Genomic DNA, 144,179 nt, shown 5'->3' with positions numbered 1-144,179 from the left:
AAATGTTTAGACAGTGTTTTATCCTGGGCTCCCAGAAGATAGAGCTTGAGGCAGAAAGTGCATGCTAATATTTATGAGAAAACGCAATCCCCAGGTGGCAGAAACAGAGGCAAGGGAGGGAGGAGGGAAGGAAGGGTCACTGAGCTCGGGGGATATTCTTTCAAGAGGTCTTATAAACGACTGAAACTCAGCATGGTCTGCTATCTGGGAGCAAAAGGCATTAAGAATGTATTGCTTCTCCATTTCCATTACTCCTTGGCCAAACTTTACCTGTCAGGTTTGCATTAACTCCTGCAACTGGCAGGTTGTGCCTGCCTGAGCCGTCTAAGCATCTCTCACTGAGCATCAAAGAAGCCTGGGCTGGGCTAATGCTGTCAGATTGGACCTGTGTGAAGTGTGCCTGCAGCAGCCTCCGAGGCCAAACAAGTGACCCAAGGCCCCATGGAAGGCCAGGCTGCAAGGATCTTAAGTGGTGCTGAGGAGGTGGCAGCTCAGAACATACTTAGTATCTACCTCAGGGATTATTTTACTTTGCACAAATGTAACACAACTGCATTTATTTTCTCTGTCATGTTTCATAAGGATATAATCAACAAGCAATCCATGAAAATGGTTCACTTATGAATTCTCGTAAGTCCTGTGGACATAGAACACTCAAAAAAAACTACACAGCTTCTGAAATATCCAGAAATATTGCAGAACCTCATAGAAATGCTTTTTGCCCCCTCCCCCTTATTTGAAAACTGAGTTTTCCCTACCCTATGCTCTGCATCCACAGGTTTTGTGTGCCCTTGATCAAGAGAGGTGACCTGTTAGAGAGTGCTAACTAGGTGATGTCAAGGATTTCTTAATAAGTCAACATCTAGTACAGATTCTAAGGCAAAACCATGGGCGTGGCCTTTCCTTTTTCACTTCAAACGTTTGTTTTCTTGAGACCAAATCCCCAACCTGCCCAATCAGCCAGGCCTACAGACTCCCATAGTTCTCATGTGACTCCATGACGAGGCTCAGTTCCCATCCAGCTTTGACCTCCTAATGCTGTGCGTATGTTTGTGGACAGCAGCACTTCTGTCTCATTCATTCATTCATTCCATCAATCTACTCCTGAACATCTACTTTATGCCAGGCACTCTTTTAGGCTCTAGAGATACAGTGATGAACATAGAAAATTCCGTAAGTCTTGTGGCTCTACATACTAATGGAGAAGGCAGTTAGTAAACAGGTAAGCTAATAAAAAAATAATTTCAGATGGTGATAAAGGACACAAAAGAAATAAAATAGGGTGATGAAAAGGTATTTTAGGCCCTGAGACTCTCTAAGTCTTATTCATGGCTGGCCATTGGTTTTAATGTCTTGCTAGAACTACAGGAGTATTCCCCATGAATTTCTTTAGGCATCCAGGGTATCTTTTATTTGCATCCTCAGTGTCTTCCTAAATGCCCATTGAGCACCAGATGTCACTAAGAGGCAAGGTCCTGGTCCAACAAATATGTCTTCTTAAAGAACGGTAGGATGACCATTAGAGGTACAAGAAGTCTTCTTCTAACACCCTCTCCCCACATCTCATGATGCCTGGAGTTTCTGCTCTAGGAGGTGTTCTGAAGTGAAAGTTCAATGGCTCTGAAGGAAGAACTTGGGCTGGCCACTTCAACCAGGAGTTTCTTCTTCATTATTAAACCCAGATCAACATATTTGGAATAAAGACTATCAAAACCAGATTTCAAATTAACTCAGTTTGACACTCTCAAAAAAAAAGAAAAAAGAGATGGCAAAGCAATACAAACAAAGTAGGGTTTTAGACACCTTCCTGCTTTTATTATATCCACACATTATTGGTAAGAATAGGCGAGCCTTTGCTGCAGTAACAAATCATCTAAAAATCTCAGTATACTGTTTAACATAACAGAGGTTTCTTTCTTGCTCACAGAATGTCTGTTGTGGGTCCAGATAACTCTTTAGGGCAACTTTCCTCCATGTGTGTGACTCAACAACCCAAGTACGCATCTCGACAGGAGTACAAATCAGGCGCTATGGCCGCTTGTGTCTGCCTAGGCTTTGAAGATGTCATTCTCAACCACCCACAGCCCATTAGCCAGAACCAATCATGCCTATCTTCCTACCTGCCTACCTGTATGGATGCTGGAAAATGCAGGAAACCAACTGGAATATTTTCAGAATACCACAGTGTCTCCCATACTGGTCGCTAAAGGAAAGAACACACAAAGGACGAGGTGTTCATAGACCTGACCAATGCCAACATAGGCAGTCCAAGGAGATTCTTACACAATTTTAGACAATGGGCAGAATTAGTTAGAAAAGACACCCAGAAATATATCTCACTTTCCATAATGTTCTGCCACCACCCCACTCCCATCCATTGCTAGGGTTATTATAATTTCTCCTTGAAGTTGTAGTTTCCAAAAGACAGCTTACTCAAACTATTAATGTTCCCTAAAAACAGTTTAAAATACTTCCATGACAAATTCTGGAAATAGGACCAAACACATTTGCAAACAACCTGTTTCAATCATTTTGGGAGATGGTTGAAACATCTTTTATTTTACATTTTCTCAAATTCTGAGGAGTAGAAAGTCATTCTTCAATATTCACCTTGGAAAACAGGAGCCTGGCATCTCCCCAGTTTTCTGCAGATTCTGCTGTGACAGGAGTAAACTCTGCAAACTATAGGCCCTGTTCTGTGACTGACAGGAGAGAAATATGTGCCTGTGCATGTCTGTGTGCATGTGTGTACGTGTGTTTGAGAATGCAGACAATTAACAACACAGTCTTCTTTTGACAATTTTCCCAACAACATACCTCCAAACTAAGCTAATAAGCCTTAATTGGAAGCTTCTGGAAAAGGAATTGGATTGAAGTAAGGGAAGAGATAGAGAGGAGAAGAGTATGCCCATTCTCAAGCTCAGGCTTTCCAAAACATAGTGGATCGTTTTTTTCCTCCATTCTTGGGAACCCTTGGATATTTTTCATTCATTTATTCATTTATTCATTCAATAAATATTAACAACCAGTGTTATTCCCTATGAAAAAAACTAAGGAGTCAATAGTCAGTAAAATTAACACAGCCCTTGTTCAAGGAGCTCAGTCTAATGTGGGAAACAATTGGTATACAAATAACCACATAAACAAATACAGAGCTTGCTAGTCATGGTCCCGTACTTGCTGGTTCTCAGAGGTACTGCCTGCTCTTCTCCTGACCTGCTGCATTTCCTTTGCCGTCTGGTTTAAGGCACTGTCCAGACTGGAGGGTGGGAGGAGGGAAAAGCCACAGGATATTTCTCCTCCCTCACTATGTCTTCTTCGGGCAGCCCTGGCTCTGGCACTATCTCCCACTGTGTGGCTTCTCCTCCAAGTTGCCAGCACCCACCAAGTCTCCCCAGCTCTTGGGCCCTGCTAATACTCCCTCTCTTGGTCATCTCTCCAGCCCCAGGGGTGGCAGTGGCTTTCAACGGTTGCTTCCTACATGTCCAGTACTGCTGTTAACCAGCCCCTTTCATTAAGTTCCCTCTAGCAGGAGTTTCCTTCCCAGGGAAATCACACAACGGTAAACACTGAGATGACAGCTGAGTAAGGAAAGTTACTGGGCCAAGGGTATGTGATAGTCTTCCTTGTCAGAGGAGGCGTTTCTGAGGAAGGGACATTTGAGTTGAATATGAGGGCTGATGAAGTTAAATAGGCAAAGCATGTGGGTAAGAGGCTCCCTAGGAGAGCAAACAGCACAGACAAAGACCCTGAGTCAGAGTGGCTGAGTGCTGTCAGGTCATGGAAATAAGGGTAGTGGCACCTGAGGAAAGGCGGCCAGGAAGGAGAGTATCACAGAATGGGGCAGCAGAGCTAGGAACAGGTGGGATCATGCAGGCCCTACAGGACGTGTTAAGGACTTTGGCAGGTCTCATGAAGACACTGGGAAACAACTGAAGGGTTTTAAGCAAATGAGTGAGATGATATGCATTTTAAATGATCAGTCTATCTATAGAGCAAAGGATACAATAGAAGAGGCTAAATGTCTTTGAAGAGACTAGTTAGGACCTACTGCAGTACATCAGGCAAAAGATGGTGGTAGCTTTGGCAAAGGATAGTAATAGAAGGGGAGAAAAGTGGAGGGACTCGAGATATATAGGAGATAAATCAATAGGCCTTGGTGACTGTTTAGTTTGGGCCGGGCTGGGGAGAGAGGGATGCCAAGGGTGATTTCTGGGGTTTGGCTTACGTAGCCAGGTAGATGGACGATGGTGCCATTCACCAAGAAAGGAAACCCTAGAGAAGGAATGGGTTTGTGTGCATGTATGGTGTAAGGTGGAGATGGATCATAGGTTCAGTTTTGTTCATGACTTTAAAGTGCCTTAGCAGAATCCACATTGTCTCTAGTAGGCAGTAGACAGATGTGGCTCAAGCTCTGTGACAGGTCAGATTATTGTCCCCAAGTCCTCACCCTCCTATAATAGGATTTTACACCAAGCCACATCCTTTGCCATGTAACTTTGCACTGGCTCTCAGCAGCAGGAACAGAATATTTCTCCTTTTGATATTGGCCTTGGCCATGGAGCTTTTTTTGGTTAGTATAATTTTAGGGAATGAGATGTAGACAGAAACTTTAAATATGCTTTCATGTTTGGCTTGATCTCTTGTGCTCTTTTGATTTTCTGTGAGAAGAGTGTGTTTCAAGTAATCACTGGACCCCCCAGCCTAAGCTCCAGAATGAAGACATGCAATGCAGACCTTAAAGCACCCTGAAGCCCTGTCCAGCCTGGGCCAGCTGAGCAATGCCCTGCTTAGTCGATCTTAAGATCTGTGGACATTGTTGTAAACCACTGAACTTTTGGAGTTGTTATGAATCAAAAATCAAGGACAAGATAAGAGACAACTTTGTAAGTCACTGACATACAGATAGTAACTATAACCATGGCATACTTGACAGCTCCCACGGATCATGTCCATTAAGGAATTTTTGGACACATCCACTTAGGATAAAGCTGAACAAAGTTTTCTTGGCCCATCCCTCTGTCTTCTAGCCCAAGTAGTTCATCTTATCTGAGTATCTTTAGGCCCCTCTATTGCACTCTAACCAGGCCTGGTAATCAGGTAATTGGGCTCCAAAACCTTTGGCACTACATTCACCCCCAACCGTTTCATTCTCTATCCATTTCTTGACTCATACATGGATAGTGCATTCTGACTTGCTGTCTTTGAGGGGCAATGGCTTATGCCTCTTAAACATTTGCTATTTTAATAGGCCCATCAATTCCTTGGGCTGGAGTCAACTAGTGTATCAGGCGACATGGAGTTGACATCTTTGCCAAGGGAAGCCTCCATCTATATCACAAAGGTGACTGCCTATAACCATCAATGCAGAGCCCCATTTCACTTTCTCCAAATGCTGGTGGGAGGACTTGAAACAAGATCCTTTTTTAAGGCTGACTATAGATTTCTTGGCAGGTGAAGAAGACAGGTGAATGTTATGCATGTTACCTCATGGTCTGTCAGAGGTTTCTCCAGCTTAGAGAGATGTCATATTCTCATCTTTCTTTCTCTTTCTCATTTCTTTTCTCTCTTTCTCTACCTGTGCCCCATTCATTAATCAAAGAAATCTTTATTTAGGCTTGAATTAAAAAACATAAAAATATTTAGGAAAGTTCTTGTCCCATGCTGTGCTAATTCCTTAACTTATTCACTACTGTGACAGAAGTTTATACTCATTTCCCTCCATTCCTCTGCTTCTCTTTTGAGAATTTTCTCATATTCATTGCATTTGGGAATCTAACTCTCTCTATTCTACAAATAACTTCCTTCTTCTTTGAAAGGATTGTTTCTAATGAATATTTTACTTTCTCTATTTTAAGGCAAACTGCAATGACATTTAAGCCCTACATAATGGTATTATTGCAAAAACCAGGAAAGACCCTATGGCATTCACAGCTCTTTCACTGAATGGTTTTTTTTTTTTTTAGTCGAAGTGTAGTTGATTTACAGTATTATATTGGTCATGGGGATTAAGGTACAGCACAGAGAATATCATCAATAAAACTGAATATCTCTTCAGGTAGATAGTAACTACACCAGTTAGGGTGAGCATTTAATTATGTAGGTACCTGTTGAATCTCTATGGTGTATGTATACTTCACTGAGTGTTTTAAAGAACAAGATAGTCATTGGAAAGCTTGGGTTCCAGCTCCAGCTCTTGCCCTGGGTAGTTGTGTCACTCTAGCTAGTGTTCTCATTTTTAAAATGGAGATATATCATGTTATTTACTTCTGTGATTGTTGACCTAATTAAACTGAATAAGAAAAAGTTTTAATATGGTTGAATATTGGGAACTATAGCTGTTACAAAAGAAATAAACAACTGACCTCACAGTAACTTTAAGAACTGGGTTTGTTTCCTTATAGAACAACTAGTCAACACAGAGTAGGCAATTACTGGGATTGGTCAAAAATCAAGTCTCTTTTTGTCCCTTTACTGAGAGAGCAAACTTTCCCAGGATGTACTCCCAACATACACTTACTTCTCATGGGCTAGAAGTAGGTCATACAGCCTCACAGTCAAGGAATACTGGAAAACCCAGTATTTGTTAGCAAGTGGCAAGAAAAGAGTTGGGAATATTTGAGGTGGAAGAGAGATCATTTAGAGTTATCTGCCTCAGAAAGCTTTGAATTAAAGTCACATTAATCAATATACCTACAATTTGGGTACTAATTCCAATGTGCAGGTTTTTTCCCCATATCAAGCAATTCTCCAATGCCATCTGGGCTTTCTACAATTCAACTCAATTCTGTCATTATCTACCTGGGGAAATAGCATCAGATCCCACAGGTTAAGGGCTCAGTCCTACAAGCCTGCCCCCTTCCCACTTCAGGTGCCAATCACAAGTCCAGGTCTCCAACTGTGCTTCTGTCCAGTTGGCTATAGATTGAAGGTTCCAACGGTCCCCACTTTGGGTTTGAGTGGTTTTCTAGAGCAGCTCACAGAACTCAGAGAAACATCTTCCTTACTAGATTACTGGTTTTTATAGAAGGATGTAATTCAGGAACAAGCAGGTGGGAGAGATGTATGGGGCAAGGTGTGTGGGAAGGAGCACAGGGCTTCCAGCTCTCTCCAAAAGCACTGCTCTCCCCAAATCTTCACGTGCTCTCCAGCCTGGAACCTCTCTGAACCTAATCCCTTTGGGTTTTCCAGAGGCTTCATTACATACATGACTGATTAAATCAGACATTTGGTGATTGATTCAACCTCTAGCCCTTCAACTTACCTACCCTCGAGGTAAGGGGAGGGTGGGACTGAAGTTCTGATTCTGTAATCACATGGTTGGCTCCTCTGGCAACCAGCCTCCATCTTTACATGCTTTCTAAAAGTCATCTTATTCACATAAATTCAGGTGTGGATGAAAGGTATTTGTTATGAATATTAAGATGCCTTTATTTCTCTTATCACTTTGGAAATTCCAAGGATTTTAGAAGTTTGGTGTCAGAAATGGGAAAGAAGACCAAATACATATGTTTTATTCTAAATCACAATATCACATACCTGAAACCTACCTTTCAAAAAGGTGCAGTGCTTCTGTAGGAACATTTTGTCTGTTTGTTCAGAAAGAATAAAAGCAGAAAAGAGAAGTTACATCAATCCTGAGAGCCTAGTGCATATTGTGCCTCTTCCTCAAGGCTGTGTCTTTCCCTAGATGTAGATTATGGGCCTAATGGAATCAGGTGACCAGCTGGTTTCATAAATAGAAATTTTCAATAGAGAATGCTCTTTTCTGGCTCTGAAATATTTCACCCAGTGACTAGAAAGTGCAGGCTCTTGAGTCAGATGGGTATAAGTTGACTTTCAACTTTGTCCTTTTCTAGCTGTTGATCTTAGGCAAGTTAATGCTTAAAACCTTCATGTTTTATTTGAAAATGGGAATAACAATATTACTTATTTCCTTTTATCACTATAAGGAGTAAATGGAGAGCACTAAATACAGTGGCTGCCATTTAGTAACCACTCAGCAAATGGTCAACCATTATTAACCTTAGTAGTATTAGTAAAACTTTTCAAATTTACAAATCTCCGAACTTTATAGCAAAGATTCAAGTTAACAGTACATTGAAACAGTGCGTTAGTTAAAAGTTATGTTGACTAATGATCTCCTTCCATCAGAATTTGAAATTAAACCATATGACCTCTTGCTGAAATCCCCCCTCTTTTCTCTGTAACTGTTAATGTTCAAATGACAAACTCCCCCATACATTTACTAAGGCCTGTAAAGAAAACTACTCCATTCCAGTTTGGTGATCAGTCCTGATAATATATCTAGTAAGCTCATTAGCTGCCTGTGGTAGCATTTTGCCAAATTCAATTTGCAAAGACAATTGCTTTACAGTCATTTATTTTAATCTTGTTTGTAATATTGCCTATTAAATGGAAGATATATGATGCTAGATCATGTTCATTTTCAAGCAAATTATAGGAGGTGACTAAACTGTGGACCAAGAGAAAGAGTCCAATGTTTCACCAACAGAGCCACAAAATCAGACATCTGCTTTGTGACAAGCTAATGGATTGAAAGAATTGAAACTTGATGATTCTTAATGCTGTCTGTCATATACCACAATGTTCTTCAATTATTTCTTTCTGAAAGAATGACTAATGATAATTCCTACTAGAGGATTATTTGCATATTCAAGCTCAAGTGTTTCATGGAGAAAAGAATGTCAATTTGTTGAGAGGGCAAACTCTTTCCCTCCAGATTAAGATGCTTCTTTTTACACACTGCTACATTAGGCTTGCTATTGAAACCCGGGGAGAGATAAAATATTCAGGAGCTGAGTCCAAATCTATTTTCTTATTTCCAAGAAAAAGAAAAACAGTATCCTTTCCTCATATTTTAGACTAGCTTTTCTGAAAGTGTGCTCTGCAACTGCCATTGTTCATAGGGGAGAAATGATCTGGATACAATTGGCCTAATCAACTCTTAATCTGAGCACCTGAGTGGATGATTATACAAAGTATTACCCCCACAAGCAGCTGCTGACACCAGGGTCCTTTTGAAAAAGCTACTGCTGATATAAATGCCAGGTTGGTGGCACTGGAGACTTTACACTGTGGGGCTCAGACAGAAGCTGAGCCATTGCATCTGGTGGATCCATCCACAGAGCCAAAAGGCTGTTCTACTGCCCAGATGAATGAGTGTTGAGATAGCTGCCCTTCCTACAGCATGAGCAGCTGCTGGCCAAGGTTGCCACCATCCACAAGGGTGGAGTTGGATGGAATCAAGCATGCTTCACTAGTCTAATTTGTTAGACAGTTTGATACCGAGAGCATATCAGGAGGACCTGCTGCTGCCATGAGATTGCACATGGCTGTTCCCAGCTGCAGGGGAAATGAGAATCTGATGCAAGGTTAGAAGAAACCACATGCCCTCTCCTTGGCCACTTTCTACTTTGAGCCTACTCCCCCTGAGAGCATAAAACCTGCCCTGGGCTCTCGACAACATCCACTTGGAAGCAGGGAGTGTTACATGAAGAATGAATGGGAAATGTCCAGGGGAATAAAGAAGAAAGGGTATTTCTGGTAGAATCTCATGAGTCAGACCCCGGGGCCTGAAACACCATGATGCTTGTGTCAGTCTCTCAGAGCGGCAGACCGCATGGCTGAAATAGAAATTCATTCTGTCACAGTTCTGGAGGCTACAAGGCTGAAATCAAGGTGCAGTCAGGACCATGCTCCTTCTGAAGCCTGTTGGGAAGAGCCCTTCCTTGCCTCTTCCAGCATCTAGTGGTTCCTGTAAGTCCCTGGCTTCTGGCAGCATCTCTGCCATCACATGGCCTTCCTTCTTCACCCTGTCTGTCTGTGTCTCCCGTAGTCTTCTGAGGATAGCAGTCATTGGGTTTAGGGCCTGCCCTAACTCAGTATGACATTCTCTGACCTTATTTCCAAATAAGGTCATATTCGCACAACCGGGGGTTAGGACCGCAGCATATGTTTTGGCAGAACACAATTCAGCCCACAACATTGGTACATGTAGAATGAATAGGAAGCGTCTAGGTGTATATAGAGGAGAAGGTATTTCTGGTTGTAAAAATCTCACGAGTCAGGGGCAAGGGCTTGAAACAACCAAGATGCTTGTGCAAAAAAACAAGCAACGCAGGAGCCTGGGTTCCCTTCTTCCCTCTTCACTCCCATCAGGCCCCTTCCTTCCCCTGTGCTAAGACCTGGAGCACATGATCGATTGCTTGTTCATCGCACATCTAGCGGGGTCACTAATGCAATTATAACGCACAAGCCCACTGCTTGTAGCACTCACAATAAGATAAAATGGAGACACACATAGTCTGCAACTAATTATTTCAAAGTTATAGTTCATGCTACAAATTGTAAAATAAAATGTCTTATGTTCTCCTGTCTTGACAAATATACCTTTATTAACACAAAATTTAAAAAGAAATTGGAAAACTATGACTTTGATTTAACTGAAAGTTGGCAATATATCAAAGATGATCCGCTTGGGTGTTCTGTTGAAGGACTGGTGATGTTAGCAAGAGTAATAAAATAAAAACATACATAATCCATAAATTATCATATATTTATTCCATAGAATTTTTCTTACCTTAATTTTAGAAAATGTACTAATTATGTTGTTATCAAGCCTTTCACATAATTTGTGTTTTATTGACAGTATTGCCAAATTAGATGAAACTTCTTAGTGATTATTGCTCTTAGATAGTTTTTATGAATTTTAATCTTGAGAAACTTTGCTTTGCTGAGGCAGGAACAACTGGTATTTTCAACAACGTACTTCAAGCAAAGCCTAGATTCAGATATGAACCATGAATTTTAAGGATCATGTTCAAACACAATTCATTTACATATGAAAATTTATCATTATTACAGAAAAGGTTAAAATATATTTCATTTTAACATAAAAATTGCTGTTACTTTTATCGTGGTTTTAGCCACTATTTAAAGCAATGCCTAGAACTATTGCACAGTTCTTAAGTTCTTATTTCAAATATGCTAACACTGGGATGTTTACAAAGAAAACTGAAAATAGCAGCATGCTGCAAGATTTACCAAAATCTCTCTTCAAACAGTACTATATCTTAATCTTTAATAGCCCGAAAAGTCTTTTTAAAAATTAGTTGAATTATTTGCATGTATTATTTGCTTCTCCATAAAGTAATTTTGTTTCTAACTTACAATTAACTTTCTTATATTTTATCAACACGTCACTTTTGTTATGTAACTCCTGTATAGTTTCTTTTCCTTTGATGATAAACATACATTCTATAGTTTAAATACATATGCATGTATATATGCACATGTCTGCTTAAAGGAGTTGGATTATTTTATAATACAAAATGTTCCTCTGCCACCGTGTGAGCTGTGGTGGAATCAGTGCTGATTCCTGGGTCCCTCCTGAACCATAGACCGCAACACTAAGAGAAACAAGAAGATGAATGATTGATACTACTAGGAAAAGACACATTGTTAAGCAAAAATCTCATGCATTCATGCTAGCAGTGGGGGAAGATAGGACAAATTAATTTTTTTGCCTTTTCTAAGTACTCCTCAAATTCAAGTCCTCCTCAAACTCCAAATTAGCGTCTTTTTCCAAGATTGGGAGTGACTCAACCTCCAAATTTTCACAACAACTATTCTTTCAAGGATATAGTAGCATAAGAAACGTGGTGTCTCAGAGACCTGATATGTAGGCCCTCTAACATAGAAGGTTCAGAGCAGAGACCCCTCTTGCCCAGGTATTAGGGTGAATGGTGGGTGCCCAGCTCCCTGGCCTCTGCTCAGGACAGCTCATGGGCTCACTGGCTCAGTACTGTAGGAACCTGACAGATAAGTTTCCATTAGAATCACATTTATAAAATAGGGCCTCTAAACACCCAAGCACACAGATGTACATATTCACACTGGTATGGAGGTCTTAAATAGCCTGTGTGTGTACCTTGATTAAAATTATTTTGTGATGATGATAATGATATTAATAATAATAAACAGGAGAAAGGGAAGAAAGACAGCTACTATTTATCAAAGAGTTCCTATGCACCAAACATTGTTCTGTTTGTCTTATGCGTATTACTTCATTTAGATATTATTATCCTCATTTTACAGATGAAAAAATGGAGATTCAGAGAAGTTACATAACATATAAAAATCATAACTGGTAAGTATGTGACTTCTCAGCTTCTTCCTGGCTTGAACGTTACCTCCAGGGCTTGTGTTTTTTTCATGATGGTCTACCCTTAGTTTTGCACTATTTGACATTTAGAAGCCAAGTAAATAAAAAGGCCTGGTTCAAACTTTCCTTTGGTAGCATAGGAAACAGTCCTGGGGAGTATGAGGTCCTTACCCACGCACATGGAGCTTACTAATGGCAGATTCAGAAATCTTAGCAGCTAAAATTATAACACAGATAGGACATAGTGCGGTGTCTTCTGTTTACACACAACTCTGGTATCATGTGAAAATTTCACCCATGACTGAAACTTGTCTTGAGGGTCAATTATCTAGTTCTGAAACCTGACTCTCTGAGTATATTTTTCACTTGTACCCTGTGTGCTGAATTATAAAGTTGCTTTTCGATCCAGCGTTTTTTTTCTAACTTACAACCAAAGGCATCTACGAAAATAGGTAGAGAAAATAGACAAGCTGTCAGCATCCACTTGTTTTTCACTGCAGAACCACTTAGAAGACTTCATCCTTCCACCTAGCTTCCCATCTTACCCCAGTGCTTTAAATTTTCCTTTTAGCATTTTATGCAAATTAGAGATTGGTGGGAAGGACCATACACATCAACCTGAAATTCATTGTTTCTTTAACTGAGGAGCCTGACATTAAGGGAAGCCAGGTAGGAATATGGAGCAGGAGCTGCTGCACTGTGCAGACAGGACACAGCAGCTCCCGACACCCTCTGACCAGGCTGGGTCTCCTGAGCAGACAAAACTCTGACTAGGTGCCTCTCCATTGTCTTTTAAGCTCTGGGCTTCCACTGCCAGTGCACAAGAATTTAATGTTTCAGACTCAGCCAGTTCTAGAGCCAAAAGCAGCATCCAACAGGCCACATCCTTCTCTGGGAGGAAAGCAGCGTTGGAGGCTGGACGCCCTCACACGTCTCTACTCATCCTCCAGAGATCCAGATGGTTTAACCACTGCACTAAAGCAGTAGGCCCGGCACAGGGACACCTACAAAGGTGGTTAAGGTATGGCTCCACTCCCTGGGAGAAACATTTTCTTAGTCCAAGTAGGTTGTGTCTCTAAATAATAGTGCAAACCAACATCCTAAGAGAGAAACTCTAAGCATTCTAAGAGGGAAGACTTAATTTAGCCAGGGTGGCTCAAGACATTTTTAAAAAGCCAGAGCAAAATATTTGCCAGCCACTAACCACCACATGCCTCACATCCTCTCCTGAGCAGCCAGCACCACCTATCCACACCACTTCTCTGAGAGCAGGGCTTTCTGCTCACTGTTACCCTGTGAGGGAGGCACCAAGTTAAAAAAGACAAATTCTTCCAAGGGAGCGTGCCACAACTTAATACTTAAATTAAAGGAAGATTCTAGCTCCCCAAATAGTATTATTTTCAGGAGCTTAGAAACAACATCAGCAACTCAAACCAATTCAAATTACTTGATATAAGCTGAGTATTTGTTTAGTATAAGTCATGATTTCTCTAAAAGTGCACAGTCCCTGACAACTATTTTTTAGTGATTTGTGGCATAGCCAGTTTATGCTGGAAAGATTTTAAGCATTGCTCTAAACATATGTAGCCATTTTATATTTAAGATACATATAAATAAATAAATAAATATATGTGTATATATATATATACACACATACATACACATATGTATATATATAAAGTAGAATAGATAGAATATAGCATGTACAAAATATAGAATATATAGGCTGGGATATTGTCTAGAGGCAAAGTGGAAGTATTATAGTGTTCATGAATTACATCTATTCAGAAAACATGCTTCCAGTGAATAACTGTTTATGTCAGTTCTCATATTAGGTAATTGTGTACTTAACATCAGAAGTAACATAGAAGTCATCATTAGTCACTGACATGTAAAAGTGGCATTTCAAATCAACTGAGAAGACTATTAAAACAATTGGATATACAGTTGAGAAAAATGAGATCCTTACCTCTTCCCATACACAAAATAAAATGTTAAAGTATTCTGTATCTAAGGAATAGACTGTTAAAATATCTAAGGTAGGCCAAGATGGAGTTGCTCATGCTAAGCCCCAAGTCAGCAAATCTAAACTTGACTAAGTTTCTATGGTCAGCTCTCCCAGAAAAGGAAGGTCTGGGTCAACCCATCACTGCTTGCCTGCTCAGCAGAAGCCTCCAAGACTTCCCTTTGCTCCATAATGAGGAAAGTTATCCTGCTTTAACCAATCAGCAAATGCTCAGGATAGCTTCCTTGTCTGCTCATTGTGGTCTATACCAATCTCTACCTTAGGCAGCTCTTCGGAGCTCCTTGCTTTGCTAGACTGGATGCTGTCTGATTCATGAACATCTGAATAAAAGCTTACTAGCAAATTGCCTGTGTGAAATTTTCAACAACACCAGCTTGACATTTTGTTTTATTGAATATTACACCCAACATAGAATACTACACTCAACAATTGCAGGGCAGATGTATAACATTCATCAAGATAGAAAGAACATGTGCTGGGATACTAAACAAGTCCTGGTAAATTTCAAATGAAATAACACAGAGTATGTTCACTGACCACAATGGCAGTAAATTAGAAACCAGTAATGGTAAGAGATCTAGAAAAATCTTTAAATACTTCATAATTAACACATTTCTAAATAACCCATGATTCAAAGAATAAATTATAAAGGATATTACAAAGTATTTCAAATTAAATGATAATAAAAACAGCTCATCAGATCCTCTGTGAAGCAACTAAAATAATGCTTGGAGAGAGATTTATAATGTTAAGTGCTTATATCTGAAAATAAGTACAAAATCAATGTTCTATGCTTCCACCTTAAGAAGCTATGAACAGAAGAGAAAATCAAATCTAAAGTAAATAGAAGAAGAAAATAATATGGATAAATTAAAATCAATGAAACAGAAAACAAACAATAAGAAAAAATCAAGAAAACTTCATACCCAGTGGAATAGTGTAATAAGAAAGACAAATAGTATGAGATGTTGACAAGGCTGTGAAATAACTGTAAGTCTCATATTTTGTTCTGTAAGTTTAAAAAAAAGCACAACCATTTTGGAAAGCTGTAGGATAGCATCTTATAACGTTAAGCATACATACATCCCATGATCCAGTAATTCCACTCATAAGTATTTATCCAAAAGAAATGAAAATATCTAAAACTCGCAAGAAAAAAAATTGTACAACACTATTCATAGCAGTTTAATAAAAGCTTTCCAATGGAAATAATTCAAAGGTGCATCAATAGGAAAATTAATAAACAAACTGTGATACAAACATAGAGTACAGCTCAGAAATAAAGTTAACCACTGATATGTACAAAATGTTTATAAATCGCAGCATTATGTTGAGTGAAAGAAGTCAGACAAAAAGTACACACTGTATGAATAACTTGAAAACTACTACAGCAGGAAGAGAATTCAATAAGGTAGGAGAATAGAAAATTAGTATACTCAAATAAGTAGACTTCATATATACCAGAAACAAGTTACACAATGTAATAGAAGAAAAAAAATTCCCATTTCTAATTGCAATAAAAAAGATAAAATTTCTAGGGGTGAAAATATCAAGACGTTAATTCTTCCTAATTTTGAAGTATAATGTAATTTCAAAAATACTTTTAAAAAGCTAAAAATAAATAAATAAAAATAAAAAAGGTGATTCAAAAGCGTATATGTGGAAAAATGAACAGGAAAATAGTTTGGAAAATTCTGAACAAGAGTAGCATTGAAAACGGTCTGAACTATCACATGTTAGAACAGATAATTTCTTCATAATGAAATCAGTGAGGTGTAAGTGGACAATGGCAGAAAATAAATATCCAGTGATAGACTGCCTCTGAAATGACTAGGGACAAGATGGACTTTTCAATAAATGATGTTGGAAGAAAGCCTAAAAAATAATGTTGGTTCAAATCTTACATTCTAATACGATAAATCCAATATGGATCAGATAATTAAAATTTTTAAAAACATAAAGGTATTAGAAGAAAACTTGAGCAAAATTCTTTACAATCTTGGAGTAAGGCCTTTCTAAATAAGATTCAAAATCTAGAAACTATTAAAGAAAAGATGGATACATACATGCATTCACTTCCATAAAAATAAACACCTTTACTAAGAGCAAAAATAAAAGCAAAGTCAAAATATAAGTGATAAACTGGGAGAAGTATTTACTATTTATATTAGAAGTACAGTGTTTAATCCTCTTAATAAACAAAGCACTTCTAGAAAATGGTAACATTAACATCTACAACTTAACAATAAAGGGAGAAAAGTGATGAATAGGTTCTTTATGGGGGACAAATACTGTTCTTGGAATGAAAGAATGCTAAGCTTTATTCATAATAATTGAAACCATACTAAAATACTACTTTCCTTCTTTCACATGGGCAAAAGTTCCCACCATTTTACAAGTCGTAGAGAAACAACATTTTCAGTCACTGTTTGGCAGGAGCACAAACTGCCCTTGTAGAGGCAATATGGCGGTAACCAGAAAAAATGCAAATGCATTTACCATTTGACTCAGCTACTCCAGTTCTTAATCATACATTTGCACACATAGGACATAATGTCACTGTTATTCATTACCACACTATTTATAATAGCAAATAATTTGCCTGATGGATATCAATAGTCATCTTAAAAATATCATCAACCTGAAAAATCCATCAGTTGGAGCTGATAAAATAAGTCACATTATATTTTTTACAATGCAATACTTACCTGTTTTAAAAAAGACTATTGAGGGGATGGAAAGTTACCAATATATAAAATGTTATTTTTTTTTAAAAAAAGCAAGGCACATAACAGTGAATATGATATAATCTTTTGTGCAAGAAAAGTAAAAAAAATATATATATATATATTTATATATATATATATTTTTTTAATTTGCTTATACTGACATAACAATATCCTAGAAGGATATATAATAAACCATTAAAGGAACAATAGGTTTGGATGGAGATGGGGTGGGAGCAATTGCTCATTATCTTAATCTTAACCCCAGAGCACAGGGTTATCCAGTGAGAAATTGTCAGTATTTCACTTTTTTGACAAACAAAAATGGCAAGTTACTATTACTTTTGTCACTTTTCAGATTTTGAATATATGAGGGTGTTGGGAATATGGGAGATGCTGGTATTATTGGACACTTGTAATTGATAAATTGCATTAAAAAGTCAAAATTTGTTAAGATGTCATCTGAGAAATTGATGTTTCTTTTATAAGATGTTAATTCATCAGTTTTCCCTTTTTGCCCTAGTTAGCTGGAATCTCAAAAAATATACTGACATTCAATGGTTGCTGTTATCTTTTGCTTTTATACTAATTTCTGTGTGCGCTTAAAAAGTGTTCGTGTAAATTTATTCATAAAAGGTGCAGTATAAAAATAATTGTAGAAACTATAGTTGGTGATCTTCCCTATCTAGGGGAAATAGAAGACCCAAATAGTAGTGGATGTACCCTGCTAAATTAAAGCCCTGAGTTCAGATAGTCACATAAGAGGTATTGGAAGTCACTGAGCATATGATAATCAGAATCAAGATAAACACAACATTTTTGGTTGCCACTAGGACCTCTGAATATGTCTCCCTGGTGGTTGGAATAAGGACAGGTAGATGTCAGAGACAAATTATTAAGGAGAACCCTGGGGACTAAGTGAGGAATGCAGATTAAATATAAAAATACAAGTTGGACCTCAGGTTCAAGGGGCTGGTGAGACACATCATCTAATCCAAGTGTTTTCAAGGTTTTCTATACATTAAGCGAAGTTTCTCAAAATACCATCTTGAGCAGGGTTGGGGCCATGGTTCTTCCAGAAGCAGAAAGATAAAACTCCATAGTTCTGAGAATTGCTTCCCTTTCTCTAGGTTCACACTCATTTCTATTGCTGCCTCACAGTCTCATTTCCTTATTGGATGTTCTAGTGTCACCACTGGTTGCAGCCCAGCATGTAACCCCAACAGTCTCCAGGCAGAAGCTGTCCTGATATGGTCAGTACTCATCTCAGCAAGGTGCTCCACATTGCCTTCAGGTCCCAGTAAAGAGTATGAGAACAAGCAAGCAACATCTCACTTCGCCTATTTCCTGAATGGCACTGAAATCAAAGGGAAGGAGCCACAGAGAAGAAAGGAGAGAGAAGTGAAAGGAAAGGAATAGGGGAGGATCAGCTCGAAAATATCGGTCTGAAAACTAATTAGGTCCATTAATCTAAAAACAGCATCCTTTACACAAAACAAATTCAAAATCCTAAGAGATACATTGAGTAAGAAGATAGGAAATCACTAAACTTAAATGCAGATGACATATTTTATTACACCAGGAGCTACATAAGGAATAAATATATTCCTTAAAGCCCTGTCTACAAATCTGAAAATAAACATTTTGGAGAGGATGGGAAGGAATAAAGCTGCCTGATTGGGAAATGCAAACAAAGAGATGTCTGACTCAGGCAGAAGAAATCTGGACCATGTGAGGAACGTTTTAATTTACAGGTTATCAAGATGCTGCAGCACCATCCATTTACTCTGCTGGCTTCTTATTCCCATGCCTTCCAGCTCAGGAAGTTGGTTCAACACACTTTCTTCAGTTGAGAAATCAGAACATAGATCTTCTTATTAACAAGACCAATTGTTTTAGCCTTGATAAAGATGAAAGTCAAATGTAAAATTAGATCTTCCTGAAATTGACCTAATCCTGTCCACCTACCTGTCCACCTACTTTTTCTTTATTGTCTATAGTATTGAAAGTCATTTTCTCTCAGGAAACACCAAGGAATTTGCCCATAGGAAGTCAGAGGTTGATAACTACAAAACTAAATGAAGATCACAGGGAACTATACAACGTGGGATGATTAACTGTCCCTTAAATGAGAAGTGATCCTACTGTAATCAATCTATTGGGCTGGCTCACTCTTTACAAGTTGGTGAAAAAAGACCACAGTGGAAACTTGGTTTTCTCCTTACTTTCAATTTTCAATGTGTAATTAATAACAAGACTTATAGAGGTTTACAGAGATTCTTGATTTAGTAACACAGAATGTGTAATTAATAACAAGACCTATAGAAGTTTACAGAGATTCTTGATTAGTAGCTGTTTGCATTTGAAACATTACATTGTGAATATCCATACTATCAATATTTCATTTGTAATCTCTGCAACAAAGAGTGCCTGGTTTTACCTCAGAAATTATTCGAGTGCAATTTCTGATACGAAAGACATAAAGAGGATTTCTTACATTAACCCTCTATTTTTAAAAATTAAGAGAAATTCTTTAATTAAAGTAATAACAGAAAGAACATCACAAACTTTTGGTATCTCAAAATCTTGTGTCCTGGCTGCCCCATTTTGCTGGGAAGAAACAAGGCTTGAGGGGGCTCATGCTAATTTGAAAGAGAAAATCATTAAGCACAAAGATACCCAAAGGCTTTGGCCAACATCTGTTCCAGGATGAGACTGATCCATTCTGGAGAATAAGAGTCTGTAGCTGGGTACTAAAAGAAAAGACAATTTCTGACAGTAGCCCCATCTATAGAATGATTCATTTGAGTTTAGTGATTAACCAGGCACTCTCAGCAGCATTAAAAGTGAACGAATGTCCCTTTCTAGAAAAACTGTTCTATCCTGTATTATCTTGCTGTCTGGGGCAGTGTCAGGTTTTGTAAGGTTTGATGGAGCAGGGGGTCCTCTTCAGGGAACAATTACACAATTTAAGGGGCCTCTTTAGGGAAAAAAAACTAAGTTATTAATATAAAATTTATTAGAAAAGTATTTATTTTGAATGAGATATTACAATGTCACAAACTTTTCAAAGCTGATATGACATCACAAAATTAATATAAACATGTTTCTATTAATTTCCTGACACACACTCTACTTTTTCCTACAATTTGCATAAGCTTTGACCACTTCTTCATACTGACAATTTTGCAATATATTTTCTCTAAAAGGGTAACAGAAACATAATTCAGCCTGAAACATGGCTGATAAAAAGCTGTTATTGTAATGTTAGTGTTTTAAAAAATGTTCAGCTTCACAACTTGTTATTGGTAAAGAGATGCAGTAGGCTGGGATGCATAAAACATGACTTCGCACTCCGTTGTGCTGCATCTGTAATACTGCTACAGGTTTTGTGCTCTGCATGCACAGAAATTTTGATAAATTTCACACAAATGCCATCAAGAAAGAAAAAAATATCATGTATTAATAATTATATATGGTGTATTATATACTCTTACAGCACACAACTTCCATTGTTGTAGGTATTAATAAAAACTGAATTCATCTCTTGAAAATTTACACATCTGAGATGGAAGACTTTTCTAGAAGCCATTTGGCTCCAGATATTTCAAGTACTGTTTCTCTTTCATTACTTATATACTTCAAGACCAGGTACAGTAGGACATGTTTATATCATGACACAACATGTAGCCCTATACCTTTTTCACATGTTAGTGTGGTGGGTAGTAGAATTATTCCTGGAAGCCATTCCTACACCAGACCAGAAAGCATTAATTTAACTATACATGAATGTTTGTGAGCCACATAGATAGATCCCACAAAACTCAAACTAAATATATATATTTCCAACTCATCTCTCCTTAGTTGGAGGCTCAAAATTTCTGTGGCCACGCCAATACTCATCCCCGCCAGTATGAGGGGAAGAGTGACAGAGAAAGTTGAAGTTTAAAGAGGCAACAATCTTAAACCAATTGCAGTCAAAACACTTTATTTGGCAAATTTTGTGAAAACACATGAATATCTAATCACATTACCAGAATCTCTCCCAGAGCCTTGGAAGGAGCTCATTCATCTGTGCATGTGAGGTCTGTTGCTTAAACTTTATTAGTTTCATGGTAAACCCACTCTTACACACTGGCCACATTAACAGTTTGGAAATAGTGGGTCTACCTGTATATCCATGCTCATGGCCAGAAACCAGAGCAAGGACTTCAGCATCAATGACTCATTAAAAGGTGAAAACTCTTGATTCTGTAAAGAGCAAGTTTCCTTATATTTAGAAGAACTGGTGTTTAGTTAATGCTTGATTGCTCAGTTGATGGAGGTGGTGAGTGATGAGAGCTACTATGTCCTGTAGCCATTATGTGCCTGTATGTATGTCAATTGTGATATATGGCATTTACATCCACTCTGTCATTCAATCCTCACAACATTCCTATAAGGTGATAAAGTTGGCAACATTTAAAAAAATGAGGCAATATACTCAGAGTTTTAAGTAATTTGCCCATGAACACAAAGCTAGTAAGTAGTGGAGGATTCAACTGCAGTGGTACCAACTCTCAGTTGCTTAATTAAATCTGCATGTGCAAGAGCAGGAAAATACAGCTGGTTGGCGGACCCATATTCTAATCACATGGCTTCTTTTGGACCCATATTCTAATCACATGGCTTCTTTTGAGTGTCCCTTCAATGTCTATGCAGCTCTTTGTAGTCACTAGTATAAGGTACACTAAATCCTTCCTCTAGGCCCAAAGCATATCTATCTGGCTCTGAAAGAGAGAAAGTTATGCATAGGAAACTGTTCTAAATCTCCATTTGATTTTAAGCTTCTTTAGCATCTTGACAATACACTATCTAAAGCACAGAAGTTCAGAAATGTTAGGGATGACATAGCATTTTTAATTTTTCTTCAGATGTCAACAGCCCTGAGATATGCACAAATAAAGCTTATTTTGGTCATTCAGAGAACAGGAAAAAAAAACACATTTTCAAAGGACTACAAAAGTCTTTTTGGGGATGTAAGCCTATAACTAAGCAGAAGAAAATTAGAAATTACAAAAGGAAACATACATAAAATAAATTAAGAAGTATCAGGTTATTAGTATGAACAAGGCAACAAAAATAACCAAAAGAAAATTATTGGAAATTTTTTTTAATGATTTAAAAAATCCTGTCATCTTCATCACTGTTAGGCCTCAAGGAAGAGCAGTGACACTTCGTGCTTCCATTTTACTTTCATCTTGACTTCTTCAGAGAGAATATAATAGAGCCAGAACACTTCAGTTTTCTACCATCAAACATACAATGCTACCATCACCTGCTCTGATCCTATTATCCATGCCTCTTGTTAAACACACCAGAGCAACTATCTTTTCTTCTATTTAAGGTCACTTGCTTTATTGAATTACATTCCAATGTGTGTATTCAGAAATCTTACACAATTCATTAGACTTTTTCTTATACACACAATTTTCCTTCTCACTGGGATATTTCCACTAGCTTAACAACTGTTTTTGTTATCAGAGTAGATCATGGACATAATACAAAGGTCCAACAGCAAAACTAAACCTGTTCTGAGAAGGAACATCCAACAACCTGTTTTCCTGCCACTTCTGCTTCCCAGAAGCAAACTCTGCCAACTCTCAATTTCTCCCTCTTGAATTTACCTTCATCTTTCCAAATTCCAAACTCACTGTTATGGTTATTTATTTTTATTTAATTTTTTTATCTTTTAGTTTTAGACATTATCTATTGATTTCCCACAAAGAAAGATAAGGATGTAAAATTCTAATTTTTGGTTATGGCAATGTTCAATGTTTATATTATCATGCTAGATGAAAACATTGTTCCTAGCTGAGCCAGGTACTATACCCTGATTGCATTTCCTCTCTGTAGAACGATTTTGTTTGCTGGAGTTAACAAATGGTTTTGTTTGTATATTTGCCTAGCTTCAGTTATCAATCATTGACTTATCCACAAACTCTCTCTAGAGCTCCCTAAATAAATGCAAAAACAATAGATGGAAACTGAGATTCTATGGGAATAAGTTAAGCATTGAAATGGTAAATATATGGGTAAACAGAAAATACTTTCATTTTTCTTAATTTCTTAAAAGGGTACACACTGTTTAGAATAATAACAAAAACATATTGTAGGGCTTAAAATGTATGTAGAAATAAAATGTATGACAAGAATGGTACACAAATAGAGAAAGTGATAAATGAGATTAAATAGTTGTACATTTTTTTATAATTTATAAGAAATGATGCAATTACAAGTAGGCTGTGATAACTTAGGGATACAGTTTAGACCAACTGCTAAAATGTGCTAATAGTATAGTAAAAACTAAAGAGAAGAATAAAATAGAACATTAAAAAGTTTTTTTAAACACATAAGGAGCAGGAAAGGAGTAACAGAGAAACAAAAACCAGAAGGGAAATACAGAAAAGAAATATCAAGACAGTAGATACAAATTCAAATATATATCAGTAATCAAATAATATAATTCATGTAATGTATTTGTAGTTTATACACACCTGTTGAAAGGCAAAACAGAGTGGATAAAAAAGTAAGACACAACTATACGTTGTCTGCAAAATACTCAGTTTATATATAAAAACACAGGTTGAAAGTGAAAGAGTTGCAGTATATACACCATGTAAATGTAAGCTTATAAAAGCTGGGTGTAGCTATACTAAGATTCCTAAAGTAGACTTTAAGGCAAAGATTACTGTCAGAGATAAAGAAAATTATTTTATTATATGAAAAGATTTAGTCATTAGACAAACATATAATCCTAAATGTAAGTATCTAATAAAAAGAGCCTCAAGAGGATTAAAGATGGCATGAGAGGTAAGACACAGGCTTCCTCCTAAAACCACATATACTATGAAAATATAATTAATACAACTAACCCTGAGAGAGTAATAGGAAAGAGGACTGCACCAGACTGCATACACCTGGAGAAAAGAGCAGACCTCACGGAACAGGGTAACATACCAAAGCTGTGGCCCAGCAAGACCCAAGCCCTTCCCCCACCCCAGCTCACCAGTGGGAGGAAGAGAAACGGAACTGGGGAGTGGAGGCCTGGGACTGGTGAATACCTAACTCTGGAGATCTGCTCTGGGTGCACAGGCAGAATTCCTGGAGAGACTGAGATTCCAGCCATGTGTGGAAAGCAGGGATCCATATCCGGCTGCTCTGGGACAAAAGCTTATACCTGTGTGATCGGCCCACTGGTTCAGGCAGTGGAGACAGGTATAGCAGCCGGGAAGCAGGGAACAGCTCTTCCCTCACACCAGGCACCAATACCACTCGCCTGCAACCCCCGACATTGCTTCAGGGGCTGAGCAGCACCAGAGAGTAGAGCTTCTGGACACTAGAGGGCACCATATACAAACATGAAATGCCAAAGGAACCTGGTCGAGAGTAAAATTAATACAACTCCTGAGAAAGATTTAAATGACATGGACCTCATGACTCTTCCTGAAAGGTAGTTCAAAATAAAAATCATCAATATGCTCATGGAGGTACGGAAAGATATTCAAGAACTCTGGAATGAATTCCAGTCAGAGATCCAATCGTTGAAGAGAACAATGGAGGGTATTAAGTAGAGATGATAAATGAAATAGAAACTAGAGAAGAGGAATACAAAGAAGCTGAGGCACAGAGAGAAAAAAGGATCTCTAAGAATGAAAGAATATTGAGAGAACTGTGTGACCAATCCAAATGGAACAATATTTGCATTATAGGGATACCAGAAAAAGAAGAGAGAGAGAAAGGGATAGAAAGTGTCTTTGGGGAGGTAATTGCTGAACACTTCCCCAATCTGGGAAAGGAGATAGTCTCTCAGGCCATGGAGATCCACAGATCTCCCAACACAACGGACCCAAGACAACACCAAGACATATAGTAATTAAAATGGCAAAGATCAAGAATAAGGACAGACTATTAAAAGCAGCCAGAGAGAGAAATAAGATCACATACAAAGGAAATCCCATCAGGCTAACATAAGACTTCTCAGCAGAAACATTACAGGCCAGATGGAGTGGCATGATGTATTTAATGCAATGAAGCAGAAGGGCCTGGAACCAAGATTACTTTATCCAGCAAAATTATCATTTAAATTTGAAGGAGGGACTAAACAATTTCCAGATAAGCAAAAGCTGACAGAATTTACCTCCCACAAACTATCTCTACAGTGTATTTTGGAGGGGCTGCTATAGATGGAAGTGTTCCTAAGGTTTAATAGCTGTTACCAGAGGTAATAAAACCACAGAAAAGAAAGTAGAATAGCTAATTACTAAGCAAATGCAAAATTAAATTAACTATCCCCAAAGTTAATTGAGGGATAGACAAACAGAACAGAATATGATACCTAATATATAAAGAATGGAGGAGGAAGAAAAAGGAGAAAAAGAAAAGAACCTTTAGATTGTGTTTGTAATAGCATATTAAGTGAGTTAAGTTAGACTCTTAGATGTAAGTAAATTAACCTTGAACCTTTGGTAACCATGAATCTAAAGCCTGCAATGGCAATAAGTACATACCTATCAATAATCACCCTAAATGTAAATGGACCGAATGCACCAATCAAAAGACATAGAGTCACTGAATGAATAAAGAAGTAAGACCCATCTATATGCTGTCTGCAAGAGACTCACTTTAAAACCAAAGACATACACAGACTACAAGTGAAGGGATGGAAAAAGATATTTCATGCAACTAATGGAGAGAAAAAAGCAGGAGTTGCAGTACTTGTTTCAGACAAAATAGACTTCAAAACAAAGAAAGTCATAAGAGACAAAGAAGGACATTACATAATGATGAAGGGGTCAATCCAACAAGAAGATATAACCATTATAAATAACTATGCTCCCAACACAGGAGCACCTACATATGTGAAACAAATACTAACTGAATTAAAAGGGGCAATAGAATTCAATGCATTCAATCTAGGAGACTTCAACACTCCACTCACTTGAAGGACAGATCAACCAGACAGAAAATAAGTAAGGACACAGAGGCACTGAACAACATATTAGAACAGATGGACCTAACACACATCTACAGAACTCTACACCCAAAAGCAGAAGAATACACATTCTTTTCAAGTGCACATGGAACATTTTCAAGAATAGATCATATACTAGGCCAAAAAAAAGCCTCAGTAAACTCAAAAAGATTGAAATTCTATCAACCAACTTTTCAGACAACAAAGGTATGAAACTAGAAACAAATTACACAAAGAAAATGAAACATCCCACAAACGCATGGAGGCTTCACAGCATGCTCCTAAATAACCAAAGGATCAATGACCAAACAAAAACATATCAAGCAATATATGGAGACAAATGACAACAATAATTAAACATTGCAAAATCTGTGGGACACAGCCAAGGCTGTGCTACGAGGAAAGTATACTGCAATACAGGCCTACCTCAGGAAAGAAGAACAATCCCATATAAGCAGTCTAAAGTTACAATTAATGAAAGTAGAAAAAGAACAAATGAGGCCCAAAGTCAGTAGAAGGAGGGACATAATAAAGACTAGAACAGAAATAAATAAAATTGAGAAGAATAAAACAATAGAAAAAATCAATGAAAGCAAGAGCTGGTTCTTCGAGAAAATAAAGAGTAGATAAACCCCTAGCCAGACTTATCAAGAAAAAAAAAGAGTCTACACACACAAACAGAATCAGCAATGAGAAAGGAAAAAATTACAACAGACACCACAGAAATACAAATAATTATTAGAGAATACTATGAAAAATTATATGCTAACAAACTGGATAAACTAGAAGAAATGGACAACTTTCAAGAAAAATACAACCTTCCAAGGCTGACCAAAGAAGAAACAGAAAATCTGAACAATTACCAGCAACAAAATTGAACTGGTAATCAAAAAACTACCTAAGAACAAAACCCCCTGACCAGATGGCGTGAAGCCAATCATCAAACATTTAGGTAAGAACTAATACCCATTATTCTTAAAGTCTTCCAGAGTAGAAGAAGAGGGAATACTTCCAAACTCATTCCATGAGGCCAGGATCACTCGAATACCAAAACAAGGCAAACCGAATTCAAAAATACATCAAAAAGATCATCCATCATGATCAAGTAGAATTTACTCCAGAGATGCAAGCATGGTACAACATTCGAAAATCCATCAACATCATCCACCACATCAACAAAAAGGAGGACAAAAACCACATGTACATCTCTATAGATGCTGAAAAAGCATTTGAAAAAATTCAACATTCATTCATGATAAAGACTCTAAACAAAATGGGTACAGAGGGCAAGTACCTCAACATGATAAAGGCCACATATGACAAACCCACAGCCAACATCATACTTAACAGCGAGAAGCTGAAAGCTTTTCCTTGTCTCGGGAACAAGACAAGGATGCCCACTTTCTCCAATTCTATTCAATATAGTACTGGAGGTCCTAGCATGGCAATCAGACAATACAAAGAAATAAAAAGGCATCCAGATTGGCAAGGAAGAAGTTAAACTGTCCCTATTTGCAGATGACATGATATTGTATATAAAAAACCCTAAAGAATCCAGTCCAAAACTACTAGATCTAATATCTGAATTCAGCAAAGTTGCAGGATACAAAATTAATACACAGAAATCTGTGGCATTCGTTTACACTAACAACTAGCAGAGAGAGAAATCAGGAAAACAATTCCATTCAAAATTGTATCAAAAAGAATAAAATACCTAGGAATAAACCTAACCAAAGAAGTGAAAAACCTATACCCTGAAAACCACAAGACACTCTTAAGAGAAATTAAAGAAGATACCAATAAATGGAAACACATCCCATGCTCATGGATAGGAAGAATTAATATTGCTAAAATGGCCATCCTGCCTCAAGCAACATCTATAGATTCAATGCAATTCCTATCAAAATACCAACAGCATTCTTCAATGAACTAGAGAAAATCATTCTAAAATTCATATGGAACCACAAAAGACCTCGTATAGCCAAAGCAATTCTGAGAAGGAAGAATAAAGCTGGAGGCATTATGCTCCCCAACTTCAAGCTCTACTACAAAGCGACAGTAATCAAGACAATTTGGTACTGGCACAAGAACAGACCCATAGACCAATGGAACAGACTAGACAGCCCTGATATCAACCCAACCATATATGGTTAATTAATATATGATAAAGGAGCCATGGATATACAATGGGGAAATGACAGCCTCTTCAACAACTGGTGTTGGCAAAATCAGACAGCTACATGGAAGAGAATGACACTGGATTATTGTTTAACCCCATACACAAAAGTAAACTTGAAATGGATCAAAGACTTGAAGTCATGAAACTATAAAACTCTTAGAAGACAACATAGTTAAACATCTCCTGAATATAAGCATGAACAACTTCTTCCTGAATGCATCTCCTCGATCAAGGGAAACAAAAGCAAAAATGAACTCTTAGGACTACATCAAACTAAAAAGTTTCTGTACGGTGAAGGACACCATCAACAGAACAAAAAGGCATCCTACAGTATGGGAGAATATATTTGTAAATGACATATCCAACAAGAGGGTAAAATCCAAAATATATAATGAACTTACACACCTCAACACCCAAAAAGCAAATAACCTGATTAAAAAATGGGCAGAGGATATGAAGAGACAGTTCTCCAAAGAAGAAATTCAGATGGCCAACAGATACATGAAAAGATGCTCCTCATCACTAATCATCAGGGAAATGCAAATTAAAACCACAATGAGATACCACCTCACACCAATAAGGATGGCCAGCATCAAAAAGACTAAGAACAACAAATGTGTCAAGGATGCGGGAAAAGCAGAACCCTCCTACACTGCTGGTGGGAATGTAAGCTAGTTCAACCATTGTGGAAAGCGATATGAGGTTCCTCAAAAAACTAAAAATAGAAATACCATTCGACCCTGGAATCCCACTCCTTGGAATTTACCCAATACAACTTCTCAGATTCAAAAAGACATATGCACCCCTATGTTTATCGCAGCACTTTTTATAATAGCCAAGATATGGAAGCAACCTAAGTGTTCATCAGTATATGAATGGATCAAGAAGATGTGGTACATATACACCATGGAATACTATTCGGCCATAAGAAAGAAACAAATCCTACAATTTACAACAACATGGATGGAGCTGGAGGACATTACGCTCAGTGAAATACGCCAGGCAGAGAAAGACAAATGCCAAATGATTTCCCTCATTTGTGGAGTATAACAATGAAGCAAAACTGAAGGAACAAAATAGCAGCAGACTCAGAGACTCCAAGAAGGGTCTAGTGATTACCAAAGGGGAGGGATGTGGGAGGGCAGGTGGGGAAGGAGGGAGAAGGGAATTGAGGTGTATCATGTTTAGTACACATGGTGTGGGGGGTCACGGGGAAGACAGTGTAGCACAGAGAAGGCACATAGTGGATCTGTGGCATCTTGCTGCACTGATGGACAGTGACTGCATTGGGTTATGGGTGGGGACTTGATAATATGGGTAAATGTAGTAACCACATTGTTTTTTCATGTGTATATCAATCATAGATTAATAAAAAATTCTAAAAAAAAGAGCCTCAAGGACAATAAATAAACATTGATAGGACTGAGAGAAGAAATAAACAAATCTACAATTATACTTGGTAAGATTAACATCCCACTTTCAGTAACTTCCCTCAGTTAACATCTCAGTAATTTTTTTATCTAAAAAATAGACAAAATTAGTAAAGTCAGGAAGATCTGAATAGCATTACCAACCAATTTAGTCTAACAGATTTATAGATTACAAAACCACACAAATGAAGAATACAAATTCTTTCCCAAGCACATGAAACAATTTACCAAATTACACTATATGCTGAGCGATAATACAAGTATCAATAAACATCAGTGTTATCCTCTGGACACAAGAGAATCAATTAAAGATAAAAAATATAAGATATCTGGAAAAATTCATAGTTATACGGATATTAAGATAGAAGACTTCAAAATAACTCATTGGTCAAAGAAAAAAAACCACAAGTTCAAATGGTACAATAATGAAAGATAACGAAAAGCAATTTGTAAGATTCAGTTACAAGATTTTTTAAGAAGACAAGTTACAGCTTTAAATGCTTTTGACAGGAAAGGAAAGAATAAAGGTGCAAATCCCATAAGCTAAATTTCTACTTTAAAAGATTTGAAAAAGATGAGTAAATTAAACTTACAGTAACTAAAAAGGAGCTAATTAGACAAGTTGGAAATCAATGAAGATAAATGACAACAGAAAAAGAAAATTCAAAAGGAAATTTAAAAAAGCAAAATTTGACCTTTAGAAAGATTAATTAAAGCTGATAAACTCCTATTAAGACTAATCTATAAAATAAAAGAAAAAAAATACCAACATCAGGAGCAAAAAAAGGCTAACACTATAGATCCTATAAAAGTATAAAAAGGGAAATGTTATGAACAAATTCATGACATTTATAGTTTGAGAACATACATAAAATGGTCATAAGTGGAAAACACAACTTATCAAAATGGATATGAAAATTAGTATGAAATCTTAATAGCCTTATGTCATTAAAGAAATTGTGAAAAACATCCTTATAGAGAAAATTTCTGGCCTGGATAACGTAAGTGATGAATTCTTTCAAACAATTAAAGAGCAATAATGTCATATTACACAGTCTCTTTCAGGAAACAGAGGACAAGAGAACATTACCCAACCCATCTTAGGATAATTTAGCTAGAATAATTTTAATAGCACAACCTAATTACAGCTATTACAAAAAAAATAACACACACACACACACACACACGCATACATACACACACACATAGATCAATATCATTCCTGAACATACACACAAAATTCCATAAACATATATACAAATTAAATCCATAGAAAAAGAGTAATACCTCATGGCCGAGAAATTTAAGGTTGGTTTAAAGTTTTAAAATTATTCAATGTAATTCATCACATTAAAAGAATAAAAGAAAAACATGTAATCAACTCAACAGAATAAAAAGAGCATTTGACTAAATTAAACACCTATTCATGAAAAAACTGAGTAAAGCAGGGATAAAAGGGAAAACCGTCAGTCTGCTAAAGGCATCTGTGATGAACTCTAGGTAACATTACACTGAAAGGAAAAAGGAGGAGTAAACATTTTCCTCTTTACTTCAGCAACAAGGGAATGATCCCCACTCTCATCGCTTCTATTCAACATTTATATAGAGGTCCTACACAGTGAAATAAGGCCAAAAAAAAAAAAATAAAAGTTAAAGGCATAAAGAATAGAAAGGAAGAAACAGAAGTTTCTTTTGTCACAGAGGACATAGAAAATTATACAGCAACTATAAAAAACAAACAAAATAACAAACCCTAGTAGAGTTAATAAGTGAATGCAGAAGGCTATTAGTAGGAGATAAGACGAACATTGTATCTCAGTATCATAGATGTAAACAAGGGAGAATAAAATTTTAAAAATACTAAGTTTTCCACTTTCAGTTAGTATTTAGATGGTCAGAAGAGCCTATCACTTCCACCCTAACAACCAAAATAAGCCAGAAAAGGTTTAGCACCAAACCCCTCAGAGAACTGAGGATGAAAAAAAAAAAAAATCTCCAGAAATTGACTACTTCTTCATAAGTGAGAAGAAACCATGGCTGTTCTCATCTCTGGGAAACAGCAGGGCAAAGCAGAATCTACCATGGATAGAAAGTGAAACTAGCCAATTTTTTTAAAACCACCTAATGGCTGTATGTGGATTGGTACAACAAATTAGAATACTGAAAAACCAGAGTCACAGAACAAATCAGGCACTAACCTGACAAATCCTTCCTATGGGACTTTATAGAATACAAGGGATAGTATAACAAATCTGAGGGCAGAGCAGGAATGGAAAGACACCATCAGGCTTGCAGAGTTTCTCCCTAGTGTAAGGCAGTCATCCACTGAATTGGATGGGCAGAGCAAAGGGAATGAGAGCAATCAATTCAGGATGTTAGGGTCAGAGTGAAGAACTGAGAGAGTACTTCTATCCCTGTCTACTGCAGGTATTCTAGGCCCTCAGCTTCCAAGGTATGCAGGTGAAGTAAAAGATAGTTCCCCAATGCATTCCAGGTAGAAAAGGATCTCCCAAGGAATTGAATGCCCAGAAAAAGACAAAAGAGCAAATGAAACTTCTCAGCTAGGCCTACAGTACGGGAGACTATATTCATAAATTTATTTATCTCATGAGGAGTTAACATTTAACATATATAAAGAACTCATATATGTCAATACCAAAAAAATAAAATAACCCAATTAAAAAGTGGGTGAAGGACCTAAACAGGCATTTTTCCAAAGAAATACAGATGGCCAAAAGATAACATGAAATGATGCTCCATATCGTTAATCATCACGGAAATGCAAATCAAAACCACAATGAGATATCACCTCACACCAGTTAGAATGGCCACTATCCAAAAGACAAGAAATAACAAGAGTTGGTGAGGACATATAAAAAAAGAAACCCTTCAAACACTGTTGATGGGAATGTAAATTGATACAATTGCTGTAGAAAATAGTACTGAAGTTCCTCAAAAAACTAAAAACAGAAATACCATGCAACCCAGTAACTCAACTTACAGGATTTTACCCAAAGAAAATAAAATCCCTGATTCAAAAAGATATATGCACCCCATGTTTATTGCCACATTGTTTACAATAGCTAAGATATGGAAGCAACCGAAATGTTCAATAGATGAATGCATAAAGAAGATGTAGTACATATATGCAATGGAATATTATTCAGCCATAAAAAGAAAGCTACCCTGTCATTTTTGACAACGTGGATGGGCCTAGAGGGTAGTATGCTAAGTGAAATAAGCTAGGTGGAGAAAGGCAAATACCATATGATTTCACTTATTTGTGGAATCTAAAAACAAAACAAACAAAATGAATAAAATAGCAGTAGAGTTTAGACACTAAGATGTGACTGGTGGTTACCATGAGGGTGGGTGGGGTTGAGATGAGGAGGGTGAGAAAGGAGAGGGGGATAAAGGGGCACAAAAATTCTCAATTGTAATATAAGTTGGTCATGGGGGAAAAAAATGAAATAAAGTAAAATAGAGAAACTTCTCAGCTAGCAGCATGGATAAAAAACGAGACATTTCTAGAATATTGCCAGTTCTCAGAAGGTAAAATACTGATCCTGTTTCAAAGTTTTTGAAGCCAGTGATGAAATGAATTAATCCAAAGCCACAACAAAGTCGAGAATAAAATCACCACAGATCATATTGACTCAGTCTCATTTTAGGGATATGACAGAAAAAAGAGCCTGCACTTTTTTGGAAAGTAAATATTACTTTAGTTTCTCTTTTTCTTGTTGTTGTTCATGTGTGACATAACATCAAATATTACAAGAAAACTTAAGAAGAAAGAAAATGTGATGCACGGTCAATAAAAGCAGACCTGGGTATAGCCCAGAAATTGAAATTAACAGACAGTGACTTGAAACTAATAAAAATGCTGAAGGAAATGGAAAGCTGAACAATATACATGAAGAGAATAAGAAACTTCAGGAAAGACACTGAAAGACTGAAAGAATCAAACAGAAATTTTCTAAGTGAAAATTTTATTATTAGATGAAATTAACAGCAGACTAGACTCCATTTAGGAAAGAAATCTGTGTACATGAAATCAAATTACTAGATAATACCCAAACTAAACAACAAATAGGATAAAGAATGGAAAAAGAAAACCAAACAGAACATCTGTTCTGTGAGGCAATATTAAATGATCTAACATACACAATAGGAGTCACAAAAAGAGAAGAAAAATAATGGGAAAGAAGAAATATTTAAAGAAATAATGATTGAGATCTTTCCAAATTGACAAAAGACATCGACTTATATATAAAAAAGGTCAAGGATCCCCAAAGAAAGTCAATTCAGATAAAAACATACCTAGACATTTTACAGTCGAACTGCTGAACATACAGGGGAACAAGAATACCAATCACGAAAAACAACAGAGGCCAGGTGCAATGCAGAACATCTCTAAGGGGCTGAAAGAAAACAAGAAGTCAACTGAACATTCTATATGCCGTGAAATGGTAATTTAGAAATGGAGGAGAAATAGAAACCATTTTCAGGCAGACAAAAGCTGAGTTTGTCTCCACCATAACTATATAGAAGATATGCTAACAGAAGTTGTTCAGACTAAACAGAAATGATCCTAGTAGGAAACACAGATCTAAAGATGGAACAAAGGACACAAAAGAATATATACTAGGTAAATGAACTTTTTTTGTTGTTAAAATGTTCACACACACATATGCAATATTTAAAATGTATTTACAAGACTATTGCCTGCTTAAAATTAAAAAAAACAATGTATTGTAGGGTTTGTGGCATGTGTAGAATTAAAAAATAAAGATCACAAAAGGTGGGACTAAATTATGAGCTTTATGTTAATTACTATATTAGTTGAAGGTAGACTGTGATAAAGATGCAAGTTGTAATCTCCAGAGAAATAACAATACATTAAAGGAATTAAAATACATTAAAGGAATTAACATTTTCAATAAGGAAAGTATAATGAAATATTAAAAAAAAAACCATATATACACATATACGATTCTCTGCATAGAAAGTAGGGAAGAGGAAGAGGTACAAATAGATGGGATAAAAACTAGATATCAAGATGAAAGAGTTAAATCCAAATGTATCAATAATTACATTAACTGGAAGTGGATGGAAGACTCCAAGTAAACTGTGGGGGATTTTCACATTGAATGAAAAGCAAAAACTAATTATATGCTATTTATAGAAATACATTTTAAATATAAAGAGGCAGACTGAAAATAAAAGAATGAGAAAAGATACACCTTGAAAACAGTAGTCATACCTTGGAGATATTACATGTCAGTTTCAAACCACCACAATAAGGCAAATATTGCAGTAAAGTGAGTCAAGTAAAGCTTTTGGTCTCCCAGTGCATACAAAAGTTATGTTTACACCATACTGTAGTCTATTAAGTTTTTAATAGTATTATGTCTTTAAATAAGTACATAACTTAAAAATACTTTATTGCTAAATAATGCTAACCATCATCTGAGCTTTAAGGAGTTATAATCACTGATCATCATCAACAAAAATAATAACAAAGTATTTGAAATACTGCAAAAGTTACCAAAATGTGACACAGAGACACCTAATGTGATACAGAGACATCAAACATTGGAAAAATGACAGGCAGGCTTGCTTAATGCAGGGTGGCCACAAACCTTCAATTTGTGAAGAACATAATACCTGCAAAGCACAATAATGCAAACTGCAATAAAACGAAGTATGCTTGCATAAGAAAGTTGATGTGACCATATCAATCAAACTGACCTCAAAATGAAGAGTATTACTAGAGGGAAAGATTTTTTATGAAGACAAAAGGATCAACTTATCAAGAAGACATAACAGCTCTGAACATGTGTGTCCTTAAAGTTTCAAATACACATAAGAACAAAAATTATCAGAGAAGGGAGGTGCAAATCAATCTACAGATAAAGTTGGAGATTTTAATACCCATTGTCCAGTGATTGCTAGAAAAAAGTAGACAAAAGTTAGTGAGCATCTACGAGATTTGAACAGCATGAACTGTCATTTAGCACATGAAACTCAACTGCAGAAAACATTCTTTTCAAGTGCTTCTTAGAACCTTCACCAAGACACATCATATTCTGTGCCATAAAATAAGTATCAACAAATAACTGATTGAAATCATAATTTTCTCTGACGATCATAGATTTAAGTTAGAAATCAATAAAAATATGGTATCTAGAAAAATCATCCGAATACAGAAAGTAAACCCATGGGCCAAAGAATAGATCCCAAGGGATATTTTGAATTGGTGATAATGAACATACAACATACAAAAAACTGTCGAATATGCTTAAGGCAGTCCTTGGAGAAAAATTAGTAGCTTTACATTATTATTAGAAAAGAAGAAATATATAAAAATAATGTTACCATTTTTTAAGAAGCTAAGAAATGGTAAGTAATAAAGCTAAGTGGGGACATTAGTGAAAATAGAAAATGGGCGAATAAAAGAAAATCAACCAAGTCAGAAGTTTGCTTTTGATATATATCAAGCAAGATTGATCATTATTAATGACAATTCCTCTACAGTCTATGAGCAAGGTGCATGAGAGTAAGGGGCCTGTTTACTTGTATTTGTTTTGTTTGTATGCAATAAGAGCTCAGCTGTAAAACTGACTGAAGGAAATACTCCTCCATTCAGCCTGAAACCTTAAATCCCAAGAATGACGGTTCAGATCAAGACTTCAATGTGCTAAATTATCCTATGCTTGAGCCTTATCAGTTCTCATCAACATTTAATGATCATTTATTTTACAGAAAATGCAAAAGAAATCATTTTATGGAAAACATCTTTATAAAATAAGAAACACATTATTCTAGTAATTATGTGTCACTATGATCATAAACATTATAAACAATTGATTACATTATAAATGATTATAAACAATCTCATCAGTAATGATAGTCTGTATGAGAGTTAAGAACAAACCAGCAAATTAATCACATGACTTGCAACATTACCTTCCCCGAGCTTAGTAGTTCATTAGTTTCACTATATAGGTCTCGATTTTACCACCTTCACTATTCTGGACAGCCTTTTAAATAATCAATTTACTGTTATTTCCAGACTATACATTTTTTAAAAACGGTTAATCCTTTTTCTCATTAATAGTATAATATGTATTTTTATGGAAATTTTGGAAAATGCACTCCAGTGGTACAAGAGATTCCCAGTACATAATCCAAGATCGATACAAATACTTTTATTGTTCCTTTATTTCCCTCAAGTACATTCTTATTAAATATTAGATAGATAATACGGTTTTTTTCCTACAATTCTTTTCCTTTATTTTGTAGGATATTTTCTCCCTTGGTAGTGTTTACATATTTTTCCCTAAGATCATTCCTAGGCCTTTTCTATTTTATTTTCTGCCACTGTGACTGGGATGTTACTTTTCATAAATGGTTTCTGCCTAGTACATGTATCTTGTGTATTAGCTATAGATTTTCTTAGCCATTTTACTAAACTAGCACTATATTTTTATTTTCCTTCCTCTTTTTCCATACTTACATTGCTTATTGTTTCATATGTATTTCATAGATCAAAATTTCTAGAATTCTAAATTATAAACATATTGCCAAGTTATGCGTTTTGGTCCTGGTTTGAATGGGAACAATTCTTCTGTGTCATCATTATGCTAGCTAATGGTGTGAGAGTAATATTCTTCATGGTGCTGGAAGAATTATCTCCCGTACTTAGTTTATAAAACTATGTTATGCAAAATGGATGTGGGATTTTGTAGAATTCAACTAGATGATCATGGCTTTTAGTTTACATTTTGATATGGTGCAGAACTGATATCCTCATACTGAACCATCTTCAGAGTCTTAGGCTAACTTAAGGTGACTTAGTTTTTTTTCACTATTCAATTCCAGCCTTTAGGATTTTCTTTAAGATTCTATCACTCATTTATAATACATATGAGTGTCTAAGTCTCACTTTTTGGGGTATTCACTTTGGAAAAGTAAGAAAGGAACTGGGAATGAACATTTATTAGGTTACTGCTACCTCTAGGTCATCACATTAGTGTCCCACTTACACAATTACATTTGTTTTTTGCAATTTTATAAGATTACCTTGTTTATACTAGCTTGATTAAAAGTACTTGCGTACATTCATTTTTCAGTATTTACTTCAATACACATATCACGGGATTTATCAATTCCTAGGAAATTTGAAATGATTTCCATATAAATACTTTATATATATCTATAACTATAAATAACATACATACTATTTAATAATAAACAACTTCCATATAAAGTCAACCTAAAAGCCAAGCCTTTTGTGGAGGTATTTATTTTAAAGCTGTTTCCAACTTTCCTTTGATTTAGTCAATTTGGGCAATAATGAACTTAAAAGGGCTTGCCTGATTTGGTCTTACCAGAGTTCTCACTTGGATTCCTATTCCACAAAGAGAGAGAGGTACACACACAGATGCACTCCCCATTGACAAAATACACTACCTTTCAGTTCTACTAAATTTCAGGAAAATCATCATCCTCTCTAAAACCTGAACCTAACACTTGTCCCTTACAAAAAAACATTCTTTCTCCTCTATGCTTGGCCCATTACGCACTGTTGGGATATACTATACAATACCCTCTACTTTCCCTTACACAAGGCTTAGGTTTTGTTACTGATTTTATTAAATTTCATCATACCAGGGCATCCCTATTACATACCCAGCTGGCACAATCTGATGAATGAGATCATTGTTGACTAAGTTTTTCTTACAGTAAGTGCATTTACCTATTTTATTTGTCATGTAGTGCTGGATCTTTGTAATGCTATTTTTGCCTCCTCCTTTTTTGGTTTCCTAATGGGTATTTTCCCCTTACCTTTGCCACACATACAATGTTTTATTTGTGCTTTGAAGGATATAAAATCTATTCAAAATTTTACCAGTGGGTAAAGCTTATTTTAAGAAATCCTTAAATGTTTATAATTGAAATTTTAATAATCAGGAACTTTAATTCCCTTTTATGAAAGAGGAAGAATTTTGTACTTTCATTTCTCAATTTCAGTTCCTCATTGTCCTCGTTTCCTTATTTACAACAGATGATCACTTTTGCATTTATATTTGTAACATTTATATTTTTACATTTTATATTTCATATTTCTAAACCAGCCAGGGCTCATCAGTGAAGCAAGTTCTACCACAAGGAGGACATTAGCTGTCTGCGTTATGAAATCCGGAAGGGTGGGAGGAGGTGCAGGCAGTCTGGAGGTGCAGGAGCTTTTAGGGCGAGGACATTGTGATCAACTTCTATATTTACATTTGTAAACATTATTATAGTAAGTCAGCCTTCTAATAATTTAATACTTGTTGCCAGTCCTTTTAAGCCTCAACTTCTTATGCTTAGATTCATTTTGATCAATATTTGGCATTCCCTATGCTTTGGGTTGTATGTTAATATATTATTTCTATATGATTAAAATGTTAAGTTTAGAAATAAATCACTAAACAGTTGAGTTTTTAAAATTTGTTACACTTGTCAGAGAAATATGACTTCTAACTTTTTATTTATTGCTTGGATGCTCACATCACTTACCTTTCCAATTTACAAGTCACTCAGTATGTCTAGGTTTGGCTATCTGTTCATGAGTTTCACCTGGAGCACTATTAATTTTCTCATTTCTAAAATTGATTTTTTAATAAAAATGATTAATATCTTTAATCACTGCTTCTATTCCAACTATTTATTTGGCAATATCAATTGTACAAATACTTGCCACACACATGGTGGGTTTCCTCAACTCATCCTCTGAAAAGTCATGGCCTCCAATCTCAAGTAGGACATCTGTTTTTCTTCACATCAGTTTTTCTAAAATACTTCTACTTGTCTCAGATCTTTGTACTACGCGAACTATAGCACAAGGGTCTAATTGAGCCGACTGTCTTTGTAAATAGTTCTAATGAATTACAGCCAAACTTAGTTGTTTATATACTCTATGGCTGCTTTCACACTCTAATAGAAGGCTGAGTAGGTACTTATTATCTGAATCCTTTGCAAAGTTAAGTCTGCAGATTCCTGCTATAAACCCATCATCCAATCCCTTTACTCTGAACAGATGACTTCCTAAGGAATAAAAAACATAAAATGCGTATATCAGCTTTGAGGCCAAAAAAAACCCCAACTACAAACTGACTAAATCTATGTATTTCTCCCTCGCACATGTTAGAGGCAATCTTAGAATCTGATTCCAATCGTCTTGAGTAGGACTTTAGTAATCCCATCTGTATTCTATTTTCTGACTCCTTATCATTACCTGAATATACTGACACTTTTCCCACCATAAAGGAAAACCAAAATAAGAAACTGATGCTAAATCCCATCCTCCAGGTCACCTTTGCTTAACATTCCATGTTTCAAACTTACAGCATCTATTGTCTCACTCCAATCCTCTCTCCCCACTCAAGACTCCTGGTCCTTTCCTCAAATACTGTATTTCTATTTTAGCTTCCTATTTGACTACTTAGCATTTGCCACTGTTATCCATTCCTTCTCTTCAAATACTCTCTTCTCCAAATTCTGGGATGGACACTCTTCCAGTTTTATTTTTGTCATCATTCATTCCCTTTTGCAAGTTGCTCTCTGTCCATGTTCTGCCTTTGTGGCTGGCTTGTCTTTGCTGGCCTAGATAAACCAATCATCACTTGTCCAATGAGGACTCCTGACTTTATGACCTAGATGATTTTTATGTTTAAGATTGAATCATCCAACTGAATTGCCCCATAGGAAACTTAAAAATAGTCAGGATTTCTCCCCAAACTGCTGCTACTCTTAGTGATTACTCTATCAGTGAATAGGTACTATCTTCCACCTGATCGCTAAATATAAATCCTAAGAGTTACTTGACTCCTCTTCCTTCTGCCATATGCACTTACTTCTAAGCCCCCTTGGTATTTCCTCTTAAATCTCTCCCTTTTTATCCATCCCAGTGCTCCTAGCCTAGCACAGAACACCAGCATTACTCACCTCTTAAGAGGGTCTCCCTAACCTCTCTTCTAACCCCCTCCAATCCATCAGCAGATTGGCTGTTAATGATGTAACCACCGTTAAAATACCTCAACACTCATAGGTTAAATTCAACTCCTGTAATGAGTCTTTTAAAAAAATCATGGCCTTTGCTTTCTGGCTTAGTCTTCTCTTCCCTTTCACACTAGGATATAGCTATGTTCATTTTTGTTTCCATACATGTTCTATATGACCAAGGTCAACCCCTGGAATTTCACATATTGGGTTGGGTGACACTCCAACTAAACTGCCTAATTTCTACTCAATCTTAATTTAGATGTTACTTCCTAAAAGAACCTAGGATCTCCACACCTTCCCCAGAGTAGATAGCCTTCTTGTAATCCTATCACAACAATCACTATTGTATAATTGTGCTTTCTTCAAGAACACGGACTTGATGAGAATATGGACCATTTCTACCTTACTATGAAAAACTAAACTAGTTCAGCACAGTGCCTGGCACTACATTTAATTGTTGACAGAAATTAAACTGAATCATCTTTCTCTCTCTTCTTGTCCTTGTGTTCTGGGAGCATTTCTGAACTTTGTCTTCTACTGATTGAAATTTCTGCTTTATGACTTCTGCTATTTATCAAGTTTAATGCACCTAATTTTGCTACTTTTTCAACTCCATGCCATTTGCATTTTTCCTCATTTTTGTAAGGACCTACACGTTTTTGCATTTATAATGTACAAAGTGTACATTCTAAAACCTTCTGCTATGGCATTAAATCTATTTTAGCACAAAGTTGGTATCAGAGTCACAGGAATACTGGTTGCTCTTTTTTTGGTGCTACAATTGTTATTTCTAAATCCCACAATTTTTCTTTCTTTGCTGTTATCTATTAAGGCCTGGGTTGAATCTTGGCAGAAGGGAAGATTAGGTACTACAAGAATTGCTGGGCTGTTATGTCACAAACTGGTACAGAACTACACCTGAATCTTTTACAAAAGGTGGAGGGTAAGAGACAAAAGCATAGGTAGGAAGGAAGCACTCAAAATGAGGATGACAAAACAGTTTTGCCTCTATCCGTTGTGGATGCATGCTAACCTTCCTAGTACTATCCAACCCCCACCAAAAAAGTCACAACAATATATTATATGAAATATTTCTACCAAATATGTCTTCTATTTAGAAACTGTGATCAAAGCAAATGCCACTCTCAGCCTTCTCTTAGAAACAAATAATGCTGAGGTGGTAGAATGAAGGAAACAACATTCCAGTGTTCTAAAATAGAGTATTAAGGGTGCTTGCTGCTGTAGAGTAGAAGGGGAAAGGTTTATATAGTTCATTTAAAACTTTAGAATATGGCCACTTGTCCTATTTTATTATAATTACATAGACAATATTCTTCTAAGGTGAATTCATTGTATGTGTACATATATGTGTGTGTTCAGTATATGGAAGGTTTTTCACTGTACATTCCTATTGCCACTTGAGCCACAATGCTTAAGAACTAATTGCGTCACTGTTACTAAGCTGGTACAGAAAAGCACTTTGACCCAGATCTGCTCTTATTGATAGCAAAAGATTATTCTCAGATTAAATTAAGAAAGGATAGGAAGACTAGGGAAAGCTGATCTTTAAGCCCATTAAAGTTACATGACATGAGCGAAAATCATTCAATATTGACAGTATGACTATATTAAAGTGAACATAGGTGTATTATCTCACAGTTAAAGAATAAGTCTTTAGCAGGCTCAAAAATAATACTATCTTTCCTATGTAGAAAAAACTACTATGCATTATTTTAAAATTTACCATATTGAATACATGACTCTTTTGCAAAGCATCATAGTCATCCTGGAAAAGAAGAGTTCTTGTTCTCAAATAAACACAAAATAAACCAACTGATTCTGAATAAGTAGTAACAACTTTATTTTAACTCAACGTGCTGAAATGCAAAAAATATTTTCAGCAACAAGATACAAAAAGTATGTATCTCATCATTAACATCAGCTGATTAAAAATGAGGCTGAAAAGTTCAATATAAGTCTTTACACATTTGAATATTGAAAAATCAATTTCCCCCAGAACTAATTTTTTAAATAATCAGAATTTTATTTTCAAAAATGGGACTCACTTAAGTTATAGCTTCACTCTAAAAAACTGAATGCAAAATTAACTGGTTACAGTATACAATGATAAATTCTAACAGAAAGATTTAAATATAAGATTTCCTCAAACATAAAGTCCATAAACTGCAAACAGAAGACACAGTGTGGTGATTTTTTTCCTAGTGATGAGGAAGTCTTGCATATGGTAGGCACTCAATATTCATTCAACTGGACCTAAAATTGACATCATTCCATGAACACTTAAAGTAGAGCTCATATCTGTATAAAAGAAGTTTGCAAAATACTCTGTGCGCTCAAAGTGCTGTCTTTATAATCTGAAAACACTAAAACCCACCCACTCACTTTATTTTGCAAGAATACACTGAATATTTTTATTTTACCCATCCAAGAGCATGAACATCCAACTCAGAATAATTCACCTCTTTAAGTATGCCTGGCTGAGTTCGATTTTAACAAGACAACTTACCAAAGTCCCTAGTGTTTTATATTAGTAACACTGGGTAGCATCTATGATCCACCTTTTCATAAAGAAATCTACTCAGATTTTAAATTTATGCACAAAACTTAAATGGGTAAATAAATTAGTAATTTTACTTTTGTAAACTTAAGCTCTAACTTAGGTCTAGTTTAAGAATAAGCCAATAATGTTCATAAATTTTTAAGAGAATTTTGTTAATATTTTAAAACTTAATTTAAAGATTTATGTCCTAAGAAGGCACTGTTTTCACATTTTGTCATGCAGTAAATTGGTAACATTTTTGAAAATTGTAATTTCCACTGTCAACCAACTGTCCCTCATTATAAAACACATTTAAATGAAATATTTCAACTAACCTAAACATTCAACATTTAACTAAGTCCTATTTTCAGAAATTTACTTTTTTGAACATACTGCACACAAGACCAAGTGAATACAAGTTCATGTACACACACACACACACACATACACACACACACCCAAGGACCATGTAATACGTGCAAGGTTCTCCAATTACTATTTCAAGACAATGATACATGAGTATTCAAATTCAAGGAGGTAACAATGGCAAGCCATAATATGGCACCTTCATATTTGTGCTCCAAATACCAATACACATTAAAATTAAAAACAAAAAGGCACAAATATAGTGTTTCTGTACTCAATCCAAAGAACAGTTCTCCAATGGTTACTTTTATAATATGTAATATTTAAAATCAGTTACTACTTTTCTAAGGAAAAGCTTCACATGATGAAAGGAAAACAGGAGCAGTGGGAGATAGTTCAAAAGATTAGACTGCTCAGGACACAGTCTATGCCTATTTGAAAACAGCATGTGTAGTTTAAAAATGAAAAAAAATGCTATTAGAGCACTCACATCAGAATACACTAACAATTTTTAACATTGCCTCAAGAACCCAGAATACAAAAAAAAACCCCACAATAAATAAAAAAAATAATAAATCAACTACCATATGATTCTGTTAGTATAATGGTAGGCATTATATTATCTGAAAAGTGGACATTTCTACACACATGGGTATTCTTTCAGCACAGTGTTTGACATTTTTTGGTACAAAATGTGCTACCAAACCCAAAATAACCCCAACTTTATAATAAATTCCTTAAGATTTGCTATAAACACTAAAGTAAATAAGGGCTAGCTGCTGAAATGTTCATTACATGGTGTTATTACTGATGTCACTATGACTAGAAATGTAGATTCAATGAGTTAATTCACAATGTGCCTGTGTGCATTTGATGTAAATGGATATAACAGTATATATATAATATATATATATATATATACACACACACACAACAGTATATATATATATATATATATATATATATGACAACAAAAAAATAGCCTGAGGATTATTTTCTTACAAGACCCTGGCAAAATCTTGAAGTATATATGTATATATGTGTATTTTCTTTAAAATTGTACATTGTAATTATAACAGACTCAATCTTGCTGTGAAGTGAAGGGGTTTCTGCTCCCTATAGTACTCTTACAGAGATAGGATGACGCCCATTAACATGTAAGCATTTTTCTTCTATCCCAAGGTACTCCTCTTCCCACTTCAAATTTAATACAACGAAGACCCAATTCAACTACGGAGAAAGAAAGATATCTGAAAATATGATATTTTCAACCTCCAGTTTGTTGTAGATAACACTTATTTGATAGTGTTTGTTCAAGGTAAATATGAACATTACTGATATATTAGGATGCAGTGAAAACCTAACAAAGAGGTAACCAAAATAAAATACATTTTAAAACCTCAGGCTTCATTGTTGTCCTAAATTCAAAACCTAAATAAACAAATTATAGAAATTTGAATCTGGAGAATAAAGTAATATATGAAAATATATAGGTACATGAATTTTTTTTTTTCCAGTAACACAGTTTTTTCTTGTGGTCAAATATAAATCTTGCCTAAGAAGCATACTGTCACTATAAAGGAAATCAGATGCTGTAACTTGACACTGACCACTTGTACTTCTCTGGGACAATACACCAAAACAGACCTCCACTGTGAACAGAGCTATCAAACACTGAACATGTGTATATGTTTAAAGCTAAAATTCATTTATAATAAAGAACTGGCCCATGAAAAGCAGTTTATAAATAGTTTATCCTGTTCACATTATGCAGAATTTCAGTATCGTCCACAATGTTAGTACAGTAACTGAAACAGAAAGGAGAAAGCTGGGGGGTGGGGGGTGGGGGGTGGTGGAAGGTTCAAAGTGTGGCCTGACATATTTCTAAGGGTTCTCTCCTTTAGTCTGCAAAAAATACTTCATTATTTTTAGGAGAGTAGACTGCCCAGGATTCATTTACTGTTCAGACACCTTCTTCAAATTATGACAGGAGTAAATTCAATAATGAATATCTGAAATTCAAACCCATTTAACTACAATCAAGGATATCTTTCTTATCTGTTACGACAAACATCTCAGTTGCCTCAATCTGTCTTAAAAAATTTCTTTCAAAAGTTAAGACACAATTAATTATAACTTATTAATTTCCTCAAAAGCAAAGAATATATGTACCATTCAGCATACAAAAGTTACACATTAAAAGTGCATTATATATCTTTCTTAATTGGCCCACTCATTAAATTTACATTTGGTCACCCTTACTTTTAACACATACAGAATTCTTCATATAAATGTAGGTCACTATAAATTAAATTAATTCAGCACAAAACATTCTTTTTCTAAACTGAAATTTTAACCTCAATCAATTCTCATTCATTGTAAACTTGGAGAAACCCACAAAAAGCACAAGCAAAGGTTCATTATGCCTCTCTCAGTTTGTTGGACAGTTAACATATAAGCAAACAACATTTGGGCCAACTCATTGCATATCTGCCCCCTGAAATGAAAAATAAATTAGAATTGAAGCAGTGTATTGCCATAACTTACCTTGAAGGTAAGTAGGTTCTCTTGTATTTATACAACTTACACTGGAGATATTACCAGTAATCTCCAATACAAGTGCTCTTCAGGAGAATCTAGTTTTAAACTTTGAGATAGCACAGGACAAACCCTATAAAATTGACTTTGTTTTTCTCAAACTGATGGAAGATCCTTTTGAAACTCAGTATCTTCAGTTATCAATATTACTGCATTATGGAGCTAGTGCAATCCTGCATAGCCTTGGTCAAAATGACAAGGCACAATAAAAAAATGAAAGTATTACATGAACAAGAGAAGTCATTGAAGATAATTTAAGGCCTTGAAGTGAATTAGAGTATAATCAGTCTAATTTAAAGCTGAAGAATAAACCATAAATTATCCACCTGAAATACAAGCAATATGCTTTTTTAGCTTCTGTTCTGTGGACAAGACAACAGAAACAACTCTTGCTTATGGTTTGTGTATTAGAATCCTTCTGGACCTGGAGGAGTAAAAGTCAATTCCATTTTTCTACAGTTCATGGAAGATTCAAGACTGTTTTAGCCGTTTGCGTGGAATGCCAAACTGCGGACACTGTGCAGATGCTAGCGCTCGGAAGGCTTCTGCTACTAAATGAGGGTGAGACTGAATCATGGACTTCCAACCTGATGTTTCCATTATGTCTGCTGATTGGCTGAAAAATAAAATTGAGAGATATTAAAGAGTACTTTTCAGAATGTATTGTCAATTTTTAAAAAATGTACAGATTTCAAAATATTTTCAACACTTTGCCATTCTATGTAGTCAAACCATTTTAATTCATTAAAATATTATCTTTACCTTACTGGTATTTTCTCTTGTGATTGAAGCTTATTTTTCTGGAAGTTCTTTTCTCTTGGAAGTATGTGACACTTGTCTCCACAGTCCTATTCCCATCATTACCATTTCTGTACTAGCTCTCTCCAGAGCTCTTTCCCCTGGCTCTTACATGCAGGTTTTCTTCAGACAACTTTAGTCCTCTACTCTTCTCCTTTAACATTCATTATTTATCCTATCTCATGCACTTCACAATTTTAACTATCATAATGAATGATGGTAACTATTGATTTGCTCAATTCTAGCCTCCACGCACTCCCCACTCAAGGTCCAATCAGCTGTTCTCTTTACTTGGATGTGCCTCAGGATCCATAAATTCAATACTGTCAGATAAGAACTCAATGTGTCTCTTTCCAAGCCCCAAATTCTTCCTCCCTCATTTCCAGTCATCTAATGATTCCACCATCACCAGAGATTCAAGTCAGAAACCTGAGTGTCATCCTAGACCCTGTCATTTCCAATCAATCATTAAAGGCCTATTTTAATTTCCAAAGATACTTAAAATCCCTAGTTAATACCCACATCATCTTGTTTTGATTATCACAACAGTCCCCTAATTTCTCTTCTGGTCTACTTACTATTTTGCTCCTCTTGAAACAGCTTCCTTCCACGTGCTGCTTTAGTAACATATGGGACTATCATGTCATGTTCTACTGTTCCCCATGGCCAGGATTCAAATTCTTTAGGAAGAGAAATAAGGTCTCCTTCTTCCTCTCTCTAGTGTTCCACTTGCCACTTCCATGTTCTGGCATTTTGTGTACTGATACCAAATGGCTTATTGTAGCAGTATGTTCTCACTCAGCAATCAGAATATTAATATAGCTCAAACAGCAAATTCAGTTACCCTTTCTTGTCTCCTGTCAGGACTCTCCCTTTCTTGTCTTCTGTCTTCTCTCACCCACAATCCAAATAATATCCAATTATTATATATTTTCCCTTCAAAACAGTATATCCTTTCATTTCCAGCTAGTCCCCTTGTCTATAATCAAGTCTAATTTCATCTTTCATCTCTTGCTTTAACTACTCCAATAACTTTCCAATTGGTTTACCTGTTTTTAACACTGTTCCTCAACCACCACTACCACCTCAAAACCTCCTCAATTTATTCCCTACCTGGCATACAGACAAATTGCTAAAGACACAAACTGACGATTCCCTACCCTAGTTTAAAGGGTGAATGAATTTGGATGGCCTTCCAGGATCTGATCTCTGTCTGCTTTTTCCAGCTTCTTCTTATAACCTCTCTTTCTCACCCTCTGCTCTTCTTCCTTCACCAAAACTTGCACACCTGATTCCTTTTTCTAATATGAACTTTCTCACTTCTTCACCAGGGTAACTCCTACTAATACTTCAGATCTTTATACAACAATTCCTCAAGAAGTCTTCTGACTCCTAGATTAGGTTAGGTTCCTTTCATATATGTTCAGATAGGTTACTACCTGTCACCACACTATATTGCCAAAGGGTATCAGCCCCGGGCAAGTTCGCTATGGATTTAGTGTGACCAAAGAAAATGACAGCAAAATGTACTTGGGGTGAAAGAGTTATACCCAACTTTATTTCCAGGTGGCAGATCAGTCACCAAAATCCAGTTCACTCAGAGCGAGTCTGCATGCAGCAAGCCGGTCTCTGCCCCTGGGCCCCTCTGTCCACACAGCCGTTCTGCACAGCTGTCCTCCGGACCGCTCTGCATAGTCATCCCGCACAGCCGTCCTCTGGACCTGTGTCCTCGGTGCTGCCACGACTCCAGCCTCTGCTCTGCTCTCCTGCAGCCTTGCAGCCCTGTCACTGTGTCGTGTACAGAGCACTGGGCGGAGCTCTTTTTATAGAGTCAACAGCCATGTATTGCCCACAGGTGTGCAATGAGCTAGTCAACTACAGCCAAGTGAGAATCCTGGCCAGAGAAACTCTCAATTTATCCACACTCCAGCCCTCCAGGATTCTCTCCTCTCAATCTATGTGCCCTTAGTCCTCTGCAATGGTCCATGCGCAAGGAAGCTCGAACATTGTTCTCCAGCCTTTCCAGCAAAAAGTCTTGCAGACACACAGGCCGGACTCGCGGCTCTGTCTTTGACCTCTGCCTCTTTGGTCTTAATAGCTGGAACTGCTGCTCTGGTTTCAGTTGTTGCCATAGCTTCAGTAAAATCCTATTTGCTTCCCGTCTAATTAACTTCCATCTACTGCCCATATCAAATTGTCTTGCCAATGGGCTTCAGCCCCAGGCAAGTTCTCCATGGATTCAATGTGACCAAAGAATATTGACAGCAGAACGCTCTTTGGGGTGAAAGGGGTTATACCCAACTTTATTTCCAGGTGGCAGGTCAGTCACTAGAATCCCATTCACTCAGAGCGAATTTGTATGCAGCGAGCCAGTCTCTGCCTCTGGGCCCTTCTGTCCACACAGCTGTCCTCTGGGCTTCTCTGCACAGTCATCCTCTGGTCCTCTGTCCTTGGCACTGCCACCACTCCAGCATCTGCTCTGCTCTCCTGCACCCTTGCAGCCCTACCACCATGTGGCACCCAGAGCACTGGGAAGAGCTCTTTTTAGAGAGTCAAATTGCCCACAGGTGTACAGTGGGCTAGTCAACCAGGGCTAGGTGAGAATCCTGGCCACAGGAACTCTCATTTTATCCACACAAATCAACCCACATCTGGGTCCTTGTAACCTTCATGAGGCCCCTCAAATTCCTCCTGTGAGTAATAGGTCTTATTTCTTTCCGGGTTCTCGTTGCTTCATCTACTGTATGTGTTACCTTGCATTTTGTAATCGCTGCCTCAAGGTGGGCTGCACTGTCAGGGAAGACAGCTTTCCCATCTCTGATCCCGACAGAACAATTCCATTCACCCGTAAGTCCCACAGCCACCAGCTCAGCCTGAGTATAGGGGTGGACCATAGCATGCTCCACGACCTGGGGAGGGGCTGCTCCTCTCCTTGGGGAACTTTCAGCTGCTGGGTCTTTTATTTGCTTTACAAATACTGGGTGTACTTTCAATACAGGAGGCGCCAGTGTCTCTTGCACCATTTCTTCATCCTTCCCCAACTCCTCCATTTCTGGGACTGATGGCACCTTTCTCTCCACTCCCCGAGTGCCTCCTCTGCTACAGTCTTTACCTTTTCTACTGTGCCTAGCAGCAATGCTACCTCTGTCTTCAGAAAGTCTCTTATCTTCAGTTCAATGCTTCACAGATGATGTTCTCGTGCCACCTCCGCCTGTGCTTCCTTCAGGAGTGCGTCCTTTTCCTTGATGGCCTCTTCCTCCTTCAGAACACCTGGCAGCGCTGCCGTCTCGTCTCCAATAGCACCTTGCTGCCAGCGCTCTTGTGCTGCCTCCTCCCGCATCAAGGTCATCTCCTTCCTCAGGGAATCCACAGACGTTTGCAGCTCATGTTCTTGTGCAGCCTCCTCCTGCATCAATACCATTTCCCTCCTCAGGGCATCCACATAAGTCTGCAGCTCTCATTCTCATGCCACCTCTTGCAACAATGCCACTTCCCTCCTCGGAGAATCTGTTGAAGTTTGCAGCTCATGTTCTCGCACCGCCATTTCTTGGGTCTCCTCTGTACACCTTTTTAAGACTGTGAGGAGCAGCCAACCCACAGTCCCCGCTGCCTCACAGGCACTCTGCTTCTCAAAGGATCCACTCACTCTACCAAGAGCTTCCCCTACTGCCTCAGGTGTCACCTCCAATTGCCTCCAGTCCTGGGGTGAGGCCCAGTCCTCTAGGAGGCAAGCCACCTCAGACCACATACCCACTGGGGGACGATCCACTATTTCCCCATTCACAGGGGCAGCCTGCTGAAGCACCCCTCCCATAAGGGCAGCCTGTCTTTTTCCTTGGTCAACAGTGAACCCTGCAGACTTTTCGCCAATTGTCTTGCCAATGGGTTTCAGCCCCAGGCAAGTTTGCTAAGAATTCAGTGTGACCAAAGAAAATGACAGCAAAACGTTCTTGGGGTGAAAGGGTTATACCCAACTTTATTTCCAGGTGGCAGAGCAGTCACCAAAATCCAGTTCACTCAGAGTGAGTCTGCATGCAGCAAGCCGGTCTCTGCCCCTGGGCCCCTCTGTCTGCACAGCCATCCTCTGGGCCCCTGTCTGCACAGCCATCTTCTGGGCCTCTCTGTCCACGCAGCCATCCTGCACAGCCGTCCTCTGGGCCCCTCTGTCTGCATAGACATCCTCTGGACCTCTCTGTCCACAGAGCCATCCTGCACAGCTGTCCTCCGGGACTCTCTGCATAGTCGTCCCACACAGCCACCCTCTGGATCTGTGTCCTTGGTGCTACCACGACTCCAGCCTCTGCTCTGCTCTCCTGCAGCCTTGCAGCCCTGCCACCGTGTCGTGTCCAGAGCACTGGGCAGAGCTCTTTTTATAGTCAACAGCCATGTATTGCCCACAGGTGTGCAGTGAGCTAGCCGACCATGGCCAGGTGAGAATCCTGGCCAGAGAAATTCTCATTTTATCCACAACGCCTTTTTCAATTATTTGTTTAATTCCTTTTTATTTTCTGCTAAACCATAAATTCCATGAAGGCAGGGGAATCATCTGTTGTGTTCATTGTTATATTCTTTGTACTGAGTACAGTAAATTATTATTTACTGAATAATAAATATAAATTATCTGTCAAATGAATAATCAAGTGTCAGTGCTTTAATTCAAACTATTCTTTCTGTCTTCAATTCCTGTTATTTCCTTCTTAGCTCTGCTAATTCCTATTCATGTTTTAAGACAGCTTGGTCATCCCCAGGAAGCCATCCCTAAACCTTTAGCCTCTGTTAAGTGCCCTGCACATACCATCCTTTCTGTCATTACTTACCAGATTATGATGAAAATGCATATTTTTATGTTATTTTTTCATTAAATAAATTTCTCAAGAACAAAAATTTTTCCTCACAAGCATTTTTATGTGCAGCACCCTAGCATGGTGCTTGAGACACAACAGATGCTAGTTGTTGAACTAAACAGTAACTAATAACAACTTTTTTTATTTGCCTGATATTAAATTACCACTGTGTCATTATGTTTATAATTTGAACTAGTCACTTAGAATCACCTAGATACCTCTTAATATATCTGACATTTTCATTTATTTAATTTAACAAATACCTACTGAAGGTCTGTACATACAACAGCTTATCTAGGGGATATAAAAATAAGCTGATATTTTGGCATTGAAAAAGCTACAATGCAAAATGTTTTCTTAACAGAAAAAAAACTATAGCTTAAAAGTATCTAATTATGAAGGATCATAAAATTGTCATTTACTGCTAATACATTATATTTTAAATTCAAATTCATTTTTCTAGGATCCTGTACCATGATAATAACAATACCACACACTAACCCATATACAAACCAATCAATAACTTAAAAGTAGTCATTAATTTTCACTCTGAGAAAACAAAATTCACAGACTGATAGGAATTCAGTTAACCAACTTCACATATATTAAAACAGATTAAAACAATGTGAATTAACTAAGTCAACCAACATCCCTTCTATTTAAAGTCTGTAATACTGCCTTTTTTCACTGTCTATCAACTTGTCTTTTCTCACATCAACTTCTGGTAATTTGAAAATATGGAATTTAAGGGCTTACAGTAATCAAAAATAGATGCAAATTCTTCAACCTATTGATTTTAACCTTTTTTATTTTGATTATTACAAAGAGTAGAAAAATCATTCTAAACATTAGGAAAAAAGAAAAGTTCTCTTAGTTCTTGTGCAGAAGGTACAAGCTTAAAGATGTAACAAATAGCCCACCTCTCATAGTTTGATCAGGGAAAGGAAAGATCAAAGAGCTATCATTTTTGGAATATTAGGCAGTTACCCTAAAAAAGCATATGATGTAGAGCACTTGGCTAACTTAAGAAGCAGTAGGTCAGCATTCAAATGTAAAGACTTCTAAGGCAAATCTGGAGGGTACATTCCTTATAGGATAAAATGAGTATCTCCCACATTTTTAGAAATGCTTTCTGAAAGGGCAGGGGAAAAATCTCTAGTAACCATTGAAATACTTGGACTCAACTATATACTGTGTGAGTATATGTGCTTAAGAAATAAAAGCAACAATATTAGTTCACATTAGAAGCTAATCTAATCTACAAGGGGGCATAGCCTCAAGAATCCACTAAGTAGTCAAGTTATTTTTTTTAAATAACTGGCAGTTTGCTTCATATAACTAATATTTGGATTCATACTTATTGTAGATGACTAAAAGGCTAGGCAAACACTTAATTTCATGTGTGCAGATCAACTTTAAGTCAGAAACTGATGTCATCTTACTTGCTGTTCCAGTTTTTCCCATCTTTACACCCAAGCTGTCGAAGTACACTGCACCTGCATTGAAGATTTAAACACACTTAAAAAAAGTCCAGTGAAAAAATATGGAAGGTGTCATGCCCAGTAAAATACAAGCATAGCTTACCTATTAATAAAATCTATGGCTTGTGCTTTCAACTGTTCTGCACTGTGCAAATCTGCAAGGACAAGGGTATCAGCAACATTTTCTACTGAGAGGTTACTACACAAAGCTTCTTCACACATGACCTTCAGTCGTTCCAGTGCATACTATCCAAAAAGAAAACAGCACCATTAAACATTTACTCAAACTATGAAGTTTTAATACATATTATTTGTAACTTAGAAAATGAAGTTAAAGCACAGTATACTTTGATTTGAGGGTTAAAAGTCTTTAAATTATTTTAACCTAATACGAAGAAAATATGAATGAATTCATACAAGACTAATTTTTTTAAGGAAATTTTATTCTTAGAAAATCCCTTATTACTCAATACTCTTAATGAGCATATTTCTGTTAGCTATTTTTAAAAACCAGAGTGTATCAGCTAGCACATCGCATTCTTTAGGCCAAACAAATCAATATGCATAACCACTAAAATTCTTGCAGTCATTAGTGTATATTTCATTGTAACATGTTTAGCAGCTTTACTGAAGCATAACTGATATACAATAAACTGCACATATTTAACGTTTAAATTTTAATAAGTCCATACAGCCATATAACCATCATTAAATCAAGACAGTGAACACACTCATCATCCCCAAAAGTTTCCTCCTTCCTCTTTGTAATCCTTTCCCCTTGTCCCACCCCAGGTAAAACCTCTGATATGCTTTCTCCTGCCATAATTCACCGTTTTTGTAGTCTTCTGTAAGTAGAATCAGACAATTTGTATTAATTTTTGTGTACAAAAATGAGTTGTACTTCATTTTGTGGCTTTTTCCACTCAGTATCATTACTTTGAGATTCATGCATGTCATTGTCTGTATATAGATAGTTCAATGCTTTTAATTGCTGAGTAGTATTCCACTGTATATAGACATACTACAGTGAGTTTTTCCACTCATTTGTTGGTGAATATTTGGGTGTTACCAGCTTTTTTAGGTATGACAAATAAAGCCTCTATAAACATGTATACACAAGTCATTATATAGATATATGCTTTCTTTCCTCTTGAGTAAAAACCTAAAAGTGGACTCACTGGGTCATAGAGTAAGTGTAAAACTTTTTAAGGAACTACCATTTAAAGTATTTTTATCATTTTATATCCCCATCAGCAGTGTATGAGAGTACTAATTGTTCCACAACCTTGATCAGACTTAGTATGGTATCTGTAATGTTAGTTGACATAAAACATGTACAGAAGTATCTCATGATAGTTTTAATTTATATTTCCCTAATGACCAATGATGTTGAGTATCCTTTGATATACTTGATTATTTCAGGAGGTATCTATTCAAATATTTTCTCTATTTTTGAAATAACACTATTTTGTCATAACTGAGTTTTGAGGGCTCTTTATATAGTCCGAATACAAAAGTTCTTTATCATATATATTCTGGATAAAAGTCATTTATCAGATACAGGCTTTACATTATTTTCTCCTGTTTTTTGAAGAGAAGTTTAAATTGTATTGATGTTCAATTTATTAGTTTATTTTCTTTTATATATTATGTTTTTGGTGTTATAGCTTAGAAGTTTTTGCCTAGCATAAGACTATGAAGACTTTCATTTTCTTTTAGAAGTTTTAGATTTTTAGGTTCATAATCCATTTAGTATTACTTTTGGTCTATGGCAAGAAGTTCACATAGAAAGTTCACTGCTTTAAATTAGTTAAAGTTCACTTTTTTGGGCATATGGATATCTGTTTCAGCACCAACTTTTTGTTGGAAAGACTATCCCTTTTTCATTGAACTGTCTTTGAACTTCTATAATTAGATATCCACATATGTGAGTCTATTTCTGTCTATTCTGTTCCAATGAGTTACGTGTCAATCTTGTGACCATTACAACACACAGTCTTAAATACTGAAGCTTTATAATAAATCTTTGTTATCAGGCAGTTAGTCCTCTACTTTAGTTTTCCTTTTCAAAGCTGCTTGACTATTTCAGGTTCTTGCACTTGTATATCAATTTCTAAATCAGCTTGTCAATTTCAGGGAGGAAAGAAGAAAAAAAACCTGCTAGACACACATTGGTTCTACCAATCAATTTTAAGGAGAATTTAAATTTTAACAATATTGAGACTTTCAGTACATGAAGAGCATTCTCTCTCCATTCATCTAGGTCTACCTGATTTTCACTTGGCAATATATTATAATTTTCAGCATACAGGTCTTGAACATCTTTTGTCAGATTTATGCATTTATAATATTTCTGTAGCTACTGCAAATGGCATTTTTAATTTAAGTTTCTATTTGAGATAGTGTAGATTTATGTGTAGTTTTAAGAAATAACAGATTCTGTATACATTTGGCCCAGTTTTCCCCAATGGTATCACACATATGCATAAACAAACACACATGAAAGTGACGTGGACAATACTTCTGGAAAAAGCTCCCAATGTACTTTCAAGATTGAGTACTAATGGCTTTGAGATTTTCTGGCATTTTTGCACTGTTTCCCTACCTTCAAAAAATCACCATTATAGAACAGCATTAAAAAATTAAGTTTTTTCTTTCTATGCTATATTTACAAATCTCTGAATACAGAGAAATAGACGAAATTCCGAGTATTTTCTCCTTTTTAAAAAAGTCATGCACTGTATCTTAATTAAGACTATCTGAACATTGCAATAATTTGTTCTTACAAAACAGTAAAGATATACTCAAAACAACTGAGTTATGGAAAAATTCACTTCCTTCCACAGACTCTAGCTGGGTCAAGATATTTTTATGTCTTAGATTAAAAAAATATATCACTTCCATATTATACCACTGTATGTTATTCACAACAGTCTCAAGAGCCATCTAAGATGGTATAAATTAATTCAATATTTCAAGTTATTTGGGGTTTTAATTTGATGATAGCTTTCTAGAAATACCAAGCTTAAGGACATTTTTCAGCTCTTTAAGACCTAATTACTTACTTTGTCTGCAGCTGCCAACAAGTTGTCAGCCATTTTGTCAAGGTTTGGTGCTTTCCCTGTGTAAATGAATCTCATCAGTTCTTTAAAAACCTCAGGGTCTACATCATTTATTTCCACTCGATTCTGATATTGAAAACAACACAAAAAAGTTATACTTAAAAAACATACTAACATATAAATGAAACAAAGTGAAACTTTGATAGTAATGTAAAAGTCTCAAACCTGTACTCAAGTACTGTATAATTCAAATATGCATCAAACCATTTTAAAATTGAGGTAAGTACATCTTTAATATGCTAAGGCAGCAAAGGGAAGCAGGCAGGTCTAATAGGAGAAGTATACCCAGCCAAGCACTACCATATAGATAAATAAACACTAATTTCTCAATTAAAGAGTAAAAAGAAACAAAAACAAAAACAAAAAACCCACAGGTCAAACAAAATACATCTGTGCTCAGTTTCTAACCTCTGTCTTAAGAGGAAGATGGCTATTAGCTTTTTCTTTGTTGAATTACTATGAATTCCATTCATAATACAATGCCTCAGACCTATAACCAACATTTCTATTCCCAGCTTTTAAGGAAAAGTAGGGCCAGGTATTTGAGATAATTAATTCCAGGGTCTACTACCTCAGAACTTTCCCTTTTGCAAAAGCGGCATGTAATATTATCTACTGACACCTCACCTGTTTGTCTGAGACATAGTTCAAGGAGGACTAACTTCTTTTTCATTCCTGTACCTTGGTATTTGGTTTCTCTCCTAAGGTCAGTGAAGTTAAATATCTAATACTAAACAATACCAAATGTTTCTATTTTCTGATAATAACATTTGATACCATTGATGTCTCCTTACTTGAAAGTGATAAGAAAGCTGATCTTAGTATCTCCCCAGGACAATAATCAAAGAAAAGAAAACAGCTATTTTGTTGCAGCCTCTATTTCTACAGAAGTAATAAAGCTGACTCATATAAACTCTAGTTGTCTAGTCAGAGCACTAAGGCTTACATGCAATGCAACCGTCACAGAATCAATCTCTAATCTTTACAGACTACATTTCAAGATGACTAGGTAAAAGTTCTGAAACATCTAGGAAAACCAAAAAGGTAGTATCTTGATTATAGCAAATGTACAATAACATTGATGTATTTCATGTATTTGTTAAATCTAATAAACATTCTCTTATTTCAGTGGTAAAAAGAATATAGGCATTATTTTTGTTCTAGAAAACAAATTGCAAAATCAACTCATAGTCTAGAAAGGAGGAATATACATCTTAACCAGACCACTCTCGTATAGTTATAGAATAGAACAGTCCTTTTGGATAACAACTAACCATTTTTCTGCTACCAGATGAGAATCAAAACAGCTGTTATTTGAAATATTCCCCCATATTAGGCTACATCAATTGTTTTACCATAGTACACATACACATTTTTTCACATCTTTCTATTTCTTTGTAAAATAATAGCATAATAATGAGAATGTGAACTGTTACTCTTAAAATATATATTCCACTATTCAACACTTGCAGAAATTAAATATTAACCTTCAAACCATTTACCTTTTTGCTTTCTTCCATTTCATGCTCAAACATTGCATTAAAAACTGGGGATCGAGCTGTAACAAGATTAAGCATCATTATTTATTGCACAAATGTATGAAAGAATTGTACAATATTACTCAAAAGTAGAAAGTACCTGCAAGTACAGATTTATGGGCTTTAAATTCTTGTCCTCTCACAAAAACACTGCAATCTGTAAATCTTGTGTTTTCCCAGAGATTACCTAAATCTTCTGCTAGTCGACATTCAGGTACCTTCAAAGTATTTGTATTGGTATGTCCTGATATATTTACTGAATCTTGGACCACACTCACCTAATAATTAAGGGACAGCAAGAAAATCACTTTTACAAATTAGTATCAGTAATTAATTACTAAGTTTATACTTAAATTTGTCATTAAAATAATTTGGATAACTCAGTGCACCCCTGGATCAAATACCTGGAATTGAATTTAAGGATACAATTTAAAGAAAAGAATACAGAAAAATTTGAAACAAACTAGATTGAGTGTAATTTTTAAAATTAAATGGCTTACTGATTAGCGAGATGCTTGGTTATTAATTACAAAAACAATTCCTTAAGATAAAAGTCATAACAAGAAGACATTCTTTTGAGGTAGAGGAAGAATTTTAATTTCCTTATATACACTACAAAGCTACCAATATTTATTATACATACAATAACACAGCATCACACTCATAATACTTTTCACAATATTAAAAGAGGATATAAAACTGGAATCTTAAAATACACAATTTTTAAGGTATTTTAAGTGTTATTCTTACATGCTTCGATTCCAGTAAAATTGATTTAAATTTTAAAATGCAAGAATTCTCACAAAAGCAATTACAATTATTAAAGTTCATGGAAATCTTTTCTAAAAATCAACAGCAAGAACAATACAAATAGGTCATCACGAGGCACAGAGAAGGGAAGCAGGAAAGCGCAGAGTCTTCTGAGCCATTATGGCAGTCAAGTGGACTGGTCGACATTCTTCTCCTATTCTCTGCCTGAATGTAAGTCAAGAAGGGCTAGCTAGTGGCTTCTGGAGCAGAGGGTGGAGATCTAATGGCTCAGGGTGAAGATGGGACTCCATTAGGACACACGCCCTTCCAAGGGGCTAATGATGTTACTAGTGTCTTATTCTCACCCTCCTGCCCCACCAAACTTTATGCCTCACATGGAGAAACCATTAGCATACTGGATGTAAGGTCCCTCAAAGGTTCCCTGGACCCCTTTCATGTGAATGAAGAAGAAATCAATTGCCTTTCATTGAAGGAAGACCTGCTGGCTTCTGCTGATGATTCTGGTGCAATCAAAATCCTAGACTTGGAAAATAAGGAAGTTAGCAGATCACTGAAGAAATATGCCAATATTTGTTCCTCTGTGGCTTTTCAGCCTCAATAGCCTCAGAGCTTCGTGTCATGTGGACTGGATATGCAGGTCATGCTGTGGAACCTTCAGAAAGCCTGGCCACTTTGGATTACAAATTTACAGGAAGATGAAACAGAAGAAATAGAAAGCTAATAGTTGGTCACCTGGTCAGCATTTAAATCCTGCTCTAGCCTACTCTGTGTCTGTGGCATTGTGTGGCAATATTTTCAGTTGTGGTGCAGAAGATGGTAAGATTCGAGTCTTTAGGGTGATGGGAATCAAGTGTGAACAGAAACTCGGATTTAAGGGCCACACTTCAGGGGTATCCCAGGTCTGCTTTCTGTTAGAATCCTATTTGCTGCTTACTGGAGGGAATGATGGGAAAATAATATTGTGGAATATAAGCAGCGAAGTTGAGAAAAAATAGAAAAGTCCTACAAAACACCCACAAAAGGAAAACTAAAAGAGCAACTTATACCAAGTAGGGTGGAAACACTCATGCTTCAGTAACAGATGAAGAACATGGCAAAATTTTACCAAAGTTAAACACTGAACATGGAGATAAAGTGAACTGGCTCTTAAGGGCAAAAACAAAGGAATACCTTAATATATTAGTAGCTGATCAAACTAGTTGTATATCTGCATATACCTTAAAGGAATTTTAAAGCCAATAAAAACATTTGAAAAACTGCAAAAAGAAGAACAATACAAATATAATTTAGTTCACTTTGTAGACCTTTTATTTGCCTATGAAATAATCAATCAATAAAAATTGGTATTATTACACTTTTATATCAATTTCAATATAATACAGATTAAATTATCTCTCATTACATATAGCTATGTACTGAGTAGTAGCTTAAAACACTACTGAGTAAGTCTTGCACAACCACTTTTAAGAAAAGGTATGCTATTATTAGAAATTTCACATTACATTTAATAAACTGAAGATACCTCAATAAGTAAAGCAGATGTTTCAGAGTAATCGAATCATCTTTTACAAAAAGTCCTATCTTAGTTATATTTTTAGCTTCTGAATTAAATAGTCACTTGTTATGCAGGAAAAAGTAACCGCATTCATTTTAAAACATATTTTGTAAGGTATTTATTAAATAAAAATATATATAAATAAGAAGCATAAATATAGTAAACTGTAGAATATGTAAATTGGAAATGAATAATTTGGACTGAACTACTAACATGCCAACACAGAAAGTATCATAATGGTGCAGTATTATAAAATCTTTGGAGAGCGTAAAATCTCAGAAATCCTTATTTACCCAGATGTATAAACTTGTATCTCACATCAATCAATGGATATTTCTAAATAAAAACTTTATTTTATGAAGATATTTTAATTGACCATTTTGTTTTTCCAACTTGCATTAACTTTGGGAATCATTTGTCATAGAAATCTTATCCAATCATTTTATAAAAAGATTTCAAAGTGAGACCAAGGTAAGTACTGTGTCCTAAATCACGCTGCTAGTCAGTATCAGAGGAAGACTAGACCTTTATCCTCAGATTCCTTTTTTAGCATTAAAGTACACATTATTTCTTCGGAGATTTAACAATCAGTAGTACTCTTTAATTCAATCATGGTTCAGAAATGATTGATCACAACACACTTGTGAGATGTCTTTCCTAAATATAAGAGCCAAATATTTATAAATAAATCCTATAAAAGTTCTATTAAGTTTTTAATTATTCAAATTGTTTTTAGAATTTTAATAACTACAAAATAAAAAAAAAGCTTTATTAATCCTTACTTAATTGCCCTGTTATACCATACATTATAACTTAATGATACATAAATAAAAAATGTTGGTGTTAATATTCAGGGTTGAGTTAGAGATTAGATTTCCCCTATATTTTTTATTTGTATCAAGCACTGCTCTTGAAATTTCTAGATGGGAGGAACTAGATCAATTCAATTATTTGCATAAACTATACAGCAGTGTTATAAAACTGTGATGATATATTTAATTTAGGAAAGGACTTTTTGAATTCTATTTATCGTCTATAATCCAACCTCAAACAATATATTTACTGATAAATTTGGTAAAAATCACAAGACAAAGGAAACAAAAAGATAACAAAATAAAGCCATTGTTATTAGGCATGGATATATATGATGATGTATTTTTATTTGTATATATAATCACAATTCATAAGAATTTATATTGAAATACATGTCTACATAGTATTACCACAGCAACCATAAATTTTAACTAAGACATAATTAACATATATTTCAAAAAGTACTCCAGGGACTATTTATAGAACAGAAATTAATGACCTAATTAAAAATTGATATGCAATGAATCTGATCAGTATTTTCCTGATACCTATAATAAAGAAATTGGTAAAATTTTAGTTTTTCTAGTGCATACTCAAATACAGATAATTCTTACTGAGTGGAACCTAGAGTAAAAAATTCAGAAAAAAGGCTGAGATTCTTCCCTGAAGTTATAAATTGTTCTTTGAATATACTAAGGCAAAAGCATCATAGTCAAAAGTGACAAATGCTACAAAGAAAACTTTAAACTCACTTTACCATTCTTTTTCAAATTAACTTCTGGCTCAACTTTGAGAATATAATTTAGACTGAAAATGAACATATGCAGACGCTAATCAACTATGACAACCTGAAAATTTGGGTCTCCTTGAATGTGGAATTAAGGTGACTAGTGGTTCCAATTTCTAAAAATCACCATTCTCCAAACTAATTCTGAAAGCTAGAGATCTACACAGGTGCGTAGTACTGCAAGTTTTGCCATCCCTAACATTGGCTCCAAAGTGAGAAACTTCTAATAGTCCAACTTTACAACATCTAGAATAGTGGGTCTTAGATTTTTTGGCTTTTACTGATTGGTATCCCTTTTTAAAAACTGGGTGACAGGAACAGGCAGAATTTTCACTTGGCTATGAAAGAGTTTTTTTAGAGAATAATTCAACTTCCTTCTATTATCACAAGTATTTTGAAACAGAAAGGCTATCTTAAACATAAGAAAAACAGGACTGGAGAAAATACGTATCTTTCTAAATAATTCATTTAATTTTATTAAAGCTCACATATAGTTTATTTGTACAAGTATATTCTGTGTATCATGAAATGGCATGGGGCTATGAGATTATTTAAAATCTTTGGGAACTTCAAAAGATGAACTAATTAACAAGTTTTCTATTTTTTCTACTTATTCCTCAATTCTTATCTTCTACATCACTCTGGGAAAGAAGTGGCAAAGCTGTTTATACTGCTAGAAATCTCTACCTCTGGCTACTTGATTCACAGTATGGAACTTGCAAGATTAAGTTATGTCTTGCACAAAAAAGGTAGCACCAAACTGTCTTACCTGTCTACAGCACCACTTGCAGGGGAGGGGAAGGAGGCAGTTCTTTAGGTAGGGCAGTGCAATGCTTCCTCCTCTTCTGCAAGCAGTGCTGAAGGGGCTGTAGAAGGAAGGGCATCAATGAGAGGTATGGAAGAAACAGTGGAGGGCATGAGGAAGGTTTTTTCAAAGTGCTTTTTGCCCACCTATGTCAAATATGGTGTCCAAGGTATAAACGTCCACATCAGTAAAAAGGTACACATTAGAGTAATTTCCAAAACTGAATCTAGGGTCAAAGCCAACTTAAAATGTAAGTCATGGGGGGGGTTCTATTTCTAGGAAGTCATTAGCATGGAAATACAAGGTATACTTTAAAAATATATATTGAAAACAAATCGTCATTTCAGCTTTCATTCTGAATTTCTTGGTTGGCTAGGTTCCAATACAATATGCTTAAGAAAGGATCTGTAAACAATTACTTCAGTTCTAAAAAAATAAGTATTTTCTTTAAAATTTTTCACAGAAAGACTTATAGCTACAGTAGTTTTTTTTTTTAATTGGATTACAAAGCTTTTAAGGTCTTTAAATGCTAAGATTACATGATTCTTAAAAATTAACATACTGAAACTGAAGGTAAGTGGTAAAATTCTGGAAGATTCTACAATAAAGATGCTAATTTTATAATACCACTTAGAATATCTGATTTTTTTGGCAACAAATGCTTTAGTATTTGTTTTTCAAATTATTTAATGATTATCTCTGCTCAAGACACTTGTGGTGTGTGCTTTATCAACCAAATAATTGCATTCATAACAAATTCATCCTACAGTTCATTTAACTTGTCTAAGTGAAAATAAGATGCACTATATTTGCACTATGTAGTCTCTGGGGCCATACTTCAATTATTCTTCTGACACAGCATAATGACATAGTTTATAATCTTGCTGAGAAATTTCACACATTTTATATAAAGAAATCATGCTAACTTAGTAGCAGTTAACAAAGTATTGTGTTTCCAAGATACTCATTTGTTTACAATAATAGATTTAACATAGAATTTAGTTGATCTTAGTATTTTCAACTGACTTTTATATGAAATTTATCAACTACCTTGAACATTTCATTAAACCTTATTACTGATGTATGTTCTCTATCAACTATATTGGTAACTTAATATAACCCTTGAATTCTCTCCAGAGATGAATCTCAACAATTCATATAGTTAAAACTGTATAACGACAACAATGACAGAAGTAAATCCAAACCTCAAATTAAGACAAATCATAAGTGTAAATTATTGGGAGGGGTAGTACTGGTAACTTTCAAAATATGACATTTTATGTATATACATATCCATATCCATTGTTAAGTTTATCAAAATACATGTGCATATCTTAAAATTTTGAGATGCTATTATTTATAATGATAACATCTATCTGATTAAATGAACCTATGTGCTTGAATGAATAAAAAGCTTCCCGATCTTTTTCAGGCACTTTTACCACTATTTTAAGTACAGATTCAAATCAATAAAACCACTAATAATGTTTAATATAATCAATCTGAATACGACAAAAAATATTGACCATCCATGTCAGAATTACACAGAATGAAGAAGATATTCAGAAAATTTCATATGAAGATATACATATCTGTAGCTTCCTAAGAGGAAGAAGTTTAATATATGGAAATACAGCTGCATACGTAATTTATAGCCAGAGCTATGACAGACTTCTTTCAGATTATGCTACCATACTGATTTCTAAGACAATCCGGTCTGCTTTTGCTGGTAGATGTTTACAAATGAAATCTTATCAATATACCAACTACTTAATTTTAAAATTAAGTTGTGCTCTACATTGCTTTTTTTTAATCACTAAATATAGTCATAGAGTTCTTTGAAGTAAAAAATGTACCCACCTCACAAAATAATGTAAGCTTGTCATCTGGCAAAAGACCATTAGCTTCATCAAGCAAAAAATCCCTTCGAATGAATTTTTTAAAACCCCAGTCTTTTCCTTGCACAAATCGGTATGCTCTTTGGCTTTCTGGTGGAAAACAGAATAGAAGTTTAAATAAAACAAATACGCAAGAAAAATTTTTGTTAATGACAACAGTTACATGAATGTGTAAATATGTAATAGTTGGCCAATACATCCATAATAATTACAGACATGTGCGTTCATAAATAATGTGTCATGAGAGTTTTATCAAGTAGAACCAGATCATTCTACATTACTCAAAATTTGGTCATCATAATGAGCTCACTTTCAGATTTTTGGATCTCTATGTACAAGAAAAGCATGATTGAATTTCATGGTGAAGGAAGTATCTTTCTAACAATGCAGGCCCTTTAATGAAAATGGGATCAAAATACATTGGCACTAACATAATACTCATCTAATATTACAATCCAATTAAAAATATACCTCCCATTTCCTGCTTCTCTCTTTAAAAATGGATTCTCTAAATCACCAGGGTATCATTTATACTTTCCTGGGATATCCATCCTACTGTTTTTACTAAACTAGAGAAAAATCCATTAACTGGTGAAATCACTAAAGTCCCTTATCATTCCTAGGTCTTTAAACATAATCTCATCCCTAAAAACAACTTTCATAAAAGTACAAAAGATGGTTTCAATATAATTTGTAAAAGATTTAATCATCTTAAGTAAATGTTTCAAATGCCTAACATACTATGTAACAACTGTATATTATGAAATAAACAAGATCCTCTACAGATAGTATTCACTATTTGTTATACAAATTAATAAAGTGGAGATGGAAAACCAGTAATAAATTTAATTGAGTACTCCATGCTATGGACTATTTGTATTCCCTCCAAATTCTTATTCTGAAACCCTACCCACTCAATATGTTGGTATTAGGGGGTTGGTAATTGGGATTACATGAGGTCATGAGCATAGAGCCCTCATGAATGGGATCAGTGTTCTTAAAAATGAGACCAAACAAAGTTCCCTAGCCCCTTCCACCATGTGAAGACATAGCAAGAAGCTGTCTACAACCCGGAAAAGGGCCTGCATCAGAATCTGACTATCCTGGCACCCTGATGTTGGACTTCTCAGACTCTAGATTTGTAAGGAATAAATGTCTGTTTGTAAGCCACCCAGTCATGGTACTTTGCTACAAGAATCAGAACTGACTAAAACACTCCACTATCTGAAACATCAAACAGAAAAAGTATGTGAAACTATGTATTTCTTTGGCAATGAAAGGTACTATTTAAAACTCTGGAGTTTTCTTTTTTTATAATGGTGTTACTTGCTACTGTAATTCAGTTATAGAAATTACTTAAAATTTAATGTGATAGTTCACAACATATTTCTCTACTATGCATATTGTCCATTTAATCAAAATGTTCTATTATGAAACTCTAGGCTACATGGTTTCAATTGGCTATATATGTAAAGCCTATGCTGAATTTAGTAGGTCCTGAGAATTAAAAAAAAAAATTCCTTTAAGTTAGCATTCAGTCCACTTTTCAAGCAATTCTAGTGACAAATATCAAGACATTCACTCTCCTTTCATATTGTTCTTCAGATTTTATTATCTGGCAAAAAAAAAAAAAAAATTGGCAAGGGAAAAAGAGAAATAGTTCCCTAACACTTGTTTATACATGCCAGGCAATGAGCCAGGCACCTTGCCCTAACAGCAATTATTTTTCTAAGTGACAAGTGAGTCGTCATTTTAGGACACAAAAAAATTAAACGTTAATATTATTTAACTAATTTTACATGTCTTATGAAGTCTAAGACTTGGCTAAACAACTGCAACTCTATATAAACATTTAAAATTAAGTAATTGCCAAAATAAGTATTTCAGGTTAAGCAGACTTTAGTGGAAAAAAAAATAGCCTAAGTTTTTCTAGATAAAAGTACAGAAGTCACAGTATATAGTTACACAGAGACTTCTTCACAGTTTGAAAATCACTTACCCATTGCTTTTGTTTCTTCCCTTTCAGCATTAAGAAGGGAAAATTTGAATTTTGCTCGAACTTCACTTTTTGGGCAGCTGACTAAAAGTAAATATAAGGACAAGTAGTCTTTACTTTCATCATCTAATCCTTTTGGATTTACCCTCAGGCACCTAAAATAAAACAATAAGCTCACATGGAGGAATAATACTTTTAAACATTCAAAAAAGAGAAGCAATAGTGAAATCATTTGTTAAATAATACTGCAAACAGCACTCCATCAATATAGCCACAGTTCTTTATATTACTAGGAACTTATTACAAATCTAATATAAAATTAGACTAATATATCCATTCAGAAACAACAAAAATATAAAATAGCAATGATAACATCAAAAACAAAAATCCACTATGTTTTATACCTGAAACTAATACATTATGTCAACTGTAATTCAATTTAAAAAAAAACACTAAAATCCAAAACAAAAAAAAAATCTTACCATTTCATTTTATCACTGGGGCTAGATGAGAATGTTGAACTTTTTAACACTTCACCCATTTCCTCTCGACAAAAACTGAAGTTATTAATGGTCCACATGTAGGAAAATTTTACTACTTTAACCTATGAGATTCAGAAAACCACTTTTATAATGATGACTTTTATGCTTTTAACTTGTCATGTTAAAACATCCTATACCATACTCTTCTACCACTTCTGTAACTATGCCAAAGTGCTTCAACAATATTCTCAAAATATATATTTGTGACATAAAGTAAGGCATTTTAAATACAATGTACCTGTGTATAACACCAGCTTTCTGCTATAGGACCAGTAGACATATCTCCAGGGAGAGGTGGGGTGGGTTCCCGAGACATTGCCACTTTATTGCAGTCTTCCAAGAATTATGCAATATCCCACACAGTTGAGTACTTTAATACAAAGAAAAGAGATTTCATTTACTGATCAAAACTTGAGCTGAATGAATCATGAGGGAAGAAGTACTTTAAAAGTCATAAAATACTTTCCTAAATTAGACTATGAGGGAACATGATTCTATTGTTTTAATAATATTTTAAAAATGAAATCATAAATCTGTGTGACATAAGCTGAAATCTAAACAAACTTAATACTTACTTATAGATGACACATTACTTTATAAAGGCCTACCTTCCAAAATAGCACAAATAAAAAAATAAACATGTTTTAAGTAAGATCATGAACATAAAATGGCAAAATAATATGAAAACTTACAGTAATTAGTATGTGATTCACCTCCTTTCATCTTTTCATTGACATATTCATAAGAATAAAAAGGGTTGCAATATTAGGACAGCCTTGGAAACCATAAATATTAGTCACTCATCTGTCAGACTCCTAAATTTTGAACTAAAACTCAGAATGCGATCTAACAGGTAATTCTATGTAAGAAGAACTATACAGATTTCCACATATGTCTACTTGAATCTCAAACAAATAAGTTCTCAAATAAGACTTCCTATCGAGTACTCTCTACCAGATACCATTTTCTTTTTTTTTTTTCTTTATTTTTTTTTCTTATTTTTTTTTATTTTTTCTATCTTTTTTTTTTTTTTTTTATTTATTTTTTATTTATTTTCTTTTTATCTTTTTTTTCTTTTTATTTTTTTTTTTTTTCTTTTTTTTTTTCTTTTTTTCTATTTTTTATTTTTTTTTTATTTTTTTCTTTTATTTTTATTTCTATTTTTTTTTTCTTTCTTTTTTATCTTATTTTTCTTTTTTATTTTTTTTTTTTTCTTTTCTTTTTTTTTTTTTTTTCTTTTCTTTTTTTTTTTTTATCTTTTTTTTTTTTTATTTTTTTTTCTTTTTTATTATTTTTCTTTTTTTTTATTTTTATTTTTTCTTTATTTATTTTTTTTTTATTTATTTTTCTTTATTTTTTCTTTTTTTTTTTTTTTCCTTCCTTTTTTTCCTTTTTTTTTTTTTTTTTTCTTTTTTTTTTTTATTCTTTTTTTTTTTATTTTTTCTCTTTCTTTTTTTTTTTCTTCTTTTTTTTTTATTTTTATTTATAATTTTTCTTATTTTTTTTTTTTATTTTTTTTTTTATTTTTTCTTTTTTTCTTTTTCTTTTTTTTTTCTTTTTTTCTTTTATATTTCTTTTTTTTTTTTTCTTTATTTTTTTTTTTTTTCTTTTTTATTTTTTTCTTTTTTTTATTTTAATTGTTTTTTTTTTTATTTTTATTTATTTCCATTCTTTTTTTTTATATTTTCTTTTTTTTTTTTTTTTCTTTTTTTCTTCTTTTTTCTTTCTTTTTTTTCTTCCTTTTTTCTTTCTTTTTCTTTTTTTTTTATTTTTTTTTTTTCGTCTTTTTTCTCTTTTTTTCTTTCTTTTTTTTAATTTTATTTTTTTTTTTTTTTTTTTTTTTTTATTATCTCTATATATATATCTACAGCCAGATATCTGGTTAGCTGTTCTCATAGTGTATCCATGTGGATACCTAATCAATTCATCATAACCTAACCAGGATATTAGTGACTAGATGCTGCTGCTTTGCAACTCAAGTCTATAGAAGAAAGAGGCAAACTAGAAGAGCTATTTAAGTAGTGTGTTCTATAGGGGGGTGGGTGGAGGATGCTTCAAGATTACATTCCAACACAGGGACTTAAAAAGTCTAGGGAACCTTCTTTCTATTTAAGAATAATAAATGAGGGAAGGAAACAAATGAATCTTATGGAAAGAAACTACTAGAGGAAAAAGGAAGGGCTTCAACCAAAATGCAGAAGAAAATATTTGCTCTGCGTCTATCCCAATAAAACAACAGTATGAAATAAAACAAGATTAAAAACAGCTACCTGAAAGATATACAGAAACAAAAGACCTCAAAAAGTATGAAAACAATTAAACTTAAATATGAAGAAGCTATTAAAAATCTGCACTAGAAATAACCAATCACAATAAGAAACCACTACTGAGATTTATTTCTGTGAAATTCAAAATGAGAGAAAAACATTACAAGAATACATATACCTTTAAAGGAACAAAAATCAGTATGGCCCCATTTTTCTCATTGTCAAATGCCTGAGGAAAACAAGAGTCCTAAGGGGAAACGGGGAGTATAGCACAAGGAATCTATACTATGTCATAATTTTATTCATGTTTAAAGCAGTAAAAATTCATTTTCAGCTGTCTAGAATTATACTATCTCAATAGCTATTTGGTGGAGTAACAAATTCACACAAGATATTCCAGCCAAAGATAGATGAATCAAAAAGAAAAACAAAGAGTAAAAACCTCCACCTTAATGGAATAGTGATTTTTATAGGTCTGAATGTATATAATAAATCCATGTTTAATAACACTATAGACTTATTAAAAAAATTCTTAAAACATTCTGACAAAATAAGTAAACCAGATCAAATATTAAGTGAAATTATAAAATTAACAGAGTTTAAGGCACAATATCAGTGGACACAGGATTTAGTTTTAGAAATACATAAACAAAAGGGTGTTATTCATTTGATTCCTAGAATAAAGAAATAGCTGATTCAAATCAGATGCTAGGTGTGTGGGGAAACCCACCAACTTAAATGATTTAGTTCAAAGGAAGAAATTCATTTTGATTCATTCATCCACCAATATTTATTTACTTAATAATAATTTAGAAGCTACTGTTTAGAACATATTATTCAAGCTCAGGAAACATGGGGGGAAATATGAAACAAACAGGTGAACAAATAGCTAAGCAAGCAATAAATGAAACTAAAAGAAAAGAAATAAGACACAGTAATTTAGTATGAAATAGCTGAAAATTCTTCATCAGATACAGAGGAGGCTACTTTAAATATGGGTAGATCAATTCGGATTTCTCTGAAGAGTTGAAAATTAAGTTGAGAATTAAAAGATAAGAAAAACAGCAGACAGAAATCTTATAGACACAAGTCAAGAGAAAGTGTCTGTAGGAGAGGAGAAAGAATAGCCACTGCAAGAGACTGGGAAAAAGATGGCCAAGTAGGAAGGCAAGGTGGAAACCTCCTCCCCCACACACACACCATGAAAGCAACTAAACCTGAAAATGACCAGAAGGCTACAGAATAAACCTACACCTGGTGAAGAAGAGAAAATCACACAGAGAAGTGTGGCAGATCCGTGATATAGCAGGACCCAAGCCCTCTCTCCATCCAAGCCCACTGGCAGGAGGAAGAGTAATGGAGCGGGATGTGGAGTGAAGGAGATAGGCATTTAGGGACTCTGCACACCTGGCTGTGGAGTCCTACTCTGGGCACACCAGTCCACACTGTATTTAGTTTGGTGATTATCAGAGCTGGAAACAAGGGAGAATGGGAGCACTATGGGAGGCTAAGATGCCAGCTGCTCATGGAGAACAGGCAATCTCTGCCAGTCCCACTGCATCTCAAAACAGATTATCTACAGGTCATTCCAAACAAACTCAGCAGGATACATGTTTTTCTCAAGTGTACATGGAACATCCTCAAGAACAGATCATATACTAGGCCACAAAAAGAGCTTCAATAATTTTAAAAAGAAAGAACTATAGCAAGCAACTTCACAGACCACAACAGCATGAAACTAGAAAAAAATTACACAAGGAAAACAAAGAAGCCCATAAACACATGTAGGCTAAACAAGATGCTTTTAAATAATCAATGGATGCAATGAACAAATTAAATCAGAAATCAAGCAATAAATGGAGACAAATGAAAACAAAAATACAACAGTACAAAATTTGTGGGATGCTGCAAAAGCAGTTTTAAGAGAGAAGTACACAGCAATAAATGCCTACTTCAAGAAACAAGAACAATCCCAAAAGAACAGTAAAAACTCACAATTAAAGAAACTAGAAAAAGAGCTAAAATCCAAAGTTAGCAGAATGGACATAAAAATACCTCACAAAAAATAAAATTAGAGAATAAAACAATAGAAAAAAATAACTGAAAGCAAGAGAAAGTTCTTTGAGAAAATAAACAAAATAGACAACCTCCTAGCCAAACTTGTCAAGTAAAAAGTGCACAAATAAACAAAATCAGAAATGAAAAAGCAATAGTCAAAATGGCTAAAACAGATATACAAAGAATTATTAGAGAATTCTATGAAATATTATGTCAATAAATAGGACAACCTAAAAGAAATGGACAACTTCCTAGAAAAATACAATCTTCCAAGACTGAGGAAGAAAAAGAAACTCTGAACAGACCAATTAACCATAATGAAATTGAACTGGTAATCTTAAAACTTCCAACAAACAAAAGTCTAGGAATAGATGCTTCACAGCTGAATTCTACTAAACATTTAAAGAGCTAATACCAACCCTTCTCAAAGTATTACAAAAGGTAGAAGAGGAAGGAATATTCCCAAACACATTCTATGAGGCCAGAATCATTCTAATACCAAAACCAGGCACAGATACCACAAAAAATGAAATTTACAGACATAGATGCAAAAATACTCAACAAAGTATTAACAAACTGAATTCAAACATAGAGGAAAATGATAATCCATCATGATCAAGTAGAATTTATTCCAGAGATGCATGAATGGTACAACATGCGAAAATCAATCAACATCATCCACCACACATCAACAAAATGAAGGACAAAAACCACATATTATCTTCATAGATGCTGAAAAAGCATTTAACAAAATTCAACATCCATTCATGATAAAAATTCTTGACAAAATGGGTATAGAGGGCAAGTACCTCAATATAATAAAGGCCATATACAAACAACCTACAGCCAACATTATACTTAACAGTGAGAAGCTGAAAGCTTTTCCTTTAAAATAGGAAACAAAACAAAGAATGCCCACTCTCCCCATTTTTATTCAACAGAGTTCAGAGGTCCTAGCCATGGCAGCCAGACAACACAAAGAAATATAAGGCATCCAGATTGGCAAGGAAGAAGTTAAACTGTCCCTGTTTGCAGATGACATGATATTGTACATAAAAAAAGCTAAAGAATCACCTCCAAATTACTAGATCTAGTAACTGAATTCAGCATAGTTGTGGGATACAAAATTCATACACAGAAATCTGTTATATTCCTATACATTAACGATGAACTAGCAGAAAGAGAAATCAGGAAAACAATTCTATTCACATATGCATCCCAAAGAATGAAATAACTATGAATAAACTGAACCAAGGAAGTGAAAGACCTATACTCTAAAAACTACAAGACACTCTTAAGAGAAATTAAAGAGGACACTAACAAATGGAAATTCATCCCATGCTCTTGTCTAGGAAAAATTAATATTGTCAAAATGTGACTCTGCCTAAAGCAATCTACAGATTCCATATGGAACCATAAAAGACTCCAAATAGCCAAAACAACTCTGAGAAGGAAGAATAAAGCTGGGGGGATTATGTGCCCCAACTTCAAGCTCTACTACAAAGCCACAGTAATCAAGACAATCTGGTACTGGCACAAGAACAGACCCATAGACCAATGGAACAGACTAGACAGCCCTGATATCAACCCAACCATATATGGTCAATTAATATATGATATAGGTGCCATGTAAATACAATGGGGAAATGACAGCCTCTTCAACAACTAGTATTAGCAAAACTGGACAGCTAAATGGAAGAGAATGACACTGGACTATTGTTTAACTCCATACACAAAAGTTAACTCAAAATGGATCAAAGACCTGAATGTAAGTCATGAAACTGTAAAACTCTTAGAAGACAACATAGGCAAAAACCTTCTGAATATAAGCATGAGCAACTTTTTCCTGAATGCACCTCCTCGAGCAAGGGAAACAAAAGCAAAAATGAACTCATGGGACTACATCAAACTAAAAAGTTCTGTATGGCAAAGGACACCATCAACAGAAAAAAATGGCATCATATAGTATGGAATAATATATTTGTAAATGACATATCTGACAAGGGGTTAACATTCAAAATATATAAAGAACTTAGACACCTCAAAACCCAAAAAGCAAATAACCCAATTAACAAATGGGAAGAGGATAAGAAGAGATGGTTTTCCAAGGAAGAAATTCAGATGGCCAACAGACACATGAAAAAATGCTCCTCATGACTAATCATTGGGGAAATGCAAATTAAACCACAATGCAGTATCACCTCACACCAGTATGGATGGCCAGCATTGAAAAAACTGAGAACAACAAATGCTGGTGAGGATGAGGAAAAAGGGGAACCCTCTTACATTGCTGGTGACATTGTAAGCTAGTTCAACCATTGTGGAAAGCAATATGGAGGTTCCTCAAAAAACTAAAAATAGAAATACCATTTGACCCTGGAATCCCACTCCTTGGAATTTACCCAAAGAATACAACTTCTCAGATTCAAAAAGATATATGCAAACCTGTGTTTATCACAGCACTTTTTACAATGGCCAAGATATGAAAGCAACCTAAGTGTCCATCAGTAGATGAGTGGATAAAGAAGATGTGTACATATACACAATGGAATACTATTCTGCCATAAGAAAGAAACAAATCCTACCATTTGCAACAACATGGATGGAGCTGGAGGACATTATGCACAGTGAAATAAGCCAGGTGAAGAAAGACAAATGCCAAATGATTTCCCTCATTTGTGGAGTATAACAACGAAGCAAAACTGAAGGAACAGAATAGCAGCAGACTGAGAGAACTCCAAGAAGGAACTAGTGGTTATCCAAAGGAGAGGGGTGTGGGAGGGCGGGTGGAGAGGGAGGGAGAAGGGGATTGATTTAGTACACATGGCGTGGGGGATCATGGGGAAAACAGTGTAGCATAGACAAGGCAAATAGTGAATCTGTGACATCTTACTATGCTGATGGACAGTGACTGCAATGGTGTATGGGTGGGGACTTGATAATATGGGTAAATGTAGTAACCACATTGTTTTTTTTATGTGAAACCTTCAAAAGAGTGTATTTCAATAAGACCTTAATAAAAAATTAAAAACAAAAGAAAAAGAAAACTGGGTATAGAGGGTATGTAGCTCAACATTAACAAGGCAACATTTGAGAAACCACAGTTAACATCATACTCAATGAAAGCTGAAAACTTTTCCTCTAAAATCAGGAACAAGACAAGGGCATCCACTCTCACCACTATTATTTCAACAAGGTACTGGAGGTCCTAACCATCCAAATTGGTAACAAGTTAAACTTACACTGTTTGCGATGACATATTATAGAAAGAATACCCTAAAGACTCCACCAAAAAAACTATCAGAATAACTGGATTCAGCAAAGTTACAGGATATAAAATTAATACACAGAAATCTGCTACATTCCTATAGACTGAAAACAAGCAAGCAGAAAGACAAATGAGGAAAACAATTCACTTGCAATTGCACCCCAAAAAATAAAATACCTGGGAATAAACCTAACCAATGAAATGAAAGACCTGTATGTACTCTGAAAACTCTGAGACATTCACGAGAGAAACTAAGACATAAATAGAAATCTATACCATGTTCATGAATAGGAAGAATTAAGATAGTCAAAATGGCCATCCTGCCCAAAGCAATCTATAGATAAAATGTACCATCTATCAAAATATCAATGGCATTTTTCAGTGAACTAGAACAAATAATCCTAAAATTCATATGAAGCCACAAAAGACCCCAAATAGTCAAAGCAATCCTGAGAGAAAAGAACAAAGCTGGGGGTATGATGCTCCCTGACTCCAAGCTAAACCACATAGCTACAGTAATCAAAACATTATGGAACTGGCACAAGAACAGACCCATGGATCAACAGGCCAGAAAAGAGAGCCCGGATATAAACCCAAACATATGGTCAATTAATGTAAGATAAAAGCCATAAATATACAATAGGAAATAGACAGTCTCTTCAATAACTGGTGTTGGGAAAACTAGACAGCTACATGAAAAAAATGAAACTGGATTACTGTCTAACTCTATACACATGGAAACTCAAACTGTTTCAAAGACCTGAATTTAAAACGAGAAACTATAAAACTCTTAGAAAAAAAACACAGGCAAAAATCTCTTTGACATACCCCGAGTCACTTTTTCCTGGACACATCTCCTCATGCAAGGGAAACAAAACATAAAATGAACGAGTGGGACTATATCAAACTAAAAAGCTTCTGTACAGCAAAGAAAACCATCAGCAGAACAAAAGCAATTTTGGGGGAGGGACAGTATCAGAAAATACATTCATAAAAAATTTATTTGTAATGTGTTAATGTCTGAAATATATAAAGAACTCATATACCTCAACATCAAAAAAGCAAATAATTCAATTAAAAAATGGTCAGAGGACCTGAATAGATATTTTTCCAAAGAAGAAATAGAGATGGCTAATAGCAACATGAAAAGATGCTCCATATCACTAATTATCAGGTAAAAGCAAATCAAAACCACAATGAGGTATCACCTCACACCAGTCAAATGCCACTATTCAATGACAAGAAACAACAACTGTTGGTGAGGATGTGAAGAAAAGGGAACTCTCCTACAATGTTGGTGGGAATATAAATTGGTGCAGCAATTGTGGAAAGTAGTACGGAGGTTCCTCAAAAAGCTAAAATACAAATACCATAGGGCCCAGTTATTTAACTTATAGTAATGTACCCAAAGAAAACAAAGTCCCTGATTCAAAAAGATATGCACCTCTCTTTTTGTCACCACATTTAAAATAGCCAAGATACGAAAGCAACTTAAGTGTCCATCAGTACATGAATGGATGAAGAAGATGTGTGGTACACGGCAGACTAGGGGATTAACTGAGAGGCCACTCCCTGCACGTGGTTGACCAGCACAGACAGCAAAGCCAGGCACTGAGACTAGGAAGCACAAAAGGGCTTAGTCCTCGAGGCAGAAACCACACCGCATGCCTGCAAGGAGCGCCATCACCCTAGGCCATAACAAGGGCCACCCTGCCCATGGCAGTTTAGCGGATTAACCCAGAGGCCACTCCCTGCATGCAGTTAACTGGCACAATCGAGACAGGCACTGTGACTGGGAAGCAGGAAGGGACTTTGTCCTACCAGCTAACACTGGTACCACTTGCCTGCAACCACTCCCATCACTCCAGGACTATGAAAAGGCAAAAGAAACGTTTTCAATCCAAAAATCCCTCAAACACCAGAGGGCTCTGAGACTGAAATCACCAATGTTCCTGAAAAATGATTCAAAATAATATACATAAGCATGCTAATAAAAGACATAATCTACAGAAAATATTCAAGAACTCAGAGACGAATGTGGGACGGAGATAGACACCTTACAAAATACAGTAACTGAAATGAAACAAATAGAGGGATGTAAAAGCAGATTAAAGGAGGTAGAGAAGACAGTAAATAGAACAGAAATTAGAGAACAGGAATACAATGAGGCTGAGGCAGAGAGAAAAAAGGATCTCTAGGAATTAAAGAACATTACGAGAACTGTGTGACCAATCCAAATGGAACAATATTCACATTATAGGGGTACCAGAAGAAGAGAGAGAAAAATGGATAGCAAGTGTCTTTGAAGAAATAATTGCAGTAAACTTCCCCAAAATGGGGAAGGAAATAGTCTCTCAGGCCATGAAAGTCTACTGATCTTCCAACACAAGGGACCCAACGAAGACAACACAAAGACATATAATAATTAAAATGGTAAAGATCAAGGACAAGGACAGAGTATTAAAAGCAGCCAGAGAGAGAAAAAAAGATCACCTACAAAGGAAAACCCATCAGGCTATCATCAGACTTCTCAGGAGAAACCTTACATTCCAGAAGGGAGCAGCATGATATATTCAATGCAATGAAATACAAGGGCCTTGAACCAAGAATATTCTACCAAGCAAGATTATTATTTAAATTTGAAGGAGGTATTAAACAATTCCAGATAAGCAAAAATTGAGGGAATTTACCTCCCACAAACCATCTCTTCAGTGTATTTAAAAGGGACTGCTGTGGATGGAAGTGTGCCTAAGGCTAAATAGCTGTCCCCACAGAAAATAAAACCACAGCAAAGTAAGTAGACCAATTAAATACTAACCAAATGCTAAATTAAATAAGCTATCCACAAAGTCAGTCAAGGGATACACAAAGAGTATAGGATGACACCTAACATATAAAGAGTGGAGGAGGAAGAATAAGAAGGGAGAGGAAAAAAACCTTCACATTGTGTTTATAATAGTGTAATAAGTGAGTTAAGGTAGACTGCAATGGCAATAAGCACATATCGATCGATAATGACTCTAAATGTAAATGGACTGAATGCACCAATCAAAAGACATAGTTACAGTATGGATAAAAAAAGTAAGACCCATCTGCCTATAAGAGACTTACTTCAAACCCAAAAACATACACAGACTAAAAGTGAAGGGATGGAAAAAGATATTTCATGCAAACAACAAAGAGAAAATAGCAGGTATCGCAGTACTTCTTTCACACAAAATAGACTTCAAAACAAAGCAACAAGAGAAAAAGAAGAACATTATAGAATGATAAAGGGGCAAGTCCAACAAGAAGATATAACCATTGTAAATATCTATGTACTCAACACAGGAGCACGTATATATGTAAAAACAAATACTAACAGAATTAAAGGGGGACATAGAATGCAATGCATTCATTTTGGAGACTTCAACACACCACTCACTCCAAAGGACTGATTAACCAGACAGAAAATAAGGAGACAGAGGCATTGAACTCACATTAGCACAGAAGGATGTAACAGGCATTTATAGAACACTTCACCCAAAAGCAGCAGAATATACATTCTTCCCAAGTGCACCTGGAACATTTTTCAGAATAGACCAAATACTAGGCCACAAAAAGAGCCTCGGCAAATTCAAAAAGACTGAAATTGTAGCAACCAACTTCCCAGATCACAAGGGTATGAAACTAGAAATAAATTGTACGAAGAAAACAAAAAGGCTCACAAACACATGGAGGCTTAACAACACGCTACTACATTATCAATGGATCAATGACCAAATTAAAACAGAGATCAAGCAATATATGAAGACAAGTGAAAACAACAGTGCAATGCCCCAACTTCTCTGGGATGCAGCCAAGACAATTTTAAGCAGAAACTATGCAGCAATACAGGCCTATTTAAAAGAAGAACAATCCCAAAAGAACATTATAAATTCACAATTATTGAAACTGGTAAAGGAAGAACAAATGAAGCCCAAAGTTAGTGGTAGGAGGGACATAATAAGGATCAGAAAGGAAATAAATAAAATTGAGAAAAATAATACAAAAGAAAAAATTAATGAAATCAAGAGCTGGTTCTTTGAGAAAATAAACAAAATAGATAAACCCCCTAGCCAGACTTATCAAGAAAAACAGAGATCTACACACATTAACAATCAGAAATGAGAAAGGAAAAATCACTATGGAAAACACAAAAATACAAAGAATTATTAGAGAATACTATGAAAAATTATATGCTAACAAACTGGATAACCTACAAGAAATGGACAACTTTCTAGAAAAATACAACCTTCCAATACTACCAAGGAAGAAGAAGAAGCAGAAAATCTGAACAGAGCAATTACCAGCAATGAAATTGAATTGATAATCAAAAAACTAACCAAGAACAAAATTTCCAGACCAGATGGATTCACCACTGAATTTTATCAGACATTTAGAGAAGACATAATAATGATTTCTCCTTAAAGTTTTCCAAAAAGTAGAAGAGGAGGGAATACATTCAAACTCATTCTATGAGGCCAGCATAACTCTAATAACAAAACCAGGAAAAGACACTACAAAAAAAGAAAAATTACAGACCAATTTCCCTGATGAACATAGATACAAAAATACTCAACAAAATATTAGCAAACCAAATTCAAAAATACATCAAGAGGATCACATACCATGATCAACTGGGAATCATCCCAGGGATGCAAGGATGATACCACATTAAAAAATACATCAACATCATCCACTACATTAATAAAAAGGAAAAAAATAACATGATCATCTCCATAGATGCTGAAAAGTATTTGACAAAATTCAATACCCATTCATGATAAAAACTCTCAACAAAATGGGTTTAGAGGGCAAGACCCTCAATATAATAAAAGCCATATATGACAAACCCATAGCCAACATCATACTTAACAATGAAAAGCTTAAAGCTTTTCCTCTAAGATTGTTAACAAGACAAGGATGCCCACTCTCCCCACTTTCATTCAACATAGTCTGGAGATCCTAGACAAGGCAATCAGACAACAGAAAGAAATATAAGGCAACCAGATAGGTAAGGAAGAAGTTAAACTTTCCCTTTTTGCAGATCACATGATACTGTACATAAAAAAGACCTAAAGAATCTACTTCAAAACTACTAGAATATCTGTACTCAGCAAAGTTGAATTATCTAAATTCAGCGAATATACAGAAATCTGTTCCTTTCTTGTACATTAATGATGAACTAATAGAAAGAGAAATCAGGAAAACAATTCCATTTACAACTGAACCAAAAATAATAAAATACCTAGGAATAAAACAAACCAAGGAAGTTAAAAACCTATACCTGAAAACAAGACACTCTTAAGAGAAATTAAAGAGGACACTAACAAATGGAAATTCATTCTATGATCCTGGATAGGAAGAATATTGTCCAAATGGCCATCCTGCCTAAAGCAATCTATAGATTCAATGCAATCCCTATCAAAATACCAACAGCATCCTTTAACAAACTGGAAAAATGCTTCTAAAATTCACAGGAATCCAAAAGACCCTGAATAGCCATAGCAATCCTGGAAAGGAAGAATAAAGCGGGGGGGATTATGCCACCAACTTCAAGTTCTATTACAAAGCCACATTACTAAATCAAGACAATTTGGTACTGGCACAAGAAAAGAACCATACACCAATGGAACAAAATAGAGAAATCAGATATTAACCCAAGTATATATGGTCAATTAATATACGATAAAGTAGCCATGGATATACAATGGGGAAATGACAGCCTCTTCAAAAGCTGGTGTAGGCAGAACTGGACAAATACATGTAAGAGAATGAAACTGGATTACTGTCTAACGTCATACAAAAAAGTAAACTCAAAATGGATCAAAGAACTGAATGTAAGTCATGAAACATTAACCTCTTAGAAGAAAACATAGGAAAACTCTCTTGAATATCAATGTGAATAACTTTTTCATGAACATATCTCCCCAGGCAAGGGGAGTGAAAGCAAAAATGAACAAGTGGGACTGTATCAAACTAAAAAGCTTCTGTACAGCAAAGGACACCATCAGTAGAACAAAAAGGCATGCTACAGTAGATGAGAATATATGCATAAATGACATAACGATAAGGGTTCACATCCAAAATATATAAAGAACTCACATACCTCAATAACCAAAAAGCAAATAATCCAATTAAAAATTGGGCAGAGGATCTAACAGACACTTCTCCAAATAAGAAATTCAGATGGCCAAAAGGCACATGAAAAGATGCTCCACATAGCTAATCATCAGAGAAATGCATATTAAAACCACAATGAGATAGGAGCTCACACCAGGTACAGTGGACAACATCCAAAAGACAAACAACAACTACTGCAGGTGAGGATGCTGAGAAAGGGGAATCCACCTACACTGCTGGTGGCAATGTAAATTATTGCAACCATTGTGGAAAGCAGTATGGAGGTTCCACAAAAAACTCAAAGTGGAAATAACATTTGACCCAGGAATTCCACTCCTAGGAACTTACCCTAAGAATGCAGGATCCCAGATTCAAAAAGACCTATGTACCCCATGTTTATCGCAGCACTATTTACAATAGCCAAGAAATGGAAGCAACCTAAGTGTCCATCAGTACAAAAATGTATAAAGATGTGGTACATACACACAAGTACTATACTGCTATTAGAAAGAAGCAAATCCTACCATTTGCAAGAACATGAATGGAGCTGGAGGATATTATGCTCAGTGAAATAAGCCAGGCAGAGAAAGACAAGTACCAAATGATTTCACTCATATGTGGAGTGTAACATCAAGAAAATCTGAAAGAATGAAACAGCAGCAGTCTCAAAGACTCCAAGAATGGACTAACAGTTACTAAAGGGAAAGGGACTGGGGAGGGTAGGTTGGAAGGGAGGGATAAGGGGATTAAGGGCATTATGATTAGCACACATAATGTGGGGAGGGGGGCACGGGGAAGGCAGTAAAGCACAGAGAAGACTAGTGACTCTATAGCATCTTACTATGCTGATGGACAGTGACTGTAATGTGGTGGAGACTCGATAATGGGGGGAATGTTGTAACCAGAATGTTGCTCATGTGACTGTATATTAATCATACCATAATTTTTAAAAAGTATATATATATGTATATATATATATATATATATACACATATACATATATATACACATAAAGAGTGGGGTAGAAAGAAGGGTGACAGAAAAAAGAACCTTTGGATCCTATCTGAAATACCATAATAACCGAGTTAAGTTAGACTTAGATAGTAAGAAAGCTGCCCTTGAACTATTGGTAACCACAAATCTAAAGCCTGCAATGGCAATACATAGATATGCATCGATAATCACCTTAAATGCAAATGGACTGAATGCACCAAAAAAAGACACAGAGTTACAGAATGGACTAAGAAAATGGGTATAGAGCATAAGTACCTCAACATAATAAAGACCATATATGACAAACCCACAGCCAACATCACACTTAACAGTAAAAAGCTAAAAGCTTTTTCTCTAAGACTGGGAACAAGATAATAATGCCCACTCTCCCCACTTTCATTCAGCATAGTATTGGAGGTCCTAGCCACGGCACTCAGACAACACAAAGAAATAAAAGGCATCCAGATTGGTAAGGAAGAAGTTAAACTTCCACTGTTTGCAGATGATAAGATATTGTACATAAAAAAACCTACCCAAATCTACTAGAACTAATAACTGAATTCAGCAAAGTTGCAGGACACAAAATTAATACACAGAAATCTGTTGCATTCTTATACACTAACAGTGAACTAGCAGACAGAGAAATTAGGAAAACAATTTCATTCACAACTGCATAAAAAATAATAAAATACCTAGGAATAAAACAAACCAAGGAAGCAAAAGACTTATATACCCTGAAAACTACAAGACACTCTTAAGAGAAATTAAAGACACCAGTAAATGGAAATACATCCCATACTCATGGATAAGAAGAATTAATATTGTCAAGATGGCCATCCTGCCTAGAGCAATCTAAAGATTCAGTGCAATCCCTATCAAAACACCAACAGCATTCTTCAAAGAACTAGAGCAAATTGTTCTAAAATTCATATGGATCCACAAAGGACCCCAAATAGCCAAAACAATCCTGAGAAGAATATAGCAGGGCAGGAATTACACTCCCTAACTTCAAGCTCTACTACAAAGCCACCATAATAAAGACAATTTGGTAATGTTACAAGAACAGACCCATAGATCAATGGAACAGAACAGAGAGATAAGATATAAACTCACACATATATAGTCAATTAATATATGATGAAGGAGCATGGATAACAATGGGGAAATGACAGCATCTTCAATGAATGGTATTGGCAAAACTGGACAGCTACATGTTAAGAGAATGAAATTGGATTATAATGTAACCACATACACAAAAGAACACTTTAAATGGATCAAAGACCTGAATGTAAGTCAAGAAACCATAAAACTCTCAGAAGAAAACACAGGCAAAAATCTGTTGAATATAAACATGAGCAAATTTTTCATGAACAAACCTCATTGGAGGGAAACAAAAGCAAAAATGGGACAAGTGGGACTACATCAAACTAAAAAGTTTTCCTACAGCAAAGGACACCATCAGTAGAACAAAAAGGCATCCTACCATATGGGAGAATATATTCATAAATAATTATCTGGTAAGAGGTAACATCCAAAATACAACAAGAGTTCACATACTTCAACATCCAAGAAACAAATAACCTAATTAAAAAATTGGTGGAGGGTCTGAAAAAACACTTCTTCAAATAAGAAATTCAGATGGCCAACAGGCCCATGAAAAGATGCTCCACATTGCTAATTACAATGGAAATGCAAATTAAAATCACAATCAGATGTCACCTCACGCCAGATATGATGGCCAAATTCCAACAGACAAACAACAACAAAAGCTGGTGAGGATATGGTGAAAGGGGAAGCCTCCTACATTGTCGGTGGAAATGTAAATTAGTTCAACCATTGTGGAAAGCAATATGGAGAATCCTCAAAAAACTAAAAATTGAACTATAGTTTGACCCAGGAGTTTCACTCCTAGGAATTTACCTGAAGGAAACAAGATCCCTCATTAAAAAAGACACATGCGAAATTTAAGACAGAGAAGCCAAGATGGCAGCGTGAGTAGGGCAGCAGAAATCTCCTCCCAAACCCATATACATTTTTGAAAATACAACAACTATAACTATCCCTAAAAGAGAGACCAGAAGATACAGTACAACAGTCAGGCTACTTCTACACCTACAAGAACGCAGCACCTCATGAAGGGGGTAAGATACAAGCCACAGCTGGTGGGGCTTGAGTGCATCCCCGACCCCAGCTCCCCGGCGGGAGGAGAGGAGTTGGAGCTGGGAGGGAGTGGGAGCCCAGACTGCTAAATACCCAGCCTTAGTCATCCGCACCGGGAGCACAGACCACAGTGTGTGGTGTGCTGGATACTAGGGAAACGGAACAGTAAAACCTGTGAACTGGTCCCCACAGCTGGTGCCCCTGGGACAAAAGAAAAGTGACTGCCTTTTGAAACTCTTAAAGGGACAGAAGCCTCACAACTGGATGGAAGCATCCCGGCACACTCAGTCCAGCAGCTGGGAATCCCGGGGAACTCTGGGTGCCATAACCCCCTGTAGGCAGCGCAGCTCTGAGGCCACTCACAGCGATAAACAGCCTCCCACCCATTTTCCCTCAGGCATGGCACCGCCATAGCGGAGCAGAAGCCTGAGGCCAGCCACGCCTACAGCCACTGCACAGGGCCACCTCCGCAAACGCCCAGACCAGACTCAGAGATCCCGTAGGCGCACACTACCCAGCTCAAGCTGCTAGGGGTTGCCGTTCTCGCAGAAGAGGAAGGCAACAAAAAAGCGGGAAGGGGCTTTGTATTCCCAGCTGACACATGTGCCAACTGCCCACTACTACCTCCATGACAATGAAAAGGCAGAAGAATTTGATACAGACCAGAATAACCCAGACATCCCCTGAGAGGGAACCTGGGGAGATGGATTCAACTGATCTTTCTGAAAAAGAATTCAAAATAAAGGTCATAACCATGCTGATGGAGCTGCAGAGAAAAATGCAAAAGCTAACAGATAAAGTTGAGAGGGAAAATACAGAAATAAAACAATCTCTGGAAGGACTTAAAAGCAGAATTCATGAGATGCAAGAGACTGTTAATGCAATAGAAATCAGAGAACAGGAACACAGAGAAGCTGACGCAGAGAGAGATAAAAGGATATCCAGGAATGAAAGAATATTAAGGGAAATGTGTGACCAATCCAAACAGAACAATAGCCACATTATAGGGTATCAGAAGAAGAAGAAGAGAGAAAAAGAGGTAGAAAGTGTATTTGAAGAAATAATTGCTGAAAACTTCCCCAACCTGCGGGAGGAAACAGTCTCTCAGACCACGGAAACACACAGAACTCCCAACAGAAGGGACCCAAGGAGGACAACACCAAGACACATAATAATTATAATGGCAAAGATCAAGGACAAGGACAAAGTATTAAAGGCAGACAGAGAGAGTAAAAAGGTCACCTACAAAGGAAAACCCATAAGGCTATCATCAGACTTCTCAACAGAAACCTTTCAGGCCAGAAGAGAATGGCATGATATATTTAATGCAATGAAACAGAAGAGCCTTGAACCAAGGATACTGTATCCAGCACGATTATCATTTAAATATGAAGGAGGGAATAAACAATTCCCAGACAAGCAAAAGTTGAGGGAATTTGTCTCCAACAAACCACCTCTACAGGGTATTATTATAGAGGGACTGCTCTAGATGGAAGCACTCCTAAGGCTAAATAGATGGAAACAGAGAAAATAAAATCACAGCATAGAAAGCAGACCAACCAAACACTAACTGAAGGCAAAAAATGAAATCAACTACCCACAAAAGCACTCAAAGGAAACAAAAAAGAACACAGAATAAAACACTTAACGTATAAAGAACAGAGGAGAAGGAATAAGAAGGGCGAGAATTAAAGAATCATCAGACTGTTTATAATAGCTCAATAAGCGAGCTAAGTTAGGCGGTAAGATAGTAAAGAGGCTGACCTTGAACCTTTGGTAATCACGAATCTAAAGCCTGAAGTGGCAATAAGTACCTACCTTTCAATAATCACCCCAAATGTAAATGGACTGAATGCACCAATCAAAAGAAACAGAGTAATAGAATGGATAAAAAAGCAAGACCCATCTGTATGCGGCTTGCAAGAGACTCACCTCAAACCCAAAGACATGCACAAATTAAAAGTCAAGGGATGGAAAAAGATATTTCATGCAAACAACAAAGAGAAAAAAGCAGGTCTTGAAGTACGAGTATCAGACAAAATAGAGCTCAAAACAAAGAAAGTAACAAGAGATAAAGAAGGACACTACATAATGATAAAGCAGTAATTCCAACAAAAGGATACAACCATTATAAATGAATACACACCCAATACAGGAGCACCAACATATGTGAAACAAATACTAACAGAATTAAAGGAGGAAACAGACTGCAATGCATTCATTTTAGGAGACCTCAACACACGACTCACTGAAAGGACAGATCCACCAGACAGAAAATAAGTATGGACACAGAGGCACTGAACAACACACTAGAACACATGGACTTAACAGACATCTATAGAATTCTACACCCAAAGCAGCAGGATACACATTCTTCTCAAGTGCACATGGAACATTCTCCAGAATAGACCACATACTAGGCCACAAAAAGAGCCTCAGCAAATTAAAAAAGATTGAAATCCTACCAACCAACTTCTCAGACCACAAAGGTATAAAACTAGAAATAAATTGTACAAAGAAAGCAAAAAGGCCCACAAACACATGGAGGCTTAACAACATGCTCCTAAATAATTAATGGACCAACAACCAAATTAATACAGAGATCAAACAAAATATGGAAACAAATAACAACAACACAAAGCCACAACTTCTGTGGGACGCAGCAAAAGCAGTCTTAAGAGGAAAGTATATAGCAATCCAGGCATATTGAAAGAAGGAAGAACAATCCCAAATGAATAGTCTAACATCACAATTACTGAAATTGGAAAAAGAAGAACAAATGAGGTCTAAAGTTAGCAGAAGGAGGGACATAATAAAGATGAGACATGAAATAAATAAAATTGAGTAGAATAAAACAATAGAAAAAAATCAATGAAACCAAGAGCTGATTCTTTGAGAAAATAAACAAAATAAACAAGCCCCTAGCCAGACTTAAGAGAAAAAGAGAACCAACACACATCAACAGAATCAGAAATGAGAAAAGAAACATCACGACGGACCCCACAGAAATACAAAGAATTATTAGAGACTACTATGAAAACCCATATGCTAACAAGCTGGAAAACTTAGAAGAAATGGACAACTTCCTAGATAAATACAACCTTCCAAGACTGACCAAAGAAGAAACACAAAATCTAAGCAGACCATTTACCAGCAAAGAAAATGAAGCAGTAATCAAAAAAGTATCCAAGAGCAAAACCCCCGGGCCAGATGGATTTACTTCGGAATTTTATCAGACATACAGAGAAGACATAATACCTATTCTCCTTAAAGTTTTCCAAAAAATAGAAGAGGAGGGAATATTCCCAAACTCATTCTACAAAGCCAGCATCACTCTAATAGCAAAACCAGGCAAAGACCCTACCAAAAAAGAAAATTACAGACCAATATCCCTGATGAATGTAGATGCAAAAATACTCAATAAAATATTAGCAAATAGAATTCAATAGCATATCAAAAGGATCATACACCATGACCAAGTGGGATTCATCTCAGGGATGCAAGGATGGTACAACATTCGAAAAATCCATCAACATCATCCACCACATCAATAAAAAGGGCAAAAATCACATGATCATCTCCATAGATGCTGAAAAAGCATTTGACAAAAATCAACACCCATTCATGATAAAAACTCTCAACAAAATGGGTATAGAGGGCAAGTACCTCAACATAATAAAGGCCATTTATGATAAACCCACAGCCAACGTCATACTGAACAACGAGAAGCTGAAAGCTTTTACTCTAGTATCGGGAATAAGACAGGGATGCACACTCTGCCCAGTGTTATTCAACATCGTACTGAAGGTTCTAGCCCCGGCAATTAGACAAAACAAAGAAATACAAGGAATGCAGATTGATAAAGAAGAATTCCAACTGTCACTATTTGCAGATGACATGATACTGCACATAAAAAATCCTAAAGACTTCATTCCAAAACTACTAGAACTCATATTAGAAATCCGCAAAGTTGCAGGATACAAAATGAATACTCAGAAATCTGTGGCATTCCTATACATTAACAATGAACTAATAGAAAGTGAAATAAGGAAAACAATTCCATTCACAATTGCATCAAAAAGAATAAAATACTTAGGAATAAACCTAAACAAGGAAGTGAAAAACCTATACTCTGAAAACTATAAGACACTCTTAAGAGAAATTAAAGAGGACACTAACAAATGGAAACTCATCCCATGCTCTTGGCTAGGAAGAATTAATATCGTCAAAATGACCATCCTGCCCAAAGCAGTATACAGATTCGATGCAATCCCTATCAAATTACCGACAGCATTCTTCAACGAACTAGAACAAATAGTTCAAAAATTCATATGGAAACACCAAACACCCCAAATAGCCAAAGCAATCCTGAGGAGGAAGAATAAAGTGGTGGGGGGGATTTCGCTCCCCAACTTCAAGCTCTACTACAAAGCCACAGTCAGTAATCAAGACAATTGGGCACAAGAACAGAGCCACAGACCAATGGAACAGAATAGAGACTCCAGACATTAACCCAAACATATATGGTCAATTGATATATAATAAAGGAGCGATGGACATAGAACAGGGAAATGACAGCCTCTTCAACAGTTGGTGTTGGAAAAACTGGACAGCTACATGTAAGAGAATGAAACTGGATCATTGTCTAACCCCATACACAAAAGTAAATTCAAAATGGATCAAAGACCTGAATGTAAGTCATGAAACGATAAAACTCTTAGGAAAAAACAGAGGCAAAAATCTCTTGGACATAAACATGAGCGACTTCTTCATGAACATATCTCCCAAGGCAAGGGAAACAAAAGCAAAAATGAACAAGTGGGACTATATCAGGCTGAAAAGCTTCTGTACAGCAAAGGACACCATCAACAGAACAAAAAGGTGTCCTACAGTATGGGAGAATATATTCATAAATGACAGATCCAATAAAGGGTTGACATCCACAATATATAAAGAGCTCTTTCACCTCAACAAACAAAAATCAAACAATCCAATTGAAAAATGGGCAGAGAAGCTGAACAGACAGTTCTCCAAAGGAGAAATTCAGATGGCCAACAGATACATGAAAGATGCTCCACATAGCTAGTCATCAGAGAAATGCAAATTAAAACCAGAATGAGATATCACCTCACACCAGTAAGGTTCGCCACCATCCAAAAGACAAAAACAAATGTTGGTGAGGTTGTGGAGAAAGGGGAACCCTCCTACACTGCTGGTGGGAATGTAAATTAGTTCAACCATTCTGGAAAGCAGGATGGAGGTTCCTGAGAATGCTCAAAATAGAAATACCATTTGACCCAGGAATTCCACTTCTAGGAATTTACCCTAAGAATGCAGCAGCCCAATTTCAAAAAGACATATGCACCCCTATGTTTATCACAGCACTATTTACAATAGCCAGGAAATGAAAGCAACCTTAGTGTCCATCAGTATATGAATGGATAAAGATGTGGTACATATAGACAATGGAATATTATTCAGCCATAAGAAGAAAACAAATCCTACCATTTGCAACAACATGGATGGAGCTAGAGGGTATTATGCTCAGTGAAACAAGCCTGGCGGATAAAGACAAGTACCAAATGATTTCACTCATATGTGGAGTACAAGAACAAAGTAAAACTGAAGGAACATAACAGCAGCAGAATCACAGAACCCAAGAATGAACTAACAGTTACCAAAGGGAAAGGGACTGGGGAAGATGGGTGGGAAAGGAGGGATAAGGGTGGGGAAAAAGAAAGGGGACCTTATGAGTAGTATGTATATTCTGAAGCGGGGCATAGGGAGGGATGTGCATCACAGAGAAGGTTAGTGATTCTACAGCATCTTATTACACTCATGGACAGTGACTGTAATGGGGTTTGTGGGGGGGACTTGGTGAAGGAGGGAGTCTAGTAAACATGTTCTTCCAAAAAAAATAAAGAAGGGATGATATAGCTGTGCTGTACAGAACAGATTCAACATAGACTCCACACTCCAGCCAATATGGAAACACTTGAAGGCATACAGGGTAAAAGCTGCAGGACCCAGATGTGGTCTTTTGATGCCTCTGGGTGTCTACCTTATAATTCTGGTACATTCATTCTTTGGGGAATAAAATATAATCAGTGCCAGTTGAATAGCTAGTATAGTTAAAAACCTTCACATGGTTTTCTTTTTTTTTATCAACCCAATGGGAGGATAAAAAGAAAGAAACACACGTAAGAAAACAGATTTCAAATTACTGCTTTCAAGAGGTGGGTTCCACCTCCACCTCCACCTGCCTCTTATCTGGAAATCTGTGTTTGGAACTAGGCCACACTCTGGTGCAGAGAGAGGAGGAGGAAGGCTGACTTTTACGAAGAGCCTTCCTGGTGGGCTGAACCCAAAGGTGACTGGAAAAGAATATGGTAGTGGTGTTTGTTCTGTTTGCGGTTTTTTTGTCATTTGTTGTTTGTCGTTCCTGCACCCCACCCCTCCTCCCAACTATTTCTTTTCCCCTTAAACCATTAAAATAAAATGCAAAAAAAAAAGAAAGGTAATGGAAAAGATACTTTGTATGATTTCAGTCCTTTAGAATTTATTAGAGGCTTAATATTCCTGGTTGTTCTATACATTATTGAAAGTTAAGTATTGATATCTCTGTTATTGTAGAACTACCTATTTCTCTCCAATTCTGCTGTTTTTGCTGGACATGGTTTGGAATGCTGGTCTATATAGATTCTATATGTATACACTCACACACATATAAACTATGTTACTACAGTTTACTTATTTTTTAATTGATGGAGCGATCCTTTTATCAATATGTAATGTCTTTTTGTTTCTTGTAACAACTTTTGGCTAAAGTCTGTTTTGTCTTAATATAGCCAACCAGTTCAGTTTTCTTGGTTATTTACATGGAATATCTTTCCAACTTTTCACTTCCAGCTTACTTTTGCTTTTCAAAAATGCATGGTGAAAAAATAAAAAACTTTTCTAGTTTTACAGAAATTGTCTTTCTGTTGGGGCATTCCTTCAATGCTTACCTGGCCATTCACAGCTCTTAGTCTGAATTTTCTGCTTGCTTGCCACCCAAAGGTCAACCACAGTTGATAGCTTAGGGTTTTCTCACATATTTTCCAAGCATGTGTTGGGCCCCAGGTATGTACACGGCTTTCTAGTTTCTCTACTCTAAGTGGGAGCTTTTCAAAGTCCTTTTCCCCCAAGTAGCTTTCTCAGCTTCTTTCTTCTTAGACTTCCCTGTCTGGCTATTGCTTACGTCATCTCTTATCCATTGCTCCAGGCAGCTGCAGCTAATACATTTGTCTTTAAATACCTTTGGCAAATTCTACTGCCCAGAATGCTGCTTCTACCCTGGGGAAGCTCCAAGACTGGTAAAACTAAGGCAAGCCCTTGAGCTGATCCTTCAGGGAGTTACCAAAGTGGACAAAGCACACAACTACAGTTCTTTAAGAGCAAGTGGCTCCTTCTAGTACCAGCAGCCTGCACCAGGATTGTAGGCTGATGTCTTCACAGCTGCTTGCTAAGCTAGGGAGGGGGTACATGATTAGTATCGTTAACACACCACAGTTCTTTCTCCCTGAAATTCAGTGGCTGTGTTCTCCATTAAGGATTCCCTGATTGGTTTTTTTTATTTGATTCCAGAGTCATGAAAACATTTTTCCAGTTTATTGCTTTTGTTGGGGGATAGAGTTTTGGGGTCCCCACTTTGTCATTTTTGGTGATGTCATTGTGCATATATTTTATTATGTATCTGAACTTTCTATATAGTTGAGAGTTCACAGATAACAACAATGTGAAGAAATTCGTTAGTATGATAGTAAATTCAGTATATAGATAACTTATACTGGGGATAGGAGATTTGATGTTAGGAGGATACAAAGATGGTGAGAATATTGTTGACATAATTTTTATATATTTTCTGAATATTTGAAATTCTTTATAATAAGTTTTTGTAGCTATGTGTGTCTGATATATACAAAAAGAACAATAATTTTGACACTCAAACATTTTGTTAAAGTACACAATTGTATACATGTTTATTCCAACAAAGTATCTTATTTTCCTTTATAAGTAAAACTAGGAAACATCACACTTAAAAGTTTTTAGAAGAAGCACATTTAGAATATGGAAGAAATCTTTGGTTGTTTGCTAATGTGTGTTGTCTTATAATAATCTCTAGGTTTTATTTCATTTGTGCTCAGTCTTTACAGCAAGCTTTACTGTAAGAACAAGAAGAGGAAGTCCTGAGTGTCCTGAATGTAGTTGAAGTTCTACTACCTTATTTTTGTTTTCTTTTGAAGAGGAAAAATAATAGGATTCTGAAAATAGCACAGAAATGGACATTGGGAGAGCTTTGTCCTTCTAATACTTATGTAACAGTATAAACATGGACAATAAGGGCTGTTTCAGCTCTGTTGTATCGGGAGGGGCAGTATGATTTTATGGAAAGAATATATAGACTTTGGAGCCAGATAAATTATGTTCAACCACTTTCTGGTTACTTACTTAACCAGTTACTTACTTAGTAACTCTGGTTACTTACAGTCTAAAGTAAGCTTTCTAACCTGTCTAATAATTTTCTTATGGTTGAAGTGGGTCTAACCGCCCATCTCATAGAGTTACTGTGTAATAAACAAGGTACATGTCTTTTAACTGCTGACAAATGCAGTCGGCTCACCAGCATTTCCATACTCCATCCCATAACAGCATTTGAAGGAGTAGCTGGAAAGAAAACAAAAATCATTGTAGACATCTATTTAGTTTGCTTTTACATACGAATTATGTTGTGAGTTACTCTTGAGGAAGGTAGTAACTCTTGTAGAGGTATTGAAGAACTTTACTCTCCAGGTTTTTTAAACTTATTTATGTATATATTTGATTAGTAGTAAATTAGCTTTATCTTCTTATATAAACTTAAATATTAAAGACTAAGGTTAAAACTTTCTTATTTTTATCATTTTTTTTGACCTAACATTTCTCAATCTGTTCTGTTTGAAAAGTACCACATATATATACATGTGCATGCACATTCATATTTACTGTGCTTTACACACACATATGGCTCTGCAAATAACTGCTTTCTACTTCTTTTAAAAATAATGACTTGTATTTCTGTATTCACTAAAACGTAACATGTTTAGAAAATATAAACAAAAATAAGAAAAAAAACCCAGAGGTACCTCTATTATATTTATATGCATATCTTACCGCCATTATCACTGCAGTGCCCAAGTGCAACTATAGTGCCTCTGTGTGCCAGGATGTTTTTCTTTATGCAACAGTACCTCTAATAACTCTATATGCTACTTATACTCATAAAAGTGAGGTTCTTTTATGCATGCTCTTTGCTTTTTTATATATAACGTATCTTGAATACTTTCTCATTAAGAAAATTTAATACATTCTTAATGGTTGCATAGTTCTACATGTGTATCACAAAAACATACTATATTTATATTCAGTTATCTTTTTTGCACAGTTGTAATGCCTTTCCCTGGATGAATTTCTAGGGTGAAACTGCCAAAGAATCTCTTCTGATGCTAATTGTGAAATTGTTTTACAGAAAAAGATTACCAGTAAACTAATGTCTGATTCTCTGAACTTTTGCTAGCTGTAGGGGTTGACAGTTTAAAAAGTCTTTGATGATACTATGGTGAAAAATTCATGGGTTCTTTCCGTATTGCAGTGATTATAAAAGAGTTAACTTTTTTTTCTCCTTCTCAGCATATTGTTTGTTCATCTCACTACCTTTCCTTGAATGTTTTAAAAAATCATTCATTGTTGCCAGAAACCATATAAATTGTACTTGTGCTTATCAAATAACTTCATTGGAATTTTGATACTTACAAAATTAGTAGCTTACTGATTAGCATTATTTCCTTACCTTTTTGGTAGAAATTTCACCATAAAAAGTGAAAAGGGAGCTTATTAAAACAAATTTGTAATTTATACTCCCTCTAGAAATGTATGAGAGTGCCTAACCTTACATTCCACTTGTATCCTTACATTCTCACCAATGTTTTGGATTGCCAGTCTGATAAGTTAAAAAATGGCTTTTTAATTTACTTTTAATATGTATTTCTCTAATTATAAGTGAAGTTCTTTTTTTCTGTGAACTATTTGTATTTTTTTCTTTCTAATTTCTAGGAATTCTTTTTATTTGAAGTACCATTGATACACAATCTTATAAAAGTTTCACATGAACAGCATGTGGTTACAACATTTACCCACCTTATCAAGCCCTCACCCCACATTGTAGTCACTGTTTATCAGCATAGTAAGATGAGATAGTCATTACTTCTCTTCTCCATGCTGTACTGCCTTCCCCATGAACAACCTATATTGTGATTGCTAATTATAGTGCCCCTTAACCCTTCTCCCTCCCTCCCCAACCACCTTCCTCCACCTCTTCCCTTTGGCAACTGCTGGTGCCTTCTTGGAGTCTGTGAGTCTGCCGCTGTTTTGTTCCTTCAGTTTTGCTTGTGCTTTGTTGTTGTACTCCACGAATGAGGGAAATCATTTGGTACTTTTCTTTCTCCAACTGTCTTACTTCACTGAGCATAATACCTTCTAGTTCCGTCCATGTTGTTGCAAATGGTAGGATTTGTTTTCTTTTTATGGCTGAATAATATACCATTGTGTGTGTGTACCACCTCTTTATCCATTCATTTGTTGATGGACACTTAGGTTGCTTCTGTATCTTGGCTATTGTAAAATAGTGCTGTGATAAACATAGGGGTGCATATGTCTTTTTTTTTTGGTATCATTAATCTACAATTACATGAGGAACATTATGTTTACTAGGCACCCCCTTTAGCAGGTCCCCCCCACAAACCTCATTACAGTCACTGTCCATCAGCATAGTAAAATGCTGTAGAGTCACTACTTGTCTTCTCTGTGTTGCACATCCCTCCCTGTGCCCCCCCATTATACATGCTAATCATAATGCACCTTTCTTTTCCGTACCCCCTTTCCACCCATGCACTCCAGTCCCGTTCCTTTTGGTAACTGTTAGTCCATTCTTGAGTTCCGTGATTCTGCTGCTGTTTTGTTCCTTCAGTTTTTCTTTGTTCTTATACTCCACATATGAGTGAAATCATTTGGTACTTGTCTTTATCTGCTGGTCTTATTTCACTGAGCATAATACTCTCTGGATCCATCCATGTTGTTGCAAATGGTAGGATTTGTTTTCTTCTTATGGCTGAATAATATTCCATTGTCTATATGTACCACATCTTCTTTATCCATTCATATACTGATGGACACTAAGGTTGCTTTCATTTCCTGGCTATTGTAAATAGTGCTGTGATAAACATAGGGGTGCATATGTCTTTTTGAAATTGGGCTGCTGCATTCTTAGGGTAAATTCCTAGAAGTGGAATTCCTGGGTCAAATGGTATTTCTATTTTGAGCATTCTCAGGAACCTCCATCCTGCTTTCCAGAATGGTTGAACTAATTTACATTCCCACCAGCAGTGTAGGAGGGTTCCCCTTTCTCCACAACCTCGCCAACATTTGTTTTTGTCTTTTGGATAGTGGCGAACCTTACTGGTGTGAGGTGATATCTCATTCTGGTTTTAATTTGCATTTCTCTGATGACTAGCTATGTGGAGCATCTTTCATGTATCTGTTGGCCATCTGAATTTCTCCTTTGGAGAACTGTCTGTTCAGCTTCTCTGCCCATTTTTCAATTGGATTGTTTGATTTTTGTTTGTTGAGGTGAAAGAGCTCTTTATATATTTTGGATGTCAACCCTTTATTGGATCTGTCATTTATGAATATATTCTCCCATACTGTAGGACACCTTTTTGTTCTGTTGATGGTGTCCTTTGCTGTACAGAAGCTTTTCAGCCTGATATAGTCCCACTTGTTCATTTTTGCTTTTGTTTCCCTTGCCTTGGGAGATATGTTCATGAAGAAGTCACTCATGTTTATGTCCAAGAGATTTTTGCCTCTGTTTTTTCCTAAGAGTTTTATCGTTTCATGACTTACATTCAGGTCTTTGATCCATTTTGAATTTACTTTTGTGTATGGGGTTAGACAATGATCCAGTTTCATTCTCTTACATGTAGCTGTCCAGTTTTGCCAACACCAACTGTTGAAGAGGCTGCATTTCCCCGTTCTATGTCCATCGCTCCTTTATTATATATCAATTGACCATATATGTTTGGGTTAATGTCTGGAGTCTCTATTCTGTTCCACTGGTCTGTGGCTCTGTTCTTGTGCCCAATTGTCTTGATTACTGACTGTGGCTTTGTAGTAGAGCTTGAAGTTGGGGAGCGAAATCCCCCCCCCACCACTTTATTCTTCCTCCTCAGGATTGCTTTGGCTATTTGGGGTGTTTGGTGTTTCCATATGAATTTTTGAACTATTTGTTCTAGTTCGTTGAAGAATGCTGTCGGTAATTTGATAGGGATTGCATCGAATCTGTATACTGCTTTGGGCAGGATGGTCATTTTGACGATATTAATTCTTCCTAGCCAAGAGCATGGCATGAGTTTCCATTTGTTAGTGTCCTCTTTAATTTCTCTTAAGAGTGTCTTATAGTTTTCAGAGTATAGGTTTTTCACTTCCTTGTTTAGGTTTATTCCTAAGTATTTTATTCTTTTTGATGCAATTGTGAATGGAATTGTTTTCCTTATTTCACTTTCTATTAGTTCATTGTTAATGTATAGGAATGCCACAGATTTCTGAGTATTCATTTTGTATCCTGCAACTTTGCGGATTTCTAATATGAGTTCTAGTAGTTTTGGAATGAAGTCTTTAGGATTTTTTATGTGCAGTATCATGTCATCTGCAAATAGTGACAGTTGGAATTCTTCTTTATCAATCTGCATTCCTTGTATTTCTTTGTTTTGTCTAATTGCCGGGGCTAGAACCTTCAGTACGATGTTGAATAACACTGGGCAGAGTGTGCATCCCTGTCTTATTCCCGATACTAGAGTAAAAGCTTTCAGCTTCTCGTTGTTCAGTATGACGTTGGCTGTGGGTTTATCATAAATGGCCTTTATTATGTGGAGGTACTTGCCCTCTATACCCATTTTGTTGAGAGTTTTTATCATGAATGGGTGTTGATTTTTGTCAAATGCTTTTTCAGCATCTATGGAGATGATCATGTGATTTTTGCCCTTTTTATTGATGTGGTGGATGATGTTAATGGATTTTTCGAATGTTGTACCATCCTTGCATCCCTGAGATGAATCCCACTTGGTCATGGTGTATGATCCTTTTGATATGCTATTGAATTCTATTTGCTAATATTTTATTGAGTATTTTTGCATCTACATTCATCAGGGATATTGGTCTGTAATTTTCTTTTTTGGTGGGGTCTTTGCCTGGTTTTGCTATTAGGGTGATGTTGGCTTCATAGAATGAGATGGGGGGTATTCCCTCCTCTTCCACTTTTTGGAAAACTTTAAGGAGAATGGGTATTATGTCTTCTCTGTATGTCTGGTAAAATTCCGAAGTAAATCCATCTGGTCCGGGGGTTTTGCTCTTGGATACTTTTTTGATTACTGCTTCATTTTCTTTGCTGGTAAATGGTCTGCTTAGATTTTGTGTTTCTTCTTTGGTCAGTCTTGGAAGGTTGTATTTTTCTAGGAAGTTGTCCATTTCTTCTAAGTTTTCCAGCTTGTTAGCATATGGGTTTTCATAGTAGTCTCTAATAATTCTTTGTATTTCTGTGGGGTCCGTCGTGATGTTTCTTTTCTCATTTCTGATTCTGTTGATGTGTGTTGGTTCTCTTTTTCTCTTAATAAGTCTGGCTAGGGGCTTGTTTATTTTGTTTATTTTCTCAAAGAATCAGCTCTTGGTTTCATTGATTTTTTTCTATTGTTTTATTCTTCTCAATTTTATTTATTTCATGTCTCATCTTTATTATGTCCCTCCTTCTGCTAACTTTAGACCTCATTTGTTCTTCTTTTTCCAATTTCAGTAATTGTGATGTTAGACTATTCATTTGGGATTGTTCTTCCTTCTTTCAATATGCCTGGATTGCTATATACTTTCCTCTTAAGACTGCTTTTGCTGCGTCCCACAGAAGTTGTGGCTTTGTGTTGTTGTTATTTGTTTCCATATTTTGTTTGATCTCTGTATTAATTTGGTTGTTGGTCCATTAATTATTTAGGAGCATGTTGTTAAGCCTCCATGTGTTTGTGGGCCTTTTTGCTTTCTTTGTACAATTTATTTCTAGTTTTATACCTTTGTGGTCTGAAAAGTTGGTTGGTAGAATATCAATCTTTTTTAATTTACTGAGACTCTTTTTGTCGCCTACTATGTGGTCTATTCTGGAGAATGTTCCATGTGCACTTGAGAAGAATGTGTATCTTGTTGCTTTTGGATATAGAGTTCTACAGATGTCTATTAGGTCCATGTGTTCTAGTGTGTTGTTCAGTGCCTCTGTGTCCTTACTTATTTTCTGTCTGGTGGATCTGTCCTTTGGAGTGAGTGGTGTGTTGAAGTCTCCTAAAATGAATGCATTGCATTCTATTTCCTCCTTTAGTTCTGTTAGTATTTGTTTCACATATGCTGGTGCTCCTGTGTTGGGTGCATATGTATTTTTAATGGCTGTATCCTCTTGTTGGACTGACCCATTTATCATTATGTAATGTCCTTCTTTATCTCGTTACTTTCTTTGTTTTGACGTCTATTTCATCTGATACAAGTACTGCAACAGCTACTTTTTCTCCTTGTTGTTTGCATGAAATATCTTTTTCCATCCCTTGACTTTTAGTCTGTGCATGTCTTTGGGTTTGTGGTGTGTCTTTTGTAAGCAGCATATAGATGGGTCTTTTTTTTAATCCATTCAGTGACTCTATGTCTTTTGATTGTTGCATTCAGTCCATTTACAATTAGGGTAATTATCGATAGGTATGTACTTATTGCCATTGCAGGCTTTAGATTCATAGTTACCAAAGGTTCAAGGTTAATTTCCTTACTATCTAAGAGTCTAACTTAACTCACTTAGTATGCTGTTAAAAACACAATCTAAAGGTTCTTTTTCTTTCTACTCCATTCTTTATATATTAGGTATCATATTCTGTACTTTTTGTCTATCCCTTGATTGAGTTTGGGGATAATTTAATTTTGCATTTGCTTAGTAAAAGCTCTTCTACTGTCTTTACTGTGGTTTTATTACCTCCAGTGACAGCTATTCAACCTTAGGAACACTTCCATCTATAGCAGTCCCTCCAAAATAGACTGTAGTGATGGCTTGTGGGAGGTAAATTCTGTCAGCTTTTGCTTAACTGGAAATTGTTTAAGCCCTTCTTCAAATTTAAATGATAATTTTGCTAGATAAAGTAATCTTGGTTCCAGGCCCTTCTGCTTCATAGCATTAAATACATCATGCCAACCCCTTCTGGCCTGTAAGGTTTCTGCTGAGAAGTCTGATGTTAGCCTGATGGGCTTTCTTTTGTATGTGATCTTACTTCTGTCTCTGGCTGCTTTTAACAGTCTGTCCTTATCCTTGATCTTTTCCATTTTAATTACTATGTGTCTTGGTGTTGTCTTCCTTGGGTCCCTTGTGTTGGGAGATCTGTGGATCTCCGTGGCCTGAGAGAGTATCCCCTTTCCCAGATTGGGGAAGTTTTCAGCAACTACCTCCTCAAAGACACTTTCTATCCTTTTCTCTCTCTCTTCTTCCGGTATCCTATCATGCGAATATTGTTCTGTTTCGATTGGTCACACATTTCTCTCAATATTCTTTCATTCTTAGAGATCTTTTTTTTCTCTGTGTGCCTCAGCTTCTTTGTATTCCTTTTCTGTAGTTTCTATTTCATTTATTGTCTCCTCCACCGTATCCAACCTGCTTTTAATACCCTCCATTGTGCTCTTCAACGACTGGATCTCCAACCTGAATTCATTCCTGAGTTCTTGGATGTCTTTCCTTACCTCCATGATCATGTTGATGATTTTTATTTTGAACTCCCTTTCAAGAAGAGTCACGAGGTATATCATTTAAATCTTTCTCGGGAGTTGTATTAATAACTTTCTCTGGACCAGGTCTTTGTTGTTTCATATTTTTATATGGCGCCCTCTAGTGTCCAGAAGTTCTATTCTGGAGCTGCTCAGCCCCTGAAGCAATGATGGGGGGCACAGGGGAGCGGTATTGGTGCCTGGGGGGAGGAAAGAGCTGTTCTCCACCTCCTGGGTGCTGTGCCTGTCTCCCTGCCTGAACCAGTGGGCCGAGCACACAGACATAAGCTTTTGTCCCAGAGCGGCCAGATATGGATCCCTGCTTTCCACAAGCAGCTGGAATCTCAGTCTCCCCAGGAACTCTGCCTGTCCCAGCTTTCCAACCCCGTAATCAGAAGAGTATGATGAAAGCACCATGAAATGTAGGTTTGTGCTCCCAGCGCAGATCTCTGGACCTAGGTATTCAGCTGTCCCAAGCCTTCCACTCCCTCTCTGCTCTGTTTCTCTTCCTCCTGCCAGTGAGCTGGGGTGGGGGAAGGGCTTCGGTTCTACAGAGCCACAGCTCTGGTATGTTACCCCATTCGGTGAGGTCTGCTCTTTTCTCCAGTTGTATGCAGTCTGGTGTCGTCTTCTTTCCTGTTGCTCTCTCAGGATTAGTTGTGCCAACTATATTTTCTAATTGTATCCAGTTTTAGGAGGATGCCTCTGTCTCTCCTCTCACACTGACATCTCTTCTATAAAAACCAAAGTATCTTTTCTAATTGCAATGGAATGAAACTAGAAATCAGTAACAGGAAAACTGGAAAATTCACAAATATGTAGAAATTAAAAGATATATTGTTAAACAATCAATAGCAAAAAAAGAAATCATAAGAAAAATTATCGAGTATTTGAGACAAAAGAAAATGAGAACACAGTACAGCAAAATTTAATGCAATCTTATGGATGCAATGAAAACAGTATTCAGAGAGAAATGTATAACTGTAAACACCCACATTTAAAGAAAGATCACAAATCATGTATTGTATGTAAAGTTACTGTATGTAACTTCACACCTACAGTACCTAGAGAAAGAAGAGCATACTAAATCCAAAGATTGTAGACAGGAGGAAAAAACAAAGATCAGGGCTAAGACAAATGAAATAGAGAATTGAAAAACAACTGAGAAGAACAAGTAACACAAAAATTGGTCATTGAAAAGTTCAACAAAAGTGACAAAACTTTAGCTGGACTGACCAAGGAAAAAGTGAGATTCAAATGACTAAAAGATTCAAATGAAAGTAGAGACTTTACTACCAACCTTATAGAAATTAAAATAATTCTAAGAGAATACTATGAATTATTGTACACCAAATTTGATAATGTAGAAGAAATGGGCAAATTCCTAAAAAAACACAAATTTATCAAGACTGACTCAAGAAGAAACATCTGTAACCTATCACCAGTAAAGAGACTGAATTATTTATCAAAAACAAAAACAACTTGCATTATGACAGTTTTAGGAACACCATGCATTTGTTCTCCAGTGAAACTGGTGAAAATTATAAAAGAAAAACCATTCAAAGTCTCTAGAAATTGCCCTGGTAGCAAAGAGCAAATGATGTATTAAAAAAAATCTACTAGGGATTGTAAGAAAATTCTATGGTGTTTGAACCAGGACTTGCCCTTCCCACTCAGGGAGTTGGGAAACTCCATTCCAGACTGGTAACAGCCAAAAGCACAAGGCTCCCTCTATCCCCACTGGGCTCAGGGATCTCTCTTAGTGGAAGGCTCAAGATGTCAACATTTCTTATCCTGACTCCAGCTACCTACTATATATGGAAGCTAAATACCCAGCTGAATATGGCTAAGAAGTAGAGTGAGACCTCCCTTCTTTCATGCAGCCACACTGGTGGGATGTAGGTTCTACCTTGAGTATAATGCTGTTAGGGCATGGTTATTATTCCCGTTTGTAAAGTGGGGGTTCCACATTGGGAAGGCCAAACCAAGAAAACCTGAGGGTATTATTGCCCTCCCTCCCCACATTCAACCAAGTGCTCAGCTCCTATAGCAGATATATCACTGGGAGAGAAATGCATCATTGTCGCTACTCCATACTCCAAAGATCTGACTTGGAAATACTCTGTGTAGGAGAAGGTGGTCATAAAACAGACAGCTGAAAATCTCTTCCCAGAGAAATACTGACTTCATTTGCATGGGAATCAGCAAGGGCACTCTGAGAAACAGTGAAGGTCCTGGTAAAAGCAACTGAGAGGTCACTGGAGAAATCACTGACAAAAAACTAAACTGTAGGAGGGTTTGTTTGTCAGAGGAAAAAAGTAAGGTAGTCAGCTAGGAGGAGCCTGCGTGGGGTCAGAGGAAATCTTAAATAGTGACTTATGAAACCATCCCCCTCCAAAGGACCTCAAATTTTATTAGTCTGTGTAACAATTAATGTCTCAGGGCATTACTAAAAACAATTGAGCAATTAGCACTATATTAGTGCACCCTAACAGTTGTATGGGCCAGTAAAAGAGTCAGACAGCCCTTCAAAAACCACCGTCATTCCCAGGTTACTATGTGAAAACTACAGGCTGCATGTGCCCCTTGAGGAGAAACAGCACAGGCTTACGTACCTATGTACTGGATGGAACCAGCCAGCCACTAAACAAGCAAGCAGGAAAAAATAACATGCACTGGAAGGGATGAACTAGCTCCAAGAACAACTCCATTATACAAAACATGCATTCTCAAACAAAAAATTATAACATACACAAAGAAACAGGACAGTATAAACCATATAGAAAAAGTAATAGAAACTGTCTAATTGCAAAAAGCTATTGGATTTAACAGAAAAATCCTTCAAAGTAGCCATTTAAATATGCCTAAAGAACTAAAAGAAAACATGATTAAAACAAGCAGAGGAAATTATGCCAGTAATGTAACAAGTTGAGATTATCAATAAAGAAGTAAAAATGATATATAAAAAAAAATTCTGGAGTTGAAAAGTGCAATAACTTAAATGAAAAATTCACATTAGGAGCTATGTCATAAACAGTAAATATGAACTGGTAGACCAATTATTAAACTTGGTGAGAGATCAACAGAGATCATTCAAGCTAGAGATTATAAAATGAAAAAATGAACAAAGCCTCAGGCACTTACATATAATGGGAATACTAAAAGGTGAGGAGAAATAAAATGAAGCATAAAAAATAATTTAAGACATAATGGCTGAAAACTTCTCAAATTGATATAATACACATATTTAGGAAGCTCAACTAACTCCAAGTAGGATAAATGTAAAGAGATACAGAGACCCATTATAGTAAAAATGATGAAATCCAAAGACCAGGAAAACATAGTCACTAGGATGGCTGTAATTAAAAAAAATAAATAAATGGAAAAGTACCAGTGTTGTGAGGATACAGAGGAATTAGAAACACTGCCTACTGCTGGTGAAAATGCAAAATGGTTCAGGCACTGTGGAAAGTTTGGCAGCTCTTCAAGAAGTTAAACATGTTTACTGTATGATCCAACAATTTCACTCCTAAGTATGTATCTAAAATAATTGAATATAGGTGTTCAAACAAAAACTTGTAGAATAATATTCATAGCAGCACTATTTACTCACAATAACTAATAAAAGATAACTGGCTAAAAATCCACAGATGGACAATCCAAATGACCATCAACAAATGAACGTATAAAATGTGGTATATGCATAAAATAGAATTACTCATTTCATATTCATAAAAAGTAATGAAGTACTAGGATTGATGTACGCTACAAGATGGATGAACTTCAAAATGACATGGAAATGAGAAAAGCCAGGCACAAAATGCCATGTAGTGCATAATTTCATTTATATGAAATACCCAGAGTAGGCAGATAAAGGGACACAAAGCAGATTAGTGGTTGCCGGGGACCGGAGAGAGGGGGAAACGAAGAGTGAGTACTCAATGGGTATATGGTTGCCATCTGAAGTAATAAAAATGCCCTGGAACTAGATACTGGTGCTGGTTGCAAAACACTGTTAATGTACAAAATGCCACTGAATTGTATACTTTAAAACTGTTAAAATTGCTAAAATGGGGAATTTTATGTTATGTGAATTTTACCTCACTAAAAAAAAGTATATGTACATGCATGTCAATACCCACACACAGTTCTGTGATTAAAAAGTAAAAGATGTAATTATAAAGTTTCTTCTGTAACTGTTGAGTCTAAATTAGCTATTAGAGAATAAAACAGTAAAGAGATTATTTGTAATGAGTCTTCAGAGAAAAAATACTAAGGTTTTTAACAATTGTCTTGAATTGGACTCGATTCCGGGTGTGTTGGCTACCAAGCTTCCAGACCAATGGAATATATAAATTATCCAGCAAAGTATAGTGTTATTTTTTAAGTCACACTAAGAATATTATCAGAATTCTATCCAGTTATAAAATGTGACTAGCATGTTTATGAAATGCCTCTTTATACTGTCATCTGTATTCAGTTCAAGTTTTCTAAGAGCTAGCTTAATCAACTGATATTAATCATATTGCATTTTTGTTTATTAACTCTTCAACTAATAAAATGTAAACCACTCTGCAACTGGGAAATACTACAATATTTATGCTGAAAGTTATTTGAAGTGTTTCATGAAGTTATAACTGAACATACTGAGGTCAAAACAGTTTTATACATATGATGACTATGATTACATAATGAAAGGAAATAAGTTAATATGTAACTTAATACATAATGTTCAACAGTTTTACTAAGACTGTTAGGAAGAATAACTAGACTGCTTATCAAGGTGATAAAACAATAACATGTATCATAAATTTATTAAATCTCTTTGAATTAAGCATATCATGACTTCATGGTGCAATGAACATTTATTATGTGCTTAGATATACTGTGCACTCTAATGGATTTTGAAGTACAAAGGTGAGTAACATATAGTCTCTACTCTGGAGAAAACCATTATATAGGAGAGAGAGATACATGCTAGGATAACTTTCAATAAGATAAAATGAAAGATCAATGTACAGAGTAATAATGAAGCATTTTCAGAAAAGGAAGGATATCCAAGATAATCCTTTAGCTGGACTGTAAAGGAAGCAAGCAAACTGTGGAAGACCACAAACTACAGCACAGATTTTAATAGCAAGTGTTCGATACCAAGTTGGATCATTGTCTTCTCATGGATTCCATAATCTTACAGACACTGAGCCTTTCCTTTGTCTATTAAAGGATCACAATACCTCATTTCCCTATGGTTGGTGAGTGGACAAAGTGAAATAATGTACATATACATGCTTACACTTAGCACAGAGTACAAGAATAGATATACAGCAAGGAAAACTTCATAGGGAACATTTGTAGAAAAGTAGTTTGGGCAGTGGTAGTAAGGGCGGTAATAACCAAGACAAATAATTAATGTATATAAAAAAGTACTTAAAGCTGCCATGGGGTCTTTTGTCCCTGGGTATGATGGAATAGCTGACAGCTATTTGTGTAAAGGCATCTAGAGCTGCTCAAAAATAGGATACCCGAGGGGCTAAGATTCTGATGGAAAGTTAAGACTTCTGCAAATGATGACCCTGCATGAAGCAGGAAGCCAAGAAGAAAGCCTCCAAAAAAGCACAGCAAAGTTTTCAGATATACTACTGAGCAGACAAAGATTAGAGCTCAGGATCTGCCGGTGAGAGGGGCCTGAGTAAGAACATCAGGCTCTGTTTGGGAGGCCTGGAAAGCTAGACTGCATGAAAAGGACAAGCCAAATGTACAAATAAACTTATGTCAGTCTTGATTCACTTCAGTCCCTGACTGGTTCAACATTACCATCCCCTTCAGCCCCTATGCTTTATATCTAGGACAGGATGAATCCTCTATGAAAGAAGATACCACCTGGAGCCTTTACAATTTTCATAACGGCTAATATTCAATTAGTGACTTCCAGACTGCCAAAAGACTGAAAACTAGGAGAAAAGAAGAGGCAATACACACAGATCCACAGAACATTCAGACATTTGGACGTCAGAAGACAAGAACTTTAAATGTGATGAATATGTTGTAGAAGAGAGGAAAAGATGGAAAAAACAGAAGAAAAACAGAGTTTTATGTTAAATCCATTAAGAAAGAAACAAGTGGAAATTCTAGAACTGGAAAAATAATTGTAATTAACAACTTAACATGTAAGTTTAGTAGCAGACTAAAGAATCAAAGACAGGAGTAGAAAACTTTTTAAAAGGTCAGTAACAGATATTTACACTGAAGCAGAATAAAAATACAGAAAATACAAAAAGAAACTAGCACAAATGTGAGACACAGTGAAAGTCTAACATGTGAGTGGAGTGGCAACACTTAAAAAGATAAATAACTGAAAGTTTTCCAAAACTGGTCAACAAAATAATTAAATTATTATAGCACTTACATACATGAACAATTAAAATGCATGTTAACAATAATGTAAAAACACAGCAGGTAAGTGGAATAAAAAACATGCTAAATAAACAAAAAAGTGTTCCAAGGTTCTTGGCAAAATAAGAAAAGTAAGTATTGATATTATCTGTAATGTCAAAGAAGCATACTGTAATTACTAGGGTAACCAGTAAAAGAAAAATGAGACAGCATAACTAATAATACGACAGATAAATCAAAAAGAGGAGAGGAAAAATAAACAGTAAGATAGTAGCTAGTGATATAAATAATTACATATAAACAGGCCACATATACCCATTATCAGACAGGATTAAATAAATACCTAAAGACATAAAAACTAAGAGCAATGTCAGATCTTGGAATAGTAAAAGAAAGTAGTGGGAAAACTGGCAAAAATCTGATTCAAGTCTCAGTTAGCTAACAGTATTATACCAATGTTATTTTCTTGGTCTCAATAAATTTGATATTGTTATATTATTTAATATAAATATAACAAAGTATTTACATTTAATTGTTACTTAATAGGGGGTTTAATATTAATACATGTTAACATTACAGGAAGCTGTGTAAGGAAAAAAATGCAACTATTTGGTGTTGGGAGAAGATTTAAATGTAAGGATATAGAAAGGTTTGAGTTAAAAGGTTGAGAAAATATACACTTCATACATCCTATCGAAAAAACAAAGAGGGCACACCTTTACTAGGATAAGACAAAAGAGACTTTAAAGCAAGAAACATTGAGAGGGATAAAAATGAAAAAAATAAAATGAGAAAAAATCAATTATGAAAACATAATTCTGAATATGTCCCTATACAATGGGATCAGTTCCAAAAATCACAGTGGAGGACTTTAATTCACTTCTCTCAGTAAGTGAAAGAACAACCTTAATGACATTAACCCATATATGTTATGTATGTATACATATATATACATGTAAAGATATATATATGTCTTAACATGTGTATATATATATGTGTGTATAATATATATATATATATATTATACACACACACACACACACACACACACACACACACACACACAGAATATGAGATTGGGGGTAGGGGATGGATAGAACCTCGCACTCAACAGAATAAGAATGCATATTTTTCTCAACTGCCCAGAAAACACTTGCCAAAACTAACCATATTACCACATAAGTCTTTCAAATTTCAGTTCATTTAAATCATTTGGAGTATGAACCTTAATCACAGTGAAACTAAGTTAAAAACCCTAAGCAAAAAATACCTGGAAAATACCTATGTCCCCAGAAATTAAACATTAGCTTTCTAAACCTATAGGTGGAAAAAGAAGAAATCACAATAAGCATTAGAAAATATTTTGAACTTAATAACATTGAAGCTATTTCATACCTTGAAAGATATAACTATTATTGATGGCTAGGAAACTTACAACCTTTCAGGATTATATACCAGAAAAGGCAGGCTAAAAATCAATGATTTAAAGTTATACCTAAAGAAACTAGGAAAAAATAAGTCAAACCTGAAGAAAACAGAAGAAATAATAGAGGCATGAGCAAAAATCAATGACTGTGGGGAAAAAGTATGTACAACAGAGATAATACAAAGCCAAGAGCTGTCTCTGAAAAATAAAATTGACTGATCAAGGCAAAAGAGTGAGGACATAATTTATAACACCAAAAACAACTCCCTAAAAGACAATGAGGATTTCATGAAAACATTATACCAATTTAACTGGTAATTCAGATAAATGAGATAATTGAAAAAATAACTTTTCAAAACTGACAATAAGAGAAAATCATAAATAGTCCTATTTTGATTAAAACAGAGTCATTAAAAACCATCCCACAAGGAAAACTTACACAGAAGGCTTCATTGCACAAGCTCCTCTGCAGAATGAAAGACGAACTTCAAAACTTGCTTAATGAAATTAGTTCAATTTTTATACCAAAATCTGTCAAGCACTTTACAAGAGGAGAAAACCTCTCTTATGAACACAGACATAAAAATCACAGGCACATTAACAGCCAGTCAAATCTAACATTACATAAAAAATATATTTTATGACCAATATCATTTTATTTGAGTAATGTAAGGGCAATTAACATCACAACCTATTAATATAATTTAGCAAAAAAGAGGAAAAATGCATCACCCAGACAAATGCAGAAAAAGTGCATAATAAAAATTCAACACCCTTTCAGGATGAAAACTCTTTATAAAAACAAGAAAAGAAAACTTAATTTTACAAAAAGTGTGTTAAAACACATCCACACCCAGACACCTTCAATAAAAATTCCCAAAGAGATGAGACAATAAAGACCATTATGGGCACTTTCATTCAACACTGCAATAAAAGTCCTAGCCAGTACCTTAAAGCAAGAAAAATAAAAGACAAAATAATTGACAAAGAAAGAAAATGATTATCTGTCACAGGTAATATGACTGTATACAAACTAACAGAATTTTGTCTAGGTTGCTGTACGTAAGGCCAACATACAAAAAAATCCATTGTATTCCTACACATTAGCAACAAACAATCAGAAAATAAAAGTCTTATGGGACATAACTTGCAGTATAAATTTTAAAAACCCACTTCTCTTAGAAACAAATCTAATGAAGGAAAATAAAAGTCTTATGGGACATAACTTGTAGTATAAATTTAAAAACCCACTTCTCTTAGAGAAACAAATCTAATGAAGGATGCTCACAATCTACAATGAAAACTACAATACAGTAGTGACAATAAAGACAAGCTATATTAATGGAGGAATATAGTACTCTCATGAAACAGAATATTCAGAATTCTCTCCAGATGGACATGTAAGTTCAATGCAATCACAATTAAAATCCTAAAAGTGCTTTTTGTGGAAAGTGACAGGTGAGTTCTAAAAGTTACATGGAAATAAAAAGGGTCAAGAACACCCAAAGCAATCCTGAAGAAAATGAAGCTGAAGGACTATACATCAAGCATATGATACCAAGACTTAAAGACAAAAAGTAAAAAATATCAAGACTTAAAATATAGTCACTGAGATTAAGACAGAGTAGTGCTGGTACAAGAATAGAGGAACTGACTAATTGAAGAAAATAAGAAGGTGAGAAACCCTTCTACACATATTTAGACAGTTCATTTATGACAGAATAATGAAATACAGTATAGAAACGATGGTCTTATGATGCTGTATCAAATGGATTATCATAGAAAAATAAAATCTTGATTCTTAACCTCATATACACAAGATCAATTCCAGATATATTTCAGGTGTAATATGAAGGTATGCAATAAAGTTTGGGCTGGGGGGCATGAGAGAATGTTCATACCTCTGCGGTAGGCAAATATTTCTTAAGCAGAACACAGGGCAAAAAAATACCTTCATTACATGAATTCAGGACAGGACTTATATCCAGAACATACAGAGAATGCCTGAAAATTACTATAAAAATTGCAGGCAAAAAAAATTGGCCAATAACTTAAATATTGCATTTAAAAACAACAACAAAAAAAAGGAGGATATCCAAAAGGTCAATAAACATAAGAAGAGGAGTTCAACGTGAGTCATCAGACTAACAAATGAAGACAGCAATGTGGTACCACTACTCATGAAACTGAATGTTAAAATTTTAAAAGACAGTAACAATGAATGTTGTTGACCAACATGGAGAACTCAAATCTATAAAATTACATTGATAGTGAAAGTATAAATTAGTATAACCACTTTGGAAAATGTTTACAATATATATTAAAGCTAAACAAATGAATACCTTACAACTGAACAATTCCACTTCTGGATTACAGCCAACAGCATACATTCATATGCTCATCAAAAGATGTGTCTGAGAATGTTCACAGATGGACTCTAGATATAAATATGAAAATAAAGCAGTAAAACACTTGTGACAGGCAAAAACTAGAATCAACCTGAATGTTCATCAACAAAAGAATGGATAAATTGTGGTACACTCATATAGTGGAATACTATACAGCAATTAGAATGAACAATCTAGTACAACATGTAACATGAGGAATCTCACAGACATGTTAAGGCAAAAAAGCCAGACATGCTGTATGATTCCATTCAAACAAAGTTTTAAAAAAGGTAAAACAAACAAGATATAAGAAGCTAGAATAGTAGAGGTGTGACAAAATTTTGAGACATTATGAATTGGTATCAAAGTTTGTGGTTTAGAAAGCACACCTGGTTCAATGATAACAGAGATTCATGTAAGAAACCAAAGAAAAGGCTTTTTGGACAACTTGAGTTTAGGATACCAGTGGGGGGAGAGGGAGGGTACAATTATAAACATACTCAAAAGACCATGAAAATATGCCATATTTATTATAGTTTTACAGATATGCAAACACAGAAAAATGATGTGAGATGAATGCTATTTATTGGCTTCCTATGAACTCTATTCCACTAGATGGTTCCTAAGAAGGAATAAGACTCTTCAGTAGCCAAATCCCTGCATGTATACTTACTGATTCCAGCAAACCACCAAAAACTTCACCAAAAGCTTTTAACTCATAAGAGAAGGATTTCTCTCTGAAGGTGCACCTTCAGTACTGTAAGGAGAATCACTGTGAAAATTTATTTTATAATAATCCACTCCATAGCCAACTTTGCAGAAATTTGTCTATTCTGCAGGGCTATCAACTAACTTTTTCTTTGGTAGAAGCAATTTAATAATACCAAGAATAGATATTTTGCAAAGACTTTCTACATATCAAGCTTAAGTATTTATCTAATTTGATTCCCAAAGTAATTGTACAAGGAAGGTAATAACTGCCTCTGCTAATGTTGTTGATGAGTAAACCAGAGCACAAAAAGGCTATGTTGGTTGACTGGATTGAAGATGGTGGAATAGGAAGGCAAGGCAGGAACCTCCTCCCCAAAATACATGAAAACGACTGGAAGACTGCAGAAAAGACAACCTACAGCTGAGGAGGAAGAGAAGACCACACAGAAAAGGGGTAAAGTGGCAAAGCCAAGATCAAGAGGGACCCAAGTCCTCCCCCCACACCAGCCTACAGGCAGGAGAAAGAAGAAAGGAGTGGTGAGGGAGTAGGAACCCAGAAGTGCTGCACACCTGGCCCTGGAGATCTGCACTGGGATCACAGGCCCATATTATACTGGGTTCTGGTGAGCAGTGGAGCTGAACACCAGGGACAGCCAAAACACTCTGGGACGCTGAGACATCAGCCAGTATGGAGGGCAGGCATGTTCTGCCAGTCCTGAGACCCAGAGCAGAGGCAGGAGTTTGAAAGATTTGCCAGCAATGGGAGGGGTGAGAGCTGGATGGAAGTCCCTCCTCAGGAGAAAGGAGAGGTGGACTATACCTCCCCAGCCCTCTCTCAGCCCAACAAATCACGACTCTCAGGAACCCCAGATGCTCAATCCCCCTTGCAGGCAATGCAGTCCCGAGGCTTCTCCCTGCACGCACTGCTGGGAGCCAAATCACAATGCCCAGTGGCAATATCAGACTTTGCTGCCTGGCAGGCAAAAGAAGACTCTCCCAGATCCCTGGCTCCATTTCAACCCAACTGGGGAGATGCATACAGTAGCCAGCCTCAAGAGCTCCTTCCTCTCTGTGGGTGTCCAAAGCCGGTGCCGCATGTCTGGTGAGAGCATAGCCAATGTAAGTCCACCCAAACCATTAACCCTGCAGCCCTGCCACTGCTGCAGGCCAGGCAGAGGATGGTCCTTCCCACAGCAGAGCTCAACAGAGACTCCTGAGCTTATCAAAAAGGCTTGGATGAAGCAAACTGCCCACCTAGACTAATATCACTACATAAGTCAGACAGAAAGGAGGCCCCACTCAAGGACCACCAATAGCTGGAGTCCCTGTAAAACAGAACAAGGCACTAGAGAGTAAAGAATCTTGAGTTTCTCGGCACCATAGGATGCCTTCTTCATAAAGCTCTCACATTATAGGCCAGAAAGTATAGTACAGAAAAGCATCTAATACAAAGAAACACAGAAACCCTGGCAAAATGAGTAGGCAGAGGAATATGATCCAAACAAAACTATAAGACAGAATCCCAGAAAGAGGACTAAATGAAACAGAAATTACCTATTTTCTTGATAAAAACTTCAGAATAAAAGCAAAAACATGCTCACAGATTTACAGAAAAGTGTTCAAGATCTCCGGAGGACTTCAACAAAGTGACAGAAGATCTAAAAAAGCTGACTCTGAGCTCACTCAGAGTTGAAGAATACAGTATCTGAAATGAAACATACAATGGAGGGATATATGAGTAGACTAGAACATATAGAGGAGATAGTATATGAAATGGAAATTAGAGAACAGGAAAACAAAGAAGCTGAGGAACAGAGAGAAAAAAGGACCTCTAGGAATGAAAGAATGATAAGTGAGTTATGCGATCAATCCAAATGAAACAATATTTACATAATAGGGGTACCAGAAGGAGTAGAGAAAGACAAGGGACAGAAGTGAGATAGTATATGAAATGGAAATTAGAGAACAGGAAAACAAAGAAGCTGAGGAACAGAGAGAAAAAAGGACCTCTAGGAATGAAAGAATGATAAGTGAGTTATGCGATCAATCCAAATGAAACAATATTTACATAATAGGGGTACCAGAAGGAGTAGAGAAAGACAAGGGACAGAAAGTTTATTTAAGGAAATAATTGTTGAAAAAAAGTTCCCCAATTTGCAGAAGGAAATAGACACTCATATTACAGAAGTACAGAGATCTGCTAACAAAAGGAACCCCTGAAGACAACACCAAGACATATAATAATTAACATGGTAAAGATCAAGAGCAAGGAGAGAGTGTTGAAAGCAGACAGTGAGTGAAAAAAGATTACTTATAAAGGAAATCCCATCAGGCTATCATCAGACTTCTCAACAAAAACTCTTCAGGCCAGAAGGGAGTAGCATGATATATTTCATATACTGAAACAGAAAGACCTACAACCAAGAATACTCTACCAGGTGAGATTACCATTTAAATTTGAAGCAGGGATTAAACAATTTTCAAATAAACAAAAGTTGAAGGAATTTGCCAACACTAAGCCAGTCCTACAGGATATGTTAAAGACACTGCTATGGATGAAAATGATCCAAAGGCTAAATAACTTTCACCAGGAAAATAAACCCACAGTAAAGGTAGTAAACCAACTAATTATCAAGCAAGTACAAAATTAGAACAAAATGAAGCAAAATCAACTATACACAAAATCAGTCAAGGGATATATAAAACATGCAGATTATGACATCCAATAAGAAAAATGTGGAGGAGGAGGAGGAAGGAGGGAAAAAAAGTACCTTTAGATTATGTTTAAAACAGTAATCAGCAATTTAAGATAATTATATAGTAAGAAGCTATCCTTGAACTTTGGTAACCACAAAAACAAAGCCCACAATAAATACACACACAAAAATAAATAAATAAATAATACATAAATAAGAGAAATCTAATTACAACACTAAAGAAAATCATCAATAACAAGAAAAGAGAATTAGGAGAAAGAAAGCAACAGAGAGGAGCTATAATAAACAGCCAGAAAACAATTAATAAAATGGCAGTAAGTATGTATCTATCAATAATCATCTTAAATGTAAATGGACTGAATGTACCAATCAAAAGGCATAGAGTGGCAGAATGGATAAGGAAACAAGACCCATCTTTATGCTGACGATCAGAGACCCATTTCAGACCCAAAGAAATATACAGACTAAAAGTGAAGGAATAGAAAAAGATATTTCATGCAAATAATAGGGAGGAAAAAGCAGTAGCATTACTTATATCAGACAAAATTGATTTCAAAACAAAGAAAGTAACAAGAGACAAAGAAGGCCATTACATGTAATGGGATCAATCCAACAAGAGGATATAATCATTATACAAATCTATGTGCCCAACATAGGAGCACCTAAGTATGTAAATCAAATACAGAATTAAAGGGAGAAGTAGATTATGACACCTTCATTTTAACTTAATACACAACCCACATCAATAGATCAACCACACAGAAAATAAATAAGGAAACAGAGGCACTGGACAATATTAGATCAGATAGACTTAAGAGATATCTAAGAACACTTCATCCAAAAGCAGCAGGATACACATTTTTCTCATGTACATGGAATGTTTTCCAGAACAGATCACATACTAGGCCACAAAAAGAGCCTCAATAAATTCAAAAAGATAGAAATTGTATCAAGCAACTTCTCAGACCACAAACAAAAATACAACAGTTCAACTTAATTTATAATATATTCTGACACATCCCAAAATTATCTTGTGTACTCCCTTTAATGTGGATGCCTCATTTTGAAGACCATAGTTCTAACCAAATGAAAAAGAATTTCAAAGAAAAAACAGAATTGAAGAAATAATAAAGCTGAACAGATTTCAGGGAAGAGAAGAAAACAAAAACTAAAGGAAAATTCACTAGAATTTGACACTTGGAAAATTTTCAATTGATAAAAGTTTTAATGCACATAGGATTACATTTCATTTTCCCTGAGGCCATTCTACTTTGTTCTACATTGTTTACATAATCACATATAAATATTTTCAGGTTTAAAATTTTTACAACTACCTGTAAATAAAGTGAGAAAGAAATTAAGTTACAAAACAACATGCAAATATCTTGATGATGTAAAATTAACAATAACAACTGGGAGACTAAAGAGAGTGAAGACAAGAACAAAATCATCATTTATAGAGGCAAGCAATACTGTTTAGAGAAAATACGTAAAAAAGAATATTATTAATAAAAACAAAGAACTGTAAGTTCTTAAAACCTTAAGAACTTACAGAACTATAAGCAGGCACAATTTACAGTAGGAAGTGGTACTGGTGGGAAGGTGACTTTCAATTCTTTTTACTCTTTTATGTAATGTCAATGTTAATAAAATTATGACTTCTATTTTTAAAAAGCATTCTAAGTAGGGGGAAAGAAGCAGTGCCTAGTATGCCCATTTAGAAAATGGAACATTGACTACTGACTGCCATAGTAAGCTTACATTAAGCACTCCTACCATTCACCCCCTTCTTTTATGGCATTTTACCACCAAGTTTTATGTGCATGATTGTCTTTTTACCCTCTATGAAGACTTTTTGTGTTTCTACATTCATATAATGCAAAGCTTTAGTGTTTGTTTAAAAAAAGAGGGAGATTTATTAAATATCTGAGGGAATTAATGGAATAACTAATTCATATCTACACAAATGCAAACAGAAAAGCCATCTCATAGCTGCAATCACTTAAAACCAGTTTATCTTAAGTTTACTAAGATGTGTATAACATGGAGATTTTATTTCAAATCGCCTCTTCAAAACAGAAACAGCTATGACTATCAGTAGAATATTCAACCCAGTGGGAGAATATCTGGACACAGGTTTACAGAGAAGAATCTTAGTGGGCAAGAGAACAGGAGATGATGAATACAGCAATGGCAATATTCTGAAGCCTAGCCAAGGAAACAGTTGGCTAGGGAAGGGAAGACCCATTCCTTCTTCCTGGCTATATACATTCCTACATAAATATGAGGAAACCCAAAAAAGGTAGGGGAGTACAAGGAGGGGATGAGCATCTAGCAGGTATGATGGATGATGATGAAATAACATAGGCCTGTTTTAAAAAGGAAAAAAAATGCATAGGGTTTGAGCAAATACCTTCATTTACCTTAAAGTCAGTCTACTTACCTGGGTCCTTAACCTTTTTCCTATTTTTGGCTACTGAGAATCCCAAGTAAAATAGTTGTTTTACAGTTTGAACTCTCTGTCCCAAGTTAAAGTTGTCTTTCCTTTGAAGCTTGACAAGTTTGAAGCTTTTCTAAGTCAAAGGCAGGAGAACATGAATAATATCATATGGTCTAACCAAAAGTCCAGCCTTTAAGTGATTACAAATGGTAGACTTCAGGTTTATGTTTCTCTAGGGCAGGAATTCTCAAATTTAAGTGTGTATTAGAATCACCTGGGAGGCTTGTTAAACCAGAATGCTACGCCCCAACCACAAAGTTAATGATTCAGTGGGTCTGGGTCCCGCCTGAAGCATACATTTCTAACAAAGGTTTCAGGTGGTGCTGGTCTAGGAATCTCACATTGAGAACCACTGCTGTAGTCTGAGGGTTATTAACCCAGAAAGCTATGAATACCGCTAATATAAAGATTTAATCATCACTGCCCTGGCTATCCATTTAACCTCCACCTCTAAGTACTCTGTTTTTACCGGGTATTATCCTGAAGGGAAGGGCTAGTTTTCAACTTCTTTTAGTGTCTTAATCCGGTATTAGGCAATCTTTTTTGAAATCCACAACATCCTCGAACACTGGAAGTAAGGAGGCAGTTTTAATTGCATTTATACTTGGAAACTATACTAAGGGTAGGCAAAAGATATACAGACATTCTCTGACCAACTCTCTCATTTGATAATTAGGTTTCTACATAAGCAGAAGTTTAAAGCCTCTGCTTACTGTTACCCTGCCACTCAACCAAGGTTCCCCCTTAAAAAACAAACAAAAAACAGAAAACTAGAAGTCAAACTGTGTACACATATTGAAAGCCTAGAAATATTACTGCATTTCTGTTGCTTTAATGTATTTTCAGAAAAGAGATTAATAGTAAGAAATTGTTTAACAACATTTCTAGATATAGACATTATATGTAGTTTTTCTTAACGTTTAAAATGGGAAAAATGCCCTGGTGTCCATGTGTTGAGAGACCTGGGTTCTAGCCCCTAGACATTCTAGGTTTCAGACCACATGCCCTTTTGCACATTTATTAAGTTTTGGCTCTACAAAGAGTTGGGGGGTAAGAATCACTAAGTCCCATCCTGTTTTACCATAAATACAGCAAGCCTCATACACTATAGACTCAGATTTACTCAATAGTACCACATAATTTCCTCACAGCAATGAACTTCTTAAAAAAAAAAAACTACAATCATTTCAGAACCTGATTGCTTCTCCTATACTGTAACATTAAGGATACTCTGGATCTCTGAAAACCGATTTTTAAAAATCACCATTTGCAAACAACTACATTTATATGTCCTACTAGTTGCTATAAGCGCAACTGTTTTCCTATTATTTATGTAATAACTTATATACAAGGCACAAGAAAAACATGTCTTATAGCATCTGTATTAATAGCAATTTATATATATGATTCCCTTAAAATACATGAAGTATTTCACTTTTTAAAAGGAGGCTATTTTCAGAAATCATATAGACAATATTGGGATTTTTTAAAAAATCACCTTTACTTAGCATAACAGTTTATCACTAAGGTTATTAAAATTCATGAGGTAAGACTTTGAATTATCCTAATATATAAACTGTGGCAAACTGAAGAGTCAAGACTAGCAGTCAGGAGACTACTCATTACAGCCAAATTGCAAGATTTCTCTGATTTCTTTTTCTTCTTAAATCATTCATTGGTTCCTTTATTCATTCTCCCTCTCTCCTTCTGACTGACCCACTGTAGTAGTCTGGGAGAATCTACACTGAGCTGGGCCCTGTGGAATCAAGAAAGGACAACAGAAAGGCAGCTCTTGACTTCATAATTTGAATTAGATCTGTGATGTCCTCTGGGTAAAATATTCTGTAACTTCAAAAGTGCTGAACAAACAAAACAGCAAAAACCTGATCACATTTTTATTGGTAAAAATTTCAAATAGCTGAAACCAAATGTTGTTACCCAAATGTGTGTCTGTGTGTATATGCATGTATTTTTAAGCAGCACGGGCATGATTAAAGACCAGGATTGTGAGGGCCAGGCCCCTGGCCAGGGCTCGGTCCCAGGGCTGATCCACCGCAGCTCCCTTGCCCACTGGTAGTTCTAAGACCTGGTATTTTAGCCTCGTCACCAGCTGGAGAAGATGGCGCCCATTTCCTGTTCACCACCCTTTCCCCTCTTCCCTGTTGGGGATTGGCCCAGCAGACTTCCGTACCCATGCACAGCTCATGCTGCCCGCTTAGAGTGGCGCGTGACACCTATCCTCTGAAAGGTCACGCATGATACTGTCCCGGATTGGTTGGGTGACTGAATATAAGGGAGCCCGCCGAGAGGGAGAGGAGCTTCCTGACAACTGCTGTAACCGCCGCGAGAGGTTAGACAATAAAGCCTAGAGAAGAATCAAGACCTTGGGCGTGTTGCTTCGGTCCCTGAAGGGTCGCGACAAGTGGTGCTGAAACCCGGGAATCGCTAAACCTCGTCGCGACCTGATCCGCTGACCCTGGCGCCTGCCGATGAAATAGAGCTTGTAATTCTTCAGGAATGTCGCTGGACGCCGTTCGGTCAGCTGGCCAGACCGGGAGAGGGAACCGAGGAGGGTGAGTGGATCAGCGAGCAAACTGAAAGTATACGTGGCAGGGCAGACAGCAGGCAGTTGCGGTGGGTGTTTATGTGTAGTGTGTGTGTCCTGTTAGTGTTTGTGACATTGTTTATTATAATATATGGAATGAGGAGGCGCCAGTGAAGGTTCGCAGAGCAGCGACAAAATCAGAAGGTTCGCAGAGTGGCGACAAAATCAATAGGTTCGCGGAATTAGTGACGTAGTCCATCTAAATCATAACTAGGATACTTACCCCTTTAGAGAGAGGATGGGGACGGAGGCCTCTAGGGTTAGGGCCGAGGAACCTCTGAAAGCGCTCCTTAGAGCTAATGGAACCCCTTTGAAAACGAAGACTGCCAGGGCATTCCTGAACACTATAGAGAATCATGCCCCATGGTTCTTAGATGAAGGAAAGATCACCAGCCCTTTATGGGACAGGCTGGGGGATGACCTACGCCGGGCAGACAAGAGGGAGCCCCTTCCACCAGGGACAATCCCTATTTGGGGTCGAGTAAAAAATTGCCTGAAGGAACAGAAGTCAAGCTGCCGAGAGGCCATCCAAGAGGGGGAGGAAATATTAGAGGAAGTACGAGAAGAGCGTGCCTCCGCAAAGGCATCGGAAGGGGGGATCTGAACAGGGACTGCCATCTGATGAGGATGAAGACGGGGAACTTTCGGGGGATGAGCTAGAGAACAGGTTTAATAGCAGAGCATCACGCCCGTCATTATATCCCTCCCTTGAACCGTTGAGACTCCAGCCAAGGGAGGAGGGGGAGGCTCACCACACCCCCCTAAAGGCAGATAAAGCCAAAGCAGGGCTAGTAACTCCCTCAGCCCCCATCGAACCCTCATGATTAAAACCAGGATCATTCACTTCATGGCCCGAGCCGCCACCTTATCAGCACTGTCACTGTAAAGAGGGCTGGGCGAGGTGGGTATGCAGAGAAGGGCAGGCAGCATTCCCTGTAATAGAAGACCCGAACACTCTGCAAAGATATCATCAACCCGTAGACTTCAAAATAATCAAAAGCCTGAAGGAGGCCACCACCACCTATGGGCCTCAGGCCGCCTTTACAGTGTCTCTGGTAGAATCAGTGGCCTCCTTGAACCTAACCCCAGATGACTGGGCCAATGTCGCCAGGGCGTCTCTCTCCGGAGGCCAGTATCTGACTTTTAAAACTGCGTGGCAGGAGTTTTCCCAGGATACTGCACGGCGTAATACTGCAGCAGGGAACCATCAATGGAACCTAGACATGTTAATGGGCTCTGGACCCTACTTAGGGCAGCACAATCAGGTCAACAACCCTCCCGCGGTTTACTTACAGATTTCCACAGCCGCGGTCAGAGCTTGGAAGACCTTACAAGGCACAGGGGATCTACAGGGTCAGCTTTCTAAGGTGCTGCAGGGGCCTAATGAGCCCTATGCAGATTTTCTTGCGAGGTTGATGCAAACTGCCGGTAGGATCTTTGGAGATGCAGAAACAGCCATGCCCTTAGTCAAACAGTTAGCGTATGAGCAAGCAAACAAATGGTGTAAGGAAGCCATTCGGCCATGGAAAAATAAAGACTTAAACACCTATATTAAGGTATGTAGAGACATAAACGATAGTGTAGTTCAAGGGCAAGTGATGGCCGCTGCAATAACTCAAGGACTGCGCAATGCGCGCGGCAGAGCCACCCCTCCAGGGGCATGCTTCTATTGTAAGCAGCCAGGTCACTTGAAGAGGGACTGCCCCAAGCTAGGGGGACCAGGAGGTAATGCCGCACCCATCAGGCAACCTCGACTGTGCCCTAGGTGCAGAAAAGGGAACCATTGGGCAAATGAGTGTAGATCGGTGGCCAATGTAGAAGGACGCCCACTGCCTCCACAGCAGCCAAAAAATGGGAGGTGGGGCCCCACACCTCAGGGCCCGCAAATGTATGGGGTGATTCAGCAAATCCCCCGAACACACTATCACCTGACCGATCAGAGCACTCACAAGGAGGCGGAGAACCAAGGAGAGCCACAACAGGGAGTGCCGGACTGGACATCCGTGCCACCACCCGCCTTGTACTGACCCCAGAAATGGGAGTTCAAGTAGTGGAGTCCGATTACAGAGGGCCCTTAAAGAGGGGGGTGGTGGGACTCCTTTTAGAGCAGGCTTGATAGTCCATCCTGGAGTGATAGATCCAGATTTTGAGGGAATAGTAAAGGTGATGGTCTCCTCCCCGCGAGGCATTACCGCCATAAATCCAGGAGACCGCATCGCTCAAATTCTCATGCTTCCCAGTAACCATGACAATTTTGACAGTAAGAAGGTCATAAGGGGGACCTCTGGCTTTGGGTCATCCGGGGCTCCACTAGCTAGTGTCACGCTAGAATTAGGGGACCGGCCTATGTATGTAATCCAAATTAGAGGCAGGGAGTTTGTGGGGCTGTTAGATACTGGGGCAGATCGCAGCATCATCAGGGAAGAAGAGTGGCCTAAAGACTGGCCTCTAAATTGAGCTGCACAAACACTGAGAGGTCTGGGGATAGCCCAGGCACCAATGTACAGTGCAGCCACACTGCCATGGAAGGACTTAGAGGGGCATCACGGTGTTATTCGACCATACATCCTAAAAATGCCTATCTCCCTATGGGGACGAGATGTGTTAACACAAATGAATTTTAAACTAACCACAGAGACTTTTTACAGTGAGCAGTCTAATGCCATAATGAAAAAATAGGGGTACGTGGGCACTAGAGGACTAGGGAAGGATCTCCAAGGGAAAGAACAACCAATCCTTTAAGCAGGGAGACCGCCCAAAGGGCCCAGAGGACCAGGATTGGGTTTTTCTTCGGGGCCACTGAGGGAAAACAGCCTATAGAAATAACATGGCAGTCAAAAAGGCCCGTGTGGGTACCTCAGTGGCCCCTCACCAAAGAAAAGAAGGAAGCAGCCCACACTTTAGTACAAGAACAGATAGCAGCTGGTCACCTCCAGCCCTCTACCTCGCCATGGAACACACCTATTTTTGTAATTAGGAAAAAGTCTGGCAAGTGGAGATTACTCCATGATCTCAGGGCAGTGAACAGACAGATGGAGCTTATGGGACCTGTACAATTAGGCCTTCCTCTCCCTGTGGCCCTGCCCAGAGGATGGAATTCAATAGTGATAGATATCAAAGACTGTTTCTTCTCCATCCCGCTTCACCCCAGAGACTGTCAAAGGTTTGCCTTTACCGTGCCAGCAGTGAATCATAGTTGTCCCGATGAGCGATATGAGTGGATAGTATTGCCACAGGGCATGGCTAATAGCCCCACCATGTGTCAGATGTATGTAAAGAAGGCCTTACAAACTGTCAGGAAACAGTTTCCCCTGATAATCATCTATCACTACATGGATGACATTTTGCTGTGCAGTGAAGAGGAGAGACAACTGGAGTTGGCTCTCTGTTTCCTGCAGGAACATTTTGAGGAGTGGAACCTTAAAATAGCCCCTGAAAAGATCCAAACATCCAAAGTAAAGGAATATTTAGGAATGAGATTGGGAAACACAATGGCCAGGCCATTAAAGGTAACCATAAGGACAGATCACCTGAAAACTCTAAATGATTTTCAAAAACTACTGGGAGACATTAATTGGGTTCGTCCATATTTGAAACTCACCAATGAAGAGCTAAGTCCCTTATATGACCTCCTGAGGGGAGAACCTGATCTGGCCTCCCCTCGATCACTCACTGAAGAGGCAAGAAAAGCTATAACATTGGTTCAGTCACGCTTGCAGTTAGCGCAAGTCGAGCGGATTGATTACTCCAAACCAATTGCCTTCATAGTGCTCCCTAGCAATCATAGCCCCACAGGCGTACTGTGGCAAGAGGGCCCTATGCTATGGGTCTACTTGGCACATTCGCCCGGGAAGATCCTGGATTGGTATCCCCAGAGTGTGGCCGAGCTGATCTTGAAAGGTGTCAGGGTATCCACAGAGACGTTCGGTGCCCCTCCAAATACCATCATCACCCCATATACTGCAAAACAAATTGAATGTCTTACCGCCTGCTGTGATGCGTGGGCTATCGCCTGCACCATATCTAGTGCCACCTTCGATAATCATTATCCAAAATCCCCCTGGCTCCAGTTTTGCCTAGCTAACCCAATCATTTTCCCTAAAACTACCATGAGGGAACCCATTCCTAGGGCTAAGGTAATCTTTACCGACGGCTCTAAGGATGGCACCGCTGCAATAGTTACCAATGAACAATCATGGACCCTCACATTCCCGGCGACATCTGCCCAGCAGGTAGAGCTGCTGGCAGTGGTGCAGGCCTTTAAATTATTTCCCCACGAGCCATTTAACCTGCTGTCAGTCAATATGTAGTTAACTCAGTTACCATTATAGAAAATGCAGGGCACATTAGACAGACATCGCCGGTCGCCGGAACACTTAGAAGCTTGCAGCACCTTATCTGGGATCAGGTCCATCCTTTCTTTATTGGACATATCAGGGCTCATACTCCACTCCCAGGCCCGCTTGCCGAAGGAAATAGGAGAGCGGACAAACTAACCCGCAGCCCGTACATCCTAGCTTTAGCCAACCCGGCAGAACAGGCCACTAATTACCACAAGCTCTTTCATGTTAATTCCACCACCTTACAGATGAAATATCCTATTACAAGGGAGCAAGCGAGAGCCATAGTCCTTGGCTGTAAATGGTGCGTTGCTCTCCTACCCCTACCATCTCAAGGCATAAACCCAAAAGGACTACTACCAAACCACCTGTGGCAAATGGATGTCACACACATCCCCGAATTTGGGAACATGAAGTATGTTCATGTGTCCGTTGACACATGCTCAGGAGTAATCAATCTTCGCCTCCTGCCACATGGGCGAAAAAGTCCGAGATGTTACTTCCCACTGCCTACAGGCATTCTCTGCCTGGGGCATGCCTAAACACCTGAAGACTGACAATGGACCAGCATATACATCCCGACCGTTTCTGACATTTACTCAGACTCTAAACATTGCTCATACAACGGGTATTCCATACAACCCTCAAGGACAGGGTGTAGTAGAGCGCACACACAGAACACTCAAGGCTAATAAAACAAAAAGGGGGAATAGGGGCAGACTACAAATCCCCTAAAGATAAACTTAATATCATCCTATTTATATTAAATTTTTTGACATTGGACATAAACGGCCAGAGTGCGGCTGAAAGACACAGTCAGTCTGCCGACCCTGACAGGAAACCCAAAGTACTGTGGAAAGACGTGCTGGAAGGTAACTGGAAAGGCCCGGACCCAGTACTTATCTGGACCTGAGGCTCTGTTTGTGTTTTCCCGCAGGGCCAACACCAACCTATCTGGGTACCGGAGCGATACGTGAGGCGAGTGGAAAACTCAAGGACGGAAGAACAGAATGCTGATGCTGATAGCACTCACAATCCTAGGGTGGACCCTGCCGCCAGCGAGACCCGAGCAGAGACAGCTATGGGGAGTAGTAAAGGCATGGCCACTGCCACTACCCCTGAGTAACCTATCAGCAGAGACTTTGAACAGCCTGTCGCAAGATACCGCTTCTGCGCTGATGCAGCAAAACCTTATTAATACACACTTGAAGAACGGTATAGTCTTGGTGAACCAGCGCGTGGACATTCTCCAGGAACAACTGTATTTGCTCGGTCAGACATGGCATTTGGGCTGTGTCAGTTCCTACACTGGACTGTGTGTTTCCAGCATTCCGTTCAACAACTTCTCTCGGGCTGCAAACCTATCCCGACAGCTGGGACACTTGCTGAACACAAACTGGTCTAGCGAACTCGAGGAGCTTACCGCGCAGCTAAGATTAGAAATCATGAATGTTAGCTCTAACACTGTTAATGTTATCTCCATGTCTCAATCAGCTATGACAGTGTTTGATGCTGTAAAGGCTTGGTCCGGGGTGGGAGTTATGGGTGTGATTGTGATCGCTGGACTGCTGCTTCTTGGCAGGGCAATTTGCTCTGTGCGGCGGCAGCAGTTACAGGATAGACGAGTGCTGTTGCAAGCGATGGCTGCCCTGGAAGAAGGCGTCTCCCCAAATATATGGCTTCAGATGTTGGATCAGTAGCCAGAGATGGGTAAGATCTGGAGCTGCGCATATCAACCTAAGACAGGGCACAGACCAGAGCTGTCTGCCGCCTGAGGACGGGTAAGAATGCTGCAGACTCTGGGCAACCTAAGACAGGCATGATCCAAAGGCCACGCATTATATCAAACAAAGAAGGGGGAGATGTGAGGGCCGGGCCCCTGGCCAGGGCTCGGTCCCGGGGCTGATCCACCGCAGCTCCCTTGCCCACTGGTAGTTCTAAGACCTGGTATTTTAGCCTCGTCACCAGCTGGAGAAGATGGCGCCCATTTCCTGCTCACCACCCTTTCCCCTCTTCCCTGTTGGGGATTGGCCCAGCAGACTTCCGTACCCGTGCACAGCTCGTGCTGCCCGCTTAGAGTGGCGCGTGACACCTATCCTCTGAAAGGTCACGCATGATACTGTCCCGGATTGGTTGGGTGACTGAATATAAGGGAGCCCGCCAGGAGGGAGAGGAGCTTCCCGACAACTGCTGTAACCACCGCGAGAGGTTAGACAATAAAGCCTAGAGAAGAATCAAGACCTTGGGCATGTTGCTTCCGTCCCTGAAGGGTCGCAACACAGGATCATCCAGATACTCTTAATACCAAAGCATTACCATCAAATTCACTATAGTCTCTAAAAGCAAATTTAGTTGAGCATTAGCCTATGAAGTTCTGCAAACTTCAGAAATGGATTAAAGAGTCAAACCAAATAGAATCAGAAACTGCCTATACATAATTTTTTGTAAAATGTGTGAAACAACGAGAATACATTTTATAAACTTTTGACACAATTTAAAATTTTTGAAGTCAGCTGAAGCTCTAATTGATAATAGTAACAAAATTCTTTTATCCAACTCAGAAAAGTAAATTATCTCAATTAACAAATAATTGAACCTTATCCCTTCTTTAAGCACCAACACTGTTCTAATCTGTCCATCTTAATTTCTACCTCTTCTGTAAAACTTTTACTAACCTATCCATACATCTCCATGCCATTCTCCTCAGTAAAAAGAATTACTCCCTAGCTACCCACAAACTTTCATAACCAATACCTCTCTGTGGGTAAAATAAAAGTTCCTGTGGCCAGGATTCTCACCTGGCCCTGGTTGGCTGGCTCACTACACACGTGTGGGCAATATGTTGCTAATGATTCTATATAAAGAGCTCCGCCCAGTGCTCCGGGTGACACGGTGGCACAGCTGCAAGGCTGCAGGAGAGCAGAGCAGAGGCTGGAGTGGTGACAGTGCCGAGGACAGAAGCCCAGAGGATGACTGTGTGGACAGAGAGGCCTAGAGGCAGAGACCGGCTTGCTGCATGCAGACTTGCTCTAAGTGGATGGGATTTTATTGACTCACATGCCACCATGGAAATAAAGTTGGGTATAACCATTTCACCCCAAGAACTTGTACTGTTATTTCTTTGGTCACACTGAATCCATAGTGAACTTGCCTGGGGCTGAAACCCATTGGCAAGACACTCTCACACAGAATCAATCAAATTTATTGTAGTTATTAGTACAAAAATTTCTAAGATTTTTACTTCATACTTGAGAACTTTAGTCATACATGTTATCTCATTTGATCTCCGAAATAATCTTGTGAAGTAGTTACTTCTGTTTTACAGAGAGGGAAACTAAGCAATGTACCTAAGAAAATACTATGATTTTTCCAACTTATCAAATATACTAAACTCCTTGACATTACTGTATTTTCACCTTTATGTATTCACAACCTAGTAGAGATGACAGTAAGCAAAGACATATTGATTGGATTTGAAATCAACAACTGTAGAAGTATTACATATTTGCTAAACAGTACAAAATATTTATTGTCATGTAAAAAACAAAGCACTAAATTTAACTTAGTATTATAATGATCCAGGGAACACCATTAGGATTAAGAATTTGGTTTTCGATATAGACTTAGGTTCAAATCCTGAAGCTGTATATGAGTTCTCTGGGCCTCAGTTTTCTTGTTGCAAAATGGGAATTATAAATGGTAATTATCTCAAATAACTGGTGTATTGAATGGGAATGTATAGAAGACACCTAGTATAGACTCTGGTATACTGAAAACACTCTATAAATTAATTTGCATGAGTATCAGTATTAAACTCAAAGACAGAACTAGATAGAAAAATGATGTCATGAACTATTAAGAAAAGCAGAGTTAAATTTTCCTGAGTATGTTTTTTGAGATTTTTCTTTTTCAACCTTTATCATTGGCTCTTTACCAGCTACAGCAGCTCTTACATCTATTGCTCACATATTGCTTATCTTCCATTTCCCTTTTAATGCAAGTAATGTGGAGGTTTAGTTGGAAAAAGACAGACTGATGTCCAAAATGTCTCTTAGGAATTGTGTAGCCTTCAAGGGAACTTCCGGAGTAATGGAAATGATGTGTATTTTGACTGGGCTGTTGTTACACAGGCGAATACATCTCTGAAAACTCATTGAAATGTACCTGTAAGATCTATGTACAAAACAATGCAAATTAAAAAAAAAGTTTAGGTTTTATAAACTTTGAACAAGTTACTTTTCCTTTTTGGCCCTAAGCTTTCCCATCTCCAGAAAGGGAATAATTTCTTACTCAGAAACATTACGGTGAGTATTAAAGGTAAGGTCTGTAAAGTATGCACAGTACTTTCCTCACAGTTGCCAATTTTGAATCCATGAATATAAACCCTAGGCATTTTTCAAATATCTGAGTCCTAAAATGTTCATCTAAAATTAAAGGTATAGTCTCTCCTTCTATTCTCCCCTGACCTCTTCGGTTTCAGGAAAGTATGCTAAACATTTTATTAAGTCCAGTGCTCCTCTAGTTTATTATAAAATTATAATGGAGTCTTTTGTTTTCATATTTCTCCTCCTGCTCATTTAGCAACTGTAAAAACTTTTTACCTTAAATTACTGAAGACTTCTTTACCAATCTTAGCCAAAATTAATCTGCTGCAATTCCCTCCTCAAGAGCCTAATGCTCCTATGAAAGGAAATAACAAAGTAACTTATTGCCAGAGATGAGAGTTGTAATAATGTTGAAAGGTCTGAAAGATATGCATCAATTTTGCAATATCCTCTTTGTCAACTTCTAAGACTCAGGAATAGTCCCCCAAATATCCTAACTGTTCTTAGTAACCCATTAAGAAACTACCATTCACAAATTTATGTAAAAAGTTACATAATTCATTTCTTATATTACTCTTTCAAAGACTAAAAGTCTAAAATTGGGGTAGTTCCATACTTTGAAAACACAACTCTATTAAAGTAAACAGTTCCTTTTACTTGTTTTCAAATTGTAAGTGTCTAAGCAATGTTCTTTGTTCTAGAATTCTGGGACATTGGAACAATTTCACATCTGTCTAGCAGTTTACTGCACAAGCCTTAATATTAAGTACCTAAATTGGTTAGGCACTAGAGAGAAACAAAGATAAGGTCAGAGAGGCAAGTACCTAACTAAAGCAGATAAGTAAAATTGCTAAAATAATATCCTTTTCCTAAACCTGTGAAGGATCTAGAAAAAGCCGGTGGAAGGGGTGAGAGTTCTGACTCCCCACTGTTATTTCCAGACCACTTTTCCAACTTCTATCAAAACTGTATAACAGTTGCATAAGTCCATTATATTCTCTTACCCTCTCATCCCTTGCTATCATCTACTCCCCTCTCTTCCAGTTAGGCTTCTCTATGGAGGACTTCAACACCTGTCTCCAAAGTCTTTCTCATTGTTCCTGCCATCACCTTGGATGACCGCACTGAACTTACCACCGAACAGCATCAGAGTTTCTTGGCATTCCTGAATGATCTTATCAACTTAAAATTTCAGCTATCTTTTTCAAAGATTCTGACTTGTAACTTATTACCTAGAATAACTTGACTGACCAGGAAAATAAACATTGGTAAGTCATTTTAATAATAGCACTTATTCCTATTTTGTCATCAATTTAATCCCCCTATACCTCTTATTATTAACACTTCACTGAGCCCTTCCCATCCTTCTTAAGTCATTACCCCCTTTAAGGTTTCACTTCTTCTGTATCAAACTCAAACCCCACATACATCTCTTCAAACTCTAACAAGCATGTTTAACATTTCGGTCCTTTGTTCTTTTACCACAACCATTCTGTAAACCCTCCAATCCATATCAATCTAACCACCCACTGTCTGCTCCTTTGTTTGGGTTGCTGAGCAACGGTGTAGAAAATATTTAAAAAGCAGAATAGTAGCTTCTTAAATATATGCTTTCATTAAATACATACTTCTGTTTTTAACTATTCGCTGTCAAAAGGGTTTACTGCAAAACAAAAGACTTACCAAATAATGACATTATTAAATTAGAGATTCAGATCCTCATTTGTGCTGGTCCCATTTTAAGTGCTCAACAGACATAAGTGGCCAGTGCCTACCATAATGTAAAGTGGTGATTACAGATCATTTCCATCACTGCATAAAACTTTATTAAACACTGCTGCTATACACATCCTATGTCAGGACTGAATAGTCACTGTTTCTGTTACCATAATCTATATGTCAGTCTAACCTAGATTTCCCACTGACACCACCTACTGCCATTTTTATGACTTCATGAATCTTGCAAGCTGCAGCACTGCACATAGCACCCAAAGTGGTCAATAAAGGGAGTGACATCAAATTTATTATCATCTGAGACCAAAAGGAGTTAACTGCCCCCAATCATTTGTGTCCCAGACCACTTTCAATCACGGAGATCCTCACCCTGATACTGTCATTAGAAGATGTTGGTCACCCCGTGTCTGAGAAGACTTAAGGAGAGAAAGGTGTACTTCATTGATTTCTTTCAGATTTTACCACCTGTTAAAGACAGAACTCATTACTACTATCACTGGACTAGACCATGGCAGCAGCTGGAAATGAAAACTCTACACACTCACTACTTTTATTTTAATGTAACCATTAATAACAGTATTTCATTAAAAATTAAATGTCTATTACAAATGCTGGGTCAGACAGGATGCTGTGACAAAAGACATAAGCTAGCACTATGCAAGGCAAAGTCAGGAAAAGGCATCATTCTTGAAAAAGATAAGAGAGGTCTTAAAAAAGGTAAGGGGAACTACACTTTTTGATATCTAAGTTATAAAAACCAGGAGAAAAATTGGCAAAATAGTATGCCCTAGAATAAAGGGTAGTAGGAATCTGTATGTCTGTAACATTATACCCTGTGTGTCCATAACCATTAAAATGGTTTAATTCTTCTTAAAGAGAAACATTTTTTTAAATTTTTATTTTGGTATCATTAATCTACAATTATATGAAGAACATTATGTTTACTAGGCTCCCCCCTTCACCAAGTCCCCCCCACATACCCCTTCACAGTCACTGTCTATCAGTGTAGTAAGATGCTGTAAAATCACTACTTGTCTTCTCTGTGTTATAGAGCCCGCTCCGTACCCACCCTCCACATTATACATGCTAATTGTAATGCCCCCTTTCTCTTAAAGAGAAACATTTTATCAAGAAAAACATTTCACATAGTCACTCATCTTACAGGGAAAAAAAAGAAAAAGAGGAAAAAAACATGAAAGAAAAAGAGACCAAAAGAGAAAGAAATGAAGAAAATAATCCATGAAGAGAATGTGTTAGGAGACCCTGAATTTCAATCCAGCCTTTTCTGAAATGATGTTAACACCTGGCCAAACTAGACTTAGTAAAAGGAGGCTAGTGCCATCCATGTGCCAGCCCTGCCTCTCTCACAAGGAAATGCTTTGCAAAATAAACTGAGTTGTTCTTGTACCTCATGGGAACACTTTAAGGACATGAATACCATCATACCATCTCAGCTCTTATGATAATGAGCTAATAGTTTCAAGATTCTTATGACTAGCAATAATCAGTAACTACTTAGGAATATGTAGAGCACAAGTATTTATCAAATAGCTGCTCTGCTGGGAATAGTACTTCATAACAGTAAGAAATGAAGTCAGATAAAAATATTAGCTATAAAAAGGCATACGAAAATGTTAAAAAAGAAAAACTATGGGCTTATCTGCAATTATGAGTCTATATGTATGTTTTAATAAAATAAATCAACAACTAATTATGATCACCAAAAGGTACAAGAATGATGCCTCCCTAGGTATGATTCTAACATGATCTACATTTATTGAGGAGTGAAAAGGGGCTAACCACAATTCTAACACTGAAAAGGATACACAAGCAGAAAGTTTTTGCACCTTCATTTTCACTACACAATTCAATCATGAAAAATACATATTAGCAACAGTGTCTTCTGTGACACAAGACAAATTCCATAAATAACAAGAAATTAAATAGAAACAACACACAATTTTTTCAACTTTCAAGTTCTGTAACTGAGTAAACTCTGTTGTGTAGATAGTGTTTCCCTTATTTAAGGGTAACAAAATCTCACAAAATAATGAACCACCTACAATCTGGGTAGATAGTCAAGTAAGAGCAAGTAAATTTCAGCACTGTGTAATTAGAGCTTTGGGCCAATGTTGAAGACCAGTCAATAAAATAGCCTACAAAATTTTCACCAGCTTGCAAAATCTTAAGTCCTTTTCTATGTTTAGGTAGAGTTAGGCAGAAATGCAGTATTTGTCAGAAAGTCTATAAACTATACAGTGAAGGTGTAATTGTTGTGACAGTCTTTTTCCTTTAATTATACTTAAATTTGCTTTATATTCTGAATCTTATCAACTGACAAGGCAAACAGAATCATCTGGTGAGCTTTGTGAAAATAAACATGTCTCCATTCCACTTTGGTGTTCATATGGAAGGAGTATATGGATATGAGTGGAGCAAAATATGATCCTTATTCTGAACAGCTAGCCTATTCACAATGCGATGCCACTTCACACATACCAGAATGGCTAAATATTGAGAGAATAACAAGCAAATGTTGCCAAGTATGTGGGGCAAATGGAATTTTCATTCGTTACTGATCAGACCATAAAATGGTACAACCACTTTGGAAAACACTAGGTAATATATACCACAACTGAATATAAGCACACACTGTGACCCAAAGTTACATACCCTACAGAAATGTATACATATGCACTAAAAGGTATGTTCAAGAATATTATATAGGGATATACTTATTGTGGCTCAAAACTGAAAACAACCGAGATGGGATATGTAGTCATACAGTGTTATAGAATATTACAGAAGAAGAATGAAGAAACTACTGCTATACACTTCATGGATAAATTATATAAAAATAAGTGCTTAGGACAAGAAGCCAGATACAAGGGTATATATATGTTACATGATTCTATATGCATGTCTTTGAATGTATGTTATACCTCAATAAAACATACCTAAAATTAAAAACTAACAAATATTTAGTAAATAAATAAGCAACCTCAATGCCTGTATTTGTAATTAAACCTGTTGCCAGTCCCATGTTCCCTCCACCCTAAAATTGGAAGAGAACACTTTAAAAAATCTTCCCTCATGCTTATTTAAAACATTTTTTATCGAAACAAAGGTTATATTAGAGTAATAGAATGCAATAGTAAAATATTTAGAGAAAAAACTAATTTGAAAGGAATTTTAACATCAAAGCTCTCCCCTCCACCTTAACCACCTCAGATCTTCACCTCCCTTCCATCTGCCAAGAGTTCACTATTCTCTGCCATTCATATAGTAGAAACATTTGAAAAGTAATGACCAATCCTAACAAGGTAGTTATGAGGACTGAAACAGAGGGTGCATGTAACATTTTCATCACTGTGACTAAGCACTCAATGGAAATACAATAAATCCCAAATAGCAAGTCTTCCAGGTCAAGGGCTATTTCTAATTCATCACTGAAAACACAGAACTTGGCATTTAATAGTTGGTCAATAATTATTTGCTGAGTAAATGAATAATGTGATCTCTAAACATAAAGATAAAACAAGTGAGAATGAGGGGAAAAATGAAGAAATTCAAAGATCTCAACCTACTTTTCGTATCAGGGTGTATGACAAGATGTTAAATCTCAAATTAATCAACGAAATCATGTACATATAAAAACTATTAAACAAAAACTATCTCAGTATCACTTTCCCTCCGTATACTTCACAATGCAGAAGGGAGATGTTTTAACTAAAATTAAAAGATGGTTCTTTAATATTGAAATCCTTTAAATGTATTTCTGAATGAATCCCTTATGAAGTTGACAAGAATAGTAAGTGTATCACAATTCACCCATCATAACACATTAATATTCTGATCAAATAAGTCATAACAGAGTTAAAAGGAAAGCAGATTTCTGTTAATCCTTAGTTTTATTTTTATAAAAATAAAAAATTAATTTAAATATCAAAATTGTCAAGACTACAATCTTACATGGTTTTAAAAGACATATCAATGCAATACCTTAATCTTCACTGTGTGTACAAAATATCAATGACCCATTTGATAAGGCCCTTCTTCCCTCCCTTGTAAGCACATCATCTATTTATATATCTTAGATCAGAAATAGCATCACTGTTTTTAATTAACCAACATTTATACAAAGCACTTAACTATGTGGAAAGCATTATTCTAAATAGAAATACACTCATTTAGTTGTTATAATAACTCTTGCTAGGTAGGTACTATTATCATTTCCATTTTATAGATGAAAACATTGAGGCAGAGATGCTGAGTAACTTGCTTAAAGTCACAAAGCTTATTAAATAGTCTGGATGCATGCTCTTAACCTACTTAGAGCTCAAAAGTAAAGCAATACAAATTTTGTAAATTTATTCTGACTTCATTTGATGTTTGGAAGTTAGTTACTTTGAGGACATAACTAAAACAAGGCACCACTAATACCACATTTCATTAATTCTAAGATGTCCATTTTTTTCATATTTCAATATTTCTGAAATTGATGGCATTTTACAATTATAACTGACAGTGCCTCTCTTTAGGATACATAAAATATGTCTCTTAATGACAAGTACAATTCAAAACTTACGGTATTAACTATATCTCATGGGAACAAATATCTCAAGTACTTGATACATTGGTTGGTACAAGTACTTCAGAGAGAGTAGTTCTTAAACCAAAATGACCTATGACAAAATTCCATTTAAGGGTATCTTTACACTGTAGCAAACTGCCAGTTTCTTAGCCCACCCATGTTCAAATAAACCTGGTTATACTCTGCTAGGAAAAAATTCCGGTTTCTTTATACAATTTGAAGAAGAAATTTTTGTTGATAAAGGACTTGCGGGTGGCAGAGGCAGACAGACAAAAGAGTGAAAATAAGACACCTGAGACTGTAAAATTTCATTGAAGCCTGTTCTCAAAAGCCATTCATAAAATGCTCATATGGAAACATCTTTTCACATGTTAAAAAACACACCTTGAATGCCATCAGAAATGACCAAATCTACCATGTGCCCATGCCCCACTTGAGCTTCTCTAACAGAACTGGATGTTAAATTTAACTGCCCATTGAATAACTGGTTAAAAAGGGCTTAAAGTGATCCTAAGAGTCACCATCAAAAAATTTAAATGAAATTCATTCAAGTACTTGAGAGCTTCCTATATTGATACTTGCCATGGCAATTTCAGAATGAACTTTTTTCAGATGGTTTTTTTTTGTATTTTTGTTTTTGACAAATAGGATGAAAACTACCTATCAGGGGAATTTCCCACTAAAATACCAAAAATTGTATCCAAATTACAACTGAAAAAACACCTTGAGACAACTGCACTCTACCTAAAAAAAATAACCTAATTCCTTGGAGGAGAGTACAAATGCGTTTTAAACAAGAAAAGACTGTCGATTTGCTTCAGAAAACATTCCCACACTGGAAACAATTGCATATTATTTGTTAACAAATTTCAAATAATATTTAAAAAGCATCATACTACTTTCAGTTACACTATAACCTTTGAGATCTTATACTACCTAACAGCAGAGTAAACCTCTCTTTTTATTACTAATTATTTTTATTCCTATAAAGAATATAAGCAGATATGACAACCCCAAAGGAGTCTGTATTGGCGGAGGTGGTTCAAAGCACTTTCATACTGTATATATGAATTATTTCCATCATACTTTCACTTTAAGTGTATAAACAACCTCCAAACCATAGTTTGAGGTAATGCAATTTTATATCTTTAGATAAAATTTCTTTAATTTGCTATCTTTTACTTAAGTAAAGTTCTATTTCACATAGTTATATAATTCAGAATAAAATTCTAATAATGATTCTGTCCTCCTTTAGAACATGTAAGCAAGTCTGAAGAATGTTATCACAGAGGAGCTCTACTTATGTATATAAATAAAAGGCCTGGCAAAGTGTGCCTGTAAGAACTATAACAATATACAAAAAGCAAACAGTTGTTACACAAGAGTTTAGTATAATTTTAGAAACTAAAAACCAGAGAGAAGGCAAGAAGTAAAACATACTGAAGCCAGTAAGAACTAATAAAAATAAATTCTGTAGGTCAATAATTTTCTTAATACAAAATTTAAGGAAGGCTGCCTTAGCAGATCAGAATAATACAATGTTTCTACAATAATTCAAAAAGTGTTTCAGAAGCAAGTTTTGATAGAGCCTGCCCCCTTTTATTTCTACAATGGATGTCTTCTAGAACCTTTACTTACTGTGCTTTTAAAGTCTACTTTAACACCATTTTCCCTTCTAACATACTATTTTCTGTAAGGCTTTGTTGTTGCCAGTTAAGGTTCTGCCAACCTTACATTCTTCAGAAAGTAATTCCTGCAGATGAAATGTATTCCACTAAAGATGTAAATTCAGGAGGGTTTAGCAACTATCTAAAATAGCATTTAAGGTATCAGGGGACTGTTCTTACTCTGCTGAGTCCAAAAGCACCATCACTGACCATAAACCTAAGGTTCAGAGGCAAACTCACCAATCATTACCAAGGCCTTCATTTTCAACTCTCTAAATTTGAAAAAAAAGTTCTATGCGTAAAATCTCTCCCATAAGAATAAATCACTAAAGTATAACCAAAATATTTAAGTCATGTTATTAGTTACTTAATGATTCTATAAGTATAACTGTAATACATAAAATATAATGCTAACAACAAAAATAAAACATCAACTTAGACAATAAATACAACAAAGATTATCTTTAATTTTTGGAAATATTCAGCAGATATCTCCATTTTTGGTGACTACATGGGGGTGATGAAATTAAATCAAAGCAGCAAACAGAAAGAGGGATAAGTTCAAGAGGAAAAGTTCTGAATAGCACGGCCAACCTCTCTGGCCTGCCAACACTAAGCAGTAGTCACAATTCCTTACTTTTACATGCTTTCAAAATATCTCAAATAGCATTTCTGTAAAATACTCTACCACTCATTGTCCTCTCCACTTCTCTACTTGTCTTCCAGAAACACATTGCTCAAGTATCCCTTTCCTTAGAAAGTGTTCCCTGATGCCCCTTCGCTGTGCTTCCAAGGCTGGAATAAAATGCTATAACAGCACTAGTCACACTACAATAACAGTGTTTAATTGTCCACTGCTCCTACTTTCTGAGGTCTAATTGCATTCCTAAAAGTCTAGTATTCAATGCTTGATAAATAGTACTTAAAAAACTATTCTGCTTGAATATGTTTTGAATGAATGAGTTTATAAAAAAGAGTTTGAGCTGGCTTATACAGCATCCAGATGGTGATAAATAGAAACATGGGTCTGAGCTCAGGAAGGAAGATATGGCTCATGCTAGAAATAATTTTATCCTAAATTTAGGCTTGTTACTTTGGCAGATTAAAATAAAATTCATTATCAAATAGTTTGTGGATGGACTGACTACTAGGAAAAGTAACATTTTCTTCATGTTGCTAAATCCAAAATGCACTTTTTAATTCCCAACTTTACGATTTCTCAGCTTCAATCAACACAGTTTTGGTTTTATTCCCTGGTTTCAAGAATACCAAGGAAAATTTCCCCCAATCTCTGATACCACCTTCTCATTCTTCTTTGCTTTTTCCCAATGTTTAAATGTTGAAGACTCATAGAAGACTAAGTCTCTTTATATTTTCTCCCCTTGGGCAGTCTCATCCCCCATCTCCCACACTAAGACATCAATTTTAAATTATATACTGATTATTCCCAACTGAATTATCATAGTTCTTCCCCTAACCCAGCTTCCCAGAAACTAATAAACAAAAAACTGCTCCTCTCCCAGCATTATATTAGGCACAAGAACCATTAACCCCACAAATTAGGCTTCTTCTCTCCCTAGACCCCACATCTATCTGTCACTAAATCTTACCAATTTTACTTCCCAAAGATTTGTCAAATCAGCCACTTTTTATCACTGCCATCTTGGACCAAGCTTCCATCATCTCTTGCCTACATTAGTAATAGCTGAACTCAATTCTACTCAAAGTATGGTCTATGGGCCAATACTGGCCCACAAACTATTGTTATTGGTCTGAAACAAGGTAAATACAGAAATGGAGAGGAAGCATTTAGTAATTTTTATAGCAATTTGACACAGCCACAAAATTAATTTTATTGTGTGTTACTCAAGTTCCTAGTATGGATTAGAGACTAAAAACAAAATGGGTCCTTCACCACATGTAAATTTCAGAAGCCCTAGTCTAACTGATCTCCCTGCATTTACACTTGCCTCTCTCCAATCTGTTTAAGCAGCCAAGTGATGTTTTTAAAGCAAAAGTTTAAGTAACATTCCCCAGTGGCTTCCCACTGCTCTTAGGATTAAGCACAAAATGCTTAGCAATGATTGGTCATTATGATCTGCTTCACTCTCATTTCATCACCCAGCCTTATGTGCTTATGTGCTTATGTGTCCAGCAGCCACAGAACTTTTCAGTTCTAGAAAGCTGAAATGGACAACATCATTTGGGTAACTCCAGTTCATCCTTCAGATTTCATCCTAAAAGTAATTTCTTCAGAGCAGTCCCTGATACATTAGTGGGCTTTCATATTTTACAATAATTTTCCTTTGTGGCTGTAATTATTTTTTTTGTTATTATTTGTTTAGTTTCTTTATTCCCCAACAGACTTGCTTCCATAAATACAGGTACACTCTTTCGATTAACATGTGTCACAAGAGCCTAGTACAAATCAGAGCTGGCACAAATCAGTTTTCAATAAACTTTTCCTAAGTAAATAAATTTAAGTCAGGAAACAAAATGATAAGCAGGAACACCAAATGCAAATGCCTTCAATCTCTAGTCATATATAAGTCTTGGGACAAGTCTGTGTGCAAAGAACTTTACAAAGTTTACACATGTTTTTTACTTCCTTAAACAACCTAAAAAGACCAGAACCATCACAGTGGAGATTTAAACATCTTCAGAAAAGAGAAAACCTAAAGAAACTAGTAAGGTCTGTGAGGCAAGAAAAGGTAACAGATTCTACAACCAGATTGCATGTCTTCATTGCTTACTTAGCTGGCTGATTCTGGAAGTAATCTATTTCTCAGGTTCCTCATTTATGAAATGGAGATATAAAAAGGCCTTCTTCAAAAGACTGTTATGAGGTTTTAAACAAGTTAACATATATAAGTCATTTGACTTGTAGGTATCACAGGACCTGACAGTGTTTTTTAAGGTTAGGGATTATCACTATCTTTAATATTACTGATATTTCTCTTTTAAAATGCTTTCATCTGCTTACAGTCTATCAATGCCACATTAAAGAAATTACAAAAACGCAGTCTGTATTACTGTTCTCTGTAGAAACAATAATTTATACAGTAACAAAATATGAATCATTTCTACATCAAAAAGTTGTCAAATTTAAAAAGATCAAGAAGGCAGCTTCCCATTCTTACTTCCTCTCTCACAATTAACCTACCAATAGGCAAACCATGTCAAGCTAAGAAGTGATGATAAAGAACACTGAATCCTTACCATGTGCCAGGCACTGTTGTATTTAACCTACATTAAGTCATGCAATCACCATCACCATCTTATCAGGTACATTACTAACCCCATTTTATAGCTGTAAGAACTGAGGTACAGAGAGATTAAACAACTTCCCAAGGCCAAAGCTGGAAGATGGCAAGGCACGGTTTCAGAGCCTGACAGTTCAGCAACAGCATCTGAGCTCTTAACCACTAGGCACCATTTCTCCCAAGAATGACAGGATAATAATTTGAAATATTCCACCTTTCCCATCAAGGCAGGAGAGAGATAATTTTCCAAGGTATAAACCTTTTATTACTTAAGACTCCAGTCTAAGAAAGCAGATTCATCTTTAAGGAAACACTGAGAAGACAAGTGTTGGAACAATCGAGGCCCAGAATTATTCAGATATAGACAAAGCATCAGAAGCCTCAAAAGTATGGCTGAATGACAATTCAGAGAAGAAGCCGAATTTGGGAAAAGCAAAGGGTAAATCTTTATTTCTACTGATACAAGAATGCATTCCTTGAGGGAGAGAATCCTACCATCCTTTTTTCCTTAATGTGATTCAGTACACAAGTACATAGACTCAAGAGGAGGAATCAGGGGAAAGGACAGAGAAAGGGAATACAGAAGGAAATCAAGGAGTGGGCTCTGTACTGCAGTTAGCTTGATGTACTCTGGTGAATGTGAGAGAATTTAAGAGGGCAATGTGTGCGTGGAGGTAGGGAGGTTAAGGGTATGACCACCGTTGTGGAGGAACTCGGTGGCCTGCCTGGGGAGCCGAGAATTCACCCTAAAATGGGCTAATCCAGACGACAATTTCGAGTGTATATGTTTGGGATGAAAGATACGGATGTGGGCGCAGGTGGGGAGCGGGTGCAGTTTCTTGCTTTGGGCGGTACTTCGGGTGGGAAAGAGAAGTGACAGGTATAAAGGGGCGGGAGTTGAGGCACACAGGTATTAAGGAGAGAAACTGGGAAAAGAAAAGGGGCGAAGCTTGTGGAGGGAAGTCAGGGAGATCCTGGTAGGCGGGGGCTGGGAAATCAATGTGGCGTGCGGGGGTGCCGGGGGAGGCGGACCGGAGTCCCCAGGGGAAGCAGAGACTCACGAGAAGAGGGCGGTCCGGAAGGCGGAGGAGGGGGCTGAGAGGCGGGGGCGGGGGACGGAGACAGCCCCCGAGAAGGGGACGGCAATGCTGCCGGAGCGGCGGTCCTCAATCCAGAGGAACAGGGGGGCAGTGGGTGAGGAGGAGGCCGCCTCAACCGGCGCAGCCGCGGCCGGGAGGAGAGCGAGCGAGCCTCTGGGGCTGCGGCAGGGGCCCCGGAGGGGGAGGGGCACCTACCCGGACGTGCGGAGCGGCGGCCGGCAGTCCCCGCAGCGGCTCCTCTCAGGCTGAGGCGGCGGCCGTGGCGGCGGTGGTGATGGCGGCGAGTCCCTGTGGCGGCCGCCTCCGCCGAACCGCATCCCTCCTTCCCCGTCCGCCTTCCTTATCTCCCGCTCCTAAACTTCTTCCCCGGGATAAACAAACGCGCCGCCAGGGGCGGCCGCCTCCGCCGTTCCCGCCCCCACGCAGCGCACCCCCCTACCGCCCTCCCCGGGCCCGTCCAGGCGCAGGCTTCCGAGTTGCGACTCCAGCCCAATGCCTGCCAGAGCGCGTGCGCGCGGCAGCGGCGTGAGCTCGCGAGGCTCTTCCTCCCTCCCTCCCGCTCCGGGCACTTCCGGGCCGGCCGGGATCTGCAGCCGGATTTTGAGAGTAGCCGCTTCCGCCTTTTCTGTTGCGAGGTGCTGGGCTCCCGGCCGCAGTCAGAACCACTGTGGAGGGCGGCGGCCGACCTCCCCGAGGGGACCAGCCCCACACTCCCAACCCCTTCGGTCCAGCAGAAAACTTTCCTTGACTAAAGAAGTCCCTGATTACGCCTTCTAACTGGTCTACTTGACCCACGTAGGGTGCGACCGTTAGTGCGCACGATTTCCTTGGGGCTGTCCCAGGCTAGAAAGCCAAGGGACAACTTTTACTGAGCCCCTGTTGCGAGCCCATAACTTTATGAAGTAATGAAACAATAACAGCAGTATAGTCTCTAACAAGAAGTGGAGACAAATCCAGGTAGACAAATGAAGTGCTACGGTGGAACGGTTTTCGGTAGAGGAGGCTCACTGGAAGCCCCAGGCCTAGGCGGGCTGGGGTCCGCCGGGGGACGGCTGAGGATGCTGGGCAAGCGCAGGAGGGCCGGCGCGCCCCAAGGCGAGATGTTGGTAAATAGAGCACTAGCCAAGCAAACGTCTGAAGACATGAGAGGAGTGCCTCATGGAGTCTAAGAGAGAGAGGTGACAACAGAATTTCATTCAGCACGTCCATAGGAGAAAGGTACTTGATCTAGCTGCCAGGAATATTCTCATTAAAGAGGTTTGAGGGACTAAAAATTAGGCTTTGCCAGAGCGGGCACAAATATCACTTAAGTACCCCCATCTCCTTTGCACATCAGTCAAGTGACTGCTTCCCTTGTTTCCCAAGAAAAGGAGAAAAGAGTGGAAAAAAAATATTTCCGTATGTGTTGAGCACTGTAAGCACAGACTTGTTTTCTTTTGTTAATCCTCCCAACTTCTTAACAGCTTTGTGGTAGACGTTATTTCCGCCTTATAGATAAAGCAACTGAAGATCAAAAATAGTAACGAAATCATCCAAGAGTTAGTAGGGTTTTAATGCTGGGAAAGCAGACCCCCCTTGCTTATGATCAGTACTGCATTGGGTTGCAATCTTATGTATTAAACACACTATACATGGGATACAACTATCACCAAAGATTTTCAAAAAAATAGTAAGATCAGCATAACCAGAGTCCAAAGTTGCCTTAGATCAAGAGTGAAAAAACACGTGAAAGTGAGCATTGGTGTGCTGGGGAACTGGTGCTGACAGGAAATATCAGTGTAAATTTTCACATTCTCCAAACATGAACAACAGTTAAAACTTGACTATACTCGTGGGTCCTGTGTTAACTTTATGATATGTAACAGAAGCAGTGAAAATTACATAGTTTTTGCCCAGGCCTTTCAGCCATTTCAAGCCATTAGTGTTATATCACGTACTCTCTCACTAATCCATCATCATTAGACATTAACAAATGTAATATGCTCTAGGAATCAAATCCTCCCAAATATATTAGAGTTAAGAAATGAGTGGTACTTGATGACCCTTGGCACTTGATTGGATTCTACTTGGAGAGGAGTTCAATAAACTTCCACCACAGGGATGTCAAAGATCTCAGGGTATTCTCAGTCTTTTCCCTAGGCTTGATCTCTTTGCACTGTTAAGATACACCATTGTTTTTCTTGAAATATTTGATGACTTAATCACTGATAAAGTAATAGTAGTAAGAATAATTACGGCTTGTAAATAATGCTAATGATTTGGCAAAGTAAAAGATAGTTCTGTGGTCAGAAAGCTTGGATTAAAGCTTGTTGCTATATTACCAGTCCCCTAAAGAATTACTTTCTTGATTCGATTTCCTACTTACTGGATACCTACTGGAAAGCTAGACTATTACTGTCATGTGTAACTTTTGAAAAAAATAGAAAAAATATTAACAGCTTTATCACTGGTATGGAAGATACTGTGCATACACCAGTCATGTATCAGGCTTGCATCCCTTCAGGCATTAGCCATGAGGATCATCCAACTCCTTAGACACCAAGAAACGTTATGGTACTCATTTTGCTGCTCATTGTCAATTTTCTGGAGGAAGCCAGTCAGACTCCTCAGTGGATGTGAATGACTTAGAAGTTGTACTTTCTGTAACTAATAGGTTGGCAGTTAGTGAGGATCCGAAGAACCATTCTCTGAGCTTAGTGAGCACAGATGAGAACCGACTATAGACCTTCTTGCCCTGACCCTATGAGGCTCTGTCTGAAGAGCCAACCAAGCATCCCACTCTGGTATTTTAATGACAGTAGCATCTTCTTTTTTCTAAATTAAACATCACAGATGCTGTCATTTCATGGCTGGGTACACACAATGGACTCACCACAGCCTTTTATACCACCATATGTTTTGTATTATCATTTTCCAACTGTAGTTGTCAAAAATTAAATCATACAGAGACAAATAGTTCACAAATTCATTATTCTGTTTAAAGCTCAAAAAGTAGTTATATGTTTGTTAGCAAACATTATATACTTAACGAATCCTAAGTGATGTGTTCCTTGAGCTTCCCTGGACATTTCGTTTATACTCCTCCCTTCTAATTTGGTCCACCAAACTCTTCTTTCTTAGTGAGCTGGCTTCCACATATTTTTCTAACCATTATCCCCTCCTACCTTAAATTTCTTCAAGGGAACCAAACTCAGGCATTACTTCCATAAATTAACACTTGCGTTCAGACATTTAAAATAACATTTAGCTTTTGGAATTTATGTGGAGAGAAAAGAACAACTCATTTGCTAATTATTTTTCACTGTAATAAATATTTGGCCTTGGATCTAGAATAAAACTCTAAAACCCTTGTTTAGTAACTTGGAAGTTTTCTTACACATTATTTCGTTTTCCCATGTCTCCATTTCTTTCTGTCTCTGGCTTTTCACATTGCTTGTGAATTTCTAGTTTTGTAGTAGTTCACCATTATGTGATACTTTTTAAGGACCTAAAACTTCAGAACCAAAGCTTACACTACAGAAACCACTTACAACCCTTGTGTAGTGCTACTATAGAAATAAGGGCTAGTAAGTGTGATATACTTATCACTTAGAAATCTTTCCCAGAAAACTGAGAACAAGGCCCACCCAGGATTCTGAGAATAGGATCATTTTTATGTCCTTTGTTTTGGTCCTTTATTGGCTGCTTTATTTTCATGTCCTCAGCCACATTATGTCATATGTTACAGGATGCTCCCTTGTTTTAAATTAAATATACATTCAGATATTTAATGCTTTGGTCCTTTGGCTATGCTGTTGGGTCTGTTATAGGAGGGATGCTTTTTGTTGTTTTTCTTCTATCTCCATATGAAGATTAAGGGTTGAGTTGCAGTTCACTAGCTGGAATACTGTTACATTGTATAGCCATTCAAATAAATATGAATTTTAATCAGGCTTGAAACATTTGAGGCTCTTAAAACAGTAATCCCTAGATTCTGGGTCAATAATACCTTATGAATTAGAACATCATTACCTCTCCCTAGGCACTACAGCATCTTGGAAAAATCTTCATTACCCTACCTGCAAATCCTCTATTCAGAACGTAAGGGGAGAAAAACAACACAAATGAAGTCTACTACAAGATTATCCAAAGCCTCTGCAGCATCCCCCAAGGCATGCCCAGAAAACTCTCATCCCTCATCACTTACAGTTGCTGGATACACATGGTGGCTGCTTCCATGATCTGGTAGTCCCTGATGACCTCTCTTCTTCAGCTTCAGCTTAGCCAACTAAGCTCTTTCTCTACTGGTGCCCTCGGTCTGCCTGTTTTGCTCTCAGGTAACCAAGAAGTTGCAGTTGATTCTGGACCCTGGAGATATCCCAGGGGAAGCCTAGATCTTTCCACTGTGCTCTCCAGCCAGTGGTCACCAGTCTCTGCAGCAGCTCCAAATGGCTCTCCTTTATGTCTCCTATGTCATCACAGTGTATCTGGGTCAGGATCTTTGTCGCCTCCCAGGGAGAAACATCCTTCAGCCTATCAGGACAGTTTTTGGCTAGAGTTTAAA

The 144,179-nt window shown here is 36.8% G+C and overlaps 1 protein-coding gene and 1 pseudogene across 6 annotated transcripts; one reads left to right on the top strand and one right to left on the bottom strand.

Moving 5' to 3' along the window:
* Positions 1-42,447: 42,447 nt before the first annotated feature.
* Positions 42,448-140,133, bottom strand: SPOPL (speckle type BTB/POZ protein like). Of its 6 annotated transcripts, XM_073241385.1 has the most exons (13): positions 139,832-140,133; positions 110,036-110,130; positions 92,637-92,680; positions 67,323-67,454; positions 67,025-67,146; positions 66,546-66,697; positions 64,509-64,636; positions 58,018-58,195; positions 57,882-57,937; positions 56,323-56,445; positions 53,361-53,503; positions 53,219-53,272; positions 42,448-46,750 (listed from the first exon to the last, which is right to left on the bottom strand). In XM_073241385.1, the coding sequence occupies exons 4-13, from the start codon at positions 67,398-67,400 to the stop codon at positions 46,606-46,608; spliced, it is 1,179 nt and encodes a 392-aa protein (XP_073097486.1). In that variant the 5' UTR covers positions 67,401-67,454; positions 92,637-92,680; positions 110,036-110,130; positions 139,832-140,133; the 3' UTR covers positions 42,448-46,605. The 6 variants fall into 6 exon arrangements, with proteins under 6 accessions (XP_073097486.1, XP_017515073.1, XP_017515072.1 ...); XM_017659584.3 differs by lacking the exon at positions 92,637-92,680 and having other exon boundaries at positions 139,832-140,132; XM_017659583.3 differs by lacking the exons at positions 92,637-92,680; positions 110,036-110,130 and having other exon boundaries at positions 139,832-140,132.
* LOC108396650 (WD repeat-containing protein 53 pseudogene) lies at positions 58,205-61,584 on the top strand (annotated as a pseudogene).
* Positions 140,134-144,179: the final 4,046 nt, after the last annotated feature.

Source organism: Manis javanica, chromosome 7 (assembly GCF_040802235.1).
Source record: "Manis javanica isolate MJ-LG chromosome 7, MJ_LKY, whole genome shotgun sequence".
NCBI classification, from domain to species: domain Eukaryota; kingdom Metazoa; phylum Chordata; class Mammalia; order Pholidota; family Manidae; genus Manis; species Manis javanica.
The sequence above is the reverse complement of the archived record's forward strand: the minus strand, read 5'-3'. Positions and strand labels throughout refer to the sequence as shown.

Bases quoted from the DNA above. Each gene is read 5' to 3' on its own strand.
- SPOPL (XM_073241385.1), bottom strand. From the start codon at position 67,400: ATGTCTCGGGAACCCACCCCACCTCTCCCTGGAGATATGTCTACTGGT. The intron at 64,637-66,545 runs GTAAGTGATTTT...GTTTTCCACCAG, and splicing joins GGAAGAAACAAAAGCAATGG to AAAGCCAAAGAGCATACCGA. The intron at 53,504-56,322 runs GTAAGTAATTAG...CTTTTTGGATAG, and splicing joins TGTTGGCAGCTGCAGACAAA to TATGCACTGGAACGACTGAA.